The 144179-nt window shown below is 42.5% G+C and overlaps 3 protein-coding genes and 1 long non-coding RNA gene across 8 annotated transcripts; 2 read left to right on the forward strand and 2 right to left on the reverse strand.

The window, feature by feature from the left end:
* Nucleotides 1-13816: 13816 nt before the first annotated feature.
* Nucleotides 13817-20433, reverse strand: MSANTD4 (Myb/SANT DNA binding domain containing 4 with coiled-coils). Of its 4 annotated transcripts, none has more exons than XM_058686624.1 (4): nucleotides 20321-20388; nucleotides 19326-19572; nucleotides 16585-17199; nucleotides 13817-15920 (listed from the first exon to the last, which is right to left on the reverse strand). In XM_058686624.1, exons 3-4 carry the CDS (start codon nucleotides 17044-17046, stop codon nucleotides 15393-15395), a joined length of 990 nt encoding a protein of 329 aa, XP_058542607.1. In that variant the 5' UTR covers nucleotides 17047-17199; nucleotides 19326-19572; nucleotides 20321-20388; the 3' UTR covers nucleotides 13817-15392. The 4 variants fall into 4 exon arrangements, with proteins under 4 accessions (XP_058542607.1, XP_058542606.1, XP_058542608.1 ...); XM_058686623.1 differs by having other exon boundaries at nucleotides 20279-20364; XM_058686625.1 differs by lacking the exon at nucleotides 19326-19572 and having other exon boundaries at nucleotides 20321-20433.
* A 201-nt stretch (nucleotides 20434-20634) lies between these two features.
* On the forward strand, nucleotides 20635-64704 carry LOC131486739 (uncharacterized). Of its 2 annotated transcripts, none has more exons than XR_009249419.1 (4): nucleotides 20635-21466; nucleotides 22275-22340; nucleotides 62812-64033; nucleotides 64608-64704. It is a non-coding gene; the product is annotated as an uncharacterized LOC131486739 (long non-coding RNA). The 2 variants fall into 2 exon arrangements; XR_009249420.1 differs by having other exon boundaries at nucleotides 20635-20899.
* On the reverse strand, nucleotides 47229-85875 carry KBTBD3 (kelch repeat and BTB domain containing 3). The gene is made up of 3 exons (XM_058686621.1): nucleotides 85746-85875; nucleotides 59190-59434; nucleotides 47229-54760 (listed from the first exon to the last, which is right to left on the reverse strand). The coding sequence occupies exons 2-3, from the start codon at nucleotides 59408-59410 to the stop codon at nucleotides 53158-53160; spliced, it is 1824 nt and encodes a 607-aa protein (XP_058542604.1). The 5' UTR covers nucleotides 59411-59434; nucleotides 85746-85875; the 3' UTR covers nucleotides 47229-53157.
* A 198-nt stretch (nucleotides 85876-86073) lies between these two features.
* On the forward strand, nucleotides 86074-108860 carry AASDHPPT (aminoadipate-semialdehyde dehydrogenase-phosphopantetheinyl transferase). Its single transcript, XM_058686626.1, has 6 exons — nucleotides 86074-86332; nucleotides 88606-88831; nucleotides 102235-102356; nucleotides 102964-103125; nucleotides 105241-105312; nucleotides 106952-108860. The coding sequence occupies exons 1-6, from the start codon at nucleotides 86150-86152 to the stop codon at nucleotides 107114-107116; spliced, it is 930 nt and encodes a 309-aa protein (XP_058542609.1). The 5' UTR covers nucleotides 86074-86149; the 3' UTR covers nucleotides 107117-108860.
* Nucleotides 108861-144179: the final 35319 nt, after the last annotated feature.

Here is a 144179-nt window from a genome sequence, read left to right on the forward strand (position 1 = left end):
GCAAATTCCAAGTCCCATGTTTGGGTTCATGCTGCACCAGAAATAACCCTAATTACATGTCTCTTATCCATAGAAATGTGCAGAAATCTATACTGGGACTTGTCCTTCCTCATGGCAAAGAGCACAATGTCATTCAGTTTTTTCTGGATCTGGAGAAAAGGGTAGGTCTGAGAGGATCTCTAGAATACATACTTAAGTATTCTATTAAACTCTAATGCCATGGGGCGCCTGGGTGGCTCAGTCGGTTAAGCGTTCGACTTGGGCTCGAGTCATGATCTCACTGCTTGTGGGTTCAAGCCCCATGTTGGGCTCTGTGCTGACAGCTCAGAGCCTGGAGCCTGCTTCAGATTCTGTGTTTTGGTCTCTCTCTCTACCCTTCCCCTGCTCACTCTCTGTCTGTCAAAAATAAATTAAAAAAACATTAGAAATAAAGAAAGAAAGAAAGCCAGACTACTCCATGTTTTGGGTGATTTAGGAGATGTGTATTCCTGTAATCCCAAACACAATGTGAGCCTGCTCAAGTAGATTATTATGATTTCTTCCTCCGAGTCTGTATGTTCAACCAACACTTGTGCAGTTCCTAAACATTTAGCACCAGCTGAATACTGTGCAGAGTTACTGCTCAAGATGAATAGGTCTATAGTCCTATTGTCCTATAGTCCTATAGTCCTCTGGCAAGCAGAGTTCCCACATATGATTGAATGAACTGACGGGCTAAACAAGAACAGAAATGAGGGCTGCCTTGGTGGCTTAGTCGGTGGAGTGTCCATCTCTTGATTTTAGCTCAGGTCATGATCCCAGGGTTATGAGATCGAGTCCTGCGTTGGGCTCTACACTGAGTATGGAATCTGCTTGGGATTCTCTCTCTCTCTCTCTCTGTCTCTCTCTCTCCCCCTCTGTCTCTGCCCATCGCCAGCACTGTCTCTTTCTCTCTCTCAAAAAAAAAAAAAAAAAAAAAGAAGAAGAAAAGAAATGAGTGAAGCCCCTTGAAAGAAATCGCCTTTGCAGAAGCTTCTGTCGGCTCCTCAGAGGGAATCTCCAGTGTGAATGTGAATGTTCTCAATACATTTTTGTTTTAAAAGAAGAGATTTGGAACAATTTAGGCCATAGCTGGCCTCTCCTGAAGATGTACCTAATCCTTCAGTCACCTAAAACTGCTGTTTCAAACTTGTGGAAAGACAAAATTGACTAGTCCCATCTGCCTGAGACTTTCCCAAAGCCCTGATTGCTATCAATATTGTTTGTAAGTCTAAGCACAATTAAAGTGTGGTGACACCATTCATATTCCAAGGCCACCATCAGGGCACGTGGCTTCTGGATCATGGGGCCTCAGACCCACACAGGAACTCTGAGGCTCGGTCCACTAGGTTTCCCTCCACATGGAAACCTTGGTCACAGCCTCGCGTGGAAATCATCCTGACAACCTTTCTCTCGTCCCACATTCTCTCTCAATACACTCCCGTGCTTCTCATCCTGCTCCCTGTTTACCTTCCTACTGCCTCCCTCTCCCCCTGACCTTGCCATCACCCTCCCTGGTGCCCTCAGCACAAAGTCAGGACACCCCCAGGATTCCCAGCCTCCCCCTACCCCCCCCCCCCAGAGCTCTGTCCAATGCCCTTATACCATCACTCCACATACCACAAGCCTAGAAGGAAAAGGAAGGTCCATTCCTACAATTACCCCTCCTCTTGGAGGTCTAGGTCACCTAACCGTGCTGTCACATGGATCACCCACTCGTCCACTGTGTCTGCTGAATTCTCTGTCATTGCTTCACATTCATCAAGGATTATGGCATTTGGCTCATTCTGCCATTGCCCCCCGAGTGCTGTTATCATCTTGAGTGCCTTCAAGGCCAGTGGAGATACTTCATTTGAACACTAGCCCTGTGGTTGCTTGACTTCCCGTTGGTCTTTGCCTGTGTGATTGAAGTCACCCACACCAATAGATACGTAGGTGGCCTTGTGATCGTTCGCCTGCTCATCTTACTCAAGATGATGACTCACCTCGCCCTCCTTTCATACCCTGGTCACTAGAAAGAGTGACCTTTCATCCCCTACTTTACTTCTCTATTTGGCTCCCTCACTTTATCAAAATGTCCATCCCAGGGTCACCAATAAACATCTCATGGCCATATTAGCTGATCATTTTCAATATGGAACTAACCCAATTGATCTCTTTATTCTTTAGCCCCCCCCCCCATTATCTTGTATATTATTTTTCCACTTACTTTATGTTCCCCATTTCTTCCAAACAATTTACTGATACTACCCAGGGTTGTATCTTCTGCCTCTTTCTCGTCTCATAGGACATATCCCACCCAGTTGATCTTACCACCGTCAAGATGTCTACAATCACCCATGCACTGTTAACTCAGAAATCTCTATTGTTTACTCCAGTCCCACATATCCAATCTCATGTGGGTTGTTCCTTTTTGACTTCTCAACTGAAACATATCTAGTTCCTCATCTTTTCCTCTGCCTTCCTCCCTCCTCTTCCATTCCGTGTCTCGGTGAACGGTCCTACCATTTACCTAATCTCACAACTTAGATGCCTGAGTGTCATTCTAGAACCCACTTCCTTTATCATTCTCACATCCAGCCAACTAACATCCTAAATTTCTTATATCTCATAGGTATCTTCCTACCGCACCCTGTTCTCTTCATCCGTTCTAGGACTCACATTTCAGAGACTCATGACTTCTCAGTGTCGTTACTACACGTGTCTCCCGCAAGGTCCCCTTGCTGCCTGTCTCACTTGTATGTCCCTTGTGTCCTTTCTCTACACAGCTGTCGGGTGATTTTCCTAAACCCCACACATGGCCCTGTCACCTTCCTGATGAAAATAATTGTGTGTATTATGTGACACCTGTCAGTGTCTGCACTATCTTCTCTCACTCACCTGCCACTCTGATAACACCCGGTTACTACTCATAGCTACACTTTCCAGAGTGCTTCCTGATCTTCCCTTTATTTTATTTTTTTGTAATGTTTATTTTTTATTTTTGAGACTGAGACAGAGACATAGTGTGAGTGGGGGAGGGACATAGAGAGAGGGAGACACAGAGCCCAAAGCAGGCTCCAGGCTCTGAGCTGTCAACACAGAGCCCGACACGGGGCTCAAACCCAGGAACTTTGAGATCATGACCTGAGCCGAAGTCCTGTGCTTCTCATTCTGCTCTCATTTCACCTTCCCACTGCTTCCCACTCCTCCCTAACCGACTGAGCCACTCAGGCGTCCCCTGATCTTCCCTTTCTAATAATTACCTCTCTCTGCAATGCTCTATTTCAGAGCAGGGTCCCAGCTATAACCAACAGGGCCTACTCTTTTTTTTTTTTTTTTTTTTTTTTTTTTTTTAAAGGAAGGGTTTTTTTAATTATTATTATTTTAATGTTTATTTCTGAGACAGAGAGAGACAGAGCATGAGGTGGGGAGGGGCAGAGAGAGAGGGAGACAGAATCCGAAGCAGGCTCCAGGCTCTGAGCCGTCAGCCCAGAGCCCGACGCGGGGCTCGAACTCACAGACTGTGAGATCGTGACCTGAGCCGAAGTCGGACGCTCAACCGACTGAGCCACCCAGGCGCCCCAACAACAGGGCCTACTCTAGCTCAGCTAAGCCACAGGTGAATTCATGAACAGATACTAGAGAATTCGCAGACTCTCTGGGAAAGGCAGAGCACGTGGCTGAAAGCAAGAACAATGCCAAAAATCTGTCACCGATCTGCCCCAAGCCATGTTCAGCTTCCCATGGACACACAGGTAACAGCAAGGACACTGAGCAAGGAGCTGCTTCTTCTTCTTTTTTTTTTTTTTAAGTTTATTTATGTATTTTCAGAGAGAGAGAGCAGGGGAGGGGCAGAGAAAGAGAGGGAGAGGGAGAATCCCACGCAGGCTCCAGGCTCCACACTGTCAGCACAGAGCTCAACATCGGGCACGATCCCGTAAACCGTGAGATCATGACCTGAGCCGAGATCAAGAGTCAGATGCTTAAGTGACTGAGCCACCCAGGAATTTACGGAGGAGAAGCTTTGGTATGTACTATCTCTAAGCGTGGGGTGCCTCCCTAGCGTGTTCTGTTTCCTTCTCAGGAAATGGACTCCACATAGCGCCTCATTCCAGTTCAAACCTCAGGCAGGAATATCTAAGTCCTGGCGCTCAGTGACCTGTGACCTAGCAGCGGGGGAGACATGGGAACCAAGTACTGGCCTCCCACTTAGGGGAAGCACCATCTGGAAAATAAAAATGGGAAGAGAATCCAAAAGAAGCTGGATGAGCACAAAATGTGGTATATGTCGCCTGTGTCTTTATTTTATTTTTTTTAATATATGAAATTTATTGTCAAATTGGTTTCCATACAACACCCAGTGCTCATCCCAAAAGGTGCCCTCCTCAATACCCATCACCCACCCTCCCCTCCCTCCCACCCCCCATCAACCCTCAGTTTGTTCTCAGTTTTTTTTTATTTTTTAAATTTTTTTTTTTTTTTTTTTTGGGGACAGAGAGAGGCAGAGCATGAACGGGGGAGGGGCAGAGAGAGAGGGAGACACAGAATCGGAAACAGGCTCCAGGCTCCGAGCCATCAGCCCAGAGCCTGACGCGGGGCTCGAACTCACGGACCGCGAGATCGTGACCTGGCTGAAGTCAGACGCCTAACCGACTGCGCCACCCAGGCGCCCCTGTTCTCAGTTTTTAACAGTCTCTTATGCTTTGGCTCTCTCCCACTCTAACCTCTTTTTTTTTTTTTTTTTCCTTCCCCTCCCCCATGGGTTTCTGTTAAGTTTCTCAGGATCCACATAAGAGTGAAACCATATGGTATCTGTCTTTCTCTGTATGGCTTATTTCACTTAGCATCACAATCTCCAGTTCCATCCACGTTGCTACAAAGGGCCATATTTCATTCTTTCTCATTGCCACGTAGTACTCCATTGTGTATATTAAACCACAATTTCTTTACCCATTCGTCAGTTGATGGACATTTAGGCTCTTTCCATAATTTGGCTATTGTTGAGAGTGCTGCTATAAACATTGGGGTACAAGTGCCCCTATGCATCAGTACTCCTGTATCCCTTGGATAAATTCCTAGCAGTGCTATTGCTGGGTCATAGGGTAGGTCTATTTTTAATTTTCTGAGGAACCTCCACACTGCTTTCCAGAGGGGCTGCACCAGTTTGCATTCCCAACAGTGCAAGAGGGTTCCCGTTTCTCCACATCCTCTCCAGCATCTACAGTCTCCTGATTTCTTCATTTTGGCCACTCTGACTGGCGTGAGGTGATATCTGAGTGTGGTTTTGATTTGTATTTCCCTGATAAGGAGCGACATTGAGCATCTTTTCATGTGCCTGTTGGCCATCCGGATGTCTTCTTTAGAGAAGTGTCTATTCATGTTTTCTGCCCATTTCTTCACTGGGTTATTTGTTTTTCGGGTGTGGAGTTTGGTGAGCTCTTTATAGATTTTGGATACTAGCCCTTTGTCCGATATGTCATTTGCAAATATCTTTTCCCATTCCATTGGTTGCCTTTTAGTTTTGTTGGTTGTTTCCTTTGCTGTGCAGAAGCTTTTTATCTTCATAAGGTTCCAGTAATTCACTTTTGCTTTTAATTCCCTTGCCTTTGGGGATGTGTCGAGTAAGAGGTTGCTACGGCTGAGGTCAGAGAGGTCTTTTCCTGCTTTCTTCTCTAAGGTTTTGATGGTTTCCTGTCTCACATTCAGGTCCTTTATCCATTTTGAGTTTATTTTTGCGAATGGTGTGAGAAAGTGGTCTAGTTTCAACCTTCTGCATGTTGCTGTCCAGTTCTCCTAGCACCATTTGTTAAAGAGACTGTCTTTTTTCCATTGGATATTCTTTCCTGCTTTGTGAAAGATGAGTTGGCCATACGTTTGTGGGTCTAGTTCTGGGGTTTCTATTCTATTCCATTGGTCTATGTGTCTGTTTTTGTGCCAATACCATGCTGTCTTGATGATGACAGCTTTGTAGTAGAGGCTAAAGTCTGGGATTGTGATGCCTCCTGCTTTGGTCTTCTTCTTCAAAATTACTTTGGCTATTCGGGGCCTTTTGTGGTTCCATATGAATTTTAGGATTGCTTGTTTTAGTTTCAAGAAGAATGCTGGTGCAATTTTGATTGCGATTGCATTGAATGTGTAGATAGCTTTGGTTAGTATTGACATTTTGACACTATTTATTCTTCTAATCCATGAGCAGGGAATGTCTTTCCATTTCTTTATATCTTCTTCAATTACCTTCATAAGCTTTCTATAGTTTTCAGCATACAGATCTTTTACATCTTTGGTTAGATTTATTCCTAGGTATTTTATGCTTCTTGGTGCAATTGTGAATGGGATCAGTTTCTTTATTTGTCTTTCTGTTGCTTCATTGTTAGTGTATAAGAATGCAACTGATTTCTGTACATTGATTTTGTATCCTGCGACTTTGCTGAATTCATGTATCAGTTCTAGCAGACTTTTGGTGGAGTCTGTCGGATTTTCCATGTATAATATCATGTCATCTGCAAAAAGCGAAAGCTTGACTTCCTCTTTGCCAATTTTGATGCCTTTGATTTCCTTTTTCGCCCGAGTCTTTATAACGAATATCTACTCATCCATCAAGAAGCGTTCTAGAAATCATCTCTGGTCACACATCCCTAATCCTCTAAGTTTGGAGATCACTCTTTTTAATGTCTCTGTGTCTTGTGCTTACCTCTATGTGGACTTCTAGCACTGTTTCAGGATTATTTTTATAAATGTCTCCACTTGATATCTCCAGGGTCATTGATTACATACGCGACAGTGAGCGGCAGAAAGAACAAATTTGGAGCTGTAGAGGCAGACAAAACTAGATGTGCATCCTTGCTCTGGAAATTACTCTTTGGCTTCTGGAAAAAGCCTATTGTTTCATATGTAAAATGGAAACAAGAATACCTCGTATTTGATGTTTCTGTGAATTTGAAGAGGAATGTTTAATGGACTGCTAATCACAGCAATGAAGTTCCATAGAAGCCCAGTAAACAAAACTATATTTATTTCATCTCTGTAGCCTTTGGGCTTCTGCTTCTGCCTAGGACATAAAAAGCTGGGGGAGAAAAGTGACTTTCTCAAAAAGCCAGATAATCTACAAAATCATAACTTTTTTTGTGTGACTCAGGAAGCTGCTCTCGGAAGCCACGTAAACCGAATTCCAGAGGACAAGTCCCTTGCAGGACAAATGGGACACACAAATAGTTTCACGTCTTCAGCACAGAGGAGGTGGTGTTCCAGTGGCAGTGATATTGCGGGTAAGAAGAGTTGAGCCAAAATGTTACCGCATTCGGTTTTTAAAAAAAAATTTTTTTAATGTTTATTTGTTTTTGAGAGAGAGAGAGAGAGAGAGAGGCAGAGAGAGAGGGAGACACAGAATCCGAAGCAGGATCCAGGCTCTGAGCTGTCAGTACAGAGCTGATGTGGGGCTCAAACTCACGAGCTGTGAGATGATGACCTGACCCGAAGTCAGAGGCTCAACTGAGCCACCCAGGCACCCCCGAAATATGAACACATTCTTAAAGGCTGAGCGTGGCTATGATACAGTTGGAAATAGCTGAGGACCCCGGACCAAGAGAATTTGAACTTTTGAACTCACTCGTAAGCCTTTTTTCATGACCCTTCACCGAGTGCTTTGAAGAAAGATGGAGGGCAGGGTGGAGGCTGGACAGAGATCCCCTGGGTGGAGCAGGTGCATGAGGTGAACAGCCCCTGGGGGGTCACCCACAATGTCTAGCCTGACTTCCCAGACCTCTCGCTCCTACAAGTCACAGGTCTCAGGGGAATGAGGGGGACTAGAAAATCTTATTGTCTCCATGGCACAAAGAAACCATTGCTTCTGGAAAAGGGACTGAAGCAAGACATCCTGTGCCCTGCAGGAACTTCTCCCCCCAAGACGGACTAGGGTGTCACGAAGTCTCCCCCCGCCCCCCCACCCCCCCCCAGGCTGTGGGGCTAAGGGAAAACCAACTGCCTGGTAGGATCTGGTGCTTCAAAAGCACAAGAAAATGCTAATTTCAGTCACAGAAACACATATATTGTATAATTTCAATCATATATGGATTTGAGAAACTCAACAGACGCACATAAGGGAAGGGAAAGGAGAAATAAGATAAAAACAGAGAGGGAGGCAAACCATAACAGACTTTTAAACACAGATAATAAATTGAGGGTTGCTGGAGGGGAAGAGGGTGGGGGATGGGCATCAAGGAGGGCACTTGTGGGGATGAGTACTGAGTTTTGTAGGTAAGTGATGCACCACTGGGCTCCACTCCTGAAGCCATGATAACATTGTGTGTTAACTAATTTGAATTTAAATTAAAAAAAAAAAAAACAGAAAGAAATGCTGGCTTGCTCCTTCCACCACTAGCGGCTGCCATGGGGGGGGGGGGGGAGGGGGAGGGATTACCAGCTGGAGAGGGGCCCCACAGTGCTCAAGGTGTGAAGGAGTGGCTGCAAATGATTGACATGATGCTTGATTGCTCCGGAAGAAGCCCTCCTAAAGGTCCCAAAGGGAGGAGTGCAGAGAACTTCCGGGTCACGGTCACGGGACACACCCACCTTGGCGGGGGTGAGGAACACACCCCACCCGGCCAGGGACAGAGCCTCCTGCACCCGGGAACCCTCCCAGCCCCTGCTGCTTGCACCCCTTCATCTGGCGATCCATCTGCAAACTACTTCCTAACGTCCAATAAAGTGATAAGGGTGAGTACGCGTTACACCTGCCCTCTGCCAGCACCTCCACACATAACGGAGCCCCAGGAGAAGTTCTGGGGGCCTCTGGTCTGGAGCCAGGTGGGCCGGACGGTGTGGGTGGCAGGGGGACCTCGTTGCTGCTGGGGTCTGAAGTGGGGGTGAGAGCCGTCTTGGGAGCGAGAGCCCTTCACCTCTGAGATCCCACACGATTGTGTCAGAATTGACTTAAATTGCAGGATGCCCAGCTGGTGTCATGGAGAACTGCTAAGATGCGGGGGGAAGGTGACGAGATTTGAAGTGGGGCTCGTGAGCAAAGGGCCAAGAAAGAGTTCTTGAGACGTCTTTGGTGCAAAAAGCTGATTTTATTAAAGCACGGGGACAGGACCCGTGGGCAGAAAAAGCTGCACTCGGGTTGTAAGGAACCACTGATGATATACTTTTAAGTTTGTGGAGGGAGGGAGGTATAGTTACCGTAAGTCTCCAAGGAATTTCTGTGTGGTCCTGTGAGACCCTGAAGATTTACCTATTGTTAGATAAGGTTGCTTTTAGTTTTTAAGGAAGCGTAAACACTGAGGCATTAAGGCACCATAAACGTCTTGGGAAATGGTACTCCCTGCAGGTGCCTGACATCCATCGTGGGGCTGCCGGCTGTAAGGGAGTTTAAACTACATTTTTCTGGCCTGTGTGTCCCTCCTCAGAAAAAACCCACCCATTTGGTAACCAGAAGCGTCAGAAGCAAGGCATTCTGTGTGAGGAGTAGAGAGACGTGCAGGGGGAACACTACTGAGTTTTTCTAACACCCTTGTTACATTTCTAGACCAGAGTGGGAAGTTTCGGTTAACCATTGCCATTTTAAACTATTTCCTCCTTCAAAAAGCATTTCAAGTGGGTATGAACAGTAAGAGGTTATTTCTTTAAACGAACCTAATTTCTCTTCCAGGGCCACTGAGGCCAATGAGACATTTGCTGCAAGAGTGAAATCTGAAAGGGAACCAAAAAACTCAATAATCAAGGTAAATAATATTTTAAACATGTTTTTAAATATCAAAATTTTTGTAAAACATACCAAATGTTTTAATAAAGATAAGATTTAGAGAGTTGCCTGTTAAACCATATGAGAACCCAAGGTAAAAGAAAAAAAATGTGTCCCTTTATACGTTTTTTATATATTTTAATGATTAGCTTGATTGCAGAATATTAAGGTAGTGGGAAAAAAGATTAAACATTTGCAAAATAAATGTACTAAAACCCACAATATTCTTCTAGGTTTAAATTTTTATTTACATGAAAACAAAATTTATGTATTCAATTTTTTAAGTTTATTATTTGACAGAGAGAGAGAGAGAGAGCGCGCGCAGTGGAGGGTCAGAGAGAGAGAGACAGTCCCAATCCACTGACTTTGTGGAGCCTGACACGGGGCTGGATCCCAAAAAATGTGAGATCATGACCTGAGCCGAAACCAAAAGTTTGACACTTAAGCTTAACTGATGGACCCACCCAGGCGCCCCTAAAACTAAATGTATTACTTTTTTACTTTCTTGGCTTTCACGGAAGCAGACTCCTCAGTAATACTTTGAAAATCCACTTGTCTTTTCAGTTGAGAGAACTGACATTTTTGACAATTGTTTTTCACTAAGTGTGCATCTTCCATAATTTACAACTCAGTTTGCCGAAACGTCTTTTGCATGGTGCCATTTGTGAATTCCAACATGTTCATTTTTAAATTGTCATCTTGATTAACAATAAGTTTGATATCTTGCACATCAAGCGTTTTGGATTCATTTTTATTTTTAAAAATACCACATTAAAATATTATGTATGAACGCCTGAGTTTTTTGGAGCCCCACTACGTTGTGCGCTAAGGTGAGTGCTGCAGCCCGAGCTCCAGCTCTAGCCATAGAGAGGCCCTTGCCCACACCCAGGCCTGACAAAGTTAAGTTCCCATGCAGGGCCTTTTGCCTGAAAACTCTTCTCTGTTCTGTTCCTGAGTTTGGTCGCAAAATCTACCCAGGACTCACCTGAGGGATTGCTCCTCCTCTGAAGCTCTTCTTGCACAGGACTCAGGAAAAGTGGTCTGTCCATTCCTCAGGCCCCACACCATTCCCCTGTCCCATCACTTCCCATCTGTCTACTCCACGTGCATTTGCTGTAAGCCACTCGGGGGCAGGAAATGTCTGACACAGTTTGGGAACATTTCTGCCAATACAGACACTCAGGAGCACTTCACAAATAAGGAAGGGAGGGAGGAAGTAGGGGGGGATGGAATCAGGGGGACAAGAAGGGTAAAAAAGAACAGATGGTTTATCTAATAAAAAAGAAAGGGGTAGACATTTATCCGATGACAATAAGCTTAGGGTGACTTACTTTTTTGTTTGTTTGGCTACATAAGTCCATACTCTTTCAGTTTTAAGTAACAGAAACTCAAACAACTTAACCCCCTCCCCCCCCCAAAAAAAGGTGATAGTGGGGGTAGTGTTCTAATATTAAAGCCAGGATTTAGTGTATTGATGCCTGACTGAGGACCTGAGGCCAAGGCCAGTGAAAGGTTTTTATTAATTACGTTTCCATGCCACACAAGGCAGGGCTACAGGGGAGCTGCAGGTTTTCATTGGAGGCCCAAGGAAGAGGACAGAGCCTTCCTGGAAGCTTCTCTGGGGAAGATGTGGTAGGTCAGGTCAACAGATGAGGACAGGTAAGTCTGAGGGCAGGATCTAAGCCATATGGGCTGTCTCTAGCTGTCTGGTGCCTGGCCCTGGATTGATTTAGGGCAGGGGAAACACTGGCTTTGGGTGTGCAAGTTTGATAAAGGGGGTGTCCGGGGGCATAGACTCGGCCTTGGTTGGTTTCCATACGAAACACATGCTCCAGGCCTGAGAATTGGCTAGTCCTGGGGGAAGCAGTCTCTCCCCAGAGAGGCTGCAAATGCCCGAGCACCGAGAATACAGAAGATTAGAAGATCTAGTTAATATATCAAGATCTAGTTAATATAATCAAGATACACACAATCACCTTGACCTTGTGATGACTGGGTGCCAAACAGACCAATCACAGAAACTAAGAAAACACAGAACAGGGACGAATGCATTGATCTGTCAAACTGAAATTTCAGAATCCCCTCCCATAGTAGGTGAGGTTTGATCCAGTTCAGATGATGTCATCAAGGACTCAAATTCACCCTCTCTTATTCAGCCTCCCCTGATAGGCTCCATACAGAGACTTCCCAAATGTACCACTCAATGCAGCAAAAATGCCTTTATGCCTGTCCAGACATCTCCACTTGATGAGTAGCTAAGACGTCAATAGGAAGTGTGAAAGTTTATCTTTTACAGAAGTCCCAACGAATACATTGGTTCTGAATGGCTTGTGTGCCTGGAACTGAAGCAACCACTGTAGCAAGAGAATGGAATATATGGATGGGCCTGAGCCCATCATACTTTATTCCTAGAGTGAGAAGTTACGTTAACCCTCCTGGGATTGTGGAGATGAGAGAGACAGTGATTTCTAGAAAAAACTCCGTAAACTCAGGAAGGGGACATAGATGCTGAGCATCCCCCCAAAAATGTCTGTTAATTAAAACTTTGCACATTCCTGCTCCCGGTATTTCTATCCCAGTCTTAAAAGAGTCCAGATAATCTTCCTTTCAGGACAGATGAGCATAGCTTTAGTACACAGTAACTTTACCCATTTGGAAATATTTAGAAAAAAATACACAATTTAAAAAAGATGTTTATTTATTTCGAAAAAGATAGGGAGAGAGCAGGGGAGGGGCAGAGAGAGAGGGAGACAGAATCCCAAGCAGGCTCTGCTCTGTCATGACAGGGCCCAGCGTGGGGTTTGAACTCACCAGACCACGAGATCATGACCCCAGCCGAAATCCAGAGTCAAAACGCTTAACCGACTGAGCCCAGGCACTCCACAATTTTTAATGTGTACTTTAACAAGTAGAGTGGACAGACAGTACCAATTCCATTTTGGTTACACGAAGCCATACTTTTACTAAAGCAGTCTCTCCCAGCTCGGCCCATATCAGAAGTGCTAACATTTTAGCAGTACCCTTGGGATAAAGTGGAAGGTGTTTAAAGGCAGCTGTGTAACAAGTAGGGAAGAAGGAAAAACCTCTATCATCCCGTTTATTTGCAGAATCATCAAGAGCAACATTAGCTCTGGGCCAGGACACAGAAGTGCCCACAGTTTAGGAACACAGCCATCATGTTTCCTACTGGAGAGAACCCACCCAATCTATCCACAGCTTGGGGAGTGATGAGAAACCCAAAGCTCTTGGGGCGCCTGGGGGGCTCAGCCGGTTGAATGTCCGACTTCAGCTGAGGTCATGATCCCGTGGTTTGTGGGTTCAAGTCCTGTGCCGGGTTCTGTGCTGACAGCTCGGAGCCTCCTTCAGATTCTGTCTCCCTCTCTCCCTGTCCCTCCCCTGCTCATGCTCCAGCTCTCAAAAACATTAAGTAAAACAAAACACAGAAAAAAACCCAAAGCTCTTCCAGCAACACCCTGGAAGGTAAGAAGCTGCTGCGGCCTTTGTTTTTTTTTTTAAGTTTCTTCCTTCCAGGAATTTAGGAGGGCTCCACCCCAAAAATAATATTGGCTATTTTCATGCTTCTAGAAAATGAAAATCTTCTGATTTTAAATATAAACACCAATATCCCTTGCATTTAAATAGCATTTTGTGGTTTACCTAACATTTTATGAAACACAGGCAGGCAGGTCTTGTGGACATTTGACACATGAGATCGAGTCACAGGGCCTGTCACGGGACTTGTCACCGTGTGCAGTGGCAAAGCTCATGCACGAGCTCTGCTCAACAGCCACACCTGCAAATTTCCACCCTTCCCCTCGAAGCTCATAGGGTGAAATCTTGGGTTGGTACTGCTACACCATTTGTCAGGTATTTAGGTGAGTCGATGAGCACTATTTCCTTTCTTATGAAGGTAGGGATCATGTGACTTAGCTCAACTGTTGTTTTGGAGAGCAAATAAAATAATGTATGAAAAGTGGCCAGCTCGATGCTTAACGGAGGCTAGGCCCCAGGCCTGCGCTCTTGCATTCTTACAAACCTCACAGCGCTGATGATCACTGGAAATGATAAACTTCCAGACAGTTGGCATAGGCAAATTTTATTTCTACGGTAGAAGCATTTATTCCGGCTATAGAAAAATAACACTATTTTGAAGTCAAGGTAACGAAACAGAAGTATATTTTTTCCTTCTATGTCCATACTCCAACATCACATACGGTTTTAAGACATTCTTAAATTAACAGGGAACAAACACAGAATCAAGACAGGACCTGGCAACAGAAGACATGTATTAAAGCTACAGTATCAGCCTGGAATTCAGAAAATACAAAGTGGTCTCGTGCAGTGATTCTCAGCGTTGGTGTGCGTTAGAATCAGCCACCTGGTAGGAAAAGAACCTTCAGCGGACTAAAGGCAAGTCACGTTGCGCCAGGCCTTGGTCTCACAAGAGATAGCAACGTTGCTCCTCCAGGAGGGGCGCAGACAAAACACACCACGGTATGAGACCAGACTCTTGCTCCCTGTTCCTTCTCTGAGCCTCTGATTCAGGGACGGTCATGAATACTCTCCAGGATGGTACAGGTCAGGTCAGACAGTGTGTGCTAAGGGCTTCCCTAGTTCATTCCCACACAGCTACTACTGTCATCACCGCCACCAGCCTATACAGACCACACTCTCCCCCCACCCCGCTCCCCCATAGCTGCCAGTACTCAAGATAGAACCCTCGTTGATTGCAAGCCCATGGACTACTAGTACCATTAGGATATGTCGGTACTGCGTTTACTAGCTTCACCCGTTCACTTACATTAAAGTTTCAGTACATGGTTGAAAAGACGATTTTTCTATCTCAACTAAGACCACAAATTCAAAGGAAAACGGCAACTAAGCTTAAACCATGTCGCTTCTAAAACATCAACACCCAGATGAATGAAGGGCTTTTCAGAGTGACCCGTTCAGCCACTCTCTGATGTTCCCTTATAGTGATGGGAGTCTCTGGTTATAGATGGAAACATCTATAGATGGAAACAAGAATAAAGCACTTGCCATCCTCATCGCTGCCTATGTTCACTATACTACACAATCACGCTACACAGTGAAAGTTTTTGGCCATGTAAGTAACTACCCACGTAAGCATCTGCGGTTCTAACATTCTGGAACTACAACCAAAGCCAGAGAGGTGCAGAGTCAGGCGTGGCGAGGGGCCGTCAGCCTCGGCAACACGGACGTTTTGTGTTGGAGAAGTCCTTTCTGGGGGGCCGTCCTGGGCACAGCAGGAGGAGGTGGGCGCTCTGGCCCCGACACCCCAGCCAAACGTCTCCGAGGTGGGGAGGTGGGGGGTGTGTGTGTGTCAAGATCCTCCCCAGGGGGAAGCAGGGAGCTGGAACTTCACAGACATGACTGAGACTCTGCGTGCACAGATCACACAGGACACCGTGGGATTTTCCTCAGTGGAGACGGCAGCATGTGGGCCCCTGCCCTGCCGTGTGTGCCGGACGCACTGCCGGAACCCACGGTCCCCACACGGACCCACCTCTGTCCTCCCACAAACACCGACGTGCCACAGGGAAAAACACAGTTCGTCTTCCACCAGTGTTCTGTGGCCCGACACAGAGGGAAAGCTCCAGTTCACAGACGTGTGCCACGCGGGGAGCCAGCTCGGTCAGTGCAAGTGGCCCTCCTTCTGGATCCGAAGCCTCTCCTTCTCCACCTGTAGGCGCTCCTTCTCAATCTGCAGCTTCTCCGACTCAAATTTCAGAAACTGCAGCCGCTCCTTCTCAAGCTGTAGGCGCTCCCTCTCGAGTTTCAGCCTCTCCGTTTCCAGGTCCTGGGGCTGCGGCCCCGGCTTCTCGCCCTGGCCCAGCTCACCGTCGGAGGAGGGCGGCTTCTCGGAGCTGACCACCTGCAGCCTCAGCCGCTCCCGCTCCAGCTGCAGCCGCTCCCGCTCCAGCCGCAGCCGCTCCCGCTCCAGCCGCAGCCGCTCGGCCTCCAGGTCCAGGCGCCGCTGTTCCAGCTCCAGCTTCTGCTTCTCCAGGTTGACCAGCACGTGGGGCTCGTCGTAGGCGGAACGGGACGGCGTGGAGTTCAGGGTGAAGAACTCCTCGATGTGGGGGAAGTCGGGGAGTTCGCTCTCCCTCCTGGAGTCCGGGATGACGGCCGACAGCATCTCCTCCTCCTCCTCGATCTCAAACTAGAAGGACAAAGCACTTTTCAGGACGTATCTCTGCTTCGGCAGGCAATGTGTCTAAACACTGCTTTAAGGCTTTGTGCACCGTGCGAGCACAGAAAACCACTGGGGTTTTGAAAGATATTTACCAAGACTTGCCTGTTGTCACTAATACAGGTGACCCTTCAACAACGCGGGCTGGAGCTGTGCGGGTCCACTTACACGTACGTTTTCTCGCTCAGTACGGTGCAGGACTGGAAATGGATCTTCTCTTACAACTTTCTTAACTATTTTCTATAGCTTGCTTCATGTTAAGAATACAATATATGCTACACATAACATACAGATTATGTGTTAATTGACTTTATGTTAATGATAAGGCTTCCCGTCAACCGCAGGCTGTTAGTAGTTAATTTGGGGGAGTCAAAGCTTATACAGGGATGTTCGATGGCGCGGAGAGCCAGCACCCTCGCCCACCCACGCTGTTCAACCGGGTATGTAATTAAGAGAAGGATACGTGGGTTAAAAGAGAGATTCGTGACCGGAAGAGCAATGGAATGACACTGTTAGGTCAAACTTGTGAGTTGGCTTGAAAACTGGGATCTTAACTGTGCCCGGACTATCACAATCTCCCACATCAGAACTGAAGCAATGAAAGCAGAAAGAGGATTCCCAGGCCAGTACTTACTTCGGGACTCTGGGGGTCTCTTTCCTCCTCTTCCACTTTGACCTCAGTTAAGGATCCACCTGCATCCCTGAAATCTGCCACGTTCTGCCAGTCAAAGTTGGGATCGTTGCGGAATGCAATCTTGTCGTCCATCTCTTCGGTGAGAGAGTCGTCTAGATCGGAGGTGGGGAGGGGGAACCCTGAGCCAACCAGCTTAATGTTGGCCTTCATCCTCTTTCTCTTCATAAGCGCCCGCCAGTCCAGGTACCTTCTTTTCACCTCCGTCCCTGTCCTCTGCTCGCCTTCCCCCACGGCGTTCACACACTGTGCGATCTCCTCCCACGCCATCCGCTTCATCACATTAATCGTCGTGTTGAGCTGCTTGGAAAAAATGACTTCTTTGCGTTTGGTAATTTCTTTCAAAAGGGTCTGAGTTTCTTGAACACTGAAGTTGCTTTTTCTCTTCCTTTTCAACTGCTTCATTTTCCTTGCTTAAGTGTAGAGTTTTCACGGTCAGAGAAGGTGTGAAAAGCTGACAAAGTCTACAAAGTACAAAAATCAAGGGCAGTCCCTTCGAGGCGCTTTGTCTAAATCAGTCTTCCGTTCATCTAGTAGCACGGGCAGGCTGGACAATTCCTAAAGAGAGAAGGAGAAAATCAGTCCACTTGCAACTTTGCAATGTACCTCCACCCAAGAAGCTGGACACACATCCCTGTAAATGCGGTTCAAAACCGCCCACCCTCTGCCTCTGCGGTTGTCACCCCTGTCCCTGACCGCTTGTTCTCACCTGGGCTCCCGCTAGGGCTCCTCACCACTGCCTGACGCTCTTGGCCTGCTCACTCTCCTCCACCCCCAGTTACTTTTCTGCTCCAGCCACACTGGCCTTCCCATTACCTGTTCTGTCCACCCCTCCCCCGCTTGGAGCCTCTGCACACACGGTCCCCTCGGCCTAGGACATGGATACCTGACAAAAATTATACACTTGTTTGCACATCAGATCCTAAGTCAGTTCAGTGAACATTCTAGAACACTTGTAATGTTAAAGGATCACATTTAATTAGCACTCTGGCCTAACATTCCTTATGTAATTTAAATTATAAAATGGGCTGGTCAAGTACTCCACTTTCCTCTAGAGGTGACTTACGAGGTACTATATTTATAAACTAGGTTTATTTTATTTATTTTTTTAGATTTTTTAACGTTTATTATTGAGAGACGAGACAGAGCCTGAGCGGGACAGCGAGGAGAGGAGACACAGAATTCAAAGCAGGCTCCAGGCTCTGAGCTGTCAGCACAGAGCCCGACGGGGGGCTCGAACCCACCAACTGGGAAATCATGACCCGGGCCGAAACCGGACCCCCAACCGACTGAGCCACCCAGGTGCCCCACTAGGTTTATTTTTAAATATACTTGTGTATACCTTTTACAAGTTATAGAATATTTTTGCTTATATATAGAACACATATATCTTTATACATGTCTTCCGTATTTTTAATATACTTAGAAGAAAGAAGCAAAGCAAACTGTGCTTCACAACGTGCTCTACACAGTAAAGCAGCCCGGATATGCTTCTCCTTAGTACCTATGTTGCAGCACACACTTCAGAGAATTACTCCAGTGAAAACTGGGCTTTTTTGCCTTCCTGTACCACTGCTGCAGCACTAGGAGGGTCTGGGAGAAGGATCGAGGAGGATGTGGGAGAAGAATCGAGAAGGATCTAGGAGGATCTAGGAGGATCTAGGAAGGTCTGGAGCCCACTGGCTCCAAAGGCTATTATCTTCAATACCTAACACTGTGCCTAACAAACAGGAGGTACAAACACAACTTAAAATAAGGTGATGAGGGAATGGGAGAGGTCAGAAAGTGAGAGACAATAACTCAAGGAAGCTAAGCTACCACGCTGACACACTTCCATGGGCAAAGCATATGTTTAAAAGGAAAAGGCAGCCCAAGTCAGTATAGGCAAGAAGCAGTTTGTAAAATTACGTGAAGCCTTTAGATAAACTACCCACCCTTTCACTATGCCGAAAAACGTAAAAACATCACAAGTTCTACGAAACTGTGAAAAAGAAAATTTTAAGCAAAAATGCTATTTTGCTACCATAGTCTGTATGGATCAATAATGAGTAGGTTATCAAAGACACATTTTTAATATGGAATCAGCAGGTTAGATGTCTTTAAAAATAGAACAGCTAAAATAATATCAAATTCTGTATCATATTAAATACTTACAATGTATTGATAGGACTTTTTGTTTGCAAAAGATATAGAATATTTCAGGGCATTTAAATAACTTCTTCAACCCTTTAAAAAATGCTATCATATTTTTTAAGGGAAAAGCATGGTAAAAACACAAATATCCATCAAAAGATTAGATGAATAAACCATACCACAGCTTTATAATGGGATATATGCAATAAAAGCTATGTAAGAGTACGAATATGATTTAGCACAACATTATTCCTGTGTAAATGTATCTTAGATCTCCAGGTGCTTACAGCTTAATTGTGTGAAAACCTATGACGCCTGATTAATGTAATAAAGTACCAAAATCAACTGAAATTTGCACCTGAGTTGAAATGTGGGCACTACCTTTGCATGGCTAAAAGCTAAGCTATGTTTCCAGGAAGTTTTTTTTTTTTTTTCTCTGTTGTTTCCTTTGCACTTTGATTCCTCTATAACATAGCTTGGATTTCTATCTTCCATTACCCAATAATGTACTCAAATATTTATTGAGCTCCTACTACGTGCCAGGCACATACTCTTGGTGCTGCGGATAGAGAACTGCTTCCTAAAACGTGCAAAGATGCCATTCCAGGTGTCCAGCACTCTCCTTTTCATACTGGTTGTGTTCCCTATCTTTGCAGAAGGCAATTCAGTGGTTGCAACCTCCAAAGATTCGCAGCTCTTGCAAGCCCTGACCCAGAGAATGGCCGTCTTCCTTAAGTCCTCGCGGACAGTCACTTCTCACTGGCTGCAAAGAGGTACAGCAGTTCGCTTACGTCATCCCTGTGAGAATGATGTACCACCAAAGGCATATTAAAACATTTTTTTTTTTTTAAGGACTAACACTTAATGAAGTTCCTAAACACTGCGCGAGAAGGCAAAATTAAGAGCTGTGAGAAGGACATTCAGGCACTCAATTGTGGGCACAAACTTTTTTTTTTTTTTTTTGGTAAATTCGTTAGGTGGCTCAAGAAAAAAAAAAAAAAGGCATCACAAACTATAGAAACTTCCCCAAGTCCCCCACCCCCCCTCCCCGCGCCCACACGGTCTTCTAGGAAATTCGCTTCCCGGCCAAGCAGGAGGATGCTCTTGTCTCAAGTTGTGATAGGTGGACACCTGCGGGTCACTTCAGGGCCGCCTATCCTCCGAGCAGGTAAACGTGTCTCCCCGTCCCCGCCGCGCTCTCGGGGGGCCGCCCGCTCACAGCCGCGAGGAGGACTCGGGGCGGGCGGGGGACAGCTGCGCTCCCGGGAGGCCACCCGGGGGAGGTGGCCGGGCCCCGCCACCGCACCTATGGGCAGCCTGGGCGGAGGTCGGAGCTCCGATGAGGGGCGCGGACGGGAGCTGATACAGCCCTTCCACCCGCCCCGCGCGGACTCGTGGTCCTCGCGGCGCCGTGGTCCCGCTACGACGCACCCCCAGGGCCAAAGCCAGCAGCGCAGGGACGGCCACCTGCCGCCGGGACCCTCCCCGCCTCTAGGGCACCCACCGTCCGCGGCGCTACCGGCTCATCCAGGGCAGAACCGCTCACCTGCGACCCCGACCGCACCTCCACCCGATCGCCTCTTACGGGGCTGGGGCGGGGGGGTGGGGAGATGCCTCCCTGATTCCCCGCCCACCAACTTCGCCCGCCTCAAGCCTCCACCCATTGGATGGTATGGCTGCCACTCATGAGAGACGTCTCATCCATTGGTCCAGAGGGTATTGCCGTTCTGGCCGACGGCCCGCCCCAGGTCTGGCCTCACAATGGGAATCGAGTCCCCAACCGGTTCCGGGTTAGTGCTCTGGGGTTCCGCACTCTTGTGATTCGTGGCCTCCCGCTCTGTGCTCGGGCGTTGGCGCGAAGCTCTGTCAGTCAAGTGGATTCTAGAAGCGGATTGGTTCCTCGCGATCAGCCCGTGGCGCTTTTCCTTCTGATTGGGGCCCTGGCTGCCCCGCCTCCAAACGCTTCCTCTGTCCTTGACCCTCACCTGCTAAAAGGGCAGAGGGGAAGTGAAGCCTAGGCGTGGCCCCACCTGCGTCCTAGTCCGCTCTCACCTCCCTATCGAGTGAGGCTCAGCTACGCCTCGGCCGCACCTCTGAGCTCTGAGGCCGCCCCTGCCACAAACCGGTGATTTCCTTACTGCTCAACCCGACTGTCACTTAGTGTCCTTGTGTCACTTGACGCCTCCAAAAACATTTGACCTGTTGACCATATCTTAGTAGTTTTCCTGTGTGCTTTCCTCCCTCGCTGTCTACTCCTCTGTGGCCCTTGACAGTCGCGTCTTGCACCGCCACCCTCAGTCCTTAAGTCACTGATGGCTCTGGCCATGTGGTCCCTTCTTCCCACTGTGGCCGGGGCGGTGGGTGTGCAGTTGCTGGGTGCGGCCTCAGTCCTCGCAGGTAGTGCAGAGCTTTTCCAAGGGTTTCTTGGTCTTCCATCGATATCCCTGCACAACCTCCCCGCCCCAGCCGGGTTGTCTGTTTCTAGCTGTGATGGTGGTTGGGACATTGTGTTGCATTGCATCCCCCTGTAATTTCCGCTCCCTGGTCTTCCCTGCCAGACTCGCGGCTCGGTTCACGAGTTATTTCTAAAGGAAGCCTTCCCTTCTCTCCATTCACCGGCTTCTCCCTCCGAGTTGTCTCTCTGATGTAGGTTTCCCCGGTTAAAGGATGCTCAGCTACATCTGTAATTCAGGTAAATAACAAGGGTCAGGCTAAGTGTTGTCCAAGGCACCACCTGGCATCCTATTAAATCCTACTCCAACCCTTCACCTTGGGAGGGGGCTACCCTCCATCTGTCAGTGCTTCTGACCTGTTCCATGTGGGTGGTCTTTCTTATTCACTGTTGTACTTTCTCTGCCCAGCACAGTGCCTAGAATATAAGGCACTCAAGAGACATTTGGTGAATAAAGGGTGGGATATTCCGGATGAACGGTGGATGCTTGCTGGATGTTCCTGGAGGAACTCCAGTCCACAAAATAGGAAGTGCTTGTGGAATAGGGTCTTTGAAATGTGATGATGGGTTTAATCTTCCAGATTGCACTTAAGAGTTCGTGTGAGAAGCCTGGGGCGCCTGGGTGGCGCAGTCGGTTAAGTGTCCGACTTCAGCCAGGTCACGATCTCGCGGTCCGTGAGTTCGAGCCCCGCGTCAGGCTCTGGGCTGATGGCTCGGAGCCTGGAGCCTGTTTCCGATTCTGTGTCTCCCTCTCTCTCTGCCCCTGCCCCGTTCATGCTTTGTCTCTCTCTGTCCCAAAAATAAATAAAAAAAAAAAAAAAAAAAAAACGTTGAAAAAAAGAGTTCGTGTGAGAAGCCTGCCTATACTTTTGCCTAATTAAAACAAACAGGTGTTGTGGGTTTTTTTTTTTTTTTTTAATATGAGAACTTGGATTTTTTAATTTTGGATTTTGTTTGTGGTGGATGTTTCTCAGGTGGGTGCGGTGGGAAGGTAAGACAGCACTCCATCCCAATTATAACCAGACGCTTTCTCTCTTTTCCCTTTCAGAGAATGTCCACGTGTTGAATCCATTATATTTACTTCAGTAGCAGAGATCACACCTGGAATGTGTCCGTAAGTACTAAGAACCTTCTGCTTTCATAGGAACTCTTTCACGATCCTGCGATGAAACCTCTGTCTCAGGCTGAGTGCAAGACCTATCCTAGACACCCTCGTTATTTTTCTCCACTCTAACTTGCGTGAGTGCAAGTGGGCCAACAAGGGAGAGACGGAGGGTCATCCCAAATGCCTAATGTCATGACCCCATTCTGAACCTGATAGTCTGTTTACTGATTTGATTTTTGCTAATATTAACTTCAGGCTAGAGATCTGATGCCAGGTTCTTACACACTTATTCTAGAACTGAGCCGCCCAGCTGTGGTAGTCACTAGCCAGAGAGCGCCTGAAATCTGCCTAGGGCAACTGAATAACTGAATTTTAGTTCTTAATTTTTCTTTAAAAATGGAATTCAGTCAATTCAGTGATTGGATAACTTATAGGTACGTTTGGAAAACTTGAGTTATGTGAATCTACTTTTTCAACTGTACATTTTTTGGAATCTAAATACAAATGGAGTATTTCTGATAAAAAAAAATTAGCATCGGAATTGAGATGTACTGTAAGAGTAAAACATACACAGGATTTCAAAGATTTAGTATAAAAATGTACCGTGTCTCATTGACAATTGTCATATTGATTGTAAGTGAAATTATAAAATTTTGCATAATTGGGTTAAGGAAACTATATTATTAAAATTAACTTTGCCTGTGTGTTTTTTTGTTGTTATTGTTTTTTGTTTTTTTTTTTTTTTACTTTTTAAAGTGAGGCTAATAGGAAATTGAATCTTCTGCATGTGGTTTGCATTACATTTCTGTTAGACAAGGCTGTTGTAGGCTGTGCTTGGCCACAGCTTATTGAAAGTCTCAGAATGAGAATATAATCGTTAGCTAAAAGATTTCTGTTTTGTTGCCTATTGTTTAATCAAAGGGAAAGAAGGAGATCATTTGGGCTGTCTCTCCTCCAAATGCAGTTTAGTTAAGATAAATGTAGCCCAGCAGACATGTTCTAACCTACATTTTATATCAACAGTGACTGCGTTGTGCTGCATTCACTCCCCACTTTTGTCTTTGCACATGTCCTTCCTCCTGTCTTGTCCCTGTGACATAGTCTTGTTCTTCAACACCAGCTTTTCCCTGACAACCTTTGAACAGATCAACTTGTCCTTTTTCCTATGAGTTTTATGCTTATAAGTCGTCTTATGTAGATTTCTCCTGAATTGCTATTCTTCCCCTTGTATCGGTAGCACCTAACACAGCACCTGGCATTTAGGCTGGCGAACACGCCTTTGGTGATTCAAACTGAACACTGACGAAATAAAACTTACTCGGTTCTGTCCTCTGCGGTGTCGCCAGATTGCTTGCAGTTTTCATCATCTATCAGTTATAACAGTTTATAAAGTTACATTGAAAGCTTTTCACTGGCAAATTTTGTGTTTCTAAAAACTTGACATTGAACGGAAAGCCAGTACGGTTCCTGTAGAAATTGTTGCAGCTCTTTTCCTGTGGATTTTGTTTCTCTTTACAACTGGAAAAAATAGAAGATGTTAGAACTCGAGCTATTTAAAAATGATAATCCTCAAAGCGAGAGGTAGGGATGGCAGAGTTTCATTTCCAAGATGAGATGGGTCCCAGCATTCCCACCAGCATCCGCTGTGGGTGAGTTGCCAGTTTTGTTTCCGGTGGGAGGTTTGGTCTCTCCTGGAGTAGCCAATGAAATAATGCGGGCCAGTCCTTAGTAGGAAACCATTCACGCACTTTTTCAGAAGATAATCACGGTTTTCATCCCTGTGCTCCTGGACATGGAGTTTCCCAGGGGAGAAACAGATCGACTACAAATCTATTTTTGCAAGTTGGAATGTGTGCCCTGGTGACTTTCTGTTTGGAGCCCGTTTAAAAAAATTCGCTTTTGGCGTATATATACTTGTGGTTTCTCTCTCCTGTTTGGCAGTCAGACCTCTTGTTGAAGACAGTTTTAACAGTTTCATGGGATGACCATCTGTATCTTTGAGTCCCCTGCAGAATGAGCTTTATTCATGCAAAATAGCCTGTATTTTAAATTGACCCATTCCAAATATATACTGAATGTTTAGTGAAGTTGGTCTGGACCTTTTTGCATAATGTGTCAACAGAAAAACATGCAAAAATTTTATTTTAGTAGTAAAGATTAATCATACCGTTTTCTCACTTTGAGAAATGACTGTCAGTGTTTGTAACCTCTTGGTTCTTTTTATGCACACAAATTCTTTTTTTTAATTTAATTTTTTTATTTATTTACTTTATTTTTTAATTTACATCCAAGTTAGTTAGCATATAGTGCAATAATGATTTCAGGAGTCGAATCCAGTGATTCATCTCCTATGTATAACACCCAGTGCTCATCCTAACAAGTGTCTTCCCTAAAGCCCCTGACCCATTTAGACCAACCATCCCCCCACCCACACCCCCTCTGGCAGCCGTCAGTTTGCTCTCTGTATTTAAGAGTCTCTTATGTTTTGTTCCCCTCCTTGTTTTTATATTATTTTGGCTTTTCTTCCCTTATGTTCATCTGTATTGTATGTTATTCCGTATCTGAGTGAAGTCCTATGATATTTGTCTTTATCTGACTAATTTCACTTAGCATAATATACTCTAGTTCCATCCACATTGTTGCAAATGACAAGACTTCCTTCTTTTTGATTGCCAAGCAATACTCCGTTGTATATATATACACCACATCTTTAATCGTTCATCCATCGATAGACATTTGGGCTCTTTCCATACTTTGGCTGTTGTTGATAGCGCTACTATAAAAGTTGGGGTGCATGTGCCCCTTCAAACAGCACACCTGAATCCCTTGGATAAATACCTAGTAGTGCAATTGCTGGGTCGTGAGTAGTTCTGTTTTTAATTTTTTGAGGAACCTCCATACCGTTTTCCACAGTGGCTGCCCCAGTTCATGCACACTCATTTGTAAGTTCCTTTTGCAAGAATTACACAGAGTTTTGGAGGTGGGGGCTTTTCATCCACGGGCCAGGCGTTTTTGCTCATTTCACTTCAAAAATAAGTACCGAATTGGGGCGCCTGGGTGGCGCAGTCGGTTAAGCGTCTGACTTCAGCCAGGTCACAATCTCGCGGTCCTTGAGTTCGAGCCCTGCGTCGGGCTCTGTGCTGACAGCTCAGAGCCTGGAGCCTGTTTCTGATTCTGTGTCTCCCTCTCTCTCTGCCCCTCCCCCGTTCATGCTCTGTCTCTCTCTGTCCCAAAAATAAATTAAAAAACGTTGAAAAAAAAATAAGTACCGAATACTATTCTGTGCCAACCACTGATCTAAGGACTTCATATACATGAATCTAGTTAACTATTATAACAACCCTAATACTGTTTAGATGAGGAAAGTAAGCATAAGTGATGTTAGGTATCTTTCCAAGCCTGCACGGTTAATCAGTAGCAGACCCACAGTGTAAACCCAGGCAGTCTACACTCAAACCCCATCCTGTGACCCCCCCCTCGAAACGCTTGTTCCTGTGACCTGGGGATTTGAAGGTGGCCAAAACATTTGGGAAGATTTTAGTGGAGTCAGGGGGCAACAACACTCCCCCACAGAATACCTTCTTTTTCCTAATGTTTTTGGACTGTGTTAGAAGCTCCTCAAAGGTGAGGGTCGTGTCATGTGCCTCATATACCCAGCACCTCACACGTACCTTGGATTTACCATTTGCTCCGAAACGAATTTCGATTTCGGGTTGTGGAATGGACCGAAGTCACGTAGTTCCTCTGAACAGTGGCCTTAGGCCATCTGTCAGTGGTCAGGAGCTGCCCAGAAGCTGCTCTGGGCCACGTCGTCCACTGCTTTGACCTTACTTCCTTACCGCTTTCCACAGAATGGCTTCCAAACACCACCGCTGTGCTGTCTCTGGGCAGACTTCCTTCTTGATATGTTTCCTGTTCACATAATTTGTCTGTGGGGAATAATAGTTGTTGTGCTCAGTATGCAATAACAATAACACAAATGTAAATGGGATCCCGGGTGGGCCTAGAAAACTTGCTTTCGGTTACTCAGCTCATTTACTTTCTTATTTTCAGTGATCTCTGTGCCCAACTTGGGGCTTGAACTCATGACCCTGACTGAGATCGAGTCACGTGCTCTACAGACTGAGCCAGCCAGGTGCACCTCATTTAAATTTTTTAAAAGATAGGAGCTGTGATTCCTGGCCAGACTTTTTGGGTTCAATTATACAAGCAAGAACAAAGGTCAGAAGGGGCACAGAAAAAAAAAAGAAAAGCATTTCACAAGAGCCAGGAACAAAGAGCACCTCAGATTTTAGCTTGTCTCCCCATTTCCAAACAAACACTCCCTTAATGCCCTTTAATGCACATGCTACCTCTGCACGGCCAAGAAGTGAAAATAACAGATATAAACCATGGTTAACAAGATGGATATTGGGGATCCAGGGGATTGATCATGTTTCAAAGTAATTTCGAACTTCATAAAGACATAAATCCAGAGGAGTTTGTTAATTATTACGCTTCATTTATAATCTCTGCCCTTCCTTTCTGTCCTCAGGATGTTACCCTTTTATCACCATCTTACAAAACAGACAGCTGAGTGCTGTGTGGCTCCTCTGGTCGCCTGAGACCACGCCACCAGTCAGGGGAGGTATGGGGAGCTCCAGGTCAGGTTCTCCGCACCCTCCCTGTGTGCTACTCCAGAGAGCACGTTATTCTGTATCAAATTACTTAATTTCTCAAATACTTAATGACTTGGGAAACAAAAGACAAAAAAAAACTTAAGACAAAATACACCCGTGTTGTGTCTTTTGCAAATTCTACCCCTTTCCCTTCCCTTAATTCCTAGCTAGAAAATGTAACAGCTACACTTGCTGGGTGCTTACTAGGCACTAGACCCTGTTAAATACTTGCACATATTATCTCTTTGAAGGGGCTTACAATTAGGGAAACTAAGGTTAGGAGGTATCATGTTATTTTTATTTTTATTTTTATTTTTATTTTTATTCTATTCTATTCTATTCTATTCTATTCTATTCTATTCTATTCTATTCTATTCTATTCTCTTTTTTTAGAGAGAGAGAATGACTGGGGAAAGGGGCAGAGGAGGGGAGAGAGAGAGAGAATCTCAAGCAGCCTCCATGCTCAGTGCAGAGCCTGACACGGGTCTCAGTCCTACAACCCTGAGATCATGACCTTAGCAGAAATCAAAAGTCGGATGCCTAACTGACTGACCCACCCAGGTGTCCCATGTATCATCATTTTATGAAAAAGAAAACTGAGGCTCAGAACGGGTAGGAGGCTTACCCCAGGTTACAGAGCAAGGGAGTGTTGGGGCCAGGATGGCTTCCATTGGTTTCAGCCCCACGCTTCACCAAACCCTTATGAATACTTTGTTTCCTAGCAATGAACAGTTTTTTTCTGAATTACTGTAGAGCTGAAAAAGCTTGCAGAAATCAGTGGCCACTTCCAGATCTGATGATGTATCAGTAACCCTTGTGGCATAAGCTATAGGTCATAGAAGACATCCCTCCCAGGATCTTTGGCTCTGTCTCTGGATCATCTGTCTACCTTTTCCTGTTTTTGGTTCTTACGCTGCCTTAGCTCTCTTACATGATCACTCACTTTCCCTTTGATTACCCCTTGTCCTACACAGCACTCTCACTCACTACTCTTCCCCCCACCCCCACTTTTCCTTCTAAATCCCTCCCTGCTTATCTCTCGTTACAAATGTGTCGCTGAAGCATGTTTCCACTATTGCAGATAATAATTTAATAATAACCTAATAATATTCTGGTTCCCAATTCAGAGTTTCAGCATTGATGAATAATACATCAGATATTTTCTTTTTTTAAAAAAATGTTTATTTTTGAGAGAGAGAGAGAGAGAGTGTGTGAGTGGGGAGGTGCAGAGAGAGAGAGAAAAAAATCAGAATTCAAAGCAGGCTCCAGACTCCCAAGCTGTCAGCCCGGAGCCTGACTCGGGGCTCGAACTTACGGACTACGAGATCATGACCTGAGCCAAAGTCGGACATTTAACCAACTGAGCCCCCCAGGCGCCCCAGATAATATTTTCTTAAACACAGAAACCCCTCAAAACCCCCAAGTAATGGCTTTACTAATTTTTGTGACCCTTAATTGCCATTATCCTCCTCTGTGTTTCTTCTAAGAAGAAACAAAAATTCTCCTTATCCATTAATATTTGATGTTAAATTTCAATATCTTGTAAATTAAAACTGTTTTTATGTGTTTAAGATAAAAGGCTGGGGGCGCCTGGGTGGCGCAGTCGGTTAAGCGTCCGACTTCAGCCAGGTCACGATCTCGCGGTCCGTGAGTTCGAGCCCCGCGTCAGGCTCTGGGCCAATGGCTCGGAGCCTGGAGCCTGTTTCCGATTCTGTGCCTCCCTCTCTCTCTGCCCCTCCCCCGTTCATGCTCTGTCTCTCTCTGTCCCAAAAATAAATAAAAAATGTTGAAAAAAAAAAAAATTAAAAAAAAAAAAAGATAAAAGGCTGATTTTTTTGAAGATTTTATTTAAGTAATCTCCCAATTACTTAATTTGAATTCACAACCCCATGATCAAGAATCACACATTCTGGGGCGCCTGGGTGGCGCAGTCGGTTAAGCGTCCGACTTCAGCCAGGTCACGATCTTGCGGTCCGTGAGTTCGAGCCCCGCATCAGGCTCTGGGCTGATGGCTCGGAGCCTGGAGCCTGTTTCCGATTCTGTGTCTCCCTCTCTCTCTGCCCCTCCCCCGTTCATGCTCTGTCTCTCTCTGTCCCAAAAATAAAAATAAAAAACGTTGAAAAAAAAAATTAAAAAAAAAAAAAAAAAAAAAAAAAAGAATCACACATTCTATTGACTGAGCCAACCAGGTGCCCCAAATCAGATCCTGATTTTTAATAACAAAAATTTACTTTACTTTTGTTGTACTTACTGAGTTTTTGCCTCTGTGCTTTTCCCACCTTTTAAGCATGTTTTTCTCAGTTCGATTAAAGCGTAGCAAAGTGTCTCACATCGTCTGTGTCCCAGTGCTGGAAAACATTCTTAGACATCTTGTGCATTAATAGTTCTGGCCCTCCCTCCTTCTCTGAGGCGAGAGGAGCTTTATTTTAATAGAATTTGGAAATGGTGTCAAGAATACAAGGTTTCATTACTATAGTAACAGAGAATAATGGAAAGACTAAATGTCAGACACATTCATTGTTGCCATAGTGATAGTTGCTTTCCCAGATATGTTCACCGTTCCATTCTGGTCAGTTTTTAAAATACGCTTATCTGTATGAATGCTCAGAAAGGGGAGAAAAACTTCAAAGTCATTTAAGAAAGAAGGAAGCCTTTCAAGAGATGAAAGCAATTTGCTTTACTGTCCATTATTTAATAAGAAGTCCGCAAAGTCTACAAAAAGGCTACAAGGGAGATAGAAATTCTCATTTCTGTTCAAATAAGTGTTCTTCCCATTTGTGGTCAGGGAGATTGAAGCATGGGGTTTCAGGCATGTCTGTCTGGTCATTTCATGCTATTTCAAGCCATTTTTTTTTCTGAACTTCTGAAAATAGGGAATTCTGCCACATTGAAATGGAAACCCTTTTATTTTATTTTTATTTATTCTTTTAAGCAGTAGCACTTGAGGGCGCTGCCTGCCACGCAAAATCATTCAAGCAGGCAATCATTCATTCCAGCCCCTTTGATTACCTTCCTTTTCCCTTCAGCAGCCCCTCTCCTCACTGACAAAGCATTGTCATCATGGTAACTCACCCAGGCTCTCTCCATCCCACAACTTACTAGTGACCTTGACTTACCACAATGACTCCTGCTGGACTGAAGTATGGAGAGCGGGCCGTGCTCAGTTCTACCTTTGGAAATGCAGTTCCTGGCACGGTGCCCGGCTCATAGCAGGACAGAATAAATTATAATGGAGTGAGCTTCCACCGAACAGTACCCTTTGTTTAAGTCTTCCTGAAACTCTACCAGATCATTCGGAATAGTGTGTAAATAGGCACAGTGGCCTGATGGGTCACTTCTCTCACAGTACCATCTGCTTTAGAAATGACTGGTATCTGGGGCGCCTGGGTGGCTCAGTCCGCTAAGCATCCGACTTCGGCTCAGGTCATGATCTCAAGGTTCGTGAGTTCGAGCCCCACATCAGGTTCTGTGCTGACAGCTCAGAGCCTGGGGCTTTCTTCCAATTCTGTGTCTCCCTCTCTCTCTGCCCCTCCCCTGCTCATACTCTGTCTCTCTCAAAAATAAACATTAAAAAAAAGAAAAAGAAAAAGAAACGAAATGACTGGTATCTGTAGGTTTATTTAGGAGGTGGCCTTGGGAAGTCAAGATGGATTTCTTCTATACAAGCCATGTGCTGAATGGTAGTTAAGTTTCCGGGTTGACCAGGAAGAATGCCTCTAATGCCAGCTGTGCCTGAATTGTGGAAATAATAGTACCTCTTGAGTGCTTTCTAGTCCCTTTCATAAATTTGTTTTACTTGTTCAAAATTAACTGCCCTTTCAGGATTTCAGGAGTTCATCCCCACCAGCCATAACAATAGTTCTGGCAACAGAAAATATTCTTAGGTACCAGTGATGTGCTGGCTAACTCTATTTCCGTAGTAGGCAGGAGAACATGTGAACGTGTTACCCTACTACATGGCAGAATGGACTCTCCACATGTCATTAAGGATCTTGGATCTTGAGATGGGGCGATTGTTTTAGATTCCCTGGGTGGGCCCAATTTAATTACAATGGTCCTTATAAGTAAAGGAGGGAGGAGGAGAGTATGAGAGTGACTCAGTGTGAGCAGATGACTGCCCATTGCTAACTTGGAAGGGGAGAAGGGAGCCATGAGCCAGGGAACCGTCTAGAAGCTGGAAAAACAAGGAAATGAATTTTAACCCAGAGACTCTGGTTTTGGAATTCTGAACTTCAGAGCCATGGGAGAATAGATCTGTGTTGTTGTAAGCCACTGTGTTTGTGTTGTTACAGCACACACAGGAAACTAATTCAATGTCCACATCTATGCGAAGGAAGTGAGCTCTCCAGGAACGGTGGTTCTGAGGTGCTGTTGACTTGGACCCACTTAACTTCCATTTAAACCCTTCACTGACCCCTTAAAGCTGTCCCCATCCTGCCTAGTGAGCAAGAGAATTTCACAGTCATATTGAAAGTGTACAAAATAACAGTAAAAATAGGAAGTAGCCGTCATTAAAAGATAAAAAACAACAATAAAAGTAAAAATTTTACAAATATTAAGGTAACAGCAGTCAAAAGCTGTAGCCAGGTCAAACCAACACGTACAATTCAATAGTAACAATTTGGGGCACCGGAGTGGCTCAGTCAGTTGAGCGTCAAACCTTGGTTTTGGCTCAGGTCATGATCTCCCAGTTTCTTGAGTTCGAGCCCTGCATGTGGCTCTGTACTGACAGTACAGAGCCTGCTTGGGATTCTCTCTCCCTCTCTCTTTCTGCTCCTCCCCTGCTTGTACTGTCTCTGTCTCTCTCAAAATAAATAAATTAATGTAAAATAACGATTTTTCCTCCAGTTTTGGGCATTCCAATGATGTGCATAGCCTGTACACACTGAGAAAGTTTGCAGTGTTACCAAGCGTTGTGTGACGTCAAGATGCTCAGCGAACTCCTGATGTGCTAATTTTGGTTTATGATCAAGTTTTATTAATCCTTCGTAACTCACTAGGTAGGTTACTCAGAATTAGCCCTTGTCCATATGAAAAATTAAAGCCTTTGAACCCTTAAGAACCAGATCACAGTCCTTGGCTTTGGAATGCTTCTGGGACAAACAGGAGGAGACCCAAGCTTGAGAGATGGTGGAGAGTCACCCTTCCTGGGAGTTTCCGCGAGTGGATTGGAGAGGAAATGCCTGTCCCATGTGGATGAGGAGCTCTGAAGAGGGGCTGAGGGGACACAAAAGAAAAGTATTTCAAAGTTTGATTCCTGAGAGGTGATCCTATTCATCACATAGGTCATTACAAATTAATCGTTTTTCTTGGAACACTTTGAGCTTTATTTTTTGTTCATCTCTACATGTTTCAAAGTGTATTTCCGGAAGTTAAGGAGTATGCTGTTACCACCGCTTACAGGAGCAACAGTTGTTACAATCTAATGTAGGTATTAGAGTTACCCCGCCAGATAGAAATAATGTGGCTGCGACGCTGTGTTTTTGAAGAGCTCTCTGGAAAACTAATGTCCGATGTTCCAAGTAGTACGACTGGAGGTCTGTACAGGAGAGCGAGTTCAAACACTGGGATGTCTGCATTGCCTCTGCCCAGCATCACTAAGAATTTCCTATCTTTCCAGTTGTGAGATGCAGTGTTGTAGATTCGAAATGAGATCTCTCCGTGGCACAGTAAGAAGACTGTTGTTTTCCTTATTCTGTGCATGAAGCATATTATTTATTTTAATTACCATATTTATTCAACAAAAATTTATTGGGGGTCTACCATGTGAATAAAACCAACAAAAAAACTGATCTCATGGACTTCATGACCGGGATCACTGACTTATGAGTGTATAAGTCCTAAATTTGTTTTGAATTTATTTAAAACTTGCTCAGTCAAGGTCCTGCCAGCATTGTAGCCCCTTTAGACGGCTGCTGGTCAGTGAGGTGTTCACTTCTACTCTGTTTTGTTTTTACAGGTTCCGTAACTTATGCGTAAGCGTTGCCACTCTTTCACAGTAAACAGATCGTTAAATAAAAACACTTTTAGCCACTTTTTACTTTTTACACTTATTTGGCCAATTAACCCACAATTATTTGCCATTTCCTTTTTTTTCCTGAAAATAGTGACATCAAATAAAAATGAGCAAAAGTCTGGTAAGGTACCTTAGAAAACAAAGTAACAACGAAAAACCAAAGACACAGCCTCAGCACTTTGAGAATAATGAAAAGAAGAAGAAATTCCACCCGGATGTGGGAACCTAGCGATGGCTTTGCAGTTGATTGCCAAAATGCCAGCAGAGCGCTGCAGGGACAGTTAGCAAGAAGAGTATCACCCGGCGTTCCCTGTGTCGGCCGTTTGATTACACTTGTTGCCATTCATGCATGTGCACTCTGGACATTATTTTAAATTATGCCGTAAAGCTGAATGGGAGTTTTGCTTTATGCAGAGAACAAAATGGTTTTGCAGCATCACTGACTAAACTAATAACTGTTATTTCAAGGCAGTCTTCACAAGCACGAGGGACAACTTTCTCAGGGAGGCACAGACATCTAAGGTCATTTGACTTGACATAACTCACCAACAGAGAGCTGCTTACAGCTCACAGAAGAAAGGTCCCATGGTACGCTCTGACACGGATGGCATGTTTCTCCCTTAACCCCAAATCTCGTCGGTCTTTTCTGGTTTGTTTCTTCAGTGTTTTCTCCAAACGGTTCCATTCCATCTCTGCCGTGTCCTAGTTCTCCACATCTCTTGCCTGTGGAAAGGACTGGCCCCCTGAGTCACCCCCCTGCCTGGGCCCATCCTCTTCACTGCTTCCAAGAGTCCCATCTGGAGGATGAACCCCATCTTGTTGCTCCCTTCCTCAAGAACCTCTGCCTCTCGTTCTGCTGCCTTTTGTTCTTTTCCATTCCAACAACTCATTTACAGCTTCTGAGTCTTAACGAGGGGACGTTCATTTTCTTTTCTCACCCAGCCAAGTTCTCTACCCTCACTTATACCTTTTCTGTGGGCTATTATACACGTGGAGACTTTTGACTCTTTGTATTGTTGGCTTAGCAGAGAAAGGGGTGGTGAGGGGTCTGGATGTTTTTAGGCCATGTCACATTCTAATGAATGAGTGGGGTCCCATGTCTTTGTTAGGAAAGTAGGTTGGGGTATTGTGGACTAGCACTGAAAGTTGGTGAGGAGAGCAGACAGGACCATAGAGTCTGCCTGACAAGGAAAACAAGGGGTTTGCTCGGAGGTAGGAAGCTGGGCCTGACGAGACTAGCGGGTGTCAGGATGGAGCAGCACGACGATTTCTAGCGGTGCCCGTGTTGCAAGTGTCTCTGGGTGTGTAACCTCTTTGCAGATTGCCTGAGATGCACATCACAGTCTGCTTTAATAGTTTGTCAACAATACATTTTTTTTTCCTCTTAAAAAAAAGTGGGTTGGGCCAATTTTCTAGGCCTAATTAAATCAGCATGCTTAGGAAAAACAGCACAAGATACCCTACAATACATGGCTATATGAGACATTTCATCAGATGGGTAGAATACAGACTTTAATATGCAAGTTTAAAATCACACACTTAGTGATTCTTTGTTACTGTTCCTATTGGAACAGTTGGGTGTCGTGGAGACATTCCGGGATCCAGATTAAAAGAGGTGTGAGATTGTGGAAGATTAGATTTTCCAAAGACGCCACAGAGGCACCTCCCAACCCCCCACTCTTCTCCTGTGTGACCTTGCCACTGCCCAGTCAAGAGAAGGAGTCGCTTTCTCCTCCCTGAATCTGGGCAGGTCTTGTGATCGCCTTGACAAAAAACAGAAACAAAAAGCCAACAACAACCATTGCCACCACCACAAGAAAACCAGCAGATCCTTTATTACTACGTGGCAATGAGAAAAAATGAAATATGGCCTTTTGTAGCAACGTGGATGGAACTGGAGAGTGTGATGCTAAGTGAAATAAGCCATACAGAGAAAGACAGATACCATATGGTTTCACTCTTATGTGGATCCTGAGAAACGTAACAGAAACCCATGGGGGAGTGGAAGGGAAAAAAAAAAAAAAAAAGAGGTTAGAGTAGGAGAGAGCCAAAGCATAAGAGACTGTTAAAAACTGAGAACAAACTGAGGGTTGATGGGGGGTGGGAGGGAGGGCAGGGTGGGTGATGGGTATTGAGGAGGGCACCTTTTGGGATGAGCACTGGGTGTTGTATGGAAACCAATTTGACAGTAAATTTCATATATTAAAAAAAAAAAAAAAAAAAAAAAAAAAAGAAAACCAGCAGAATGCTGCTCTCCCAGTTTCAGACAGGAGCCTGCCTGGCAGGGCAGCAAGGCAGCTGCCATGCGAGAAACATGCCCACCCCGACACTGCCTGCTGTGCAAGAAGCCCCGTGTGCTAGAGAGCTGGAGGGTACGCTGCGAGGTGGCGACGGAAGGATGGAAAGAAGTGCTGGGACAGCAAACGTGTGGGCCAGGGAACCATGCTGGCAGTCGAACCCTCACACTGTGCCCAGCTGACGCTCTCTGGGTCAGAAGCACCCAGCTGAGCCGGCCCTGCGGCATTCCTGGTCCATAGCATGGTTGGGGGGCAGATACAGCGGTGGCAGCACACCAGTGAATTTGGGGGTGCCCTGTCGCCCAGCAGTAGGGAAGCGAACCCGGGCTCCTGTTCCACTGTTGCCGTTCAGTAATCTGGATGCTGCTCCTTGCCCACCCCCTCACGTACTTGCCGTGACTTTCAGAGAGGACGGGGAGGTGAGAGTGTTGCACAGACAAAATGTGGCTGTGCTGTGAAACACGCCTCCATGTCCGTAACACTGGTCTTTGTGTGCCCGTGTGTGTGCACTTCCGTGACCTCATGCTGGCTCTTTCCAGTCATGAGCACAGAGCTTGGAGATCAGCTCATGTATCCCTTCCACAGTCTTTCCTGGTAGCTTTCAATTTAGGTGGAATATCTTTTATGAAACATAGAAATTACCCTATTATGTTATTTTAATAACAATCTTACAAGCAATTAGTAGTATTTTTCCTTCCAAATATATTTTATATCTCGGCCTCATATGATTAGAAAGCATCCCTACATTTTCTAAATCAGCAAAATTATTTTCCAATCATGTGAACAAATCACAAACCCCTAAAGGGATCCTATGGCTCATTGTTTCTTGACCAAGGTAATTTGAAACAGGAAATAAAAATCAATTGTGCTTCTCTAAATAATAGAAAAGCAAAGGAGAAATCAAAACAGCAGTAAAGTTGTATTGGCTGTTTTTATCTCTCTGGAGCAAGCATATTTTTAATTTACTGTCATGTCAGCTAGGAGGCTCTTCATCTGCAGAATTGATCAATAATGTATTTCAATCCATCTCAGGCTTTGAGACATTCCAGTTAATGAAGGAAGGGCTCCCTTTTCAATAATAATTCTCATAGATGATAACCTTGAATGTAATGTTGAACCACAGGTAGATATGTTCCATTAATACGATAGAAAACATTGAGCAAACGTGGTTTCCTGGAATTGGGTGTTCTGGTCAGTTTGATAATCTGGTTAGTAAAAATGTGCAGAGAGAGGCAGTGTGGTTCCAAGGAGATGGTTGTAGCCTCTGCCGTGGGGTCATCTTCCTGGTTTTATGTCTTGAGGCAACATGTGCGACCATCTCTGCCTCACACTGCTCGTCTCTTCACTCCTAGACGGCGAATGTGGTGACTGTGTGGTTATGAAGGTCACCGAGAGGTGGACGTAAGGTACCTGTCGTGAGGCTCCGTGTTTCACGGCTCTCATTGGGATTTGTTGCTTCGACATCTCTGTTGGAACCCCCGGCTGGCCATTTTGCTGCTTTCGCCACTAACTTCACCCTTGTCCTTCAGTAACCGCTGTCACCAGTCTTATTGCCACTGCTTGTTACTGCTTCTGATGGCTCAGAGCCCAAGCCTTTCTTGACTGGAGGCTCCTGAAAAGGGCAGCCTGCATTTTTTTTAAAGTTTGGTTATTTATTTTGAGAGAGAGCGAGTGAGCGCATGAGTGTGGATGCAAACAGGGGAGGGGCAGACAGACAGGGAGAGAGAGCGGATCCCAACAGAGCCTTTGCTGTCAGCGCAGAGCTCAACTTGGGGCTTGAACCCACAAACCGTGAGACCATAACCTGAGCCAAAGTCGAGCCCGACACTCTTACGACTGAGCCATCCAGGTGAAGGGCAGCCTCTGTTGTAACGTTTCTCATGGTCCCCTTTGTCTAGATCAGCTTTCCTTGAGTTTGGCTGGTGGACACTGTCCTGCCCCAGTTCACTTCACGCCTGCCCACAGTCGGTCAGGTGCCAGAAGAGCTCCCAGAGGCCAGGACGGCCATTGCTGGTCCCCGGCCGGCAAGCACACCACACACCACACTTTGTGCACACTCTTAATTCTGGTGTCTCTTTTTGGATGGCTCCAGAGTCTGTAGCTCTTGTGAACAGGACCCCTAATGACTTGCCCTTCCTTATGATGGACTTTCCTTCCAGTGGGCACAACCTCTCTCCCGCAGCCCAGAGATGGCGCATCTCAAGACTCCAGGTGACTCGCAGATGACCTTCTATGTGTCACTTTCTTGTCCAGCGCCTGCTAGTCTCTGCGAAGTCACCTTCTGTCTCAAGTCAGAGGTCACACCGGGGGCTCGGCTTGCCTCGAGAGTGTCACGTGGCTGTGCCTGCTCAGCCTAGGTATCAGATGTTTCTTTGATTTGCCTTTCTAACATGGTGAAAAAGGAACAAGGACAAAAAAAGGGAAAGAAAGAAGACAGCGCTCTGAATTTTTTCCATTTGAGAAAAAACATTTCAGCAAGTAGGCCACGCATATTTGCATCTTTAAAAAATTAAATCAATACAGTAATCAAACAGAAATCCATTAAGCTATGAAATAGCAGAGCTACAAATCTATGCTGTTTTTGATGAATGCATTTAGTCAAGGGATAAAATGTTCAGAGGAAAGGCTAAATGAGTCCTTGGCTTTAAATAGATTTCACCTTGCAAATACCATTTGTATATGCAGCCTCAACTACTGAAAGACATGATGGTCAAATAGGCAGTTTGCTTTGCCAAAAGATACGAGAACAAACACTGAATACCCTTTTTGAGAAATGCTGAAGTGTTACCATTAAATGTTGACTGCATATCCCGGAGTCGGACTGTGCTCTGTTTGGAACTTGGGGCCACTCTGTTTTTAATTAGAGCAGTTCTTGCCCTCGGTAGGTTTAGAATGAAATAAACATTAGGTGTAATACAAATATATTAACTTCTTTAATAGTAAGTATATAACTTATTAGCTCACTGAGCTACTATTGAAAAATTGTGTTACTTCATTCTCATTCCCATCTCCTTATCTTTGAATCTGCCCTCTAAGTTAACAAGCCATCAAAGTATATTTGAGAATAAATATATGACTTACATTTCAAAATTAGAGTTTCAGTAATAAAAGCTAAGGCTCACATGGTACCATGATGGCCTGGCACTGTTGCAAGGATTCTGCACGTGCTGACACAGCTCTCACAGTGGTCTTATGGTGAGGTCACGGCTGTTACCCCATTTCTCAGAGGCGGACAGTCACTAAGATGCTGAATAGCTTCGTGACAGTCTCGCTCGACACACCAAATTCCTTCTGGAGGGAATTAGAGGGCAAGGAGGAAAGACTCATTCAGTAACTTCACAATGCAAAACTGATTTTTAAACCTCTCAAATGTTCACAAACATAGGACAAGTGAAAGTATAATACAAACTCTGGTTTAAAACGATTATGAGTTTTGAAAATAAAATTTTTGTTATAGGCATTTTCCTGATGAAGTAACTCATTTGGCCCATTATGGGTTAATGCATTAACAGGAATTTAAGTAGCAGATTTCTTTAGAAATGGGATATAGGCAAGAAAAATAAGGAAGGCCAGCAGAGAGGAAAAGGAAAAGGGTAATTAACCTGTCTTGACAATTTGACCTGGAACTGGTTGTAGAAAAGATAGGATTTATCTTTGTTGTCATTTTTTATTTCATCACCTGGGGTAGTTAGTGTTGGTTATCAAACTGCTCTATGACGTATTTAAATTTATTTTGGCATTGGTTCTGGTACTGGTACAGATAAAATATGCACGGTTCAAGTACCTCATTTAGTTATTCAACAGTTTTTTTTTTTTTTTTTTTTTTTTTGAGTAAGCTCTACACCCAATATGGGGCTTGAACTCATGACCCTGAGCTTAAGAGTTGTGTGCTCCATTGACCTAGTCAGCCAGGTGCCCCTCGACAAAAATATTTATTAGGCACGTATTATATAGCCAGTAGTAGGTACTTGAAATAAAGCAGTGAAAGAAAATAGACAAAGATCCCTGCCTTAGTGGGACTTCGGCAGAAGTCCTGAAATAGAACTATATGTGTATTAGAAGATGAGCCGTGCCATGGGATACAGGAAGAGCAGAGTGTCAGGGGTAGGAGGCCCTGGAGGAAGGGGGAATGATTGCAGGTTTAAGTAGAGTATTAGGTGAGGCATCACTCAGAAGGTGACATTTGCACAGAGCTTTGAAGGGGGACGGGGTGAGCTGAGGGAAGAGCCTTCCAGCAAAGGAAACTGCTGTGTAAATGTCCCGAGGAAGAACCACCTGTGCTGGATAAGTGGAGGGGAGACTAGTAAGAGAGGAGGTCAGAGAGATAAGAGGGAATGGGTCCACTGCGTGGACTTTGGTTTCCTTAGAGAAATTGGGAGTCATTGGAAGGTTTTTGGGTAGAAGAATGAAGGTTTTGTGTAGATCTTAATAGTATCATGCTGGCCATTGTGTTAAGAACAGACTTTAGGGGTGTAGGAGTGGAAGCAGAGAGACTGGTCAAGACGGTGTTCTGATAATCCACATCATAGATGATGGTGGCCCAGGTGGAGGCAAAGGAGGTGGTGATTCTGATTATCTTCTGAAGGGAGAGCCTACAGGAATTCCTGGTGGATGGGACATAAGAGGAGTTGAGGATGTGTGCAAAACCTTTGGCCTGAGAAAATGGAAGGATAAAGATGCTATCATCAAGTGTCTGGGATATAAGAAAGTATAGTAGGAGCTTAGCTTTGGACATTTAATACACAAGAAGAAAATACGCAGGAAGTTTCGTATATGAACTTTGGAGGAGGCATGGATTAGATCTATTTGTTTGGAAGCCATCAGCAAACGGATGGTATTGACATTGGATGAGATCACCCAGGGAGTTAGCTTGGAGGGAGAAAGTAAGAAGTCTTAGGAGCTGGTCCCCGGGGCACTGTCACCTCACAAGATCAGAGAAAAGAGCAAGCATAGCAGACTGAGCTGGGGTGAGGCAGAGGGAAAGCCCCATGAGGAAGCTATATTAGGGAGAAGTGAGTGAAGAACTGGGTAAAAAGGTGCCTATAGGTCAAGTGAGATGAGTATCCAGAGGCTGCTGGTGGTCTTGACAAAAGCTGTTTTGGGGGAATAATTGGCAAAAGCCTGAGAGAAGAAAGATAAAAAATGGATGCATCCAGAGAAACAGGGCAGTCGCTGAAAGGTACGTGGCGCCACCTTGTTTGTGTGCTGGCAGGAATGATCCACAGACATGGGGACATGGAAGGAGGAAGGATCGCCTGGGTGAGAGGGGGGTGTGGTCTCACAGGAGGGGAGGGGACCAAGAACGCTGCATCTCCCGTAGGCCCCCTCGTCTGCAGTTTCCATGACCATTGGTCAGCCGCTGTCCAGAAGCAGAAGATGCTCCTCCTGATGAGAAGGCTTCCTCCTGTCAGAAGGCTTCATTAGGAGCCCAACGCTTCCTCGGTGCCTGGTCATTTGCCTCATCAGGCAGGCATTTCATCACCTCACATCACTACAGGAAGAAGGGGGAGTACAGTATAAGGTGTTCTGAGAGAGATAGAGACCACATTCCCATAACTTTTATTACTATCTATTGTTATAACTGTTCTCTTTTATTATTACTCTTATTAATCTCTTACTCTGCCTGGTTTATAAAGTTACCTTCAGCATAGTCGTGTATGTTGAGGAGAAAATAATGTCCATCGGTTCAGCACTGTCTGTAGTTCAGGCCTCCCCTGGGGGTCTTGGAATGTATCCCGCGGCGTAGATAAGGGGAGCTCCTATACTGTTAGAAAGAGGAAGGAAGACTCTGGAGGTAACGCTGCTGCTAGGTGGGTGGACGTGGTCAGTGGTGGGAATTTAGAGATGTTGTTGTCAGATCACTTTTGATTGGTGTTGATGTTGCAAAGTGCGGAGGAGCAAGACAGGGACAAAGGATTGGGGCACGCAAGCATGGGAGTGATCATCAGGTCTGACAGTGGGATTTAAGCAGTCTCTACCTTGCGAGGGTGAGAGAAGGAGGATACAGGGGCAGAGATTTGAGGGAATGTGGCTGCCAAGAGAGAGGAGTCTGGCAGGAGGCCACATCCTCATGGGCAAGGACTTTCTTCCTGACGAGAACTCACAGTTGAATTTGTTGGGGTGGCAGGCTGTTGAAAATGGCACCCAGAAAATGCTCTCTCTGCTTCTGCACCCGTTCTGGCTTTTCTTTGCTATTTGCTTTATAAAGAGTTCATGTCCCACCCCTCAAATCTATGGTTTTGTGAACTGCCTTGACCAAGCAGAACTCAGACTGACATGAGGGACGTCCGAGGCCAGGTCACTCTCCTTTCACTCAGGGAGGAGCAGGAGCCTGGGGGGAGTGCAGGCTGTCTTGCTGGGGAGAAGGGCCTGCGAGCAGTTCCTTCCAGCAGAAATGCTGTCAGCTGTGGTAGCCACATGGGACTGCCGAGCGCTGGACGTGGAATTGTGACTAAGAAGTTGAGTGTGTAATTAAAATTGCTACAAGTTTGGATCGGTATTGTTTTCAGTGTAAATAGTTACACAAGGGAAGCGCTCACTGCAGTGGACAGCGTGGCACCAGAGGACAGAAGCCACGTGAGAGAGGACGGACATGTCCTCTGCTGCAGGCCCCAGGCACCAGCTGTGTGGGCGCTGAAGCCCCCGGGGGGCATCTCCGCCCAACACTGTGGGGAGCACAGATGACCCTGATGAATGCGGCCTGCACCCCCGGCCCACAGAGTCAGGGGCCATGAGGTGGTGTTGAGCCCACGTCCCCGGCCCACAGAGTCGGGGGCCGTGAGGTGGTGTTGAGCCCACGTCCCCGGCCCACAGAGTCGGGGGCCGTGAGGTGGTGTTGAGCCCACGTCCCCGGCCCACAGAGTCGGGGGCCGTGAGGTGGTGTTGAGCCCACGTCCCCGGCCCACAGAGTCGGGGGCCGTGAGGTGGTGTTGAGCCCACGTCCCCGGCCCACAGAGTCGGGGGCCGTGAGGTGGTGTTGAGCCCACGTCCCCGGCTCACAGAGTCGGGGGCCGTGAGGTGGTGTTGAGGCTTGAAATTGGAGGTAGCCTGTTATGTGGCCACAGGTGATTGCTGCAAACACAGTGGCACTGCTGAGGGGGCATGTTCGAGGTGACCCCTTCATGCCGTGTATGTTTCCATCAAATCCTGAAGTTTTGTTGTGCAGCAGCGTTCTGGGCCCCTAGGCCCCAGCTGAAGGAAGGAAGGTGCTCCAAGGAGAAGGGGCAAGAAGAAGCCATTTTCATTAAGTAAGCATCACGCTCTTCCTGCTCCACAAGGTCCCTGTGGAACCGTTGGGAAACGAGGTAGAACAAGGATTGTGCCCCCCCACCCTCCCCACCCCGCTCCGGCTTGGATATGAGGGTCTCTTCTCTGGACCCAACAGAACATGTGACTCCAGCTTCCTCCTGCTCCCCACAGGATAGTCTCCTTTCCTTCAAAGACGTAGGTGTCATAACCCCTGGCTGTATGTTCCCGTGTACCCCCTTAGGGCCAGAGGGATGGCCAAGAAGGCAGGATGAGGAAGGATGGTTTGCACGGCCACTGGTCAGACTCCCCCCCCGGAGAATCCCTGGTGCTGAGCCCTCGGCCCTTCCTGCCCACTGAGGTGCTGGCTCTACATGTGTAGACCCCGGTGTCCTCATCAGGTGGAGTTGATACCCCTCACCTCTGGTTTTCTTTACTGCCTCGATGCTGCTTTAATTACAGTTGTGGGGTCAAGGAGGGCTCATAAATTGTTAATGAGAGGCATCATCGTACCTGAGTGGAATTTTTCCTGACGGGCTGTGCTCGTGCTGTATTTCCAGATGCCCATCGCTGACCTCTGCACGGTTTCTGTTATTTTGGTGAAGATGCATACTTGGGGGACAGATGAGAAATGGTGAAAACATATTAAAGTTGTACTGAGCATGATCTGTGACACGTTAGAGAGGGCTGGATGCATATCCCAGGGTAGGAGAGTATTGAGAAAATTTTGAATTATGTTTGTCCAAAGATTTACACATTTTTCTATGTTGCATTTTGTGCAAATAAAATATTAGATTTGAGATCCCTTGTGGACTGCTGGGAGCCCTCACCCATTTGATGACCCTCCTAGGGCTCTGTGATCTGGGCTGTCTGGCTCTCTGCTCATGCATGTGCAGGGGAGTGGGCTTCATCCTCCGTCTGGCCTCAGCTGCAGGAGCCAGGGCTGAACTTGACTGCGCTGGGTCCAGGAGCAAAAGGGAATTCTCATGTGCGCAGGGCAATATGGAAGCCAAGGAACTCACTAAGGCTCACGACAGAGGGAGGGAGAGAGAAGGGAGAAGAGGAGAGAGAAAAACGAAAATGGGGCCAAAAATCAAATCTGGAAAAATTGGTAGTAGTAGGAGGACGCTCAGTGAGTTCAAGGAGAACAGGGAACACACGTGACTTTCTGGCTCTTTATCACCCCCCCCCCCCCCCCCCAAGCCCAATAGGGTGATGACTGGTGATGCACAGAGGCAGCACAGGAAGTGCCTGTTGGGTGCATCAGTCAGTCAATGAGAAACTCATGGTTGAACCAAGAGGGAATATTTAGGGCCAAGTCAAAGGTAAACTGTGTGTCATCCCATCCATTCCTTGTGCCGATGTAAGTGGTACTTTTCAGATTTAAGATTTTATCTCTAATTGTAGAATGTCAGAGTGCAGTACCACAGTGAACAGTTAGGGGAATGTGTTCTGCTGAAATCAAGCAAGAAAAAAAGGGAAGAGACCAGACGTTTATTGAACATTTCCCATTCGCAAGCACTGTGTCAATCATGTCACAGGCATTGTTTTAGGTAATTATCGCAACAACATTTTGTGGGAGGTACTGGTATCCTAGTTTTACAGACGAAGAAACGGGCACAGAATGTTTAAGTAACTTTGTCAAGCTTAAGCAGCTTTTACTTATTTATTTATTTATTTATTTATTTATTTATTTATTTATTTAATTTTAGAGACAGCATAAGTGAGGGAGGGGGGCAGCGGGGGAGAGAAGGGGAGAGGGAGAGGGAGAGAGAGAGAGAGAGAGAGAGAATGAATCTTAAGCAGGCTCCACCCTCAGCGCGGAGCCTGACACAGGCCTGGATGCGGGGCTCAGTCTCACGACCTGGAGATCATGACCAAGAGATCATGACCTGAGTCGAAGTCAAGAGTCAGACCCTTAACCAACTGAGCCACTCGGGCATCCCAAGCTTGTGCAGCTTTTAAAACACTCTCTGTAGTAGAACTGAGAACTGGCTTCTCCACCTCTACCCCAGTATGTTTCCTGACTTGCTCACTGATAAGAATTATTCGCAGTTCTTACTGAAAACATGAATTCCAAGGACCCGAATCTAGAACTTAACTAAACCAGGATATCCAAGAGTGAGGTCCCGAATTCTATTATCTTTAACTGGCACCCTAGATGATACATTTTTGGAAGCAAGTTTGAAGAACACTGCCTGACACTGTCATTATTGGTGAGAGCTCCAATATTTCTCGTATCCATGGAAGAAAGTTAGATACTTTAAACTATTGAATAAATTTCCTTGTAAAAATTCCTGGGAATAAGAATGCACATTAGTTTGTAATCTTGTGCTTCTAAGAGAAACAAACTGTAGTTAGATGGAAAAATACTATGGTAACATTTTATTCCTTCAGGAATAGGTACAAGGTAAATACTATTTGTAAAAGAAGGAAAAAATTTACTGATTTGTTAAAAGGTTGTTTAAAAAGAACTATAAGTAGTTTGAATTCCAATTAATGTTTCATAACATAAAAGGGTGGTTAATCTCTAAAAGGAAAACATTAAGGCTAATTGGATTTTTAAATCTGAAAATCCCACAGGGAAAGCCTTTTCTTGATTAAAAAATTTAACTCATTTTACAGCATGCATTTTGGTCAGGGTTAGGGAAGGGTAATTAGCTTCCCATGGAAGATTCACTAATTAATGCTACAGCAAAATCAGGCTGTACGAGCCCTGAACTTGGAGGAAATGCAAAAATATTTATCAGGTGCAGTGGAATCGAACACTATAAATACTAGGATGATCTGTTTAATATTAATGCCTAAATTCTATTTTAAGATGGCTCCCACAGATTTCTTAAGTTTTTTCATGAATATTATTAAGTTCGCTATTTTGGCTGTGGTTTCGTCAAGCGTTATAGAAGTCTTTAAAATCGTAAAATTTAATAAGTACAACAAATTTTATCCTGGAAAATTGGTTTTTTTACAAGCATTTAAAAATATTGCCTGTAGTTTTAATTCATTAAGCTTCATTAAGTAGATTGGTTTAGTGCCACATTGCCTAAAAATTCAGTATTTTATAGTTTCAAAAACTTCAAAGCACTTTATAAACATTATTTTGACTCTATAGTCCTATTATTTTTTAGGATTACTTCTTTTTTTTTTTTTTTTTTTTTTGCAAAATGTATGTACAAGTCAATTAAAATCAGTGCATTGGCTAAATTGCTATGAGTAGATTTTGATGGAACATATTCTGCATCAATTATTGTAAGTGCATGAGAGCCTGCAGCACAGCATTAAGTGACCCTTGGTGATTGGAAAGGGGACAAACTGCTAGTTTAAATGTTCCGTGCAGTTTATTTTTTGTAAGTATGGAGATTAAATTCTGTCATTGAGGGGCTTTTCTCGTTTTTTTTCTCCCACGTGGGGAGGGGGAAAGGGCAAATTGAAGCAGGCTCAGAATGTAGGGAAAGAGCTTCAAATATCGGTACATCACACTGAGACTGTTACCTATTCTGTTCCATGACTTAAGAGCAAAGTGTCCCTGGGGGCCCTTTGAGTGTTAAAATGTTGACCAAGAGGGGAGACCTCCAATTGGAGGGCAGCAAACTCAACACCTAGCAACGGGCCAAGTCCCTAGGACACCTTTGTGTTCTCAATAAACTTTAAATTTTGTGTCTAGGGGGATTAAAGAGGAGGGGATGAATCCGGATTTGAGGGCAGAGTAAACTGCGGAAGCGGGAGGCACATGGGGAATTGGAGGCAAGGAGAAAATGTCTGGAGCAGGAAGTCTGGACCCAGGGTTAGGCAGAGGGCGCCACAGGGCCTCGGAAGTTCAGCCTGCGGCTGGCCTTATGTAGTCCTGTGGGACAGGGACAGCACTGGCTTTTCAAGGGTTGGGTTTCCAAGGGGGAACTCTGCTTCCACCTGGATAGTAGGCCAGAAGAGGGGCCCGGGAGCCGAGGTCATTAGTAAACCATAGACCACCACACAGGAAACAGAAGCCAGAGAGATGATGGGAAATGGCCCTGTGCAGAATGAAGAAAGATTACCGGGATTGGAAGTGAGCGATCTGTCCAGTGTGAACATTTAACGTGTCTTTTCAGGGTACCATGTGGTCTCTCGGGCTTTGGACCCCTTCACTAGCTTCCCCCAAGCATTTGGGCTGAGGAGGCCTGCTCTGGGAAGCTGTGTCCTCGTGTCCAGTGAAGCAGGGGTGGCCACGTACTTGGTCCTGTACATGCAGCTTCTGCTGTTGTCATTTGTGGCTTGTGGACCTCTGGTCTGTTCTCTCTTAGCTCACTTAGGGCCCGCACGTCTCTCAGCAGCCTGTGACGCATCCGAGGTCACAGGCTGTATTCGGGTGTTGTAGACTGGGGTGTCCTCCTTGAGGAACAGGCGGGTCATGTTCTCCCAGCTACAGAGGCCCCTTCTCACATGCCCCTTCCCACCCCAGTCCCCCAAACTTCCACCGCCACACTCTGTACTCCTGACACTCATCAGGGCCACTTGGGGCCATCAGGGCCGGGGGTGGCAAGAAGATGAGAACCTTAGCATCCACCTTTATCTACTGCTTTTATTTCCAGGAACAATAACTACACACAGAATGCGTTCTTTTCTGAGATACATTTTAATAAATTAATAATGATTTTGTAGACTTGAAATGGGTTACTGCATGTTAACACGGTTCACATGGACCTGAAGCAAAACTTCTGATTTTATTTCACATAGCATACAGCAAAGCCCACATTCCACTACAAGGCAAAGGAAGAAAATTACTTGTGTGTGCCAGTCCGGTATTCCGGTAGCTTGGAGCACTACCTCCCCAAGGGGGAAGGTCTCTGAAACTGTTATGCTTTAACGGGGGACACAGAGGGTTGCAGGTCTCCTAAGGAAATTTGCAGTCACTGTCTTATCTATTATTACCTTTGAAAGGAAACACAGAATTAGACATTATAATTAAAATTCACTGAGAACAAGTAATCCCTATGCACTAAAAAATTATGTGGAAAAATGACTTTGAATCTATAATTTTACTTTCAAGAACCAACTACCCACGTATTATGCAACTGTACATGTTCTCCGTAGCTGGGCAGGGCGCTGTGTAACGCAGTCTGACTCTCCACAAGGCCTTCATTCTTACTTTTCTAAATACCAACAAAAACTGCCGTGGTAGAAATTATCTAACCCAATTTTTTCAGACTTTGAACATGAGAAAGATATCAAATATTACAAAAAGAATTAACATATACATTAATAAATAACTAAAGTACAACGTGATCATGTAAAATCCTAAAATAATTTTCTTTGTACATGAAAATAAGTTACAAAATGTACAGTTATAAGGGACCCACTCAGTAACAATTGTAGCAAATGTATTTTGCTTCATATATTGACTCAACAGAATGTCCATTTACTGGATGTCTTACTTATATGCAGATACTGTGCTAATTGCCAGGTCCAGAAATGACGAATATATGTCCCTATTCCTAAGAACTTCCAACTAAATGAGGAAGACAGGCATGTAAAGAAATACTTACGCCACAGCGTGATACTCCGAGAACTGTACTCTTGAGTTATCCCGGCAACCTTGTTACCCTTGGAACCCACAGTATAATTTGTTGAGCCGCTGGACAGCTATGGCAGGGAATGTTGTCAAGGTGAATGGGATGAATCATGCTACCTGATTCATACATAGCATTATCGAACAATGGCATCGTCTCATGGAAGTACCATGCGCTCTATCCAGTTGGGCCAACAGCATCGGTGAAGCGCCAGACTCTTACCATAGGCTGCTCCTTATTACTTTGTGAGCCAATGGTCTTCCCAGTAACCACCAAGGATGTGACTGCTCTGATTTCTAATTTTTCCATACTTTTTAAGGTCTTTATCAGAAGTGTCTTTGAGAGTCTGAAGACCCTATCTACTGACAAATGATTGAAAGACTTGTTAAAATTTGGCTTTAGAATTCCTTTCGTAGAAAATTTGTGTTTGTGATAATGTTGATGGGTTAGGGGTGGGGGTAAAAGAAGAGAGACCCAGCAAGCCTCCAGCTCATATTTAGATGTTTAAGAACTAGAGAGCTGGTTAAGGGAATAAATAATGCCAGAATTATCAAGAGATTCGGCAATGCTGGTCAGGCTCAACCCACCAACAAGGCGAGAGCTGCCAATAGATTTTCTGAGGCAACTGTACACAAAAAAGGCTTGTAACCCCGGCCATTGTGGCAGGTTTTAAGGTGTTAATAAGCATTTGAACAAGAAGGAAAATGAGGCCTTGATTTTAGAGGAAGGGGAGACCCACTACTATTTGAAATACTTGTGGAGACAGCTCCCTAGGACCAAGGGCTGGAAGTTAGTACGGGGAGGCAACAGCATTTTGAATATCAAAGAGAACTTTCTAACAGAACTTTTCAAACATGAAGGCATTGAGCTCTTTCTTCCTGAAAGAACTGAACTAGAAATTGGAAAAGAAAATCGTCAGGGTGCTTTGGAATTTAGGGGGGCTTCTCTACCAGGCCAGAAGCTGTATCAGATTCCAAGGTGACTTTCAAGTTTGAATAGGAGTCTAGGAGTTAGAAGAGTTATCTTTTGCTAAGTGTGTAAGAGTATCATCCCGTGAGCATATTCCCTATTCAGATATTAAATCTGATGAAGCATCATAGTGCCATCAAATAGAACTGACTTACAAACACATGTAGGTTTTTAAGATATAAAGAAACTTTTTAAATCACATAATCTTTAACTAGAATCAGTACATTTAACTATATAGCAACATGTGCAGCAAAATCACAAATTCAGGAGAAAATTTTAGGTACTGATCTTTCAGTTTCTATTCTCTGTGAAACAAATGTGCACCATTGGTAGGCGGAAGGAAAAATCCCTATTACCAGTGCACTGTAAATGTCAGCACCGTTTACAGACTTTTTCCTGAGTAATTAAAAAAAAGGAACAAAGAGCAAATTCCCTCCAACAAGAATGCTCCTGAAATGATGCAGTTTAAAACTCAAGTCCTGTAGAAACTGAGTACGCAGGACCAGTGGAATCAAGTTACTTAGAATGCCCAGATGCTAAATAAATTGGAGGAGGAAGTCATGGGTCCTAGGTCAGAAAACTGTTGAGCCAAAATGTGTAAATAGAGCGTAGAAATCTTTGGTTGTGCACTCCTGTATAGGAGTTAATTGGGCTGACCTTGTGCCACATGCCATGTTCCACTAGTCTTCGTGTAAATATGGCTTTGTGGAGTAAAGTTGCTTCTTACGTTGGATGGAAACCTGCTTCCCTGTAAATTCGACACTTTTTGTTTCTTCAGTGCCCTCCAGAGCTGCCCACTGGAAGACGGTCTTAGTTTCAATTCTAAATATAAAAGAGTTTCCAAATACTGGATTCGATCACACTGAAAATGAGGACTTAAAAGTAACACTACATGTTCAGCAGTATATTTAATCATTGCATTTATTGCTTCCAAATCTCACACTGTAAATAGATGCTTTTCTCCATACTTGGATTTTTTGACCATACACCTTGAGTTAGGTACACTCCACACATTCTCAACTGCTCTTGGTATCTGGGAAAAACAGAATCGTGTTGCAGGATGTGGTCACTCTCAAATAAGTTTCTAGCCCTCAAGGGTAGCATGTAGTGAATACAGCTGTGATAGAGTCCTCTTTCCCACCCAGAACCAGAGCTGTTACGGGAATGGAGTTACTTGTGATTATGCAAGTATTCTTCATACTTCACAGTCTCACAGGCAACAGGTGAACAAAAGGTGCTCCACATTTTAAATCAAGTTTGCAGATCACAAGTGTCCATTGACTTTGAAATGATCTCATATAAATGCTGAATTTAATTTTTTATATATAATAATGCCATATAACTACCTTCAGTTGTAGAAGAGGTTACAATATTAGATATTTTTTTTTGCATGCATAATCCAAGTGTAGTGGAGCAAACCAAATGATAAAGGATTTAGAAATGTTTAACAGAATTTTTCCACAAGAATGAAAGCAATTTGGATAATGAGCACAATTACTTTGTCTCTTACAATGCAACACTGGCTGAAGGATGATAATGAAAGGACAGCAGACTTTAAAGAAGAAAAAGGGACTCAGGGAAGAGGCCATAGATAAAGGGATGTTATTTCCTCTCACCTAAGCTTACAGACAGGAAAAACAGCTCTTTCTGGGGGTACTGAGAATGAACTTGAGAGATCACTGAGACTTGCCTGTCAGAGGTCCGGAACGGAGGGTGAGGCCAGAATGACAGACATGGTTCTCGGACAGTGAAGCCAGGGATTGGCAGGGTCAGAAGGTGTGACCAGGCCGGTCATTGACCGGGTGTGCCGTGCCTGTGGTTGGGTTCCTTGAGGATTTGGAACACAGAGAACCATTTCTCAGTACGGCAGATAGATCAAATGAAAGCGCTGTCTCTACAGAAGACGCAAAATTAGAGTGAACAAGATCAGTGACTAGTGGAGCCAAGCCCAGCACAGACCGCGACAGCACCAAGGATCAAGAACAGGAAATAAAGGAAGAGTCTGGGGTTTTGTGACTAGACAGAGTACTTTTCCCTGGTGTAAAGGGATGGCAATAAGAAGAAAATGATTAGCAAGTAAACTGCAGCAATTGTAGAAAAAAGGCAGAAAGCCTGTGTGTTAGGGAGTATATTAAATGCAGAGGGAGCTAGGCCTGACAACAAGGATATTTCTAGAAACATTACCATACATCAATGGCCAATGAGAAGATTGGTGGACATCAGGATGACAGAATAATGAAACAAGATCAGCAAGGGATTCTATTTCCCTTTAGTTTTTCCTTTCTGGAAAGGATGAACATTTCCTAGAGTCAATAATGAAAACAATTATTTATTTTAAACATACTTTGATTATTTATATATGCTTAAATCAGCAGTTCAGTCAATCCACGTATAGGTCATCCACTGTGGTATGGTCTTTCTTAAATAATTGGTTTCCAAAGCCACAAATAGACCACACAAAACTGGTCATTGAATTTTCTGTTTTTCTTACACACACACACACACACACACACACACACACACACACACACACACACGGCAGAGCCAACTTAGGTAGGAAGGAAGACCACCAATTTGACAGAATGCTTCTCAGGCAACTGTCATCTGATTAGGGATAGTCTCTGATTTTGGAATTGCAGGGAAATGTAGTCTAATATCCTGTTCTATTCTGAAAAAAACATTTGAAGCTTATACAATAAATTTATATGGCATAATAAAAGGACCTTCATTTAGGTATATTTCCACTTTGAAAACCTAATATGGTTACATCTTTTAAACTTAGGAAAGAAACATACTCCTTTTGCAACGCAAACTTGTCACACCTGAGAGCAAGGATGATTGCTACTCTTTCTTTACTGGGGTTAAAGGTGATTAAACATCTTAACGGATACGGGTTGCGAATGCGATCAATACAAAAACCTAGTGAGTTTTTTAAATTTAGAAAATAATCCACTATGAATATCTTATGAAAATAGTAAACCCACACGGTGCTTTATAGTTGGGATATATCACCAAGGAAAACTGATACGGTACTAACTGAAGCACAGAAATTTCTTACTACAGATCAAATTTGGATATTTACAAATTTAAGAAATGCAACAAAATGATACACTTATCTAGGGATCAGATTTGCTACGTCCTCAATTATGCTGGAATGTGGCAAGGATACATAAAATGTTTGTTAGGACTACAATCCCAGAATCCCAAAACTTCACCCAGTGGGTTACGTGTAAAGATAGACTGAGAGCGGGTGTAACTTACAAGTAATCATTAAATCAAGAATGTTCATTTACTGAGCTTCAGCCAGAAAATAAGTAAGATATGCTGCCACCAGAAATCGAAACCAACCAGCACAGAGGACTACCAGAACCAGCAATTTTAAAAGCATTCCAGTAATTGCCAATGGCATTATGGCATTATGGCATTATAACATGGTACATTATGCTCCTAATGAAGAGTTGAATCGTAAAAAATGTCAAGCCATGTTTAGCGCAAGTTTAGAAGGCTGGGAAATACACTGCATTTTAGAAAAATTTCTGACCAAAAAAAATGATGATGAAAAAAGGAAGAGGGGCTTAAAAGAAGCTAAGCAGTGATCAGAAAGGACGGGAATTCAGTAACTCTTACACCTGTAGTAACAAGGTAGGCTTCTCACCTCTTTCTAACTTAATTTTCACTTCATATAATATAGTGTGCAAACAATTCACTTTCACTACCTACAGAGATTTTTTTCCCCTCTAAATAGTACAAATCTGTGAACACTGATTTGTTCTTACTAGTCTTTCACGGATAAATTACTCTCAAAATGAAGACATCGATGCCTATGAGTCTTATTTACATATGAAAATACTAAGTATTCTGGATTCTCCAGGATTAAATTATATTCGATATAATTTTTTGGTAAATGTATCTTGTATTTAAGTTTCCAGCAACCGCTAAGTCATATATGCTATACATTCATAGTAATTCTCTAGCAGAAGGTACATTTTATTTTACTAAGAGGTAAAGACCTTTTTACCAGCTATTAAGCTTAACAGATTTATGGTAGGCTTCTAGAACTGGGATAGTTTTAGGATGTCTAAGCACATACGCCTTTCAGAAATGATTAGAAAACCATGGGTCTCTGTATTTATTAAACTGAATCACCTGGCAGTAAAATTCCGTTAAGGCTCGTGGCATGGGTGAGACTTCCTCCCACTCAGATCTGCCACTATGGTAGACTTGTACTTCATCTGTGATCTCATCTGGGGCGTAATCGCCACCCAAGATATAAATTTTGTCTTCAATTCCAACTGCGCCTGCATTAAAGCCTGCACATTCAAAAGAGCCTTCACCCTTCCAGACACAAGTATCTGGACAAAAACTATAAACTTTATAGGTGGAAAGGTCACATATGTACAGTGTGCAGTTTACTGGGACAGCTTTGATTAGTGTCGCATGAAAAAACTGCCCAAACTCTGCTACGAGTTCAGACCACTGATCGGTGGTCACGTTGTATTTGAAAAAGCAATCAAGTGACGGGTTAAAGGCATCTGTAATCTCTACCTCTGACCCAAGAACATAAATGACATTTTGGCAGGTGCTCGCTTCAGGGTAGTATATGCCCCTGGGTAACGGGCTGACAGACATCCATTCCTTAGAAAGAGGGTCGTAAGACTCGACATCTAAGAGGCTTTTAATGTCCTGAGACCCTTTCGTCTTTCCACCTATGACAAATAATCTGTTGAGAGCCAGAACTGATGTATGCATGGTTCTTGGTGTCTTCATAGCTGATACCAGGAAGAAATCGTTCTTCACTGGACAGTAGCACCAGGTTTGGTCAGTCGCATCATGATAGGACTCTGCGATATGAAGCCGAACCGTTCTACAGCACGGCCCCTTGCAGCCGCCCGTCAGGAATATCTTCTCTCCGTAACTAGACAGACTAGACCCTGGCAAGTCAATCAGGTGTGACTGTGGCAGCACTTTCCACGAGTCACTGTTTATATTGTAGCAAAAGGTATATTGGTCTCCACCGTTTTCCTCAGTTTTGTGAACAAATATGTATTTTTCAGTTGTGGATGGTCGAGCATCAGGGAAGAGTCCACCAGAACCTTGCACACACTTAACAGCATCCATGATTATGTCAAAACAGTTTGTGCTTTTGAGTAAACACTCTTCGTTGAGCAGACAGTTTTGAAGGGTCTCCTCGGATAACTGATGTAATCTAACTTTTTTAATCAAATAAGGCAGATGCTTTTGCCTTGATTCTAAGTTGTGTTTGGTCCAGCTAAGGACCACTTTCAGTACAGTCTCTTCTTCAGGGACATTCAGTTCATCGGATTCCAGACATTTCTGCAGTACTCCAAAGTTCATCTCTAGGAAATCACTGGATTTAAACAGTAAGGAAAAGTGGTGCTGTACAAAGTACAGCGCGTGGTCAAACAAGCGGGGAGAGCCGTAGCTGTCTGACAGCGATAATAACTGTAAACAATTGACAAGGTTAATACTCTTTATTAAGAAGTCACTGCAAGCTTTGGCTAGGAAGGAAACTTGAAGAAATGATGACAACTGGAAGAACATTTCCACGTTATCATCCGTTATCTTGGTTTTCCCAGTGTAGGCATAGTCAAGAAACGCTTTTACTGCTTTGGAGGGCAGATTAGTGATGGTGACGCTCCCGCCGTCTCGCTCTTTCATGTTGACTTCAAACATGGCCCTGCAGAAAGAAAGAGAACACAGGAGACAAGGAAAACAGGAGTACGTGATTCCGCGGTACTTTTCAAGGTTTCCTTAAAGACGTGTCCTTTACCCTCAGGTTGACAGAACGTTTCACAAGTCGCAGGCTTATAGTTATGCGCTATATTTTCAAACCATCTTCATAAATTATTTGAATACCTACAACAGTCACACACCATATCATTTATCTTTAAAACCCACGGACCACGTAGCTACCACATTGCAGAAGACATACATTATAGCTGCGGTACAGCATTGACTCCAAAGAAGGCTATATATAAAAAGATTCATATTTTGTAAGCCAATTTCAATGCTATTACATATCATTCATAAAATTAGGGTAAGGTCTCTCTGATGGCTGAATTTCTCTTTTTATGAGTTAATTAGTATCAGCTCTGCAGCTGATAAGTACAGATATTTAAAATAGATAGTGCTTCTGGGTTTAGGATTTAAAAGCATCTTTCAAATGAATTTTCAGTTTGGCAGCAGTGACACATGTGGAAGATGGGATACAGTGAGGTATCAGATGTCTCTAACGAGTCTGCCTGTGTGGAAAATCCACCAAACATGTCTAAAGAGACACGTTTTATACAGCACTTTAGGGAGAAAAGGGAATGTGATGTCATAAAGCTAAATGCCAAACCAAAAGGCTCAAAGTAAGTTTGTGAAGAAATAACCACTGAGAGATGGAGGGGGGGGTCCTCAGATTTGAATAATCAGACCAGCCCAAGAGTTCTTCTGAGCTGTAATTTTTCCCCACCTGGCAGAGGTGATAGAGTCTGAGGAAGTGGGAACTTTAGGGACTCAGTTTAAGCTAAAATATAAATTATGTGGAAATGGTTGGGCAGGAGACTACGACGTATGTATTTTACTATTGGTTTTGGTAAGACCAATCTGGCCACCCATTCCTATGTTAGTTAACATCATATCCAGAATCATTCACTTTTACACAGACTCGCTATGGCGGTTGTTGGTAGCACAGTGAGTGGAGGTCGAGATTCAAGAGAAAGAGCTACGACAGAGAAGCAAGGACTTCCAGTAGTTGGACATTCAGTAGGAGTGGAGATTGACTGGTTTGGGTTCTGGTATAATACTGGTTTGTGTCTGCACCGAATTGTCCAGGATACCTCCGTGAGCAGTGCTCCTCGGTGCTCAAGTACTCTGGGGGGAATACAATTTAGTTTTTTGGCTTTTTTAAAATGCTTATTTATTTTGAGAGAGAAAGAAAGCACAAGCAGGCTCCGCGTTGTCGGCGCAAAGCCCGATGCGGGGCTTGAACTCATGAGCTGTGCGATCATGACCTGAGCCAAAACCAAGAGCCAGACACTTAACTGACTGAGCCCCCCAGGTGCCCCTAAACCAAATTAGTTTTTAGAGTCCACTCTAGAGGGTAATGAAAGCTGTTTAAGAAGCACTAGTATTATCCAAATGAAAAATCTGAGGAGACTTCCAAATATGGAACACCCCTTAGGAAAAGGAAGGACAACAAAACACCTTCCCACTGGACTGTTCTAATACACAAAAAAATACGGTTACAAAAACTATACACATTATACACTATTTCAATAACGTAGATCAAGTCAGAAATGTTAAACTGTGATAATTACATTGACTTATGAGGACACGGATAATCAGGTTAGGGTAATACTGAGAGCCTGGCCTCTAGAATCTGGCTGCCTGGGTGGGTATCTGGCCTATGTCACTAATTAGCTGTGTGACCTCGGTTGGCGGGGGGGGGGGGGGGGGTGCACTTCTTAACTGTGCTGCAAATTCTTCATCTGAAAATGGGTACACATATATCTACTTTGCTGAGTTGAGGAGGAATGAGTTAATCAATGCAAAGTATTAGCTATTATTATCATTTTTAGAAAATATTTCCTATCAGATCCTGTGTATTTTCTTTGAGAAGACATATGTAAGATCATCTTTCCATACTTCATCAGCTTGAAAGTTTCCAGTTATCATCGATCTTGAATTTACCATAATCATAAAGTGGCTGTACAGTATGTGTGATTCTTTTTCAGTCTTCTCTCCATGACTTTACATCTCATTCAAAAACTTTAATTTTCCAAAATCATTATAAAGTGATATATCATGCATTATGCACTTTCCTGCTATTTCATATTTTTCCTCCCAGTATCCAGTAAATTTGATCATAACACAAATATTATGAATTAGTGGCCTTATCATATGAGGATGTAAATTATAGAATTTCAGTCTAAATTTGCAAATAGTTTTATATGAACTTTAGTAAACTCACAGTAAATTTAGTATTCCTTTAAATTAGTATTCCTTTAGTAAAATGCTATATATAATAAATATAATACTATATATAATATATCTAATCTAGGTCATTATAAAACTGCCATTTGTGCTACTTCAAAGCAGGGAGAAAAATTTTAAAATATATTGTTCTGTTTTCACAGCAGTTTTTTTTTTTTTTAATTTAAAGTAGATCCATAAAAGCTAGGAGTACCTGAAAATATTGTGGCCAAAAATTAGGTGCAGATACATTTAATTAATAAATAATTTCTGGGGCACCTGGGTGGCTTAGTCGGTTGAGTGTCCGACTTTGGCTCAGGTCATGATTTCACGGTTCGTGGGTTCAAGCCCCGTGTAGGGCTCTATGCTGACAGCTCAGAGCCTGGAGCCTGCTTCATTCTGTGTCTCCCTCTCTCTCTGCCCCTAAGCCACTCGCATTCTGTCTCTGTCTCTCAAAAATAAATAAACATTAAAAAAAAATTATTTCTCCATGAAGAGTAGAGGACTTCCAATTGAAATGCTTACATAAACTTATTTTGTTAACAAGAAAACACTGTAGGGAAATCAACTTGTGTGTTTACCAGAGTTTTTCCATTTTTGCTAGGTTTGGAAACAGTAATAATAATAATAATAATAATAATAATAATAATAGGTTGAATATAGTGGGCACGGTCCTAATCATTACATATACATTATTTAAGTCTCATCATGACTCTGTGAATTAGATTCTGTTTTTATGGTCTTAATTTTTACAAATCAGGAACCTGAAGCCTGAAGAGATTAAGTCACTTGCCTAAGGTCATGTCTGGTAAGTGGCAGAGCCAGGATTTAGATTGAGGGCATGTGTATTAAGAGGCCAAGTACTTAATCCCTATACCATCACTTCTCATGACGAGGTGGCAGGATGGGGAGGGAGCAGAATGGAGCTACCAGGAAGAAGACCTGTGGAATACAAGAGAGGTGGGACACTGGTGGCACCAGGGTGTGGCAGAACATAGGGACATCGAGGGCTCCAGTGGGACTGGGAGAACAGCTGAGGTTACAGGGTCAGAAGCAGACTCCAGTTAGGCCAGAGGCGCTTCCCCAGTGAGCCAGGTGCGGCCCTGGGCCACTGCTCCCACCTCCGGCAGGGGACCCCCCAGGGGCAGGGGAGTATCAGTACACTTTTAGAGGATTCGCTCCAGAGCAGTAGGGGTGAGGTCTAATCAGATGCTGGCAGTAAAACAGGAGTTAAAGTAAGGATTAGTGTATTTACATCTTAAATCTTACTATGTTTTTACCAATTTTATTTACTAGAGATTTAAGGCCTGCTTACTTTGAATACAAATTACTTCCAAAACCGAATATAATGCAAATACCACAACTGGGATGAAGTTTATGGCAGTATGACTGGAGGGCTGGAGGCCAGGATGTCACCAAGAGAGGTCTGTGTGTGACCAAGAGGCCTCGCGGGATGGTATGACCGTGAAACAGCTGCCACCGTAGCAAGGTCATGCATCCAACACTTAACCTTGCAGACTCCACAACCACTGTCACCACAGTGGAATCGTACAGGCTCATGACTAGGACATTCTGTTCAGAACCAAATTCTATTCAGAAGGTTGCCTAGAATCAGAAAAGTTGGGTATTCTCCAGAGATGCTTCTGGAGGTACTTTTCCCCTTTGTCAAACAAAGAGAGGAGAAACTTTGAAATATCTGTATGAGCCCCCCTCTCCCTGGAATAATCCTTGGATACAGTACATGACTAAAATCCGTTTTCCTCTCAGCCTCTTTGTTTTCTTTGAACTATACTTCCATATTTTATCCATCCTTTCCTCTTTTTCTAAATGGCACAGTGCAAGAATTCCCCCAAATAAAATGGACTCTGGATCAAAACAAGTTTCTTTTTTTTTTTTTTCCCCAGAACATTTCAAAGAACCAGTGTCCAATACAACATTGGGAAATGCTGATCTGGGAAGACATGAGTTTTTAAAAAAGGTAGTCTTAAATTTTTGTATTCAAAAATCATTAGTTAATCTAGGTTATAATTAGCTTTTTTTTTAAGAATTAAAAATTACCACTGCATGCTCCTGTAGGGGAGAAATTCAGCAGTTATGAAAAATAAGTGTAATAACACAAAATCTGAGTCATAGACGAGGTACAGTACCTGAAAAAGTCACTGCATGCTGCTAAGACACAACGATGACATGGGATTGTTTCATCTTTCATGATTATTTTGAAATCATAAAAGACATTTTGTTCTCTAAAATTCTGTAGTACACTTAAGATTTTCTGTCCATGATCTTCAGACACAAGGAAGTTGTTTTTCTTCTCAGATGGAAGTCCATTACATGAGTTGCGTTGGTTGAGATGATATGAATTATCCATAGCCAATTCCAATTGTTCTTAGAACTGGAAAGAAAAACAATCACTGATGTAGTAGAGTCCTGATGAAATTTCAGATCCAAAATTTGTTTAATGTCAATTACACAAAAATTCTAAGATCATAATAAACCTGATCTAAACATTTGTTTTCATGAATTTCTTTTGAACTTTTATAAATATTGAGCTCACTAGAAAATGAAAGACTATATTAAATTGAGGGATAAAGTTCAAGCCATATAATTGTGTCAAATAGCACCATTTATAATTTATATATATAGCTCATATAGGATCTCCCCACATGACTAGTTTTGTTACACATAAGAGGTACTATTTTATAGTAGCCATCACATGGGTATATACCCAACACATCCCTCTGCCCTCCCATCCCTTTTCTTCTGGTAGCATAGCTGATGTTAAAGTACCGATCTTGAAGCATAGCCTTCTGGGGTTCAACTTTCAAGACAGAAATAATTGAAAAAGATCAGTGTTACACTGTGTTAACTAGGGCCTTTAGAAAGGAACAAAAAGGCAAGCATTGATACATGTTGGCCTGTTTGGATACCTTTTCTTTTTGTTGTCTGATTGCTATGACTAGGACTTCCAGCACTATGTTGAATCAGAGCGGTGAGAGGGAACAACCTTGTCCTGTTCCTGACCTCAGAGGAAAAGCTCTTAGTTTTTCCCCATTGAGGATGATGTCAGTCAGCTGTGAGGTTTTCATAGATGGGTTTTATGTTGAGGTATGTTCCCTCTAACCCTATTTTGTTGAGGGGTTTTTATCAAGAATGGATGTTGAACTTCATCAAATGCTTTTTCTCCTTCTACTAAAATGATCCGATGGTTCTAATGCTTTCTTTTATTAATGTGGTGGGTCATGTTGATTGCTTTGTGAATATTGAACCACCCCAGCAGTCCAGGAATAAATTCCACTTGATTGTGGTGAATGATTTGTTTCAATGTATTGTTGGATTCCAGTTGCTAGTATTTTACTTAGAATTTTTGCATCCATGTTCATCAGGGATATTGACTATAGTTCCCTTTTTTAGTGGAATCTTTATCTGGTTTTGGTATCAGGGTGATGGTGGCCTAAAAAAATGAATTTGGAAGTTTTCCTTCCATTATATTTTTTGGGAAAGTTTAAGAATATTAACTCCTCTTTAAATGTTCGGTGGAATTCACCTGTGAAGCCATCTGGTCCTGGACTTATGTTTGTTGAGAGGTTTGTGATTTTGGACTCAATTTCCTTGCTGGTTATTGGTCTTTCAAATTTTCTATTTCCTCCTGTTTCAGTTTTGGTAGTTTCTATGTTTCTAGGTATTGACCCATTTCTTCTACATTGTCTAATTTGTTGGCTTACTGGTTTTTAGAATATTTTCTTATGATTGTATTTCCACGGTGTTGGTTGTTGTTTCTCCTTCATCATTTGTCATTTTATTTAGTTCTTTCTCTCTCTCTCTCTCTCTCTCTTTTTTAACCAAGTTGGCCTATTTGAAAGCAGGACAGAAAACAGTATAACTTCACTAAAAAAGGCCTTTTAAACATGCGATCAGAAATCTAAGAAAGTTGAAGGCCAGACAACTGTGACTTTGCCAAACTGCAGATTCAATTCTATGCAAACAAGTTCACCCACCAAAAAGCAAGTAAGTGGGAAACAGGTACTGTACCAGTTCAGAGAAACTTGTCTAGTAGCAAACTAGAAATGATCCCTGAGTCTTCAGAAAGGAAAAGAAGCCTGAAAACTAGGGAGCCAAAGAAATAGGGAACATTGATTCCCTTAGTATGTTTTTATCCCAGTTATCTAGTGCTTTGCAAATCATCCTAAACTTAGTGGCTTAAGACAACGGTTTATTGTATCTCATGGTTCTGTGGGTTTTGCTGGAGCTTCTTGCTCTGGGACTTTCATATACTTAGAGTCAGATGGGAGCTCTGGCTGAGGTCATCTGAAGGCCTGACTGGGCTACAGGTCCAACATGCTTCCTTCCTTCCCATTCTGGATGCTTCAAATGACATGGCTAGAACAGACGGTGTCTGTCTATGTGCACTCTGTCCATGTGGCCAGCCTATACTCCCTCATAGCATGGCAGTGTCACAGTGGCTGGGTTCTCCCAGAGAGAGCGTTTCAGGCCCGGGTGGGAGCTATATACCCAGTGGTCCTACAACATCAATTAAAGCTCTAGGACTGAGCCATCTACTGCTCTCTTGTCCAATATAGTAACCATGAGCCATGTATCACTATTTAAACGTAAATTACCTAAAATTAAATTAAAAATGTAGTTGCTGTAGCCATTATTTTAAGTAATCAGTAGCCATATGTAGTGATGGTTACTTTTACGTGTCAACACATCTGGGCCATGGGGTGTCCAGATATGTGGCTAAGTAGTGTTTGTGGGTGTGTCCGTGGGGGTGTTTCTGGAGATTAACATTTGAATTGGGAGAGTAAGTAAAGCAGGCTGCCCTGCCCTCCCCCCCCCACCCGGTAATGTGAATGGGACTCATCCAGTCCATCCCAGAATAGAACAAAAGGCCAAGAAGGAATTCTGTCTGTCTGCCTGGATGTCAAGGAGTTGGAGCTTCAGGCTTCTGCTCTGAACTGAGGCATGGATGGTAACGGTGCTGTCGACTCTCCTGCGCCTCCAGCTTGCGGGCCGCAGATCTTGGGATTTCTCCCACTCAGTGATCATGGAAACCAACTTCTTATAGCAGATCTGTCCGTCTGTGTCTCCACCTGGTTTCCCTCGAGAACTCCACCAACACTTGTGGCTGTTCTGTTGTATAGCAGAAATGCACAATGTTTTCCTTATCACGGAAGTTCAGTTGGATGGCTTCTGTAGTATATGAAGGAAGAACAGTGTGTGCACATGCATGAGAGAGCATGTGCGTGTACAAGTGGGGGAGCAATAGGATGGAATTGGCAGTATTATTGGAGAAGTAAGTTACCTGCAGTAATTCAGTGAGCAGTGTTCTAAAGTAGTTGTAAGTAGGGAGACATACTAAGTGTGGGTGTCAGGGAGGGAGAGAGATAATTAGAGGTTTGGGGTCAGTTCTGAAGAAAAGGCAGGCAGAAAACAGTTGTATTGGTCAGAGGTCTCTAGAGAAACAGAGCCAGTGAACCCACAGGTTACAAGCCTGTTGGTTTTGTGTAGACACACGTGCACACACATGCTGGTACTTGTGTGTCTATAAAAAATAAGGACTTGGCTCGCAAAATTATAGAGGTCCCAGGATCTGTGGGTGGCACGCTGGAGACCCAGGGCAGCTGGTGGTGTAAGCTCCAGTCTGAAAGCTGGGCAGCCTGGAGAGCTGGGAACAGCTGACTTTTTCAGTTTGAGTCCAAAGGCAGCAATGGTTGTCTCAACTCAGCACTCGGGTAAGGTTCGTCTTACTCAGCAATTTGTCCTATCCAGGTCTTCTACTGATTGGATGAGGCCCACCCTCATGAGGAAGGACAACCTGCTTCTCCCAGTCTGTCTGTCCAAGTGTTAACTTCATCTGGAAGCTCACTCAACAGAAACACCCACAATAATATCTGACCAAATGTCTGGGCACCCTATGGCCCCGTTAAGTTGATATAGTAATTAATCATCACAACACTACAAATCTTAACAATGTTAAAAATATCTGACCTTAGATGGAAAAGAACATATAACCCAAGTTAGAGTGGGGTGCACAGAGAACTGTGTAGGGCTGCCACCCCAGGAGTAATTCTTCACCTCGCAAGGCATGCCTCTTAAGCCACTTGTAAAACTCTGTTATTAAAATTATGGATATTTTTTCGTCCTTATCTAAGAACTATAAAGTCATCCATTTTCCCAGGGCTGCGATATAATGTGAGCAGTAGGATGAACAGGCTTCAGAATTGGAGAGATGAGCTCCGTGCTGCTTCAGCACTTGACTTGTGAAATATCTGAGGCCAGGAACTTCTGGTCTTTGATTCTCATTTTTTCCTTCTGTAAAATAGGGACAAACTGTACCTGTCAGTCGTTGTACTGTTGAGAAGAGTAAAGATAATACATACTTGAGCATTTAGTATATGCTAGATAAGTGGAATTTGGTACTTACTTTCTACCAAAAATTTAACACAACAGCCAAGGAAATCCCTTAATTGACATTAATCAGGAGGTTTACATTCCTCATGTGGTGGGGAGAAGAGTGAGAGAGGCAGCTTTCTAGTAATTGCTAAGCTGAAGAGAAGAGTTGAACACAAGTGCTGTCACTGTAAGAGTTTCTCTGAAGTGCCAGATCAGTGGACAGAAGACATAACCCTGCTTGAGACTTGAGCCAGCCTCTCCTACTGCCTCCGTGACACCGGAGGGAGAGGCCAAGGAGTGCGTCCACTACATAAAAGAGTACATGGGGCAGAGAAGCAGGCATGGTCTATATAAGAGAGACAGACGTGACTTAATGGTGTGCAGAGTCAAAGCATCTTCTCAGCCACACAGTGAGACCAAGGTGTATCTCCTGGTCTGTTTCTCACGTCTAGCAGTGGTCTGGTGCATCAGTGATCTATAACAGCAATGCAGGGTCTCTGCTCGTCCTGCCTCAGAGAACCACAGAATTAGTTGGGAGATGCAGTCCACATCGCCTAGACACCCCCTGGAACTGCTCTCAATTCTCCTCCATTTAAAGGTATGTATTTAAATCTCTCTGACAGAGGAAGTTAGATGCTGAAGATTGAAATACACATTCATCTGCTATAATCTTAGATTCTTCTTGGGTTGTAAAAGTTCTTTCAAAGTTTAGGATGATAGGTGTTGACAAGGCTGTGTGATCCACATGGGATAATGTAAAGCAGAGATTGCTACCCTGACCTTCAAGCCGTCTAGTGAGGGGGGAGATGGAGGGAAGGCGGTGGGTAGATACTGAACACAACACTTTCATTCTGCCTGTGATTACGTACATGTGCGTGTGTATCTATACATACAATTAACTTTAAAATATATTTTTAGGGGCATTAAAAAATACCTCTATTTTCCAATTCTTTAATGTGGCCATGATTACCACTGGAAACTACCAAAGTTTAAGTAATATGCTGATTCCACACACCGCCCCCCCCACCGCCGCCCAAGCTCTGTTTGTTATATGTTTCCATTGAGATGAAGAGCTTCTCTACTGCCCAAGCCAGACACTCAGAAATCCTCCTCCACTAACCATATCTATTTTAAAACCACCACCTTTTCTCCACCCCGCTGCCGTTCTTCAGGATGAATCCCTCACTGTTCTCACTTGAACTGCTGCAGTGCCTCCACTCGGATCTTGCCTCCTCTGTGCAGTTTTATTGAATACCCTCGGGGCTTCAAACCCATGTGGGCATTGGGCATATGAAGATAAATGGGCCACAGGATCCCTGCTCTTGCAGGCCTCCAGGCCAGTTGTAAAGAAAGAAGTAACAAATGTGATAAGCGTCAAAACTGACATGGGAAGAGTATCAAGGAGGCAGGAAGGACAATCTCAGACTTGCTCTCAGGGAGGAGGAGGACAAAGCAGAGGGGAGAGGATGAAGGAAGACATTCTGATGGATGTGGTACTGGAGCTGTTAAAGAAAAAACGAAAGATGGTTACCGGAGAAGGTGGGGAAGACACTTCCAAGAGAAAAAAATGGTAAGTGGAGAGATAGGGATGACAGAGTTATCACAGCCCCTTGGGAGAGACACCATGTTGAGGACCAGAGATGGGGCAGATAAAGCTGAAATAGTAAACGGCCTGGCTCATGCGGTCTTGCTACCGTGCAAGGGGCCTGGGTTTCATTCTAGAGGTAATGAGGAATATTTAGAAGGACTTTAAATAGGAGAGGAATTGCACCATTGGATTTATATTTTAGAAACATCATTCTGCTAGGAATACAGCAGTGAGTAACCACGATGTGGCTCCTGTTCTCACTGCACTTACCATCGAAGGTAGCATTCCCTGGTATGAGTAATACCAATCAAAAAAAATCCAAACATTGTTTTTTTATTGGATAAGAAATTTTTGTTTTTGTTAAGCCACTGAGATGTGTCTATTACAACAAATAGGATTATTTTAATTAATGCATATTAATTCTAATCCCAGCAACTCAAGTATATTTATTAATCTAAATATCTGTTGATTCTTTTGTGTTTTCTGCATAAAAAACTACATCATTTGTAGCCAATGGGGCTTGTTTGTTCTCTTTCCTGTTTTTTTACAGGCATTATTTCTTTTTCTTTTACTACAGAAGTAGCTAGGATCTCCTGTACAATGTTTAATTAAGGCAACAACGGTTTGTAATACTTTTTAATAAACATATGTGTGTATATATAATTTATATGTAATTTTCTATAGCTAATTATACATATATAAGGAACTTGTAACTTGTGTTAGATTAAATCAATCATTGAGGATCATAATTCATGGATAAAAAGTGAGCCCAATGATCTAGTATACAGTAATTTTTATTTCTATGACTAGTAATATAAGTAACACTACTTAGTGGAAACTTTCAAGTATCAAACTAATACATTAGCATTATGCATAGGCATTCATTTTGGTAAAGTGGTTAAAAGTTAAAGGCTGCCATGGTTACTTCATATAGAATGGCTTCATACAGAAGCTGAAATTTTCTATTTTCTTAACTTGGTTTAAGCACATTTATATATGTAGACTTTATTTAATCATAATAATTATAAGTGCTATTGAAGAGAAAGGGTGTTGGAAAGTTTATGAAAGGGATAGGGGAACTCACTCCACAAGATAAGTAAAGCTACTGAAATGGATACAGATCAATCAAGAAAAATAAGTAGAATCAGTAGAGAAAGAGGGCTGAGAATGGAACTCCAATGATAACTAACCCTAAGGGAAAGACCATTTAGTTGAAAAGAATTATTCATGTAGCACCTGCTACCTGCCAGGTGACAGTCTAGATGAACTGGAGATATAGTTGAAAGTACAACTGGTGGAAGACACAAGGTGAGGAAGTTCTACAGCTAAGGAAAAACTCACAAACAGCAGGGACAGAAATGGAGGAAAATTAGGAGTGGCACAGGAAGAGAATTTCACGTAGGAAGTAGTTACATCATCCAAAGCTGAGAAAGGTTAGGCAAGGTAAGGACTGAAAAGACAATGTTGATCATTCAGGGGTGGGGTGAGGAGAGGTCAGATTATAGTAGTTTTAAGAGGGAATACTGGACACAAATTTGTATAAATTATTTTGTAAAGAAGTTCAGTGAGGTAAGGACTAGAGGAGTAGGTGGATTCTAGGAAATTCTGTTGTCTTTTGTTTGAGATGGGAGAAATACACTGAGGAGAGAGTGGCAACATGGGGACAATCGAGATACATGATGACAACAATCTACATTCGGCACCTACATCCATACCACAAAGCACATCTTTCCGGACCTTTAAACCAGTACATCAAAGAACAATACTATATGGTGAAACTTCCATTTCTGTTAACAGGTAAACATTGATAGGCAAGTAAATGGTTAGAGACTCTTAACTTTTATAGTTATTTAGTGATATAACAAGCCTGAAGGTACTAGAATTTATAATAAGTAATTTATATAGTTATTTCATTCAGCGTTTATAATTTAACTTTGGTAATAATGACTGTTTACAAAATGGGAAGTTGAGGCTCAAGACTGAATGATGAGCATAAAGATGCAAAACCAGTAGAAACCTGCTTAACTCAAAGTTTATACTCTTTTCAATGCTCTTCTGGCCATAGATATTAATATTAAATGAAAGCATAGAGTCCTTTTCATATGCATGAGATCCAACCATAAATGTACTGGCCAAAAAAGTTACCATGGCAGTTTAACATCATTCAGAATAAGAAAGATATACAGGATAATAAAAGTAGCTAACATTTATAGAGCCAGTACTTTGTGTCAGGTGCTGATCCCTGGGTTTCACACAGTATTTAATTTAATTGTTATAAATATTACTCCTATAAAAACAGTGAGGCTTTGTCTTCCAGTAAGGTGGAGTAGACATGCTTGGCACTATTTCTGCTGCTAAAAATGACTGAGAACCCTGGACACATACAAAAATATATATCATAAACCTATGCAGATGGTGAAAGGTGGAGAGAAATAGGCAGACTGGCTAGTGAACGTGGGACCCAAGAACGATACAGTGGTGAGTTCCTTGGGTTTTATTTTTGCCTAAGATATCCCAGATACTGAACAAGTGGACAACACGAACACGACTGGGCGGGCACATGCATAAAGAGCTCCGAGAGAAACCTGATCTCTTTAGCCATAGGACCAGGGGCAGGAGCAACCTAGTAAGAAGAGTTTTGACAAACATGATGGAAAAACTGACTATCTACAGGCACTCATGTCAGCAAAAGTGGAATGGAGAGCCTAGCATCCCACCCCTCCCAGGATGTAATGAGATGCGTCAACTCTCCTCTTCCTATCCATGGGAAGGCAGAGTGGGTAGCCAGTCCAGGGGAAGCAAGTGTCCACCACTTCCCCTCCACCATCAGTGGAGGTCATGTGACACATGGGATCTTGGATTCTACCCCTACCTGGAAGTAAAATGGCATTCCTCCCTGTCCTTCCTGGGGTGGAGCCAGAGGCCCACTGAAGATGTAGGACTTTTTACTGCCAGGGGATGTGCCCCTCCCTCTCTCAGCCAAAGTGGTATCAGAGGATGCAAAGAGGGGAGCCTGAACTCTCAACTCCATCCAGCAGTAAAAAGAGCCCTTCCTATCCCAGATGTCCAAGAGGTGAGGTGGAAAATCTGGACTTCTATCCCAACACAGCAGTAATGAGCTGGTGGCCTTAACTCAACAGAGCAGTGTCAGAAAAGACCCACCAAAATACAAGATATAAATAGGATCTAGAGTCTTATTATGAAATATCCAGTATATCCCCAAACCAGGAATATATCAAGTTGAAAGAGAGAAGAATCAACAGACACCGACACAGGACACAGATGTCAGAATTATCTATCAGGAATTTTAAAGCAGCCTTTACAGAGATGCCTCAGTGAGCAATTACATAGTCTGTGTGATTTCAGTTTTTTTAAGTCTTTTGAGGTTTGTCCTGTGGGTTAGGATACAGTTACTCTTGCTGTATGTTCCATGGCACTTGAAAATAATGTGGGTTCTTTTGTTAGGTGGAGTATTCTATAAATGCTGATTAGATTATATTCGTTAATGGTGTTGAGTTCTTCTGTGTCACTTCTGACTGTCTTCTTGTCCTATTGAGAGAGAAGTATTAATGTCTCCAGCTGTAAAAGTAAATGTGTCTATTTTTCTTATTGGTTCTATCAGTTTTTGCTTCAGATATTTTGCAGCTCTCTTGTTTGGTACATAGACAATTAGGTTTGTTATGTCTTCTGGGTAGATTAACACATAATATTCCTCTCTGTCCCTCATAATTTTCCTTGCTGAAGTCTACTTTATCTGGTATTAATATAACCACAACTGTTTAATTACTGCTTGCATAGTGTATATTTTTTCATCCTTGACTTTCAACCTACTTATATCATTCTATTTGAAATGAATGACTTATAGTAAGTGTATAAAGTTGGATTATTTAAAAAAAAAGCCTACTCTGCTAATCTCTATCTTTTAATTGACGTATATAGACCACTTATATTTAGTGCAGTTATTGATACGGTAATACTTAGGGCTGCTTTTTGGTTGGTTGTTTTATGTTTCTCTATTTTTAATTTATCTTTATTCTTTCTGCCTTCCTTTAGGTTACTTGAACCTTTTTAAATTCCATTTTGATTTGGCTATAGTGACTGAGCATATCTCTTTGTATGGACATTTTAGTGGTTGTTCTAAGTATTATATATGTGTGTATATGTGTGTATATATACATATGTACACACACCCATATATATATAATATATATATGTATAATATATATATATAATATATATATGTATAATATATATAATATATATAATATATATATGTATAATATATATAATATATATGGGTGTGTATATAGTATATAACAAATACTTGTGTAAACATTTTACCAGTGTCAGCATAAAGTGTATATGCTTTACACTCTTTTACTTCCCTTTACTCTCCCTCATATCCTTATTATATAATTGATTTAAATAACCCTTACATAGACAGTTATAATTTTTGCTTCAACCTCAAGAAACTTCAAAAAGAAGAGCAAAATAAACTCAATGTAGACAGGTTAAAGGAAATGATAAAGAGAAGAAATCTACAAAATTCAAAATAGAAAACTGCAAAGGAAATAAAGAACTTATTCTTTGAAAGGTTTGATAAAATAGACAAACCTCTAGCAAGATTGACAAAGAACAAAAAAGAGAAGACATAAATTACTAATATCAGGAATGCATTAGGGGAATCACTACACACCTTGAAGTTAATCAGAAGGATAAAGAAAGGAATACTAGAAACAACTCGACATGTAATAATTCAGTAGGGCAGATGAAATGGACTAATTCTTCAAAAATCCACACATTACCACAACTCACTCAAGATGAAATATAAAATTTGAACAGCCCTGTAATTTCTTATTAAGGGAATTAAATTCACCAAAAGTTTTTTAAAAGTTAATACCAAATCTATATAATTTCCTCCAGAATACAGAAGAGGAGGGTACACTTCCCAAGTAATTTTATGAAGTCAGTACTAATGTGGTACCCCAGACAAAGACAATACAAAAACAAAGAAAGGGAAAAACAAAACCACAGATCAATATCCCTCATAAATATATAAATTTTTAAAAATCAGGAAAAATAATTCAGCAGTATCTAAAACGAATTATGCACAAGACCAAGACCAAGTAGTTTTATCCCAGGATGTAAGGGTGGTTCAATATTCAAATATCAATTAATGTAATCCAGTGTTGAAGCAAAGCGAAAAAGAAAAATCATGTAACTGTATCAATTGACACAGTAAAATCATTGAGAAGTCCCACTTTTATTCATGAGAAAACCTTTCAGCAAAGAACAAAGAAGAACTTCCTCAACTTGATAAAGAATATCTATAAAAAATCTATAGCTAACATTATACTAAATGGTAAGAGACTGAATGCTTTTGCTCTATGATGAAAATGGCAAGTATGTCCACTCTTACCTTTGCTATTCATCATGGTACTGGCAGTCCTTGCCAGCACACTGAGGCAACAAAATTCTACAAGAGGCTTATACATTTGAAAGGAACAAACTGCCTCTATACTTACAGATGATAAGATTGTCTACATAGAAAATCCCAAGTAACCTACAAAATATACATACATCTAATAAAGGAGTTCAGCAATGCCACAGGATATAGGAGCAACATACAAAATCAATGTTTCTTCTATAAACTAGCAATCAACACATGGAAGCCAAAGTTTAAATTATAATACCATTTACAATAGCAGGAAAGGAAAAGGAAAGGAAAAGAAAGACAAGACTTGGATATAAAATCTACTGAAACGAGTACAAGACTTATACACTGCGACTACAAAATGCTGACAAAAGAAACCAAAGAGGCCTAAATAAATTGACAGATTGTACCATGTTCATAAAGTGGAAAAATCAACATAGTAAATATGTCAATTCTCCCTATACTGATGTGCAGATTTAACACAATTCCCATCAAAATCTCAGTAAGATCTTTTTGTAGACATGGATTATTCTAAAACTTCTATGGAGAGACAAGGAAATGAAAACAGCTAACACAGTTTTGAAAAATAACAGTAATGTTGGAAGAGTCAGTCTACCTGATTTCAATACTTATTATATAGCTTCATTAATCAAACTGATATTGGAGAAAGACTGACACACAGATCAGTGGAACAGAATATATAATTAATAAACAGCCCCATTCAAGTAAAATCAACCAATTTATGACACAGCTCAAAAGCAATTCAATAGTGTAAAGATAATCTCTTAACAAATAGTGTTGAAACAAATGAATATTCACAGGCAAAAAAGTGAACCTTGATCTAAATATCACATTTAATACAAAAATTAACTCAAAATGGATCATAGGCTTAAATGTGAAATGTAAAAACTAAAATTTTTAGAATATAGGAGAAAATGTTCATGACAAAGGGTTAGTCAATGAGTTTTAGATCTATGACATTAAAAGCACACTTCACAAAACAGAGAAAAATGTTACTTGAATGTTATCAAAACTGAGTATGTTTCATTTCCTCTGTGAAAGATCCTGTTAAGAGGATGAAAAGATCATTTACAGCCTGGGAGAAAATAGTTGCAAATGAAATTTGATAAAAGATTGATATCTATTAATATAAAGAATTCTCAAAACCCATCAGTAAAAAAAAAAACAATTCAATTAAAAAGGGGGCAAAAGATAGGAAGAGGTATTTTACCAAAGAAAATCAAGAGATGAACACATGAAGATATGTTTAATATCATTAATCATGGAAATACAAAATTAAGACCACAATGAAATATCACCCCCATCCATTAGAATGGCTAATAAAAAAATATTGGTAACATCAGATGATTGAGAGGGCACCGAGATACCATATCATTCACATGTTGATAATGGAAATTATTTGGCTGTTTCTTAAGCTAACCACAAGATCGTGACCCCATCTGACCAGGGAACCCAGTGTGTAGTTGTGACTGATTCAAGACCCCGACAACCAGTCCTGCTGGCCTTGGAGCCTGTCCTGCCACCCTGCCTGGCAGAACAGCTAAATCTTAGTCCTGCTCACTGCTGAGTGCAGCCCCCAGCGCAGCTTCACCGAGAAACCTGAGCAGAGCATCTGAGAAACTGAACAGCTCAGCAGCACTTGAGAGGAGCACCTAGCAACATCTCTGCCGGTCTGCAGAGCCCAGCTGGTGAACCCCTCTGGCCAGAGAGCTCAACGTGTTTTGCCTGATTGAAGTCCCTGACTACCAAGCCTAACTGGCTGTGAAGGCTGTCATGTGGCCCAAATGTGAAGCCCTGCCTTGCACTGAATACAGTTTCCAGCCCTGCCCAACAAGCAAGCCTAACCAGAGCACCTGGGAAGTTGTATAGCCCAGCCTGTAGCCAAGCTTACAACAGCAGGTGAGCAGAGAGCCAAGCCAGCAGCTCTTTCCACCTTCACAGCAAAGCTGGTAGTAGTGTCTGAGCAAGGAGTTTGGTGAGCAGCTCTCTGCTGGATTCAGGCCCCTGGCCGTCAAACTAAAGGGCTGTGGAGCCTGTTGTACAACTCCACTCAGGCAAGGAAGCACTTTTGCAGCCCTGCCTAACTGTTGAGTGTAGCACCCAGTTGGCCTGAGTAGGAAGTTTAACCAGAGAATCCATGCAGCCACAGAGCCCATCCCACAGCTGCGCATGGGCAGGAAACCAACAGTTTCCAGCCATCGGCACCAAGTCTGACCTCAGGGCTCAGGCAGCCTCCTTGCCCAAATAGAAAGCCCTGATAGCAAGCCCCACTTGACCAAGGATGCTGCCAGCTGACCAGTCCAGAACCAAGGTGAACTGACTGGTGAAAGACTGTCTTTGGAGAAGACCTGTAAAATGTGGAAGAGGAGACTGCTTACTCACATGTATAGATCCCAACACAAAGAATCAAGGATTATGAAGAATCAGGTAAACAATGACATCACTACATGAAAGTAATAAAGCCCCAATAACTGACCCTAAGGAAATGGGAGCTCTATAAACTGCAAAGAATTCAGAATATTCCTCTTAAAGAAGTTAAGTGGACTACAAGAAAACACAACTAAATAATATTAGGGAAATAATGCATGAATAAAATGAGACGTTCAACAAAGAAATCATGAATGAAGGAAGGGAGGAAGGAAGGGTGGAAAAGAAAGGAAGGAATGAGGGGAGGAAGGAAAAAAAGGAAGGAAGGGACGGAGGAGGAGTGAGAGGGAGGGAGGGAAGGAGAAAAGAGAGAGAGAGAGAGAAATTCTAAAGCTGAAGAATTCAGTGACTGACATGAAGAATTCAATGGAGCGCTTCAACAGCAGACTCCATCAAGTAAAAGAATCAGTGAACTATAAAGTAGGGCATTTGAAATTATCCAGTCAGAATAGCAAAAAGAAGAAAGAATTAAAAAGAGTAAAGAAAGCCTGTGGGCCTCAGTGGACACCACTAAAAGAACAATATATGCATTATAAGAATCCCAGGAGAAGAGAATGAAAAAAGGACAGAAATATTTTTAAAACCATAATGGCTGAAAACTTGCCAAACATGAGGAAGGATATCATGAGGAATGGATATCAGAGTAATGATGCCCAAAGGACCCAAATAGGTTGAACCCCTAAACAGCTACACAGGGAGACATAATTGTCAAAAGTCAAAGACAAAGAATTTTGAAAGCAGCAAGAGTGACATATCACGTACAAGGGACCTCCTCCCCTCCCATAAGACTATGCACAGATTTCTCAGAAACTTTTCAGCCAGGAGAGAATGGGGTGATATATTCAAAATATTGAAGGAAAAACAACTGTCAGCTGACCATAGTATAGCTGGCGAAGCAGTCTTCCAGAAATGAATGAGATGTAAAGAATTTCTCAAACTAAAGGAAGTTCATCATCAATATACCTGACTTATAAGAAATACTAAAGGTAGTTCTCTCTTTTTTTTTTTTTAATGTTTATTTATGTTTGAGAGAGAGAGAGAGAGAGAGAGAGAGAGAGAGACAGAGCATGAGTAGGGGAAGCATAGAGAGAGGGAGACAGACTCCGAAGCAGGCTCCAGGCTCTGAGCTGTCAACATAGAGTGCAACGCGGGGCTCGAACCCACGAACCATGAGATCATGACCTGAACTGAAGTTGGATGCTCAACTGATAGAGCCACCCACGTGCCAAATAAAATGATGCTAATTAACATCATAAAAACATATGAATATGTAGAAAACTAATCTCAATTATTTCAATTCATTTACAACTCTAAAAAGTTAAAAAATAAACATTAAAAGTAATCATAACTACAAAAATTTGTTACTGGATATACAACATAAAATATAAGTAAACTATGAGGTGCCTGGCTGGCTCAGTCAATGGCGCATGTGACACTTGATCTCAGGGTTGTGAGTTTGAGCCCCACATTGGATGTAGAGATTACTTAAAAATAAAAAATTTTAATACATACATACATGTATATATGCATACTTATATGTATAAACTGAAACATTAATAATCTAAACTGTGAGGGGAGAAATAAAAATTTAAAGTTTATGTTATTAAAACTGTTATCGACTTAAAACAGAACATTATAAATATCTTTTATATAAGCCTCATGGTAACCAAAAAGGAAAACCCTGTAGTAGTCGCAAAAAGACTATGATTAAAGAGTGACAAAATATTGCTCTAACAGTCATCAAACCACAAAGAAGCAACAAAGCATCTAGGAAACAGAACATGGTTAAACAAAGTGGCAATAATAAGTCTTTACCTATTAATAATTAAACATAAATGAATCAAATTCTCCAATCAAAAGACAGGATGCTGAATGGATAAAGATATAAGATCCAATGATGTGCTGCCTACAAGAGACTCACTGCTGCTTTAAAGACACATGTAGACTGAAAGTGAAGGAATGGGAAAAGATATTTCACACAAATGGTAACCAAAAGAAAGCAGGGATGTTATATCAGAAGAGACTTTAAGCTAAAAAGTAGTCAAGAGATAAAGAAAGTCATTATATAATGATAATGGAGTCAATCCATTAAGAATGCATAATTGTAAATATTTATGAACCCAATATCAGAGCACCTAAGTGTATGAAGCAAATACTAACAGAATGGACAGAAATAAACAGTATTAAAATAATAATTGGTGACTTTAACATTCCACTGAATAATGGATAGATCATCCGAACAGAGAATAAGTAGATTTAAACAACACTATAGACCAAAAGGACCTAAGTGACAGATACACAGAGTATTTTCTAGGATAGGGCAAATGTTAGGCCATAATACAAATCTTAGCAAATTTAAGAAGACAGAAATTACACTATGTTTTCCAGCAATGATCATATGAAAGCAGGTATCAGTAATGGGAAAAAAAGGAAAATTAGCAAATAAATGAAAATTAAACACAGTTCTGAACAACCAAGGCATGAGAGAAGAAATTAAAAGGAAAATAAAAGAATATCATGAAACGAAAATACAGCATACCAAAACTTACGGGATGTAGCAAAAGCAGTTCTGAGAGCATAATTTATAGCAATAAATACAATACCATGAAAAAGACCCCAAATAAACAGCCTAATTTTACATCCCAAAGAATGAGGAATAACAAAATAAGTCCAAAATTAACAGAACTAAGGACATAATAAAAATTAGAGCAGAAAGAAATGAAATAGAAATCAAGAAAAGAACAGAAAAACTAACAAAAATAAGAGTGGGTTCTATGAAAATATGAACAAAATTGATAAACCTTTACCTAACTAAAGAGAGGTTGAGCACCCAAATAAATAAAATTATAAATGAAGGAGGAGATATTATAAGTGATACAACAGAGATGCAAAGATTCATAAGAAACTACTATGTACTATTATACACAAATTAAAATCTCAAAAGAAATAGATAAATTCATAGAAATATACAACCTACCAAGTCTGAATCATGAGTAGAAAATCTGAACAAACTAATTACTGTAAGATGAATCAGTAACCAAAAACCTCCCAACAAAGGAAAGTCCAGGACCAAATGGATTCATGGGTGAATTTTACCAGACATTTAAAAAGGAATCCATACCAATCCTTTTAGTATCCAAAATGCTAAAGAGTAGGGAATACTTCTAAACACATTTTATAAGGCCACTATAAAAACAAGACAAACAAACCAAAAAACAAAACCCTACAGGCTAACATCTCTGATGACTACAGATGCAGAAAGTCTCAACAAAATAACTGGCAAACTGAATCCAACAGCACATTAAAAGGATAATAGACTACGATCAATCAGGATTCATCTCTACGATGCAAGGATGGTTTAACATATGCAAATCAATAAATGTAATAATTTACCACATTAATGGAAAGATAAAAATCATATCATCCTAACAGATGCAGGAAAAAAAAAAACGTTACAAAATTCAACATCCATTCATGATAAAAAATTTCAATTAACTGGGGACAGAAGGAAAGTAAGCATAGAATTCTCAATATACTAAAGGCCATATATGAGAAGTGCAGAGCTAACATCAAGGTCAATGGTGAGAGGGTGAAAGCTTTTCCTCTAATATCAGGACCAAGAGAAGGTTGTTCACTGTCACCACTATTCAACAAAGTACTAGAAGTTCTAGCTAGAGCAATCAGACAAGAAAAACAAATAAATGGAATCAGATTGGAAAGGAAAAAAAATTGTCTTTGTTTGCAGATGGCATTTTATATATAGAAAATCTTCAAGACTACACCAAAAAAATATATATATCTATAGCAACTAATAAATGAATTGAGTAAAGTTGTAGGATACAAAATCAACATACAAAAATCAGTAGCATTTCTATATACTAACAAGTTAAAATTTAAAATAAAGAAAACGGGCGCCTGGGTCACTCAGCCGGTGAAGCATCCGACTTCGGCTCAGGTCATGATCTCCTGTTCTGTGAGTTCGAGCCCTGCATCGGGCTCAGTGCTGACAGCTCAGAGCCTGGAGCCTCCTTCGGATTCTGTGTCTCCCTCTCTCACTTGTGCTCTCTCCCTCACTCAAAAATAAACATTAAAAAAAGCTAATAAAATAAAATAAAGCAATCTCATTTACGATAGAATCGAAAACAATAAAATACTTAGGAATAAACTTAACCAAGTAGGTCAGACTCATACACTTATACAGAACCATAAAACACTGATGAAAGAAATGAGAGAAGACATAAATAAATGGAATGAGATCCTATGTTCATGGATTGGAAGAATTGTTAATATGTCCACACTACTTAACCCCCTCTGTAGATTGAATGCAATCCCTCTCAAGATACCTAAGGCATTTTTCATAGAAACAGAAAAATTAATCCTAAAATTCATATGGAACTACCTACATAGCCAAAGTCATCCTCCAAAAAACAAAGTAATTCTGAGAAAGAAAAAGCTAGATGCATCACACTTCCTGATTTTAAACTGTATTATAAAGCTATACTGATAAAATCAGTAAGGCACTGGCATAAAAACAAACACATGGACTAATGGACAAGAATTGAGAGCCCAGAAGCAAATTCACACATACATTATCAACTATGATTTGACAAGAAGCCACGAATACTCAGTGGTGAAAAAATAGTTTCTTCAATAAATGGTTCTGGGAAAATTCAATATTCACAAAAGATAGATTTGCAAAACAATGGAACTAGACCCCTAACTTGCACCGCTCACAAAAATTAAATCAGTTAAAGACTTAAATGTGAGACCAGAAACCATAAAACTCCTGAAAGAGGGGGCGCCTGGGTGGCTCAGGTCAGGCTCTGGTTAAGCGTCCGACTTGGGCTCAGGTCATGAACTCACGGTTTGTGAGTTCGAGCCCCATGTGGGGCTCTGTGCTGACAGCTCAGAGCCTGGAGCCTCCTTCGGATTCTGTGTCTCCCTTTCTCTCTGCCCCTCCCCTACTCATGGTCTGTCTCTCTCTGTCTCAGAAATAAATAAACATTAAAAAAAATTAAAAAACAAAAGAACAAAAAAAAACCCCTGAAAGAAAACTAGGGAAAAAGCTCCTTGACATTGGTAATAGCAGGGATTGTTTGGATAGGACATGTAAGGCACAAGCAATAACAACAAAAAATAAACAAGTGAAACCACACCAAACTGCGAAACTTCTGCATAGTAAAAGAAGTGATCAACCAAATGAAAAGGCAACCTACAGACTGGGAGAACATATTCTCAGCCTGCACATCTGACAGAGTGTTAATATCCAAAAAATATAAGGAACTTATAGAATTCAATAGCACAAAAACCTCCAAATAATCCAATTAAAAATGGGCAAGGAATGTGAACAGACCTTTTTCCAAAGACACTCAAATGGCTAACAGATACATGAAGTGGTGTTCAATGTCACTAATCATCAGGAAGGTGCTAATCAAAATTCCGAGATACAAACTCACACTTGTCAGTATGGCCTTTGTCAAAAAGATAAGAAATAACAAGTGCTATTGAGGATATGGAGAAAAGGGAATCTTGTATACTTGTGGTGGGAATGTGAATCGGTGCAACCAATATAGTAGAAAACAGTAAGGAGATTCCTCACAATTTTAGAATAGAACTACTATGTGATCTAATTCAACTTCTAGGTATATATCGAAAGGAAACTAAATTGCTCTCCTGAAGAGGTATCTGCACCCCACTGCAGCATTATTCACAGTAACCAAGACAAGGAAACAAATGTCTGTGGATTGATGAGTGGATAAATAAAACATGAGGTACACACACACACACACACACACACACACACACACACACAGAAATATTAGCCCTAAAAAAGAAGGAATTCTGCCATTTGTGACAGCACAAATGGACCTTGAGGGCATTCTGCTAAGTGAAATAATAAAGACAAATACTGTATAATGTTACTTGTATGTGGAATGTTGAAAAAAAAAAACTCATGGAAACTGAGAACACGTTGTTTGCCAGAGGGGGTGGGGGGCGGGGGGACTGAGTGAAGGAGGTGAAAATATACAAATTTCCAGCTATAAAAGAAAGAAGTTTTGGAGATCTAATGTACAGCATTTTGACTACAGGTAACAACGCCGTATTCTGTATTTGAAAGTTGTTATGAAAGTAAATCTTAAAAGCTTCAGAAGAAGGAAATTCTAATTATGTGAGGTGATGGATGTTAACTGAACTTATTGTGGTATTCATTTCATAATATATACAAATATCAAACTATCATGTTGTACACCTAAAACTAGTACAATGTTATGTATCAATTATATCTCAATAAAAGTGGGGGGAGGAACTAAACATACACTATATTATCCATAGATCTGGGCATTTATCCTAGAGAAATACAAATCTGCATATGGCTTTTCATAGCAGCTTTACATGTATGGTCAAAAACTATAAATATCCAAAGTGTTGCCCAGTATATGCATGAGTATATAAACTGTGGTACGTCCATCTCATGGAATGTATTAAAAAGAAACAAATGACTGACATACATTAACAACTTAGATGGACTGCAAGAGCATTATGATGAGTGTACAAAGGCAATCTCACAAGGTCACATACTGTATGATTCTATTTCTGTAATATTCTTGACATGAAAAATTATATAGAAAACAGATTAGTGGTTTCCAGGGACTGAGGACTCTGGTGTGGGTGGGAGGGTGGGTTAACACAAGGGAGAGTTTTATCGTGATTTGAAATAATCTGTAACTTGATTAGTTACAGGAATGTACCCATGTGAAAAAAATGACATCAAACTGCACACAAACTGTGGCCCAATGTCAAATTCCTGATTTTGATATTGGACAATAATTATGTAAGATGTAGCCATGGGGAAAACTGGGTGAAGGGTACATGAGATTGCTTTATACTCTTTTTAAAACTTTATGTATATGTGATTATTTCAAAACAAAATTTAAAAGACAAAAATTCAATTTAGAAACCATTTTAATATCCCAGTTTTCTTCTTGTTCAAAACACTTAAAAAAATGCCAAGGAAAAATCATTTTATTTTTTGGTATAAGTAGTTACTTAGTTTTTCAAAAGAAATTGAATGTAAAACAAAAAAGCTAAAAGGTACCCAAACTTAAGACTTTCAAAATGATAAAAACTGTATTTCTGCATAATGACATGTCTTGAGAAAATAAATTTAAGAAACCCCAACCACAAACATTAACTTTATTATCATTAAAAACATGTATTTAATTTGGCTTTTGTGTTGGATTAAGTCACTTATTGAGGTTTATTGGTCATAAACAAGAATTGAACCCAATGATGGAAGTATAGTAATGATTATTTCTGCACATGGTAACAAAAAGCAAACTTTAACAGAAATTTTGAAGTATTCCCCAATACACATTCTTAAATATATTAGAGTCATATACAGGTATCCACTTTCATGAAGCTGTTAAAAGATAAACCCTGCCATTAAATTCAATCCAGAATGAAAAATCCAAGAAGCTGAAATCTTCATGTCTTAAATTTGGTTGGAGTAAATCTGTACTTGCAGTCCTACTGTATTTTGCAAACAACAAAGAGCCACAGGATTTAGAGCTGCAAGAACAGGGTCCTAAATGGCCCATCACTATTCTATTCTAGTAACCTCTATTGAGGCTCTCTGAGGCATTAGCTTCCTCATGTGCAAAGTGGACACCCTAATTACATTGTATTGTTGTAAATTATATCATTAAAATTAATATTGTCATGGGTATATAAATATTAATGGTTAAACTCAGTAATAACATGTACTTAGTAACATTATTAATTGTAAAACAATTCTTGGTAAAAGATCTGTAAGGCAACTTTTTTCTTCAAATATTCTGCAAATTCAGTATGACATTTCACTAATTTTAAGACACACATTTTTTCACACTCAACATATCTGAAAATGACAGGTATCTTATAATTGCTTTTGGTCAGGTAGCAGTCATGACACCTGTCATTACATATGTATGTGCATCAAAATGTGGAAAATGGGTATTGGTGATTTAAAAGAAAACTCTGGAGATAACATTGGATACTCGTTTAGGAAATGATGCATCGGGGGGGTTCAGTCGTGACTTCGGCTCAGGTCATGATCTGACGGTTTGTGGGTTCAAGCCCAGCATTGGACTCTGTTCTGACAGCTCAGAGCCTGTATGGAGCCTGCTTCAGATTCTGTATCTCCCTCTCTCTCTGTTCCTCCCCTGCTCATACTCTGTCTCTCTCTCAAAAATAAACATTAAAATTTTTTTTGTTATTAAAAAAAAAGAAATGATGTGTCACTAATATTCTTGGATTACAGAGACTGACCTTATATAGAAAAACATGGACATTGAGATTCTGAGTTGAAAGTGAATTATAAGCACTGTACTCTGAATATGACAAGGTTTTACAAGCCTCTCAGCTAATTTTGTTTTTTATGTGTGTAAGAGGGTGATACGTGATTTTTTAAAAGGGCTTTCCGTAAGTACGAAAAGTTCAACACGATAAAGAGTTGTGTCGGAGTTAAAAATGGCACTGTTTTCTTTCTCAGTGGCACGTAAAACAGTGGTGTATTTTATAAGACTGCATCTCAAGTTCAACAAATTACTCTGTGCTCAAAACATTGAGTCAATTTTTAAAACTATTCTCGTTATTTCCTTTAATGTCTTCCACTAAAGTTTGATTTAAATAGTTAATAAAAGTACAAGAATCTAGTGTGATAAGACCTTGATAGAAAGTAGTGACAAGAATAGCATGTGCCATTTGATGGGAGCACAGTATGAAAAGAAAGCTGTGCTGTGTGTGCTGTGACTGACCTGGGTGGGCCCTTTCTGTTTGGCCTTCCGGTGATCGAATTTGGTCCCCGGAGTTTCAAAACAGAACGTGATTGGTGGCATCTTCTCATACGCACTTACGACAGAGTGCTAACTGTATGCCAGGTACAGAGGTACACACTAAAGAAAGCATGGAGAACAGAGGCAGTCGTGACCCTGGCTTTCCCTGGTGGTCACTATGTAATGAGAAAGACTGACAAATTATCCATCGTTATCCATACTGTGAAGAAAGAGCTGGGAAATGGGAATAAAAACGAACAGTGGGGAATATTCAACTTCAGATAGTAATGGTGGTGACACTTCCATAGTGCTTCCTCTGTGTATTCTGTCCTACATGCTTCAGAGACTCTTTAATCTTCGGAAGAAGAGTATAACATAGATTCTGCTATTGTCCCCACTTTACAGGGAGGGGGAGAGGAGGCTTTGAGACCTTAATTTGCTCAAGGTCATACAGCAAGCAAGCGTGGACCTGGACCCAGATGGTCTGGCTCCAGAGCTTTTGCTCCTGTCCGCTACTGTGTCAGGGCGTGCCTTTCTGAGAAGGTGTCATTTAAGGTAAGGGGTTGGTGGGAGAAATCATGTAGAAAGGCCTAAAGTGGGAAGGGGTCCTTCAGTTTTAGGAAACGAAAGGAGGCCAGCATCACTGGAACCGTTTGACAAGAGCAAGAATGTTGCGGAGGCCAGTGCCATCTCGCGCAGGTCCTATGGGCCAGAAGGAGCAGGGATTTCACCCTAAGTGCTGTTGGAACAAAGGGAGACTTTGCGGGGGACAGTGACATGATTTGATTTACTTTTTAAAGTATCTTCCTGGTTGCTGTAAGAAGAATTAAAAGAAAAAGGGCAATAGAATTCACGTCATTCATTTATTCAAATATTAGAAAGTTTACAGAGTAGCTACTATTTTGGCAAGCGCTATTCTAGAAACTGGGCATACAGCCAGAAACAACGGACACCGGGTCCTCCACTCTGCGGTACACTTTAGAGCGGTGCGCACACACGCACGCGCATGCGCGCACACCAACCTACCCCCTCTGCTGCGTCAACACTTTCTCCAATTCTGTTGGACAGATTCCATCAGTGGACACATTTTAGTACCTCCCACTTTACACAGCAAGCAAACAAAAATCTGTCCTTTGAACCTGTATTACCCTCTAGTTACCATCCCATTTTTCTACTCCGCGACCCAGAAACAGTCCGCAGTAGCTTTATGTCCAACTGCTGTGGGAGTCCACTACCATCGCTTCCTCTTTCACCCTGGCACCTGACGGAGGCAGTATCACCACGCTGCCGCCAGCAATGCTAAATTCTCTCTCCCCATTTTAGGTAACTTCTCAGGAGTATTCGCGTTGCTAACTAGTCCCCCTTCTGGAAACACGCATCTCTAGTGTCTGCGGCACGTCACTCTGCAGGCTTTCTATCTTGCTGGTCTCCTTCCTTCCCTGTCTAGTCAGGAGCGCGGACAGCACAGTGATTAACTCGGAGCTGAGGAGTGCTTATGACCGGCAGGACACAGGAAATAACGTTCCCTTCTCCTGCAGGCTCGAAAACTAGTCGGTACTGCAGGTGAGACATGATGGCAGGTTAGACCACAGTGTTAACAATGGAGATAGAAAAAAATGGATTTTAGCTCTATTTTAGAAGTAGAATCAGTAGAACATAGAATCGATTGGACATGAAAATTGAGGGAAAAGAAAAATCAAGGTTTCTTTCTTGAGTAACTGGTAGAATCATGGAGTTATTTACTAAGGTTTTGAAAAGTTAAGTTTTACAATGGAATAAAGTTTAAGTGGTGACTCAGTAAAAAGCTAAAGGCACATTATTCACTCAAAAATCACTGAACCTTAGAGATGATTTCATTTGATACCTTTCCACTGAAATTGATCCTTGGAAGAGGTTACGTTATTTACCCAAAGTCACACGGAGAACTGGTGACAGAAGTGGGAAAAGAACACAGTTTTCTTAGGATCCCAATAAGAAGGCACAGATCAAGATCTGGCAAGATGACTATTACTCACAAATTTGCTGAACCTCTAATATTTTAGTCTTCTTTTCCCCCTGACCAATGCAATAAAGATATTGTAACAAAATGTTTGGGTTTACTGAATATAGTTAGGCACATTCATATTTCCTTAAGATAAAAATGAGGGAAATAAAGGTAGACCAAATATAAATGCCAATGTTTGCTTATAAACGGAGTAAACTCTATTGTAAAGGTTGATCAAAACATTTACTTATGTATACTATTTGTAGGAGGCAAGGTATGCATTAAATTCCCTCTCAAGTAGCTTACATCCTAATTTGTAAGATAACACACATAAATAATTCAGGATAATAGATATTATAAGGTAGTGCTAGAGGAGGTGCCAAATTAATTAGTTAAAAACAAACAAAAACATACTCTGGGGTAGTCCTTAAGAAAAGGCAAGGTTTGCCCTCAGCCTTGAATAAGTAATAATTTACAAAGCACACAGGGAAGGGGATTCCATTAAAGAAACCTATAAAGAGTGCCCAGGCTAGGACCAGGCTTGGGAATGAGGCAGGGGGTGGGGAGAGTGAGCTGTTGAGATCTGGGGTACAGAGAGATTCTCTGAGGACATCTGAGCCAAGACCTGAATGATACAGGGGAATGAATGTGATGACGGGAGGAGAGAATATTCTAGGCAGAGAGAGCAAGTATGAATAAGCACATGATCTGTCTGTATATTAGGCTCTATAGATGAATATACAGAGCTTAGTTCCGTGGTAAAAGAATCAACTATGCCTTCCTTAACCTGAATTTACCTAATTCCACAGATCCCCTTTCTGATCTCAGATTCTCCATCAGTAACAATAGTCACTACTGCACAGAACATGTGACCATGTACCTAGAAGTGTTTTAGAAACAGAAAATAGGGTGAAATTTTGTAAAAATCAGTTGAAAAAGACAAGAACGGAGAAGGTATCATAGGATGCTTAGATACATAAAGTTAAAAGCGGAGAAAGGGGTTATGATCATTGGTGATAGTTGTATTAGCAGACACCTTATGCTTTGCACACCTTTACGTGTCACTTACTGCGGATTTTTTGTACATGTTTTATGTGCCTTGCCAGATTGTAAGCTCTCTGCAGGTAGTAAGCGGATCTCAAACACGGCACCTGACACAGGCTTTTGGTCAGTACTACCCAAGCTGATATATCAAGCCAGTAATTTATTTTACATCCCTTTGAGGATGAGTGTGTTGTGTGTTCAAAATCCCACCTACTTGCAAAGGACTGGAAAGGGCTCACGATATCAGGAAAAGTTAACGGAAACAAGTATAGAAAACAACAGAATAGAAGCCACCTAGAAGAGGATGGAAAGAATCCTTAGGTAACTGCGAATTACGACTGCCGGCCCTCCATCAGCCGACAAAGGAAGGAGGGACCCGGCCAAATCTCGGAGGACAGCATTCAGTGTACCGCAAAGTTGGGCTCTGACATTCATCCGCAGAGGCCAACTTTCCGCTGGGCCAATACCCGCAAGGGGCTCTGGTCACGAGGACTCTCGCAGAAGCGTCACCTAGAGTCTCCCCGGGGCAGGTGCGGGCGCAGAGGCATCGATCTGAACCTCGGCCGCCCTGGAAGGAAGGCTGCTGGGGCTCTAACTCGGTGCCGACGCTCCTGCAGAGCAGGGCGGCCGGCGCCGCGATACCGCAGGTGCCCCGTCCCCAGGGCTCTGGGCCAGGCCCGGCCGTCCCCGCCCGGCCGCACTCAGGGGTCGGAGGGGCCGCTCGGCCGGCGCGGGACACAGTGAGGGTCGGCGGGGCCGCCTGGCGCGGGGCACAGGGCCGCAGCCCCCCTCCCGCCGCGGGGCCCGGGGCGGCGAGCAAGGCAGCCCGGGGGCACCGTGCGGCGCTCTCTCCGCCGCGGAAAGCCCGGCCGCCCGCCCGGCCGCGCACACGGAGGGTTGACAGGGGCGGCTGTAGCCCGGGGGATCCCCTCCTTCGCGGGGCCCCCAGAACCAGGCGCTGCCATCCCACTCCTCCCTCAGACCCCAGAGCTCACCCACCTGCAACTGCAGTCTCCGAAGTCTCCACCCTAGTCTCGCTGCCGCCACAGGCCTCACTGCGATTGGCCTGAACCGTTGTCTTGTTAGCGCTTCTCCGAGTGTGAGTGGCGCAACCAGGGACTCTCGGCCTTGGTCCCTCCCTACGCTCCCTGAGGCCCCGCCCCGCGTGACGTCACGCGCTGCCGCAGAGCGCAGAGGCGGGCCTGCGTCTCCGCCCCTAGCCGTTCTCTCCAGGAGACGGCGGCGCGGCCGGGGAAAAGCGAAAGCCCCCTGGTGGGCGGGGCTGCGCGCGCACGTCGGCGGCGCCCACCTCCTTCCTCCTGACGCCGGTGCGAAGGGGGTGGGGCCACGCCTGCGTCCACGCCACCTGGGCCCCGGGCGGTTGCGGGGTCCTTTCTCCGTGCATGGGCTCGCCCGCGCGGCGGTGCTCTTCGGTGCCTGCGATGGAGGGCGTGCGTTGGGCCTTTTCGTGCGGCACCTGGCTGCCGAGCCGCGCCGAGTGGCTGCTGGCGGTGCGGTCGATCCAGCCCGAGGAGAAGGAGCGCATCGGCCAGTTCGTCTTCGCCCGGGACGCCAAAGCAGCCATGGTACTACAGGTTTGGGGGGGGGGGGGGTGGAAGGGCCAGGGCAGCCGCCGCCGGGGGTCGTGGGCCTCCCGGGCCGGCCTATACGTGCGGGCCGGGCGGCCGGGCCTCGGCGAGGACAGCTCCTACCCCGTGGGGGCCGCGCGGCCGTGGGGGCGGTGATGCTGGGGGCGACGCCGCCGCCCGCCCCACGGCGAGGGGTCTGCATCATGCACGTCCGGGGTTGTCAGATCTTCATTTTACCTCCGCGCGGGTCGTGCACCTGCCGGTGCGATGCTCCAGTCTCCACATCCTGAGAAAGTCTGCGCGCGGTAGGCCCTCGGAATCCCAGATGGCCCCACTTTGTTTAGCTCTGCACGCCGCCCAGCTGGGGGAGGCCTAGGCCAGCCTCGAGGCCTCGGAGAGTGCGCCCAGGACGCGGGCAGGGGGTCGAGTCCCGAGAAGGGGTCCTGGGCCTGAGGGAGGGGGCCTGGGCTGCGGGGAGGGGGCCCGGGCCGTGGGTCGAGCCCTGGGGAGGGGGCCCAGGGTCCCGAATAGGGGTCCTGGGCCGCCAGGAGGAGGGCCGAGTGCCGCGGGGAGGGGAGGCCGAGTCCCGGGGAGGGGTGGGTCGAGCCCCAGGGAAGGGGACTTGGGCTCCGGGGAGAGTTCCTGGATCGCGGGGAAGGGGCCCGGGCCGCGGGGAGTGGGGGCGAGTCCCGAGGAGGAGTCCTGGGCCGCTGAGACGGGGAGCTGAGCCCGGGGAGGGAACCTGGGTCGCGGGGAGGGGTGGGCTGAGCCCCAGGGAGGGGACCTGGGCCGCGGGGATGTGGGTGGGCCCAGTCCCGAGGAGGGTTCCTGGCCCGCGAAGAGGGGGGACTGAGCCCCAGGAGGGGTCTTGGGCGGCGAGGAGGAGGGCCGAGTACTGGGGAGGGTTCCTGGACCGAAAAGAGAAGGCCCGGGCTGCGGGGAGGGGCCGTCTTAGGCATACCCCCGTACTGACTCTATACCTTGGGGAACGATGGTTTAAACGGAATTACTTATTTTAGTGATATATTTTTAAGCAACATATGGAAAATTGCATTTGGAAATTATCTCTTCTGTAGACAGCATTTTGAAATAGCTTGTAGTTACCGTCACTTCAAAGACCGCCAGTTCTTGAAAATGCCTCTGTATGGAAACGCCTTTTCCTTTATAAGGTGGGCTAATTGATAATGTTTGGAAGGCATATTGGTGAATTTTTTTAAAACTTTTTTTATAATTTGTAAGAAACCGTAATGCAGAGCATTGTGAGTTTTAAAAATCATTGTTAGAATGGAAGGGGAAAATACTTGAAAGGTATTTTATAAAATATCATATATTTTGTTACTTCATATCTTTGGGTATTTTTGTGTAGTTTTAGTAATTTACTAATTAAAGACGTGGGACACTGGGAGAGGTATGAGGTATATGTGAAGTAAGTCATGCATTGCTAATTGTGTGTGTGTGTGTTGAGAGAGAGAGAGACAGAGAGAGAGAGAGAGAGAGAGACAGAGAGAGAGAATGGGGGAGGGGCAGAGATAGGGAGAGGTAGACTCCCATGCTGTCAGCACAGAGCCCACCATGGGGCTTGATCTCACCAATCTTGAGATGATGACCTGAACTGAAATCACGAGTCAGGCGCATAACCTGCTGAGCCACCCAGGTGTCCCTGACTTGCTAATTATTGAAGCTGAGTAATGTGTCTATAGGGTCTGCATGTACTTGGACATAGGCAGAAAGATGTAGGAACAACAGGGTGGTTCCTTGGGAGATTGTTTATAATAGCTAAACTAGAGCCAGCCTAAATGTCTGGTAATAGGGGAGTAGTCCATCAAGAGGAGGACCTTGAGAGTATGAAGTACTATGCTACAGTTAAAAGGGTACAGACCAGACCCATGTGTACAGACATGAAATAATTCCCAGCACTTGCACGTTATAAAGCTTATGGATGGTGCAGGCCCGCTTAGAGTAGGATCTCATATATGAGATAGCAAAAGCATAGCTAAATGAACACATATTTATTTAGACACGTCGTGAAAAGACCAGAAGGGTGCCGAATCTTAACATTGGTTACTTGTTAACAGGAGAGACTTTGACCTTTTCTTCTAGCTTCTTAAGCATTGCTGAAATCTTAACGCAGTATGTTTAGTACTTCCGTACTTTTAAACACTTAAAAATGAATATATTTTAGAAACCACAAAAATGGACTTTGTTACAGGCAACGTATTTGAATCTTTAGTACACATCAATACATACTATGTGTTTTGCTTACTTAACAGGCTGGTCGTCTGATGATGAGGAAATTAGTTGCAGAGAAATTGAATATCCCTTGGAATAATATTCGTTTGCAGAGAACTGCAAAGGGAAAACCAGTTCTTGCGAAAGACTCCTTGAATCCTTACCCCAATTTCAACTTTAACATCTCTCATCAAGGGGACTATGCTGTGCTCGCTGCTGAACCTGAGCTACAAGTTGGAATTGATGTAATGAAGACTAGTTTTCCAGGTAATGTTGCATTTTTGCAATGCACAAGTTACCAGTTTTGTGTTCTCAGTTCTTATCTGTCCGAAGACTCAGGCCAGGAGGTGTATTACAGATCTTTAAGTTTAGGAAAACTGTGCTCAGTAGTCAAAGGTGCTGTAGCTGAGAGAACATGTATCTGAAAAGGGTATATATATTTCCCTTTTTCTGTGAATATCAGCAAACGTCTGTGGAAAGGAAAGTTTCTCTGAATTGAGCACGCGTGTAATGCTTTGCCTAGAGGCAAAATGAAAATAACAAAGGTTTCCTTCTTGGATTATACCCTAGTTTGTTAAATAAGAATACATTTCAAACTGTTTCGAAGATTGTTAACTTTTGTAAAGAACGGTTTTTCAGTAGCTTTTTGTATTATTTAAATAATGTTAAACCGAAATGAACTCCATGAACAGTCCGTTTCGAATGGCATTCTAGTTAGAAAACATAGTAATTATATTGTAAGAACTTCGTTTCATTCAGGTATTTTCCAGAATTTATGAGTAACTTGTTTTGCTTAAAAAAAAGAAAAAAACGAAAAAAACAAACAAAAACATCTCCTTGGTGAAGTATACTATAGTCCTATAGTGGAGATGACCTGTATTTCTGGAATATTTTAATTACAGCTCTTTGGAGCACATTTACATGAGCGAAAATTAAGAGCAAGCCATTATTAAAATATTTAGGTTGCTTATATTTTGTGCTAGGTATTGGTAATTGGTGACCATAGGAACTGCTTACATTGACTGTGGGGTTGAGTATTCAGGCAGTTTTACTAGAGCATAGGTTCTCTTAACTGCTCTGTAGTTTTCATCACCTGTAACATTTAGTGAGCACTTACTATAAGCCAGCACGTTTTAATAAGTGCCTTATTTATATTGTCCGTTTTAATTGTTCCAACCACCCCAGCATTGATACATTATTTTTATGAGGAGGTAAGTAACAGGCTAAGAAGAAAGGTGTTAATAAGAGAAAAACATTTTCCTAATTTCATGGTATAATTTCCTCATCTCCACACTATCTCCACCACAGTCTTTCCTTCTGTTGCCCTTACTCTGGAAGATTTGTGTTAACTTTATCCCCTGCCCCCATCTCTGCAGAGATGACTTCTGTACCGGTTAGCTGTCACCTCAGCCTTACTAGGGACACCTCTGTGAGCCAAAGTCATAGGTTGGTTCTTTTGTTGTGAGCCCTCCTAAATATATTTCTTTCATTCCACTACATATCTCCGTTTATATTTATTTGTCAGGGTAATTGATGGTCTTTCTCTTGGTCCTTAGAGCCACATGAGAGCAGGAACTGTGAGCTATGTCCGAGGCTGGCTGCTGTCATATCTCTTAGCACCTGCCTAGTTCAGGTCATAACATCGTTAGCTCGCTCTTTGCCAGGTGCATGAAGAAGTACTCTGTGTCTTGGCTGGAGGCCTTCAGAGTGTGGCTGTGAGTCTCATTGCTCACAGTTGCTGTCGGGATGTTCCTTTACGTCTCATTGCCACCACCTGCTTTTTTCCTCGCCCACGCTGTTCTCAGATTTGCAAAGGAGGCTCTACTAGTGACAATGGAGATTCTTGGGCCTAAAAATTCCTGGATAAACATCAAGGCATTACAAAAAAATTTTCTTTTCAACGTTTATTTATTTTTGAGAGAGAGAGAATGCGAGTGGGGAGGGGCCGACAGAGAGGGAGACACGGAATCTGAAGCAGTCTGCAGGCTCTGAGCCCAGCATGGGTCTCAAACTCACGCACCGTGAGATCATGACCTGAGCTGAAGTCGACGCTTAACCCACCGAGCCACCCAGGCATCCCAAGGCATTTTTTTTCTTAATGTCCTAAAATTGTTCACCATGTTTTGTGTGAATATGCACGTGTGTGTTTTTCCAGGACAGCATCTGGTTTGCAGGAGGGTCACAGAGCTTGTTCGGAAAAGCCACTGCTAAAAAGGAGATGTGGCAAGCATGGGAATGAGCCCATGTGCTTTCATAGCTTCCTTTTGTCCTTATTCCAAAAGTCAGAAATTATTTGAGAGGCCACTGGTCCTTCGAATGCAGTGTGCACAATGACACAAGAATGGCTGACCACTGGGGCTCACGGCCGCCTTGCAACTTTGCCTGTGAGATATATTTTACTACCAGTTGGCTTCCTGGGGACAATCTTGGCTGATGGTCAATACTGGATAAATAAGTAACTACTAATTAAAATTTTTTTTTTTTTAGGGGCGCCTGGGTGGCTTGGTCGGTTAAGCATCCGACTTCGGCTCAGGTCACGAATGGAGTTTTTCCACACACCAAGGATGGAATGGAGTTTTTCCACACACCAAGGATGCCCCAACGGCTGACTCCGACCTGGAAGACAATCTGGTAACAATGTCCGCCACAAAGTTATGCTTCTGCTGCCGGCCTGGGTTGTGCCCTCCATCACTCAGCAACCTTGGGGAACGTGCCTTGCTCAGCTATCACTTATTCTGATAAGCAGAGCAATTCAAATGAGTCCCCATTGCAGTAGAAAAGTCTGCTTCCCTCTCTCACTGAGTGATAAACTGTCCATTCACACTTGAGAACCAGCGCAGTGACCGGAAAACCGCTCTTCCCCTGTTAGGAGATACAGCAAGAGCTTTTTGGCAATGAAGCAAAGAAGAGTTAAGGTCTGGACACTGTGATTAGCCAAATAAGATCAATAAAAGTGTATGTGTATGGTGGGGAAGGTGTCCTAATAAAATATAATAGGAAACTGAATTTTCAGTTTTTGCTCATTAAACTTTTTAAATATTAAAAGTTTTAATTAGTGGGGCGCCTGGGTGGATCAGTCGGTTAAGTGACTTCAGCTCAGGTCACGATCTCACAGTCCGTGAGTTCGAGCCCCGCATCGGGCTCTGTGCTGACAGCTCAGAGCTGTCATAATAAATATGCATATTTATTGACCATCAGCCAAATAAATAGCATAAATAGCATAAATAAACGTTAAAAAAAAATTAAAAAAAATTTTTTTTTAATGTTTTTATTTATATTTGAGACAGAGAGAGACAGAGCATGAGCAGGGGAGGGGCAGAGAGAGAGGGAGACACAGAATCAGAAGCAGGCTCCAGGCTCTGAGCTGTCAGCACAGAGCCCGATGCGGGGCTCGAACTCACGGACTGTGAGATCGTGACCTGAGCTGAAGTCACTTAACCGACTGATCCACCCAGGTGCCCCACTAATTAAAACTTTTAATATTTAAAAAGCTTAATGAGCAAAAACTGAAAATTCAGTTTCCTATTATATTTTATTAGGACACCTTCCCCACCATACACATACACCTTTTTTATTGATCTTATTTGGCTAATCACAGTGTCCAGACCTTAACTCTGCTTCATTGCCAAAAAGCTCTTGCTGTATCTCCTAACAGGGGAAGAGCGGTTTTCCGGTCACTGCGCTGGTTCTCAAGTGTGAATGGACAGTTTATCACTCAGTGAGAGAGGGAAGCAGACTTTTCTACTGCAATGGGGACTCATTTGAATTGCTCTGCTTATCAGAATAAGTGATAGCTGAGCAAGGCACGTTCCCCAAGGTTGCTGAGTGATGGAGGGCACAACCCAGGCCGGCAGCAGAAGCATAACTTTGTGGCGGACATTGTTACCAGATTGTCTTCCAGGTCGGAGTCAGCCGTTGGGGCATCCTTGGTGTGTGGAAAAACTCCATTCCATTTTGTCTTCTGTTCCTGTCTGCAGGGAATCATCATGTAGGAACTTGTTAGCCATTTCTGCTGGCTAAAAGTCCCTCCCTCTCCCAGGGCTCCCGTCGCTGCTGGTAGGGCATTAGGGAGTAACTGCTGGACCCAGGCAGCCTTGGTGGGGGGGGGGGGCGGGGGGGGGGGCTCTTCTAGCCAGATGCCCACAGCTGGAGGCGGATGTGGCAGCTGCTGCTGTGTTCTTTGCTTCTTGGAGAAAAGAGCTGGTGCAGGGCTGGCCCTCATGAAATAATCGTTTAGTTAATGTCCAGACAGGAGGGCTTATAAGGTGCTGGGGACCCCAGGATGGGTAAAGAGCCAGCGCAGCACATATCTAACTCCTGGGGACAGGTGTTCTGTAGGTCCTTGTGATAATTTGCCACCCTGGATTGGGAAATTGGTTTTTCCTTCATTTTCTAATTTTTATCTAGCATCAAAGCCTTTTGTGGTTACTGAGTAGAAAAGAAAATACAGTTCTATGAGTTTTTTAGTTGTGTTCCCGTATTTACAAAACAAGACAAGATAGACACAGTATCAAAATTATTATTTAGATTTGGGAAAAGACCAAAATAAGTTTTTCCCATGATTTTACATTTTCAGGTTCCCATTTTTATTATAAACTTTGCTGGATAGTAATTGGCAGGACAAAATGACTCGATGTTTTGAGATTTGGTACTAATTTAATAGCTTAGAAATGACTCAAGGCACTGCTGTCTAGAACAGCTGCTACATAAATTGAGCACAGTGAGTATAAAGTGCACGGTGGGACTATGAGGTAGGAAGGGTGGTCTGGTCTTCCTGTGTCCTTCCACCTTACTGTTCCCCGTGCAGCTGTAATAGCTTCCTGACTGCTTCCTGCTTTTGTGCTGTCGGTACAGTTCTCTGTACGGAGTGCAGTGGTCTTTAAAAATACCTACAGCAGTTTTCTCAAAACTCTTGGTTTGGTTCTTAATAAAATCCAGTCCCCTTCTCACAACCCTGTGTCCTTCTTGTTGGTACCTCTCTCTTCTTCTAGCTGCTGTCCTTGTCTTTCATTGCTTCGAGTAGCAAACTGCTCTGCGTCCTTGCAGAAATGCTGATCTTTTCTTCCTGTCCTCTCTTTTCCTGAGTACCTGAGACCTGGAGTGTAAGAGGTAGTCAGTTACTCCTTCAGTTTTTTTTTTTTTTTTTTAAATGTTTATTTTTGAGAGCGAGAGAGAGAGAGACAGAGACAGAGTGTGAGTAGGGGAGGGTCAGGGCCAGAAGGAGACGCAGAACTAGAAGCGGGCTCCAGGCTCTGAGCTGTCAGCATAGAGCCCGATGTGGGGCTCGAACTCGCAGACCGCTAGATCATGACTTGAGCCGAAGTCAGACGTTTAACCGACTGAGCCACCCAGACGCCCCTCAGTTTTTTTTTTAATGTGTATTTATTTTTGAAAGAGGGAGACTGAGAACGAACAGGGCAGGGGGAGAGAGAGAGAGAGTGAGACACAGAATCCGAAGCAGGCTCCAGACTCTGAGTTGTCAGCATGGAGCCCAATGCAGGGCTCGAACCCCTGAACCGTGAGATCATGACCTGAGCCGAAGTCAAATGCTCAACCGACTGAGCCACGGCACCAGCCAGCTCCTCCTTCGAAGAGACTTTTCTGACCACCGACTGGCCTTCTTTTCCTCTGTGTGGCCCTTCTCATTTGTCCTGACCGCCTAACTGCTGGACTGTCGTCTGTCCTTCCTCATTAGATGAGGTTGGGGATTGTGGCTTCTTGCGGCTTTGCTCCAGCGCACCCCGTACTTAGCCGAGGGTGCAGCCACCTTGCAGGTGCTCCGTAAATATTTATCACATGTGCAAATGAGAGGAGTCCTAGGCTTGGCTAAATGTGTTCATTACAAATGAGAAAGTGAGAACACATCCATGGTGGAAAACGTTACAAGAGAAACTGTCCTGGTCAGTGAGTTGTGGTTACACACATTTCCTCCTGTTGAGTTGTCTTCCTCGCCCTCCTTTGTCTCCACTGCCTCCACTCCGCTCCCATCCAGGTCTCACCTGCTTGCTCCCAAGGTTACTTTCACAGTCTTTCCCGAGTCCGGGCTCCCGCTCTCCTGGACCCTCGTTCTGCATGGGTGCTTACTGATCACGTTTGTCTTCTTTCAGCCTGGACACATGGAAGCAGGTAGCTGAAATAAGTCACACTTCCTTCTGTACTCCGACCTCGTCCCTGGAAAACCAGGTCTTCCCAGCAGGGAATATCCCCTTCCCAGTTACAGGGTGGGGTTGGCTGTGGGGCACCTTCCTCTGTGCTGATGCTTCTATGTGTGTTAGAGCCTTGGCTGTGTTATCTTACTTCGTCTTTTGACGCCTAGGACCAAGTGCTATTTTTATTTTAGAGACTAGAGTAAGACCCCGGCCCTAGGTGACAGCTAAAAAGTAGATCATGGAGGGGTGCCTGGGTGGCTCAGTCTGTTCAGCGTCCAACTACGGCTCAGGTCATGATCTCGCAGTTCGTGAGTTCAAGCCCTGTGTAGGGCTCTTTGCTGACAGCTCAGAGCCTGGAGTCTGTTTCAGATTCTTTGTCTCCCTCTCTTTCTGCCCCTCCCCTGTTCATGCTCTGTCTCTTTCAAAAATAAACATTAAAAAAAAAAAAAAAGTAGAACATGGATTTGTACCCAGGATGCAAAGCCCACCTACGTAGTCTGTAATATGTGGCCTGTCTGTAGTAGATTGTACTGATTCCTGTTTAAGGTTTTACAGGTGCAAAGTATGTGAAGCATTCTGCAGAATGGGGTTAAATGAACTTAAGGTTTTCATGGAGGAATTCCTGTCTAAGAGTATGAAAAATACAGCGAGAGGGGACTGGCTTTACCATTTCCTACGAGTTTGTTAAGCATTGTAAACACAAGAATAGAAAACTGACAGTTAACAGTGAGAGCCTGGTGTCTACACAAAATAATAGTTCAGTGGGCAAAGATTATTGATTACATGGTGCATTATTCTCATCACTAGAGCAATAGCTTATCGACTACTCGAATTTATGATTTGTATAAACTGCTTATCAGTACTTTCTAATTGTATAAAACTTCTTTATATATTGTGGATATTAATAGTTTATTGACCAAATTTGTTGTATTTTGCCCATTGTATTATTATTTACCTTTTAAATTTAGTTATATTTTTGGCCATATGAATTATCTTTTGATTGATAAATTCTGAATTCTGTCTTATTTGGAAAAATAATTAAATTGATATAAGATATTCTCTGCCCATAGGGTGGAGTCCACTAGATTTTGTTCTAAAATTGCAGTTTTAGGGGCATCTGGGTGGCTAAGTCAGTTGGGTGTCAGACTCTTGGTTTTGGCTGAGGTCATGATCTCAGTCAGGGTTTGTGGGTTTGAGCCCCGGGTCAGGCTCTGTGCTGACAGCATGGAGCCTGCTTGATTTGTTCGTTCTTTCTTTCTTTCTTTCTTTCTTTCTTTCTTTCTTTCTTTCTTTCTTTCTTTCTTTCTTTCTTTCTTTCTTTCTTTCTTTCTCTTTCTTTCTTTCTTTCTTTCTTTCTTTCTTTCTCTTTCTTTCTTTCTTTCTTTCTTTCTTTCTTTCTTTTTCTTTCTTTCTTTCTTTCTTTCTTTCTTTCTTTCTTTCTCTCTCTCTCTCTCTCTCTCTCTCTCTCTCTCTCTCTTTCTTCCCCTCTACCACTCATGCTATCTGTCTCTAAATAAACTTAAAAAATAAAATTACAATTTTATTTTTACGTTTAAATCTTTAATTCTTCTAGAATTTGTGTGTATATGATGATTTATATCCTAATGGCTAAACAGTTCTATCACCAAAGCTGGATAGTTGAAGGCCTAGACATGGACAATGCCTGGAATGATTGCGTACTTAACAAAGGTTAGCTCTGAGGTGGTGGTGGTTATATGCATAGAGTGGTGGGTTTTTTTGTTTTTTTTTTTTTTATGTTTTATTTACTATTTATTTTTGAGAGAGAGAGGGAGGCACAGAATCTGAAGCAGACTCCAGGCTCTGAGCTATCAGCACAGACCTAATGTGGGCCTCGAGCTCGTGGACCGAGAGATTGTAGCCTGAGCTGAAGTCGGACGCTTAACTGACTGAGCCACTCAGACGTCTGTACAGTGATGGTTTTAAAATGGTGGTCAGGATACTAAAATCAGCCAGGCTGCTCCTCAAAATTCAGATTCCTTGAAACCCCCCCCAGACCTACTGGACCAGAATCTCTGAGAGCACAGCTGGTTTCTCAGGTGAATGTCAGTCGTATTAATGTTTGGGGATCCCTGTACTTGGTATAGTTTACAGATCCAGCAGTGACGAAGTCCGTAACCCGTCCCTTTTTTTTAACGATGGAAGTCATGAGAAAGCCCTTAGATCCTTATGTTACACTAGAGAACAAAGTTAGAGTTAGGTTTTCATGACGATTGCTAGAACACAGTGGAATTGTGTACTCTCTCAGACTTGTGGAAGCAGGATGCCTGTGAAGCTAGAAAGGTCAGAAGAAACCAAGTCTGCAGATGTGATCGGTTTCATATTAAATCTTCTCTCAGAAACCAGGAAATACATTTGTGGCACATACGACGGACAGAGGTTAACACTGTTAACGTACGAACTGCTGAAGTAGCGACAGGAAAACTGCGCAGACATGGTGAATGCACAGGGGATGCAGTGCCGCGCCTCGCAGAAGAGCAGTAACAGTGTGCACGACACCAGCGCCACCATTTGTGAGGCACTGAGTACTTGGGGCCCTTTACACGTGTGTTCCGTGATCTCCCCGCTCTGCCTTGTTGGAAGCTTTGGAACTACCGAGGTTGAAAGGACTGTCGGCACAGAGGCGACGGTGCCCGGACGTGAGCGTCTGACTCGCGGGCGCTGAAGCTGTCTGGAGTGTGGGTGCGTCTGCACACGTGACGTGCGTCGTGTGCCTGTGCCCTGGTTTCCGGGGCTCCAGAGCGGCCACTACGCACTCCTGTGTTAGACCTGAGGGCTGTGATGTCCTCAAGGCCACCAGTCAGAGTCGACAGGGCCGCGCTCCTCTGAGGCTCTGGGGAGGACCCCTCGTTGCCTCTTCCTGGTTTCCTGGCCGCCCTTGGCCGCCCTTGGCTTCTAGCTTGGCCACCTCGGTACCCCCGGCATCTTCCTAGATTCTCTCTGTGCCTCAGTGTTTCTCCGTCACTGGATACAGGGCCTGTCCTAATCCACTGTGACCTCATCCTAATGTGATTCCATCTGCAGGCTACACCTGAGGTTCTGCGTGGCCATGAATTTTGGGAGATGCTGTTCAACCCAGTACGGTCCATCCTCCACCTTCCCCCATAAATGTATCTCTTTCCCACGTACAAAATAAATTCATCCCGTCCCAGCCTCTCCGAGCCTTAGCTTGTCCCAGCATTCACTCTGACTCCGGCATCTCTTCCGGATATCATCAGCTCCAAAGCTTCGACGTCTCATCATGTGGATGATCTAACTCAGGTACAGGTGAGGCTGGGTATGTTCCATGGCGGGACAGAATTCCTCTCTCTCCTGTGAACCTGTTAAGCTAGAAAATAAACCATCCGCTTCTGTAACACCTTGGGGGGAATAGGCACAGGGTAGACTTTCCCATTTAAAGAGGGAAAACTGGGAAAGGGAGGCCTTGGGTCCCAAGCAGGTTGAAAAGCCAACAGGGCAAACTTTGTATGGTTTCGAGGCCTGAGAATAGTCCGTGTCTCCTGCTCTGTTTCCTGGTCCTGGGGCCTCCCCCACCCTCTGGCCCCTCTACCTGCCTTCAGGGGGTCCTGCCCTCTTCCTGAAAGATTACACATTTGCAGCCCCTGAGTCCCGTTCTTGCTCTCCAGGCCTGTTTCTTGCCACATGTGTTGATAAGGGCATTTATATAGGCACTACGAGCTGCTGGGGTTCAGGACTGCCTGAGTGGGGGTGTCCAGCCCAGGTGCCCGCATCTCACTCTGTGCCCTCCTGCTCTAACAGAGCTCCTTTGTCAGGATTTGTGAAAGGCACCTGAGGACCTCATACATTGTTGCTTTATTCTGGGTTTGTGCCTCGGTAAATTCCCACACAAGTCCATCATCATTGTACACATACTGGCTCAAAGTCTAGAATAGAAGTCTGTCCCTCCCCCCCTCCTGTGGAAGCAAGAATATATGTAATCCAAAAAATGGCACTACTAGAATTTCTAATTGGACTTTTGGTTAAAAGCTAAATTTCACTATTTCGAAGCACACAGATGGACAGGGCTCAACCCCTCCCTAAAGTAACAGATCCCTTTTAAGGATGGTGAACACATTGGTGACATTGGGGGACAGATTGACGTAGGTGGGCTTTGAGGTTCTGCTACTAGTGGGATTTCTTTTTGTAGGTTGGCAATATCAGCTTGAGGTGTTTGTGTGAACTCTTTGTTGTGGGTTATCACTGAATGTTTAGTCAACCTACCAGTTGGTCTGTGGTCTCGATTAGTTGATCGTTGTGAAGCTTAGTACCTAACACTGCTTTTCCTAAAGGCTAAGCAACAAGAGGGGTAATCTGGTTTCCGTCAATGTGGTTAGTGGTTTTGTTTTTCAGTCACTTCATCTTCCTTACCTATCCCCTTCAGCATGTGGTGGGATGATTAAATCTGACTCAGGATACATGAATACGTGATGGTATTATTAGGTGGTTTGCCAGATTATATGTTTGATAATTATGCTGCCTTCAGATCGTTTGAGGGACAAATGTACTGTTCTGGTGTTTCCTACTGATTTCCTCCCCCGCCCCCGAATTCCAATTTCCTAGGTAAAGTACCTAGCAGAGGACTCACCCACTGTGTATTTCCACCATAGTGCCACACTGTGGTGCTCTTGTGCTTTGGCCAAATAATTAGAAAATCCTCTTTTCTTGCTGTCACATCTCTTATTTTGTGGAATGGATAAGATGCTCTCAAAAGTATATGAAAACGCCCTCATATTGGGTACTTTTTTAGCTGTACATAATCAGTTTGTGATTGCTTTCAGTGATTGTGCTAGATTGCTTTTTATGTTCATCATTTTCTTTTTATTAGCATGCATATTTTTTCTCTTGATTGCCCCATATTATGTAGTTAAGAAATTAGAGGGCTTTATCAGTTCGTTTTTTATTAGCATGCATATTTAATCTTTTTTGTCTTGATTGCCCCATCTTATTTAGTTAAAAAATTAGAGGGTTTTTTGAAGGTTATGAAGAAACCAACAAACAAAATGACATTATAGATGACAATAGGCATATATTTTTAACTATGGCATTTGGGGCAGTGTTCCATTAAAGCTACAGTTCTCAAAATATACAGTGTAGTCTCCAAATCAAGGTAGCTGTTTTCCCCACTGTTAGTGTTTGCACTGTGCCAGAACGTGTTCAAGAGGAAGCAGTTGATGATTTACCTAGATACAGTGCTCCCCGTGTTTAAATTCTCCAGATTTATTGTCACTTTCGAGTGTCATTTCTCAAGCCACGCCATGTGCTAGTGCTGCTTGCTTTCTAAGGAGACTGTGTTTAGTAAGGGCCTTGAGGGAGGTGTTGGGAGAGTGAAGCACGGGACCATCAGAGGGATCCCCCTCCCCTGGGACCCCAAGATCAGCTAATATTTCAGTGCTGTTACGTGAAAGGACTTGATAGGTCTGCTGGGCTGCTTTTAGGAAGTAACAGTATTTTAGCAATGTGAACAACACAAACAGTGAACACTAATTGAACTTGTAAACTATTGAAATGTATTTTTCTTGAGAACAGAGTGCCAAGGAGAAGATAGTTGGATTAAATGAGTCTGTTGAACTTGAAAGTAAATGAGAGTCTTTGTCTTGATCTGTAAAGGACCACATATCACTCCCCACAGGATCATCAGAAGTATCTCCTGGCTAAGGAGGACACTCTTAAGTCTGCTGAAGTGGGAATGGTGGGGGATCGTGAACAGTTCTGTGGAGGAACTGATTTTTGATACTTTTACCCTTGAGATCACTATGGGAACGATACTTGGTTGCTGTAGGACCTGCTGTAAGCTCCCTGTGGAGACGCAGTCCATAGCATTCCGGTGTGCAGTACTGGGGAGTTTCTAGAGTGAAGTTAGCGGTGAAATGCCAATAACGCGTGAAGCACGGGGATTCAACTTCTGGTCTCCAGACAGGCGTCTAACACCCACAGAGCGTGTGCCGTCACTGGAGGACTTGTAGCTAGTGGGAATGTCGGATTTTAGAGCTGGGTGTTCTAGAACTGTGAGTCGGAGTTAACACAGTCTGCAAGGGGACGGCCACGAAGAGGAGGCCATGCTCCTCGAGGGACTATAGTCGTGAACTAAGGACACGGGACAGCAGGGCATGGGGCAGTAATGGACCAAATGATGGTTCATTTCGTTTATCCACGTGGTGAACGTTTGTGGGCCTTCTGCCCAGGGCCAGGCTCTGATGGGCTCTCCAGGCTGGCCGTGTGGGAGGCCAGGCACCATGACTGACCCATGTGTGACCATTAGTTCTGTACACATTTGTGTAGTATTTACAGTTGACATATTTGCAGAATCAATAAACAAATACAGAAACATCCTGTCTAGTGGTAATGATAGATAAGTACATAGTTCTGTTTTGGAAAAATATGGGAGACACATCTTGTATTTTTAATTTGTGTCTCAGCTCTCAATTCTGAGAATCAGATTCCTTGAATTATTTATTATTTATGTTCAGAATGCTCTGTGATATTTTATTGTCTGTGGAACAGAGGGTCTAGGGGTGTATCTCAATTTTTTTGAAAAACTTATTTCACAGTGGCATCCCTGAAAAGGCAGAAATTAGCATCTGTTTTCATTTGGAAAAGTCAAATGAGAAAACATGTTCGGAAACCATTCCTGTGAAGGAAAGAAGTGTAAAGTAGTTTTCCAAAGTGGTCACTTAGAAAAAACCAAGAACAGGAGTGCCTGGATGGCTCCGTCTGTTGAACGTCCGACTCTTGATTTCAGCTCAGAACATGATCTCCCAGTTGTGAGATCCAGCCCCGCGTCGGGCTCTGTGCTGACAGCACAGAGCCTGCTTTGGTTGGGATTCTCTTTCCCTCTCTCTACCTCTCTGCCCGTCTCCTCTTGGGCTTTCTTTCTCCCAAAATAAAACTTTAAAAACCCTCGGGGCACCTGGGTGGGTCAGTCAGTTAAGGGTCTGACTTCACCTCAGGTCACCATCTCTCGCTCCATAAGTTCGAGCCCCAAGTCAGGCTCTGCGCTGACCGCTCAGAGCCTGGAGTCTGCTTTGGATTCTGTGTCTCCTTCTCTTTCTGCCCCTCCACCTCTCATGCTCTGTCTCTGTCTCTGTATCTCTCTCTCTCAAAAATAAATAAACATTAAAAAAAATTAAAAAAATAAACCCTCAGCTTTCTAGCAGTTCTCAAAAACTTACAGTAAAGGAATTGCTTTTTTTTCCTGTCCTATAGCAAAGTAAAAAATGTAAACCCCAGAGGAATATAGCTCTTTTTTAAGAGTGTTTCTTGTAGATTTCTGATACTCTACCACATCTAGTTCTTTTCCTCCATGTTATTTAGAATTTATACCACATTTGGCTGGTAAATTGTATCAGATTTTCGGAAGGCATCTATCAATACAACTGTGTGTTGTTTTTTTCCCATTGTTATTTAATCACAGAATTTCACTATTTCTATAACTACCCTTGTGTTCCTGGGCTAACCCCTGCTTGTCACTGTCTATTTTTAATTGTGTATTTCTTCAATTGACAGGTCGTGGTTCAATTCCAGAATTCTTTCATATTATGAAAAGAAAGTTTACCAACAAAGAATGGGAAACCATCAGAAGCTTTAACGATGAATGGACTCAACTGGATATGTTTTATAGGAATTGGGTATAATTTCTTTCTAATTTTGAGAGTTAAAAGCCCATGATGACTCATTGTCTTTACTAAAAATCGGCATCAAAGTCCTTTGGTTACTAGGGGAGTTCCTACAGTGTTTAAAACAAATGGGTGATTGTTGGGAACTTTGTGATTTTTTTTTTTTTTTTCGGCATAATTAAATCTTAATGACAGTTAAGAAAATGAAGTGTATATTCAGTGGTCAGTTAGAAGGTACTTGCTCTTAAAGCTCAAACAAGACATTTCTCACAATGTTTAATGTTTTCTTTTTCAAAGGAACTAGTACACACGAGGCCTTATTTAACAAACACTACTGTAATATTCACTATATGCCAGAAAACATGCCCTTTGTGAGTTGGTTAATTTAATGATCACGACAGGGCTGTGAGGGAGGTGCTGCTACACCCAGAGCAGAGGCCCAGGGGATCAGATGATTGACCGTGTGATCCCATGTCTGGTTTGTGTCTGTGCTAGTGCAGGGGTAAAAGTAATGATCATGTAGCATAGAGCTAACAATCCAGATGTGTGGGGCCTGTAGAGTTGATGGAGATTTTACGCGCTAAATGCTCTGCTAAGAGAAAATTGTTCTGTATTTTAGGCCCTGAAAGAAAGCTTCATAAAAGCCCTTGGTGTTGGCCTAGGATTTGAATTGCAACGGCTTGAATTCGATATATCCCCATTAAATCTCGATATAGGCCAAGTTTATAAAGAAACACGTTTGTTCCTAGATGGGGAAGAAGAAAAAGAATGGGCATTTGAGGTAAAAAACTTATCACTTGCTGTAAGAATTTCTTTATTTTGTGCATGTCTGTGAGATTAATTAGGGGAGGCTACTCGATGAAAGTGGGCATGACAGGAAGCATTGTTGGTGCCCTGCAGGGGTGGGTCAGGGACCCTGGTTGTGAGCGCAGTGTCCTGCAGGGGAGGTCAGGGACCCCAGGTGTGAGCTCGGTGTCCTGCAGGGGAGGTCAGGGACCCCAGGTGTGAGCGCGGTGCCCTGCTGGGGGAGGGGGGGTCAGGGACCCTGGGTGTGAGCTTGGTATCCTGCAGAGGAGGGTCAGGGACCCCGGGTGTGAGTGTGGTGCCCTGTGGGGTAGGGGGGGTCAGGGACCCTGGGTGTGAGCTCGGTGTCCTGCAGAGGAGGGTCAGGATAAAATATTCTTGCTCCCTTTTGGTTTGTCAGAGATTATAGGGAAATTCTGGTATTTACAATAATTTTATGGATAAAATTTATGAAGTTAAGAAAATCTTGAAAATTTAGAAAGTCTTGGAAGTTAAACTTCAGTCTTCAGTTCAGTAGCATTGAATGAACTCGTGTCAGTAGTAAGTTGCTAGTTTCATTTCCTTTTTCACCTGATTCTTACTCGTGCACTGTTCTTGGCAAGAAGGATTTAGTGCAGAGCTCACCACACAGGGCTTCTGTTCTCATGTGGGTTCAATGAGTTGTATCTGCCACGTCAGATGCCGTATTTACCTGTTGCTGATGAGGTCTGAGTAGAGAGGACGAAGCTTTATGGTGAAATCAGTCTCACTGAATTGTGGCTGATGATGAGATAATGTGAGTGATGAGCGGGGCATCCTGGCATTCTAGTGGACGGCCCACAGTTCCCTCTGATGTTCCCCTCAGATACGGACACCACAGAGCCCATGATCTGAGAGATTTTCCCAAAGTAGTGACAGCTGAAACCTGTCTGCATTTACGATGCTCATGCCGTCAGCATATTCAGTGTGAGCAGTGGAAGACCATGTATCAACAAGCGTAATTTTGTTCATAAAATGGATATCGTGGGCTTGTTTTTAGTTAAATCTTCGGACATTTAGCTGGTTATATTTTTTCTTCTTTTAACATATCTGTCCTTACTGGATTTCTTTCTTTTTTTCTTTTCCGCTCATTTGGTGTGAAGATATGAAGAGGATACTATTTATGATTATAGTTTCCATTTCAAATGATACCTTATGAAGGAATGTCTTAGGTGTCTTTTCTTTGAAAATTTTAATAGTTTTGGAGGTTTTAATTTTTCTTTTTTTAAGTTTATTTATTTTGCGAGAGAGTATGGGAGGGGAAGAGAGAGAGTCCCAAGCAGTCTCCGTGCTGCCAACGCAGAGCCTGACACGGGCAGGGTTCAATCCCATGAACCATGAGATCATGACATGAGCCTAGATCAAGAGTCAGATGCTTAACCGATGAACCACCCAGTGCCTCTATGGTTTTTAGTAGTTGGGAATTGAGGTAACTGCCTCGATATCTATTCTAAACCCCCTTCCCTGTTGCTTCAGACATAGGGGAAAACAGAAAACAGTAAACAGTGTGTGTGTTAAGTCTTAGCTATGGATTTCCACTGAGTTTCCAGGGGCTGTACTATTTAGTTACCTGAATGCTTATAAACCAGTGTTGCAGTCTGATTTTTTACATATACACTTCAAACGTCACCTGTGAGGGCTGCTGAGGACCCAGATGTGCTTCTAGCTACAATAATCCATCTTGTTATCAAGACATGACAGCTGGAAGCAGTAGTTGATCCTGGATGAGCTCTGGTTTTGGAAGGGGGAAATGCTGTGAGGACATTACTGGATTAATTCACAAAAATTGGATTATAGGTAGTCGATTTAAGTATTCTTTGAATGTCAGTTTACTGAAGCTATTAGCTAGTGTGGTTGTATAAGAGAATATCCCTATTAGCAAATACATATTGAAGTATTTACAAGTCAGGGGCCACGATCTGTGTGACTTCTTAAATGGTTCAAGGGAGGCAAGGGAATATATGTGTGTCGTGTGTGTAGAGAGACAGGGACACTGAGATTTAAAAATGGAAACCGAAGTGTATCTGAGTTTGCACTTTCAGTAATATGTTATCCACTACCTTTTATTTTTCAGGAAAGCAAGATAGATGAGCACCATTTTGTGGCAGTCGCTCTGAGGAAACCGGACGGATCTAGACGTCAGGGGGTAAGATTTTAAGATTTCTCTTCTTTCTAAAAAGCATGAATCCTTGTTGAATGTGTTCTTTATTGAATAGAAGCATTCATTGGGTTTATATCCTGTTAGAGGTGTGTGTTTGTTTTTTAAGATCATAGATTGAGAAGAGTTTTACATGATCAAATCTTTAAGATCCTGGAATTTCACAGTAATTTTTATAAAGCATGTTATCTATTTTTTCACATTCGTGAATATTACAAAGAAAAAATGTCTCTAGTATTGTCCTAGTCTTATATGTTGGTAGAAATTCAAGATAATCACTGTCCCAGGCATCTTACCAGTGGTTTCTTCCCCATGAACTGGAGCTGGGTTGAATGTAAAGGTTCAGTGGAGGGTGTTGAGCGATGGCATTATCTGTCGGATGGAACCCCTCCACCTTCTGTAGTAATCCCCCAAATGATTCCCAAAGTGATAGGGCCAAACACGTGTGAGGCCCTGTGTCAGGCTGCTATGGGACACTGGTCTCTGTTCTTCCTGCCACAGTCTGTTCTTTCTTCTGTGCTGAGTTGTTGAGTGAAGAAAGTGAAACAAACCAAAACACCCTTCAGGTCAAGGGCCCTCAGCCTCCATGTACACAGTTGTGATTCTGCGGGAATATATTTGTAAGGAATCCTGGTCATGTTGTAATAATTGGAGCTATATGTGTGTCCTTCTTTCTCAGGAATCCACGTGAGACACTAGCGTGATCGGTAGATATGTGTCGTTACTGCTGGAAAATAGCTCGATGCACAGACAGTACTCTTGATAAATTTATCAAAGGATTAAAAGTCTTCTTAGATACTTTAATTACAAGGGGACAGTATGTTAAAATTGACCCCTCTTATCTGAAGATATTCTGGCCTTGGTTACTTGTCCTCGTGTGATTTAGTCTCAGCTTTACACTCTGCAACTCTCTTGTTTGTATAGAGCTTTACACTTGTGTCAGTTGTGGACACGTGCTGCCTCCTTGTTGTGGCACTGCAGGGAGCCTGACAGGCCCCTGACCTGGCAGCTGGCTTCCAGGCCCGCGTCCGCCATTTAACCTGTTGTGAGAGGTGGCACCGATTGGTGGATCTTCTTGATGTTGAAGAAGGTCCACCCTGGGCTGAGTTGCGAACAAGGGCTGTATCTGAGAATATAAGATGTAGTTTCAGGTTAGTGTTGAGGGAATCATTTCCTGTAGAAGTGTTGCGTCTCTTGTGTGGTCATGGGAATTTTGTCACATCTGTCCCTTAGAGTGTTCCTCACAAGTTTGCATTGTGGTTCTCTATCAGAAAAACCTACCTGCTTATGAAAAGTTACATATTTTGGGGATACTTTTAACTCATCTTTTGGGATCCTTTTAACTCCTCTATGAGAATTTTTGGATGTGTGGCTTAGAAATCTACATTTTAAACACATACCACAGGTTAGGTACCAAAAAGGTTCAAGAATTAGGTTCTTTTAACTTGTTATACTGACAACAGTAACATAAGGAGTAATTGAAGTTACCTAGAAATCCTGCTGTGTTGCAGTTCAATATTACTGACATGAATAATTTGGTCTTATTTCCCATTTCCCTAATTATGAAATTGATCATAAGATTCACATGCAGCAAAACAGTGAGGTAATCTCTTTTTTTCCCTTTTAGGTTCCAGCTCAAGATGATTCTAAACCAACTCCAAGGCAGTTTAGTGTCCTCACTTTTAATGATTTAATATCATCTGCTGTTCCTATGACCCCTGAAGATCCTTCGTTTTGGGACTGTTTTTGTTTCACAGAAGAAATTCCAATACGGAATGGTACAAAATCATGATATGATTCCCCAAGTAACAAAGAAAAATGAAAACTGTAATCTTCTGTATTCACTAAAACAGTAAATGCCTGATAGTATCCAATTTTATTTCAAAAACCCGTTTTTATAAAAGCAAACCACTTTTCCTATTAAAAACACCAGGTTCTCAGTTCAAGCTAATTCCCTAGAACACACGTTTACCTCTTCTTTCCCAAATCGTACTGGATTGACAAAAGGAGTAGAAAAAGGAGCAGAATCTTACAGTGATAGGTGCTCATTGTAGAACAAAGTAGAAAATCGAATATGGAGAAAGGGAATATGTAAATTTTTATGCTTCAGAGATAGTGATTCCTAAAACCTGAAGTTTCTTTCCAGACCCTTTTCTTGGCAAATGAATCCCTATTAATCCACTTTTTTTTTTTCATGGAAACATAGTGTTTTGTAATTTTTTTATTGGCTTAACTGTATATCTCCTGTTCATTAGTCTGCATCTGTGGCTTAACTGGCGCTGAAGTCGTGACCAGAGGTAACAATATCCAAGTAACCCCGGGGCATTTGTCATCCGAATTGGCACACAGTTCCAAGGTGCCCGTAACCTCAGCCTCGGGTTATCGGTTCTGCCTGTGGCTCCTGTCCCTCATGGAGAGAGCTGCTCCCGTTACGTGAGCCTCACATCTTCATAGGATTGGGTCTAAAAGGCAGGGAAGGCCATTTCTCCCCTCAGTCTCATTGTCATCCGTGAAGAGAACTTCCCAACAGACCCCACAATGTTTCCCCCCAGCTTCTCTTGACTCAGATCGGACCCCTGATGTTAATGGCCTCTGTGGGGAGTAGACCTGCGGTAGGGAGCCCGGTGAGGGTGGGGACGTGGCATCGAAGGTGCCCTGCCACCTGCCATCACAGGGAAGGTCTGGTTCACATCATGTGTACCCCTTCCCGTGCTGGACGTTTTGTCCATGTGCGCTGTTTACTATGAACACTGGTGTAGTGAGTGTCCTTGTGACCACATGTTGAGGAACATGCTTCTCGTCCTTAAGAGCATTTCTGGAAGTGGTTCACAAGGCTTAAACAGTTCTAGAACTTTGAGAAGAAAAGGCCGTGTGGTTTCCACTTCCAGCTAATGTTACATGTGAGACCACCCCTCCGCGCCACCCCCCCCCCCCCCATTCTCCCTGGTCAGCTGTACAAATTATCTGTTTTTTTCATTTGATCTTTGCCAATATAAGTGAGAAATGGTGTCTTGTTTTTAAATTTGTATTTTATTACAAATGAGATTGATACATTATTGTTGTTATTAGCTGTGTTTATTCCTTCCTTCTGAACCAGTTGTTCATAATCTTTGCCTGTTTTAATTCAGTGAATTAGCACTTAAAGTGGGAACAAAATCTAGAATATGCCAAGACCATCATGTCGATGACAGAATCTGTTACACAGCTGTAGTGCATGTCTTGGGGACTTTAAGTCTTGTTATTGTGGGATATCAAGAAGTGAAAGAATTCTATTGTTTTTGTTACTAAAATTAATAATTGTGTGTAAATTGCATAAAATTAGATAATTTGCTTAGTAAAAAACACAACTGGAATGTTTTGTAATTTTTTATTTTATGAAGCATGCCCGAATACTCCAAGCAGAGCAAATAATGTGTTTTTAAAAGATCAAGTAACATATAAAATAGGAAACCTTGTTGTCCCTTAGCATGAATGTAATAGTGATATGAAAACCTGTCATCTGTCTTGTCGATAATAAAGCAAATAACGTCAGTGAATTTTTATGAGCCAGGCACTGCGCTAGATTTCATGTTTTGTTTTTCTTTTTCTTAAAGTTACACATGGTATACAGAGTCTAAAGAATCTATAGGCTCGTTTTTCTGAGTGAGAAATACCACCCCTTGACCTCATTCTTCCATTTCCTATCCCCCAGAGCAAGCTCTTTTTGTTATCTATTACCATATCTTTGAATAACGTGCTTCTGTTTTACTTGATTTTGCAATCATGGGCATTCTTTTAATTTCTAGTTTCAAAAGCTTGTTCTGTTTCCAGTCCATTATATATTCCCTTCCTGCCCCCTCTTCCCTGTATAATCATGTGATTCAGTGCTTACACTGTTGACTGATTTAGAACCTTTACATTTTATTAATATGTAAAGCTGTGCCCAGGGATCGATGGCTGTTCTTGCCCTAGATGGCAGTTTTCTTTCCTTGACGATTGACTTTGTTTGCATAGGGTTGTAAGCACTTTTTGCTAATGCCGCCTGAAACTCTACGAGATGCATGTTCACACATATCCATACTGTCCACTTCATCCATTTTCTGGAAGAAACCGTGTCTGGAGCAGTCTGTTTTCTCCGGTCTGGACTTTGTGCCTTCTGTGGCTTTTGCCCAGCTGCATTCCTGGAATCTCCTCTTACTGTCCCCCCCCCTCACCCCCCCAGGGCATCCCTTGCCTCTCCTTCTGTTAGACTCCCTGGTTTCCCATTTCCTCTGCCTCTTGTTTTGTAGCAGATGCTAGCATAAGGGACATGGAAGATGTATTTTCTGAGGGGAAGGGGCAATCCCCTTATGTAGGTGGTGTAAGGGATTCAGCTGCTGCTTACAGATTACTCCATTCCCTGCCACTGAATGTTTGGTCCTGACGATTGTTAAATCCTGGGCTGGGCTGGACCACAGTGCTGTTGCTTCACAACCGTGTTTTGCTGAGTCCAAAATCATTATTTGCATTACACCATATACTGCTTGGGACAGCTTCATTGGTTTCTATGAATAGAAAACTATTCCCTGCATAGGAACTGACGGGTTGATTTGAAAAATGGATCGACATATGTATGTGTGCATGTTCATATGTCCATTGCAGTGTAAAGCTCAGAAATGAAATAAATTTTCAATGAAATTTTACACTATCCTTACTACTCAGCTTCAAAGTCAGAAACCCATCAGACTGGGGTAGCTCAGTAGCCCCCACTGGCTGAACTATTGCCATCTGAACTTGATAACAAAATAGGTTTATACATGAATATGTGGGTACATACATCTTTGGTCAAAAATATTCCTGAAAACAATTCCATGTGCTAGTACTCAAAGGAAATATAAAGGGAGCTGGTTTCATTTTATGGGGCAAATAAATATGCCATCATAGTGTGTGTGAATTTGAAGTTAGCAGAGGTCTTTGGACACACATCCAGTTAAGATCAAGTGGCTTCTTTGTCTTAGGGTATTTCTATTAGAATAGCTATCTTCCTTCACAAGCACCTCACGAATATCAGGCTATTCGATCCTCACAACAGTTACAGTAGGTTATAGTATCATTCCCATTTAACTAATGGGGCAAGAAAAGCACTGTGATGTTGAACAACTTTTTAAAAATTATGCATCCAGGGGCGCCTGGCTGGCGCAGTCGGTTAAGCGTCCGACTTCAGCCAGGTCACGATCTCGCGGTCCGTGAGTTCGAGCCCCGCGTCAGGCTCTGGGCTGATGGCTCGGAGGCTGGAACCTGTTTCCGATTCTGTGTCTCCCTCTCTCTCTGCCCCTCCCCCGTTCATGCTCTGTCTCTCTCTGTCCCAAAAATAAAATAAAAAACGTTGAAAAAATAAATTAAAAAAAAAAAATAAATAAAAATTATGCATCCATTGAATAGTGGACTCAATAATTCAAACCAGATAGGCTAGATTCAGAGTCTGAACTCCACTCTGCAAAATTCAGTGGTATGCTGATGAAAGTTAACAGCAAACCATCCTGGGGCAGGGATGATGTGGCCCGAGAGCCTTCATATTGGTAGCTTTTGCTGATTTTGTGAAATAATGTCCCGTGTGTAACTCAGCTTCTAGGTTTAACTGCTATTTTGCCGTATTAACTTCAGATTGCCCCACGTGCACTCACACACAGGTGCAGCTGAAGACCTCCCACCCCTCCCCCCTTAAGCCTTCCGTCTCCAGAGATAACCTCTTATCACTTGTAATTTTATTCACTTAACTACTTAAGTATGCACTCCCATCCTGGATGTGTGGTGTCCTGTACTTCTAGATTTTTCTCTTGGGACTGAAACATCAGGTTGGGGTCTCTGTACGTTATTTAAAGTGGCGAATGATGAGTTCACTGATCCCAGGCTTCTCAAAGGAGATCATAGGTACCCTGAGGGGTAGGCGGTGATGTGCCAGCAGTTACACCTCCACACCTTCTGGAGGCATTCATTTCATTCAAAGTTTGTGAAAGACTCTTAGGTAAAAGCAATACAGATCTAGTAAGAAGCAAACAAACTTGCCCACGTTTTAAGCCAAAAGGCAGAGGAGGGCTTCAGAGGAATTTTCTCGCCTACAAGTATACAGTCACTGTTCTCTTAGGATTTTTTCGTAGAAAAGTTGGAAAGGAACCAATATGAAAAGAAGGAAGGAAACATTCTGGGACACAGAAGCAGAAGACGAGCCTAATGCTCAGTGTGCTGCCCCACAGGAGAGTGCCCACGCACTGGGAGTGAGGCCAGTCTTGTGGCCTTGACCTGGAGCCCTGGGCAACTGGAGGCCCAGAACCTGGGCGATCCTGGCCAGCCCCCACTTTTTTCTTTTGATACTTTGCACCCTTCCTGTGCTCTTGCCAGTGCTGGAGGGACAGGCAGCCTGTCCATCCAGCCACTCTTTCCCCCTCTAACTCCATTCTCCACCTGCTCAGGACACCAGAAGAATATTCACTATAGGCGCTGTGTTAAACAGAATCCCTTTTCCTTGTTGGAGTTGGTAAGTGTGAGGAAGACTGCGTGGGAAGGGAACTCCGTCAGGGTGTCGATTCCCTGCTGGACAGTGGTTTGGAGAGAAGGCAGCAGGCCTTCTGTGCAGTTCCCTGTGGTTCCTGTTCCCAGGGAAGCAGGTGACCCTCCTGAAGAATCCTCAGGAGGTCATGAGGAGCCTCATTACATCACAATGGTCACCTCCTGTCAGATCCTCCTGTAGGCATTTTATCGTCTCACATCCTGCCAAGCAGAAGGTGAGTCTGATACAAGAAGTTCTGAGAGGGAGATCACATTCCCAGAACTTGTATCACAGTATCTGGTTTTAATTGCCCTATTTGATCATGAGTTACTATTACTGTTAGATTATTAGTTATTATTAGAGACAAATATTGTTCATCTCTCACCATGCTTACTTTATAAATCAAACTTTAGCATAGGTATGCCTGTATAGGAAAAAAACTTATTAAATCATCAAATTATTAAACTCATTAGTTATTATTAGAGACTATTATCTCTAATTTATAAGTGAAACTTTAGGTATGCATGTATAGGAAAAAAACATAGTACCTATAGTATTTGTACTGTATGTGGTTTCAGGGACCCACCTGGGGTCCCCAGACATATCCCCACGGATAATGGGGAGGCTTCTATAGTCGTGTTCCTCTGCATCACAGCTCCCCAAACGACCCTTCCACGCATGCGCTCCGTCACCCTCTGCGCAGGAAGGGGGGTCACCCATGCACAGAGCCACCCCTCAGGGAGGGAGTAGTGATGTCACTATTCAGTGCGATGTTTCATGAATGGCTCTTTCCACTTTCACAGCTGAAGAAGCATGAATCTCTTAAGGTAAGGGTTAGGGTAAGCATTACCATTAGGGGTTAGGGTAAGGGGTAGGTCATGGTTGCTCCCCCCTTGGGGCGGGGGTGCTTAATGCATATTCCCCGACCCTTGGGGTTGCGGGAGGGGGTTCACGCATATGTCCCAACTCCCTCAGTGCAGGAGGACGTTTACCCATGCGCCCCGTCCCCCTTTGCGGGGTAAGGTGTTCACCATGCGCCCTGCCCCACCTCTGCCGGTTTTACGCATGCGCCCCTCCACCCTCGGCGTAGCAGTCATCACCCATGCGCAGCACCCCTGCTCAGCGAGGGAGTAGTGATGCCACTATTAAATGCGACATTTCATGAGTGGCTCTTTTCACTTTCATAGCTGAAGAAGCAGTTACCTATTGAGGTAAGCATTAGGGTTAAGATTACCATTAGGGGTTTTGGTAAGGGTAGGCCATGCTTGTACCCCCCTCAGAGCGAGAGAATGTTCACACATGTGCCCCATCCCCCCTAGGCCCGGGAAGGTGTTCACGCATTCGCCCCGCCTCCCACGGCGCAGGAGGGTGTTCAGCCATGCGCACCCCTTGACACCGAGGAATGTTCACGTAAGCGCCCCACCCCGCTCAGCTTGGGTGAGTTTAACACCTGCGGCCAACCTCAGCTCCAGAGGGCGTTCACACATGCACCCTACCACGCCTCTGTGCGGGAGGGTGTTCACGCATGCACACTGCCCCCCCTTGGCCCCGGGGAGGTGGTTCACCATGCGCCCTGCCCCCATCAGCACGGAAGAATGTTCACGCAAGCGCCCCAACCCCCTTCATGGGGCGGGGGTGGGGGGAGGGTGTTCGTGCATGCACACTACCCCCCTCGGCGCGGGTGAGTTTCACACGTGTGTACTGCCCACCCTCGGCTCAAAAGGGTGTTCACACATGCGCACTGCCCCCCTCCCGTGGGTTTCAAGCATGCGCCTCCGTTAGTGCCTGAGAGTTGCGTCTGGGCAACTCTTTCTGGGAGGGTTTGTATGCTTGCGCCCCATCCACCTCTGCTCGGGAGGGGGTCACCCATGTGCAGCACCACCCCTCAGCAAGGGAGTAGTGATGCCACTATTAAATGTGACATTTCACGAATGGCTCCTTTCCCTTTCACAGCTGAAGAAGCACGCGTCTCTTAAGAGTTAGGGTTACCGTTGGGGTTTTCGGTAACTAGAAATGCTAGAGGTGATGTGATTGGCAAACAGGCGGGGTTTGTGTGCATTGAGTTCCTTTTCCTTTTTTTTTTTTTTTTATCTTTCCTTGATTTCCTATCTGTGTTGGGTCCACAATTGGTTTGATATTAATACTCAGGTTATTTTTATCTTATTGTTAACTATCCCTGGTTATCTGCTCTGTTAGAAGCTTATGCAAGGACAAATATTTCTTTTTGCACATCCTAGCATTATTGCTTTTATTGTGAAATTCACCTGGTATTAAATTAGCAGTTAGTTGTCTATTTTTGGTATTCAGATCTTTTTTTTTTTCAACGTTTTTTTTTTTTTTTTTTTTTGGGACAGAGAGAGACAGAACATGAACGGGGGAGGGGCAGAGAGAGAGGGAGACACAGAATCGGAAACAGGCTCCAGGCTCCGAGCCATCAGCCCAGAGCCTGACGCGGGGCTCGAACTCACGGACCGCGAGATCGTGACCTGGCTGAAGTCGGACGCTCAACTGACTGCGCCAACCAGGCGCCCCTGAGATCTTAAGATCATATAGCAATGCCTGAGCCTACCTACTAACGCTCATCACCGCATCCCTAACACCTGAGTACAGTATGCAAGTCAAAATTTTCACCCTTCTAGGACAGCCTTGATACACCTATATCGGTGATGGAGGGGTGTGACCCTTGCACCCCTTCTGCACCCTTTCATCGGCCATGTAGGGGCATCACACCTGTGCCCCTTCATGGGCCATGTAGGGGTGTGCTACCAGCACCCCTGCATGGGCCATGTAGGGGTGTGCCGTCTGTGCCCCTTCATGGGCCATGTAGGGGTGAACTGACAGTACCCCTTTATGAGACAAGTAGGCGTGAGCTGCCTGCACCCCCGTATCGGCGTCCTGTACCCTTTCATCGGTGTGGGTGTGCTGCCTGCAACCAATCATGGACATCTTACACCCCTTCATTGGAGATTTAGGGTTGTGCCGCCTGCCCCCCTTCATAAGCGACTTGCACCCCGTCATAGGCATTGTGGGGGCATGCAGCCAGCACCCCTTCATGGCTACTGTAGTATTTGTACTGTCTGTGGTTTCAGGCACCCACCTGGGGTCTCCGGACATATCCCCATGGATAACGGGGGGTTCTGTAGTTGTGTTCCTCTGTATCACATCCCCCCACATGACCCTCGTCTCCAGATAAATCTTATGGGATCAGGAACCACTTTTCCTTTCTTCTTAGTGGAAACATCTTGCCTTTGCTTAGCATGGCTGCTTTGCTCTCTCCGCTGTCTCCTGGAGGCTCCCTTGCAGCGCTCTCCACTAACTGCTTTTGGGTGTACGGTCTGTCTCCTGTCGCAGTTGTGCACAAATGGTAATTTGTACCTGGAGCGGCCTCAGGAAACTGCCTCAAGATGGGACTCTGGGACTGGACTGCTCTTCTCTCTGGTGGACATACAAATAACTTCCTTGTGGGCAGAAGTGGATACTGGTCATTGGAAGCAAGAGGTGATTTCACACTTGCTCACATTACCACCAGTGCTGGTACAGAGTGATGGAGGACAGCATGCTGGAGGATCGTGGGTGGAGTCGTCACTGTGGCCATGGGGGGCAGTTACAGAGATTGTTCGGGGTCAGTTTTGGGTATCTGAGGTATACACAGGAAATAGGAGAGATTGAAAGCAAGGGCGAAATATCAGAAAATCTGTGGCCTCATAAGGGGAGTATCTTGTGTTTTGTTGCCAAGAGAAGCAGCTCCCCCGGACCCCCATTGGAGGGAAATAGTCTTACCCCACCCCCAGAACCCCTAGAGAAAAGGTTTCAATGGCTTCACCTAAGACAATACCGTCGTGACAGAGAGCAGTGATCTTCAGGCTCCACGTCTGCCATCCGTGTTTACTTCCTGGAAGATAACGGGATGCCAGCGTACTCCCAATGGAGGTGTGGGATCAGGTCCACACAGGATCAGGTGCTCATGCAGGGAGTGGCAGGGCATTACCACTTCGCACTGGTAGGAGACTGGGGATGGGAGTGGATTCAAAGAGTATTAAACCAAGGAGGGTGACATATGATAGGCCAGACATGGTACAGGGTTCCTCCTGCAGGAAATGTGATTTCATGTGTTGCCTTGAGAACTGGGAACGGTCGTAATAATGACTCAATGGCTGCCTTCAGTCAACTAGGTTGAAATACCAGAGCTTCCCTGACTTTCTCAGGGAAGGAAGACTCCAAGGTCCGAGGGAGATGGGAATGGGGACCTGTTGTGTGCACACCTGCTCTTTTACCACAAACTTGGTGGCTTATGAGAACAAAATCGTGTTCTCTCACAGTTCTGGAGGCCAGGAACCCAAAATTCGCTTAACTGGGCTGAGACTAAGGTGTCAGCAGGGCTGTACTCCCTCTGGAGACCCCAGGGCTCCAGGGGACAGTGTATCCCTTCCCTCTGGTAGCTCCCGGTGGCCACCAACCTCCCTTGGCTTGTGCCCACATCACCCCAGTCTGTCTCCATGGACACAGTGCCTCCCCTTTGCTTCTCTAAGGATGCTCGTGATTCCATGTAGGGCTCACTCAGACAACCCAGGACTCAAGATCCTCAACTAGATCCCATTCATGGGAGTTAGATCCCAGGTATCAGGACTTGATTTCTTTGAGGGCCATTGTCCAGCCTAGTACAACGTGTCCTTCCATAGGGAGACAGCCAAACCATGCTAGCCCCGTGCGGTGGGGTGCTCACCCGGTGAGTGGTGCCAGGGCACACACTGCTGATAGACACTGCAGCAGGACCGAATCTCCAGGGAATTATGTCCAGAGGGGAGAAAGTGAATCCTGAAAGGGTCACACGCTTTTCGATTCCACTTGTGTAATACTCTCGAGGCAACAAAATCATAGAAATGGAGAGCAGATGAGGGATTGCCAGGCATCACGAAGATGACAGGGGCAAGAAGGAGGTGGGAATGTCTGCTCTAAGAGGACAACACGGGGGTCCCTGTGGAGGGCCCGATGCTCTGTTTCTCATGTGCATCGCTTTTGAAATCCCGGCTGTGATCCCGTCCTACAGGCAGAGAGAACGTAGGGCATCTTCACGGTGTTTGCCAATCACACACAGTCCCAGCAACCCCACAGCCGCCCACCTTGCTACATCTGTCCCCACGGCTCTGGCTGGTGTCCTGTTGCCACAGTTGAGCCGTGGTCCTAAGGGAGGAAGCCATCTCGCTAACACGGCTCCTGCACCGTTTCACTCTCTCCTGCACACCTGGGGGTTTCCTCGGGACGGCCATCCTGTGCACCTGCGGCTGTTTCTCCCGGCCCACGGGGGGCAATCGCTTCCCATCCACCACCACCTGTTTGTCTTCCTACGTCCTAGCGTTGCACGTGCCAGCACCTGCAGATCTTCCCTCTGTCAGCTGAGCCTGAGCCGGCTTCCTCTCCCACTCGGCTTTAGTTCTCATCTCATTAATGAACCACACCTCGCTGAAGCTCACGGTGAAGTCTCAACCCCCAGTTTGCGGACTACGTGGCACCATTCTAGACACACGTAATTACTCCCTTTCTTTAAAAATTCCTTCCTTCCTCCTCCCACCGCCCGGGCCGCTGCTCACCAGTGTCCGTGTTGGTCTGTCCTCATCTTCTTCCCACCTCCCATCAGCTTTCCGCCCGTCCTTACTCTGGGGCGATCGCAGCCAGCCTCAGGCTTCTATCTACAAGCAGCTGGGGCCTCCAGGTCTTTAAGCTCTGCCCCCAGCTCTTCATGTCTCCAGACGCCTGACTCCGTCTGCGCACCACACAGGTGCTACCCTCCCCAGCCTCTGCTACCTCCCTGAAGGCTTCTCCTCTTCCCCTCCCCTTGTTTACTGGGCTGTGGCCACACCGGCCCCCTCTCTGCTCCCTGAGCATGTCAGGCACACACTCCTGCTTCAGGTCTTTGCGCTGGCTTTTCCTCTCTCTGTCCGGAATGTTCTCCCATGTGCCCAGATGACATACTCCTCATTTCTGTCATATCTTTGCTCTGACGTCACCTGCTCAGTGGGGCCTCTGCTAGCTCTCTATCTAAAACAATACTGCTCCTTCTCCAGCCCAAACACCTGATCTCCCTTCCCCGCATTCTTTTTCTTCCTGGCCTTGGGCATCATCTGTTTTTCTTATTTCCTTGCTGTCTATTGCCTACTGCAGTCCCTGCCAGAATGTCAGTTCTATGGGGTCCAAATACCAAACTAGCTTTGTTTAGGGCTGTTTCCTTATGACTCTACAACAGTGTCTAACTCCTACAAAGGCTTAGACACCACTTGCTAAGTGTTGGGATTTCGTGTTAGTTTGCTGGGTCCGCCATCACAGAGTACCACAGACTGGGTGGCTTAAGCAACAGAAATTGATTTATTTATTTTCTCACACTTTAGATCAAGGTGTGGGCAGGGTGGGTCTCCTCTCTCTGTGGCTGGTGGATGACCTCCTTCCCACTGTCTTCACGTGGTCTTCCTTCTGTGTGTGTAGGTGCTCACTCTCTTCTTATAGGACACCAGTTATTGGATTAGGGTCCACTCCCCCCTCCCCCAATGAGCTCATTCAACCTCCACTTTACCTTTCAAGATCTGGTATCCAAGTACAGTCCTATGGGTAGTTAGGACTTCAATGTATGGACTTTAGGGGCAAATCCATTCCATAACAGCTTTCTGTCTGTAGTACCTAGTCACTACTCACATGGGGTTTTTTTCTGTATGCCCTTGCCTCCATTATTTGCCCACACAGTGCTAATCCCAGTTTGCCCTTAGTCCAAGTTACAACTGTTTATTTATTTGTATAGGCTTGCATCTTCCCTCTACCTCTATACTCCAAGTTCCTGGCTGGCACTGGAATTACATCCTTAGGATGCACATCATAACTTCCAGGTGAGGTAATCTACAATCTGTATGATTACTCTCATTTCGAAAATCTACAATCTGAGGCTCAAAAGAGAGTAGGTTATGTTTCTGAGATCACAGTACTAGTAAGTGCTATTCTTTTGATAACTTTGTCCTCATGGGCTCCAAAGCTCCCTTTCTTTCATCTACCACACTGTCTCCAAGATGAATGGGGAAAAGCCATACTTCAGTCTGATATATTATAAGCAATTGTAACTGTAAAGCTGGTGTCACTTTTCAGGAAATAGGATTACATTGAGAATCTGAGTAATTATATCCACAGGTGGAATTTGAATTTCATATCCTTTTTTTTTCTACTGCTGCAATTTCTGTTATCCTTAATGATTATCTAAATGTATTCTTCCCTTGGTAAAATTTAGCCACTAAGAATACTAAGAGAGTTTGTTTCCTTTGTAAGAGATCAGAATTATACAACGAATTCATAAATGTCAAGGCAAGAGCCGTTATTTTATCCTAAAATATAGAGGAAAAGGTCATTGCCTTTGTTGTAAGAGTTTACCATGTGTTCTTGATAACATGCCTGAGCTCCCTTGGTGAAAAACCGTTGTAGACTTTGAAAGTCAGTTATTTATAGTTAGGAGAGTATCGTTCTCTCTTTGGGTGCAGCTGATTGTTTATTTTTTTTTTTTCCAATATGTGAAGTTTATTGTCAAATTGGTTTCCATACAACACCCAGTGCTCATCCCAAAAGGTGCCCTCCTCAATACTCATCACCCACCCTCCCCTCCCTCCCACCCCCATCAACCCTCAGTTTGTTCTCAGTTTTTAAGAGTCTCTTATGCTTTGGCTCTCTTCCACTCTAACCTCTTTTTTTTTGTTTAAAATAGAACTTAGGATTTTTCTCCATAGATTCATATTTTAGACTGAGGTTTGCTTTAAAAAGTATGTTATGTTTGTATTCATGCAAGTTGTGCAATCATTAAATTCACAGGAAAGCAGCTGTTAATAGCTGTCATTTGGACATGTAGATGGAAATGGTCATGGTATGACTCCTCACCCCTGTTGAGCTCCGGTTTCCTTTGGCATTTCCAAACCACTGCCCTGAGCTTATGGATGTTGATCAAGTGGCCAGGTAATGGTTGTTTTAAATTGGCATCAGGGGTGTAGAGATGGCTCTTAAGTTGTGTATGAGGAAGCTCTTGGTTCTCTGCTTCTATGTTTGTGTAGCTCCTAAAAGTAGAAGGCTAAAGCATCTTATCTCAATAAACTTTTTTCAAAGTAAATGCACCTTGTGAATGAGCTAAAGGCTTAGATAATAATCAATACTTTTGGAGTCTGATATTAATTTGTGAATTTAAAATAGGTCTAGGGGCATCTGGGTGGCTCAGTTGGTTAAGTGTGTGACTTCAGCTCAGGTCATGATCTCACTGCTGGTGACTTCGAGCCCCACGTTGGGCTCTGTGCTGACAGCTGGGAGCTTGGAGCCTGCTTCAGATTCTGTGTTTCCCTCTCTCTGCCCCTCCCCTGCTCATGCTCTGTCTGTCTTTCTCTCAAATATAAAATAAATCATAAAAAAATTAAAAGTCTAGAATAAATCTGTAGACAGTAACATACTTATAATGACTGGTGATTAAAACAAAGAAGTAGCCTGAATCTCCAAGGATAAATTCCTGTTGTTTCCCTAGGAACCCATCATATATCAGGTTGACCATTAAGCTGAATGAAAGCATTAATCTTTTAGTAACTTGGAAGAGATAAGCATACTATCTTAGCTAGTAAGGTTTAGAATATATCATTTTTATAGATCGATTTTCTTTAATGATCAAATAATTAATTTGAGGTCTCTTTTATTTGGGTATTCAGGATTAAGACAAGTAATCTGAGGCAAATGAATTAAGACCATTTTAGAACTGAGCTGGACTAAAAAAGCCAGGTCCTGGAGTCATGATAAAGATAGTTTGAACATTCCATTTCATCAATAAAAAAAAGTACAGCTCTGGGGCACCTGGGTGGCTCAGTCAGTTAAGTGTCTGACTTTGGGTCAGGTCATGATCTTGCAGTCTGTGAGTTCGAGCGTCGTGTTGGGCTCTGTGCTGACAGTTCAGAGCCTGGAGCCTGTTTCAGATTCTGTGTCTCCCTCTCTCTCTGCTCCTCCCCCACTCATGTTCTGTCTCTCTCTCTCTTCAAAAATAAATAAAAACATTAAAAAAATTAAAAAAAAGTACAGCTCCCGGATGACAATTATCATGTTGGAGGAAAGTTTCTGGGGTTCCCTCTGCAAATGGTACATGATTTTGAGTCAAGGGTACAGCCTCACTGACTTTACTTTCACTGAAATGATAGTTCAGATATCAACAATGTTGTCTGTTGGAATTTTCTTTTGCAAAACTGATGCCTTTCACTTTTCGGCAGGATTAATTTACGAAAGAGAAAAAAATGTCTCCCTCTCTCTGAACCATAATCACATTTGTGTTTAGAGTTATTAAAAATAGTATTTCTGGGGCGCCTGGGTGGCTCAGTCGGTTAAGTGGCTGACTTCAGCTCAGGTCATGATCTCGCGGTCCGTGAGTTCGAGCCCCGCGTCGGGCTCTGTGCTGACAGCTCAGAGCCTGGAGCCTGTTTCAGATTCTGTGTCTCCCTCTCTCTGACCCTCCCCCATTCATGCGCTGTCTGTCTCTGTCTCAAAAATAAATAAACGTTAAAAAAAAATAAAAAAATAGTATTTCTAAAAGCGGTTAATAAATGAGAAGTCAACATAAATTTGCTTGTGAAATTATCAAATAGAAAACTGTTCCCAAAGCAGTTTTTTACATTTTATAGGAAAACTAATCTTTTATGTCCTTAGTGTCCTTAGTTATATCCTATTCACTTTTGTTTCATGCTATGTGTGAGAAAGAGTGTAAGTGAAATGTGCAGTATTTGGTCATTCAAAAAGCTTCGCTAATTTAGGCAAAGTCAGCCAGAAACACATGCAATACATTATGTCCAACGTAATCATGCAGATTTTCCATCATGAGAAATAGTTGGCTTATCTCAGATGAATTTTTGTTTTGTTTTGTTTTGTTTTGTTTTTAACAAGCCAAGTCATAGGAGAATATCTTCTTTCTGCTAACCTTGAGGCAGGGCAAGAGCAGATTTGTGTCAGAGTACACGGTCCGTATTGATGAGAAACTAGGAAAACTAAGAAAGCCACTTACTTAGAAAGCTTAGTGGGGACTCATGAGTGACTCGGATTTTTCAACAGTATTCCATTAGGAAATCTTTTAATTACTGGGTTAGTTGTTTTTTAATTTTTACTTAATTTAGTTTTTTAATTTACATCCAAGTTAGTTAGCATATAGTGCAACAATGAATTCAGGGGTAGATTCCTTAATGCCCCTTACTCATTTAGCACATCACGCCTCCCACAATCCCTCCAGTAACCCTTTGTTTGTTCTCCACTTTTAAGAGTTTCTTATGGTTTTGTCCCCCTCCCTGTTTTTATATTATTTTTGCTTCCCTTCCCTTATGTTCATCTGTTTCGTATCTTGAAGTCCTCATATAAGTGAAGTTCTATGACATGTCTTTCTCTGACTAATTTTGCTTAGCGTAATACCCTCTAGTTCCATCCACATACTTGCAAATGACAAGATTTAATTCTTTTTGATTGCCAAGTAATACTTCATTGTGTGTATATGTGTGTGTGTGTATACGTGTATATATGTGTACACATGTACATACATATATATACATGTGTACACACCACATCTTCTTTATCCATTGAAGCATTGGTGGACATTTGGCTTTTTCCATACTTTAGCTATTGTTTAGCTATTTTCCATACTTTATAGCTATTGCTATACACATTGGGGTGCGTGCGGCCCTTTGAAACAGCATACCTTTATCCCTTGGATAAATACCTAGTAGTGCATTCTCTGGGTCGTAGGTATTTTTAATTTTTTGAGGAACCTTCATACTGTTTTCCAGAGTGGCTGCACCAACTTGCATTCCCACTAACAATGCTAAAGAGATCCTCTTTCTCCGCATCCTTGCCAACATCTGTTGTTGCCTGAATTGTTAATGTTAGCCATTCTGACAGGTGTGAGGTGGTATCTCATTGTGGTTTTGATTTGTATTGCCCTGATGATGAGTGATGTGGAGCATTTTTTCATGTGTCAGTTGGCCATCTGGATGTCTTCTTTGGGGAAGTTTCTGTTCATGTCTTTTGCCCATTTCTTCACTGGATTATTTGTTTTTTGGGTGTTGAGTTTGATAAGTTCTTTAGAGATTTGGGATACAAACCCTTTATCTGATATGTCATTTGCAAATATCTTCCTCCATTCTTTCAGTTGCCTTTTAGTTTTGTTGATTGTTTCCTTCGCTGTGCAGAATCTTTTTATTTTGATGAGGTCCCAGTAGTTCATTTTTGCTTTTGTTTTCCTTGCCTCCAGATGGGGTATTTAGATGGTGGACCATGAAGACTTTGAGTTCTGAAAGGTGCCTGTGTGTTAAGTCCGTCGATGCTCTGGAATGAGGGTCTGTGGTTCAGGTGAGAGCAGAGGCAATGATAGCCATTGGATTGCCAGTCCTCTTGTTCCTCCTTCCATGAACCAGTCCTTGCTGAACATCCCCATCTCCCTTACCACATCCCATTCTGTGCCCCTGTTACTCTCTCTGAGCCTCTTAAGGGACAGATGCCTTCCCTCCAAGCTTCTCCTTTCTTCCTTCTTGTTTATACACTGCTCCCAGATTAACCTTCTGGAAACTCAGCTTTATAGGACTCCCCACGTTAGTGGCCCTGGAGCACAAGTATAACTATTAAAAAAAACCTTTATGTAATGATAAAGTCCTACTTTCCATCTTCCCCCATCCAAATCCTGCAATTCACAATTGTCGAAGCAGCAGGGGAGGCAAGAAAGAATGTCTTTTCCCTTTATTTCCAGTGCAATCCATTTTTTCCCATTTATACATAAAAACCTATATTGGTATATATTAGGACATTCTAGCCAGTAGAATGTTACTGAGGTCGTATATAATATATATTCATTTTGTTGGAGATGCGTACATATGTTTCTATGCATCACAGTTCAGTGTAACTTCTCCACAAAGAAAGAAAACATAACCCACCATCCTTAATGCTATTTTAACAAAATGTTTTAAATTGTATTTCTTCCAGTTAATGGTGTAGAAAGAAAAATGGGGAAAATACATGCATTTTCCTAGAATGAGCCATCAGACGTCTAAATAAATGGACTGAATGAGTTTGTTTGAATGTTCCCATTCACATAGGATTATACCTTCAAATAAAGCTGTGTACATTTATTTGAATATGTAATCAAGTAGCTGAGCAGAAGTGGCACCTGCTTCCAAGTGTAACATCCCTGGTTTACACATGTGGGTACCTCAATGTGTTGTTAAAAAGCAGAAAACAGTTCTTTCTATATGCATTTTATGCAAATTTTACAGCTCTTGCTGTTGTTTATCAGCTTTGTTGTTTCTTTTTTTTTTTCAATTTTTTTTTTACCGTTTATTTTTATTTTTGGGACAGAGAGAGACAGAGCATGAACGGGGGAGGGTCAGAGAGAGGAAGACACAGAATCTGAAACAGGCTCCAGGCTCTGAGCTGTCAGCACAGAGCCCGACGCGGGGCTTGAGCTCACGGACCGTGAGATCATGACCTAAGGTGAAGTCGGCCGCTCAACCAACTGAGCCACCCATGTGCCCCAGCTTTGTTGTCTCTTACGCACAAGGCACCTGTCCATATCAGCAGTAATGGTGCTACCCAGAGGAAGGCTGTATTTAAGTTTCTCAAGTTTCCTGGCCCTTTGAGAAAATTTGGGTTCACCCACTCCTTCCTTTTTCATTCAACAAGTATTTGATGGTTGCTGGGTTACAAAGGTATTTGAGTGAACCATCTAGGCATTTTACAGTGCCTGTTCCTACCGGTCTCAGTACTGTTCGTTGGGATGAACCTGTCGTGGTCCATGACTGAAAGCCTTTTGGGCCATTGATGTTTGTAGGCTCCCACATGGTTCTTAAGGAGTGGAGGTGGAGGTGGACAAATGATCGTGCTGTCATGTGCATGATGTGGCACAAGAGTACAAATGAGGACCCATGTGTGTAAATATTTAAAAATTGATTAACCAAACTAAGTGTTTTAAATGCTGTCTACCCTATTTCTATCTTCATGATGGCTGGAAGGCCAAGTGTGAGCTGAGAACGCTTGGCTTCCTCGGAGATCTGTGCTGGAATGTGGCAGCAATGGGGAGTTAGCCCATAGCCCCTGGCCAAGGCCTGTAGCTTGCTCCATTCTCTGCATGCCCTTGGTTATGTCATGCACCGCATGGAGGTTTGCATTCCCAGAGGCATACCCTGTGGCCCACACATCCAAGCTCTGTCCATGCTGCATAAATAGCTGTGCCAGACCTCCTGAGGAGAACTGAGCAGGCCCTGGAAGCAGACTGGAGACACTTGGGAGGGAAATTGTGGGGTCCCACGTGACTGGCAAGGGGCCTAGAAGAGGGCATGTGTGAGCTCTGGCCTTGCTAATGGAACCACTAAGTAGTTCTCCTGACTGGAGGCACACTGCTGGACAGCTTGTGAGCATTACCTTTCCCTTGCTTCTTAATCACGTGAGTATTCATGCCTTTCCTTTGGGTGACTCTCTGGTGCTTCTTGGCTTTTTTTTTTTTTGCACCACCGTACCATGTGGAAGCATGAGAAAGAGGAGGCCACGCAGACAAAGATGACTCTAACCTTCCTTCCTCCTTGTACCCAACTTCGTCTCCATTATGGTGGCACAGACCTCACGGGAGTGAACCATGCTAGGAGGGCAGCGGTAGTGTTGGCCTGAGTGCTGTCTGTGGGTTTTACATTAGGACAGAGCTCTTTCGGGATTCAGGAATTTTGATGACTTCTGCCTAATCTGTTGCATTAATTCTGAACAAAGTGTGGGGAGGGGAGAGAGACAGCAGTAGATGGAAAGATGCTGCTGGAGAAGTACAGCTACTGAGGGGTTTTGGGGATTAAAAAAGAGGTATTTTCATGTGTATGTTGTTATATTGTTTAAAAATAATATGAGTTATTATTAAGAAAGAAAAATAGTCGGGGCGCCTGGGTGGCGCAGTCGGTTAAGCGTCCGACTTCAGCCAGGTCACGATCTCGTGGTCCGTGAGTTCGAGCCCCGCGTCAGGCTCTGGGCTGATGGCTCGGAGCCTGGAGCCTGTTTCCGATTCTGTGTCTCCCTCTCTCTCTGCCCCTCCCCCGTTCATGCTCTGTCTCTCTCTGTCCCAAAAATAAATAAAAAACGTTGAAAAAAAAAAAAATTTAAAAAAAAAAAAAAAAAAAAAAAAAGAAAGAAAAATAGTTGACCAAGACATTGTATTGAATAACTGAATGCTAGTAAGAAATGCATATACCACGTGATTCAAAGCTATGTAAATGCATCTGCATAAAAACTTGTATGAGTACATCTTGCATTAGCAAGATGATGATGATGATGATGATGATGATGATGTTGATTATGGTAGTGGTGATGACGATGATGGTGATGGTGATGTTGATGATGGTGGTGGTGGTAATGATGATGATCATTAGCATTTATTGGATGCTTTTTGTGCCAAGCACTTTATAAGGGTATATATTAACTCATTTAATCTTTACAAAACCCTCAAGGCAGATACAATTAGTGACCCCATTTTGCCAATGAAAAATAAGGCATAGAGCTGTCCAGCAATTTGGACAAGTAATACAGATTGTATTTTGGATGTGACTTCAGAGACTGTATGTCTAACCACTGCACATAAGAGACTGAAGTGTCATTGTCACTGAATTAGAGTGTCCTTTTTTATTTTGTTTTGGTCTATTTTTATTTTTACCTGTTACAGAAATAAAAGAATGGTAACCTACTTAATAAACATACTTAGGAATTTTCTAGCGTACCCATAATAGTACATTTTTTTTCTCCCACAAGTTTGGGGGCACCACGGTGACTCATCCGTTCCTCTCCCACCTCTGTGACTCCTTGTGATGCTAGTTTTGTCTCTTCTGGGTCTCTGTTTAGTCCTTGACCCTTACTAGATCTTGGGCTGCATCAGTGATTGAGACCCCTGTGCTCTTCCTAGTGGTTACAGTATATGATCAGACTAATTACTGAACAAAACAGTTTGATTAAAGACAGTGTCTATTTGAGGGAAAATTAGAATCCGGGACTGAAATCCTGACACAGTGGGAAGAAAATGGATTGTCTCACTAAAAAGCATGGCCTTGCTTATTTGGCGCACTATTTGAAGAAACTGCCTGACAAAGACACTTTTGGTGTTTCTTCTTCACTGAAGCAGATGACAACAATTCTGAAGGTCTGGCCCTTCCTGTAATTCTCTTTAATCTTCCTGAAATAGAGCTTTTGCTGTGTCATTCTGGAGCTCAGAGTACTTCAATTGGTCACTCTTGCTTCTGGGATTAATTTTAGGCATTTGCAACTCTCAGCAAAATATTCCTCAAACTCCTTTGTCATGGGAGTTTTCCTACTTCCTTTTGTTGCTTTTATACGTCAACCAATGAAACTTGTTTCTTCTTATTCATTATGGTCCCATTATTTCCTCCCCTTAGAGTACCTCTCTTAGTCCCATACTTACCTTTATATGTCCAGATCTTACTCACTTTGAAGGTCCAGCTCATGTGCTGATATTCTCATGAAATAAATCCCCAGTTGGAAATAACTTCTCCTATCTCTGAATTCTCAGGACATGCACTTATTTCTTTTATCACAAAAGACATTCTCAACCTTGCTAATCATCAGGTCACTGGCATCTCCATATTGACCTCTTGATACAGGACATATATTTAAATCATCTTCCTATTTGTTGTGGCACTCAGCATAGCACCTTGTGGTGCTGAAGTATGTACCACATTGGAGAGAACAGATGTTGTCAGATCATATCTGAAACAGATTTAAGTCCTCTTGACACCTCCTTAATAATAAACACATCACAGTGGAGGCTCTAGCAACATCTAGAAACTGTAGAACCAAGGCATTCATTCCTGCAGCTGGGAATGTTAACTCTCAGTGCTGGCTCATAGCTGAGCCCCTTCTGAGAAATGACTTCACCCAAGGTATGGACCTTACCTGGAGACACCTGGCATACAGTGATTGGTAGAGGTGGAGTTCAAAGACCCTGCCCCCTCACCTCACTTTGGAGACATCTCTGAAGGGCCATCCCTGCTTTGAAGCACCCATGGGACTGAATGAGGTCTCTTGCAACTGAATTACTGTTCAGCTTCTCTGTCTGTCCAGCATTCATGGATGTGGTACCTGAGAGAATTCTTCAGTAAGTTTCTTTTATGCAAATGTCCAATTTCCAGCTCTAAGTCTGTTTCCTGGAGAACCAAATCTAAAAAACATGTTTCTTCACTGGATTATTTTCTACAGCTCTTGGACTTTGGAATCATGTAGGTTTGGCTTTGGAGTATGTTTGAATCCTGGCTTTATCACTTAAAGATACATGAACTTGGAATGTCACATTCTTGTATTGGTTAGGATCAGCTTTACCTACGTATGATGAAAACACAAAAACACTTCTGGCTAAATGATATGTAAAAAATCTTTCTCATACAGGAGAAGATCAGGGGTGTGGAATAGAATCCTCATGATGTGCATAAGAACCATTTCTGTGATTCTCCACTCTGTGTTGTGAGCCTTGTCTTCATGATCCAAAAATGGCTGCTGGAGTTCCGGCCATTACATGAATTAACAGAATGGAGGAAGCAGAGAATGACACACCCCCTCCCATTTAAGGAGACTTTCTAGAAGTTTTATACGACACCTTGGTGTATATCATCAACTCAAACGTATCTCATGGCCATCCCTAAAACTGAAAATGTATCTGAAAAATGTAATCTTTTAGCCATATGCATGGTAAAAGTTTTGTTTTCTATAGAATGCTTTGTTACAAGGATTATAAATAAATATATATTGTCCAGATAGATAATTGTCAATAAATGCTTCAAAATTCCTTCTTTTATACCATAGATATTTTTTGTATTATAAGAAACTTGATATTTTAATAAGGTAGCATTATAGATAAGTCAGGAGTAGGAGAAGCTAAATATGAATGAGTACTATTTGTTAAAACCTAACGGAGGTTGAGTGACCTTGAGATCACTGAGCCTTCCCTTCCTATGATGTTGTTGTAATGGGATAGTGATATGATTAACAGAAAGATGCTAATACATATTGGTAAAGAAAACAAGTTCCTTTAATACAGGAAAAGGATATAACTAAGAATGTGCATATAGATACTACTTAGTGTAGGAGAGACAGAAGCAGTTAGAACCAGGGTACCAACTGTCCCTGGTCTTCAGTCCTCACCAGAGTGTTGCCATCATTTGGGACAGGAATCCTGTGTGGTCCCTTGAGTAGCGCCCTCTACCTTTCTTTGAGCTTTTGGTTTGTCTGTGGACTCCTGCCATCTCTGGACTATTCTGTAGATTTCCAGCCATTTTCCTGCTTGCCAACAAGATGCAACCTCAGCATATTCTCAGAGTACTTACTCAGAGGGCTGTCAAAGGTAAGTTTTCCAGGACCAGATTTCTGGGTGTACCTGTCCCCAGCGTTTCCTCTCTCTAGCTCCCTCGACCAGCTGGGAGTTTTGGCAAGCCGAGCTGGGAAGATTAGATACGAGAGTTCCTGGCACTCGTCTATAGCCTTCTACTCTGATGTTCTGACCTTGGCTGCCATCTGCCCCCATTTAACATCAGGCAGAAAAATTGTAGCTTCTGTTCTTTTGCTCTAGACAGAAGTTTAATTGTTAGGCAGGGTTGACATACAGTTATTCTTCTGTAAATTGTGGTGAATTTTATGGCTGTTTATGAGCAGTATGTTCATCCCACGGTCACTGTTTCCGAAATCAGTGTTCTACATCTCCGCATTCTTTTGATCAAAGCGAATTTGTGGCTCTTTATATCTGCAGAATCTGGACCTGTTTTACAACACTCAGGCTCATCTGTGTTAGTGTTGTCTCTGTTACCTTTTAAGTTATTTTTTGGATAAGGCTTATTTTCATCTTGGGGCTGTTTGTAATGCTTCCAAGATAAAATATAGATGCAGTGATGAAAGATCATCATGAGCACTGACCTCTACTCAGGACGAAAAGCTTCATTATGGGGTAGCTTTAGGTCTTTATGGAAAACAACACAACTGGCTTGGCTTTTGTACAAGAATCAGTGGGGAGTATGGAAAAATCATTTGGCTTTGTCACTGGGCAGCCCTGGTCTGAGTCTTTTCTTTGCCACCTTTTAGCTTTATGATCATCGGCACATAAATTAATCTCTCTACATGTACTTCTTAGTATTCATAGTATTTCTGTAAGCATTTAATGAGATTTATAAAGCCCAATTGCATAGTGTCTGATATAGTAACCAATACTGAAGATGAAGTTTTATAATAGTATTACTCATTACTTATAAAAGAGGATTTTCTTCTAATTTAGCTTGCTCTTCTTAAAAATAAGATTTTAAAGACATGTTAAATCTGATCAAATCTTTTTGGGCATCGGCTGAAATAATTATGCTTTTTGTCCTTTAGTTTACTGACATGAGGAATTACTCTAATATTTTTGAGGTAAATCATTCTTACGTTCCTTGTGTAAACCCTCTGCAGCTTAATGCTATTATTTTTTGAGGGGACTTGTAGAATGATTTAATGAACATGTTACTAGCTAACATATTATTTAAGGATCTTTTCTACTACATGTATAAATGAAATGGACTTACAATGTTGTTTCCCCGAGGTTATGACAGTGGAATCAAGAATACACTAACCTCATGAATCACTAAAGTCTACTCCTGAAACCAATATTACACTATATGTTAACTAATTAGAATTTAAATAAATAAAAATTTGAGAAAAAGATTACACTAACCTCATAAAAAGAATTGGGCATCTGTTTTTCCATTTTTTCTGAAATAGTTAATGTAAAATAGTAAAGCATTATTCCTTGAAAATTTGGTAGAATTGTCCTGCAAAGCCAAGATAGCCTGGATTTGGGGGGAGAAACAGTCTTTAATACCATTTTAATTTCTTTAATACTTACTGCTCTATAAAACTTCTCTTTGTTTTCCCTAGGTTCATTTATTATTTATTTTGAGAGAGAGAGAGAGAGTGGGAGAGCATGTGGGAAGGGCAGAGAGAGAGAGGAGACAGAGAGAATCCCAAGCAGGTTCAGTACTGTGAGCACAGAGCCTGATGCGGGGCTGGAACTCATGAACTGTGTGATCATGACCTTGAGCTGAAATCAAGAGTCAGATGCTCAACTGACTGAGCCCCCCAGGTGCCTTAAACATTCTTTCTTGCACCAGTGTTTGTGTTTTGTACATTTCTAGAACTTTTTCATTTTGTCTTTTTTCAAATTCATTAGTGTAAGCTGCTTACAATAGATTTTTATCATTTTTAAATAACTGATATCTTTTTACTTTCATTTTTTAATTAAATTTGATTTAACCATATCCTTCCCCCCTTTCCTCTTGCTCAATCTTACTATAGGTATTTCTTGCTTATTAGGTTCATCTTTCAAAGAACTAGCATTTAGTTTTGCTCATCTTCTGCTCTTAACTTTATTATTTCCTCCCCCCTTGTTTCTTTTTTTGGTGGGGGGGGCATTTATGATTGGTTGTTCTAAGTCCAAATTTTTGAGATGAATACTAGTAGTTAGAAAAACTTTTATTTTGCAACTTTCATGCGTATGTTTTTGTATATTATTATTTTATACTTGTATGTTTAATATTATTTTATATAGCAATATATATTATTTTATATGCAATTTTATATTATTTTATATAATAAAATAGATGAAATATATCATGTAAAATATGGAATAGTTTATAAAATAGTATGTATTTATGTATGTGTGCATGTGTGTATATATATATGTGTGTGTGTGTGTATTTATTTATTTAAGTAGAGAGGATACAACAGTGATGTTGCATATGCCTGCACACAGCTTTCGCAGGTACAGTCTGGACCATCTCATCCCCTCTCTACCTTGCCCACTTGTCTCCTCCTCCAGATCATTATGCAGCAAATCCATACATCATAGAATTTAACCTATAAATATCTACACTGTAATCTCCAAATATACGGATTCTTTTTTGAAATACAACCACAATGCCATTATCCTACCTAAAAATGTTAAAAACTGAGTGATATCTTTTTTTATTGTATTGTATTATTTCATTTCACTTCAGAAAAGACACTTCCCTTGAAATCTACCTGATTAACATATTTATAAGTAACATCTCCTTGTGGTTTTGATTTGTATATCCCTGATAGTTAGTGATATTGAGCATCTTATCCTCTATCTGTTGGTATAGCAGAAGATTCATCCTAAACTGTTTGTGTGTCGTTTTTAGAAATGTCTATTGAAAAGTGCTTTGCCTATTTTAATTGTTTTTTTTTCTGTTGAGTTGTAGGAGTTCCCTATATATTTTAGAAGTTAACCCTTTGTCAGATATACAGTTTGAAAATATTTTCTCCCATCCCATGGGTTGCCTTTTCCTTATGTTGATTGTTGCCTTGGCTGTGCGGAAGCTTTTTAGTTTGATGTAGTCTTGTTCATCTTTCTTTTGTTGCCTAAGCTTCTGTTGTTATATCCATGAAATCATTGCCAAGACTAATGTCATGAGATTTTTTTTCTATTTTTTTACAAGATTTACAGTTTCAACTGTTAAATCAAAGTCTTTAATCAGTTTTGATTTGATTTTGTGTATGATATAGGATAAGAATGCAATTTCATTTTTTCGCATGTGTATATCCAGTTTTCCCAGTACCCTTTCTTGAAGACACTGCTCTTTCTTCATTGTGTATTTTTCGCACCCCTGTTTGAAGATCAGTTGACTAAATATGGATGGGTTTAGTTCTGGGTTCTCTAGTGTGTTCAGCTGGTCTTTATGTCTGTCTTTATAACAGTACCATATTGTTTTAAGTACTGTAGCTTTGTAATATATTGTGAAATCAGGAAATGTGATGTCTCCAGCTTTGTTCTTTCTCAAGATTGTTTTGGTTGTTTGAAGTCCTTTGTGGTTCCATATGAATTTGAGGATTGCTTTCCTATTTCAGAAAAAAAATTGAAATTTTAATAGGCATTGCATCAGATCTAGAATCTCTTTGGATAGTTTGGGCATTTTAATAATATTAAGTCTTCTAGTGTATGAACATTGCCTATCTCCATTTATTTGTGTCTTTAATTTATTTTATCAATGTCTTGTAATTTTTCAGTGTACAAGTCTTTGGCCTCTTTAGTTACTTTATTTCTGAGTATTTTGTTCTTTTGATAAATTATCCATGAGATTGTTTTCTTAATTTCTTTTTTGGATGGTTCATTATTAGAGTATAAAAACTGGTGGTGGGGAGCCTGGGTGGCTCAGTCGGTTGAGCATCTGACTTCAGCTCAGGTCGTGATCTCACAGTCTGTGGGTTTGAGCCAGTGTCGGGTCCTGTGTTGACAGTTCAGAGCCTGGAGACTGCTTTGGATTCTGTGTCTCCTCTCTCTCTGTCCCTCCCCCGCCCACACTCTGTCTCTCAAAACTAACAGAAATGTTAAGAAAATCACAAAAAACATAACTGGTTGTTTTCATGTAGATTTGTATCTTGCAATTTTATTGAATTTGTTTATTCTAACAGTGTTTTGGTGAAATCTTTAGAGTTTTGTACATATAAGATTGTGTCATTTGTAAACAAAGGTAGTTTTACTTTTTCCTTTCCTATTTGTTTGATTTCATTTCATTTTCTTGCCCAATTTCTGTGGCTAGGACTTCCAATACTATGATAAACAGGAATGGTGAGAGTGGACATCCTTGTTTTGTTCCTGATCCATGGGGAAAAGCTTTCCATTTTTTAACATTGAGTGTTATGTTTGCTGTAGGTTTTCCTATATACCCTTCCTTATGTTGATGTAATTTCCTTTTATTCCCAGTTTATTGAGAGTGTTAATTTGGAAAAGATGTTGAATTTTGTCAAATAATTTTTCTATTGAGATGATCATGTGATTTTCATCTGTCATTCTATTAAATGGCATATCCCATAGAATGGTTTTCATATTCCTTGCGTTCCTAAGAATAAATCCCTACTTGGTCGTGATGTGTTATGTTTTTAATGGGCTCTTGAATTTGGTTTGCATTTTGTTGAGGATTTTTGCATGTCTGCTCATCAAGGATATTGACCTGGAGTTTTCTTTTCTTTTTTTTTTTTTTTAATTTTTTTTTTAACATTTATTTATTTTTGAGACAGAGAGAGACAGAGCATGAACAGGGGAGGGTCAGAGAGAGAGGGAGACACAGAATCTGAAACAGGCTCCAGGCTCTGAGCAGTCAGCACAGAGCCCGATGTGGGGCTCGAACCCATGGACAGTGAGATCATGACCTGAACCGAAGTCGGACACTTAACCGACTGAGACACCCAGGCGCCCCGAGTTTTCTTTTCATAAAGTCTTTTTATGCCTTTTTCTAATATGGTAATGCTGATATCATAAAATGAGTTTGGGAGTTTCTTTTGCTTTTTAATTTTTTGGAAGCATTTGGAAAAGTTGCTGTTAATTCTTCTTTACATGTTTGGATTTTTTGTTTCTTCATGAATCAGTTTGGGTAGCTTGTATGTGTCTAGGAATTTGTCTATTTCTTCTAGGTTATCAAATTTGTTGACATAAAATTATTCACAGTAATCTCTTATGATATTTCCCTTCAATTTTTTTCTTGCTATATACTTGTTGAAGAAATTGAGTAGTCCGTATGGTTTAAGTTGCCTTGTAAGTTGATTTGTTTCATTTTTGCTTTCAAATTGTGGGCATTCGTCTTTAAATTTAATTTTGCTTTTAATTATGAAAATTAATAGTTGCAAAGAGTCAATTCTACAAAACAAGATATATTAAGGTAATTTAAACTTCCATCCCTGTCCTTTCTACCTTACTAGATTCCCCTTCTTACACTTAAGCATTTAAAAAATGTTCTTGTTATGGGGTGCCTGGGTGGCTCAGTCGGTTAAGCGTCTGACTTTGGCTCCATTCCTGATCTCACAGTTCATGGGCCCCAACCCCATGTCAGGCTCTGTGCTGACAGCCCAGAGCGTGGAGCGTGCTTCAGATTGTGTGTCTCCCTCTCTCTCTGCCCCTCCCCTGCTCTCACTCTGTCTCTCTGTCTCTCAAAAATAAACATTAAAAAAAATGTTCTTGTTTTATCCTTCCATTTACATTTATATTTATAAGCACTCTCTAGCTTTTGGTGATTACATCCCTGTGGTGTTATTTAATATGACCCTCTGCGCTTCAGTTCCTGTAAATTGGTAGATTATTTAGGGTGTGCATTCTCAACATGGGTGATATCACCCTTAAAAAGGTGAAAATTGGCTCCTTGTGAGGTAAGACATATCTTACTTTTTAGTTATCACCCCCATTTTAATAGATTGCTTTCATAATCACTAACATCAGTATCAGAAGGTGCATCGTTTTAGCTGTTACCCCCTACCTTTTTAGTTATAAATAAGAAAATTTAAGTAAAAACCAAAAAAAAAGATCCATAATCACTAACAACATATTGAATTTCCTATATGATTTCCTTTTTATTTGTCTTAGAAATATCCTATTTAGTTTTTTCAAATATATACATTTTAAGCTCTATTTTTCAATTTTATTGCATTATGGTCAGTGTATATAGTCTATATAATATTCATACTTTGGCTTTTATTGGTGATTTCTTTTTTTTTTTTTAACATACAGTCTGCTTTTGTAAATGTTCCATGAGCATCTTACTTTGTTAGGTATAGATTTCTTTTTCTTTTAAGTTTCACATTTTAATTCCAGTATAGTTAACATACAGCGTTATATTAGTTTCAGGTGTATATTATAGTGATTCAGTAATTCTGTAAGTTACTCAGTGCTCATATGGTAGGTGTACTTTTTGTTAGGTATAGATTTCTTTCTCTGTGTGTGTCTGTATGTGCATGCGTGTGTGTGTGTGTGTGTGTGTGTTAGCACCCGCATATTTATAACATTGTTCAAATCCTGATGTTTATTTTTTGTCTCTGTCATCTATCATTTTCAGAAATGGGTGTGCTAAGTCTCCAGTTACTGTTATTCATTTACATATATATGTTTCTTCTGTCAGTTGCTGCTTGACATATTATCAAGCCCCATTCTTTGGTGTGGTGATGTTTGTAAGGGCCGTGTCATCTTGCTCTGTCGTTCTTTTACCAGCAGGTAATATTCCTTTGTGCCCCGTTTATCTTCCTTATATCTTGTCAGATAACAATATTGCTTTCTTTTGTTTCATATTTGCCTAATAATTAAAAAATCTTTTCATATTCAACGTTTAAAAAATTTCCAAGTTGTTTTGAACATGATGTCTTACTGACTTTCTTTTTTTTCCTAATGTGAGTCCTTCTGTCTGTCAGTTGGTAAATTACATCCATTTATATTTACTGTTATTACTGATATAGTAGGCCTTATTTTTGCCACCTAACATCATATCTTACATTTGCTGCACTTTCTTATTTCCCTTTTCTTCTCTCCTGTTTTCTTTGAAACACATTAAATTTCTTCTACAGAAATAAAAATACTTATTTCTATCTTTGTTGTTGCCATTAATACCGTACAAGCTATTCTTAATATAGCAACAAAAGGAATCCTTTCAAAACTTAAGTAAAATCTTGTTAGTTCTCTGCTCCAAAACCTTCAATGTCTTTATAGTTCACTCGAGTAACTGTGGAGTACTACTACAGTAGTACTCGGTCAGGTGCTACCTGATCTGGTCCCTCATTACTTTTCTGACCTCACTTCTTGACACTGTGGTTTGCTTGCATCGGTCAAATGCATTAGGCATCTTCTAGCATCAAGGTCTTCATACTTGCTGTTATCTCTCCTTGGGATGTTTCTTCCTCATATGTCATATGACATGCTCACTCACCTCTTCCAGGTGTTTGCTCAAATATCATCTTTTCAGTGAGTTTCCTGAATAAATTTGTTTAATATTGCAACTTTATCCATATACATACACTATCTTTTTTTTTCCTTGTTTTTTTTTTTTTGTATGTTTTCCATTGCATTTTTTACCCTTGGATCGTCTATCAATTTAATGCATCTCTTCTCCCACTAGGAAATAAATCTACTTGCAGGCAGGGACTTTGTTCTGTTTACAGTAGCCTCTCCAGTGCCTGGAACACTGAAAGTAATCAATCAATGTATATTCAGCAGATAAATCAGTGGATTCACAGCCTTCACATCTTTTTGGTCTGCAGCTGGGGAGACTGAGGGATGGAGGAACTGACAAGTAGTACAAAATCTGGGTCAAGACACGGTGCAGGAGTAAATGTAAGTTTGATGTCAGTCATACCCTGTGAATCTAGAGTGGTCTGTCATATCCATGATCTTATACAAGAGAATGAGTTCCTTTTTTTTTTTTTTTTTTTTTTCTTTTTCTGGACACAGCAGGTTTTGAAAACTCAGTTTTCTGAAAATATTTATATGGCCAATTATAATTGTTATAATTAAAATGTTAAAAAAATTTTAATGTTTATTTATTTTTGAGAGAGAGAGGGGAAAGAAACAGACCATGAGCAGCAGAAGGGCAGATAGAGAGGGAGACACAGAATCTGAAGCAGGCTTCAGGCTTTGAGCTGTCAGCACAGAGTCCAATGCTGGCCTCGAACCCACAAACTGTGAGATCATGACCTGAGCCAAATGTGGACGCTTCACTGACTGAGCCACCCAGGTATACCATAAGGAGGTATTGTTGATAAGAAGAAAGGAACGTGATCAATGTGGAGAAAAGACGATCAAATTAATTTGCAGGCCACTTACAGGATAGTTAATTAGGACATGAGTTAATTGGATCTATCTTAAATGGAAGGGGAAATCTTGTTAAGCCAAGTTATAAAAACGTCAGGTTAGGTTGTTGTATTTTTTTTAAAATATGGAATCATCGATTGGATTCTTCTGACCCTTTTAAAAAGTATCAAAGCTGGCATCTTGTAAAATGCCTCAAAAATAAGTCAGATAGGCACATGTCGTGGAAAGAATACAAGCTTTACGATTAGGTCTGAGTCTCAGTCTTCACAACAACACTTACTGGTTATCATTGGACAATGAATTTGAATTCTCTGCGTGCCAATTTTCTCATCTGTGTAATTGAGTAACTATTACAATGGGTGATGGAAAGGTCAAAAGTGAATGTATTCAAAAGCACTTAGTATGGTAGTTGATGTGGAATATCTAATGGCAACAGTTCATATTTAGTGAGGGCTAATAAATGTATTTACTTGTTTATTTCTCTTACCCTAAGGATCCTGTTATCAGTCCATTACACAGGTAAGGAAACTGAGACACAGTTAAGTATTTTACTCAAGGTCATAGAGCCAGTAAGTGGTAGTATTGGGATTTGAACCCAGTGTGGACTGGACTGGAAGCCGATATCCTTAACTACTCTACAATACTTCCTCTTGCTAGGGATAAATGTTAGCTTTTTCTCCTTCTCTCTTTCACCTGCAAACTATAAAATTCAGAAAGTAGATTAGGGACCATGTCTTGTCTTCTTTTATATTAATTTTAGTTTCTAACAGTGTTTGTCTATTAACTGACACATACCAATAAACTAGGGACAGAAGATGAGAAAGCAGGGCAAGAGAGACATCAGGTGAGGGGCTCTTCTTCAGGTCTTCATTGTCTTTCTTGTTGTGGACCCAGGGTCTAAGATCTAAGTTTCCTTTCTAATAGTCCCTGTCTTTAAACATGTATAGTTTGGCTTTATGAAATCTTGGCACATTTTTAAATAGTGAAGGAATAGCTTCCTTTTATTAATACGGAGCTGGATGAAGAGAGTTTAACTTTCTGCCTTCCAATAATACCATGTATTCATTTAGTAGAAATATGGATTGGCTAGTTTTCAATTAGTCGTCACTGATGGGGGAGCTGTTAACACAGTGGTTAATGTTGCATATTGTCCCTTGAGTCTTTCTTTTTGGATTCTCAGACTTGTTGCAAATACAAGATCCATTGTTTTTATTTTACTATTTTAATTTCCAGAGCACATTTTCTAATTCCTTTCAGAAGCTTTCATTTTAAAGTGTTTTGAGCCAGTTTAATAAGAACCTAAACTGAACTGTACTTGTACTTGAGCTGTGGAGTTTGAACTAGATGGGGCAATGTGTCAATTTGAAATAAAATGGTAGGCTTTTCATAGAGCCCGCAACATTTGGTGACCTTGGTCCTCTGGAGACATTAGATTTCCCCAGCTGATACATTTGTGCTTGGCACTGGGGAAAAGAATGCATTTGGAAATGAATCTCTTCTGGTATTTTTTTCCCAGTTATTTCTATATAGCCTTGCAGGCTCAGATGTCATTTTATTGACATTACATAAGCTGCCCCCAAAGACAGAATAAACAATGAAAATTTTATTTACAGGGTTATTACTCTGATGACCGTGGTTTGGAAGACTTCAGTTAGGATAGAAATAGGTTCTAAAATACTGATTCTGGTAAATCATCACTAGCAGTAATTACGTGTTCTGGGATTCCTGGTAGTTTGGTTTTATAATACAAGCCTTCCAGGTGAGAAGGCAAGAAGCAATGAGGGTTCAGGGCACATGGGTGGTCCAATTGGGTAGTGTCTGAGTTTGGCTCAGGTCATGATCTCAAGGTTCATGGGTTTGAGCCCCACATCTGGCTCCATGCTGCGGGTGCAGAGCCTGCTTGGTATCCTCGATGTCTCTTTTCTCTCTGCCCTCCCCACCTGGTGCTTTCTCTGTCTCTGTCTCTCTCTCAAATAAATAAACTTTAAAAAGAAGAAATGAGGGCCCTCTCAGATTTATTCAGTTCACTTAACTAATACTACTGTGATCGAAATAGACAAGAGACAGCGAAAACCAGAACAAAACAAAAACAAAGACATGAGCTCTTCTGAGCTGAAAACTGCTACTAATTTCTGCTCTTAAGCCCCCAGATAAAATGGCATTAATGTTGTTAATTATACACATGGACATGTTTCCATTGTGTTTAGGCAAACAAAACTTTTTTGCCCATAGGACAAATTAACGAAATGGCTTCCTGATGGGAAGAAAAAACAAGTGAGTGTAGGGATTTCAGAGGATCACAAGACACTGGTAGGTATAATGAGACTCAGGAAAACCATCTTTGCCCCATTTGTTGAGGCATCGAGCAGAAGTGATAGGTGCAATGAAGACAGAAGCAGGTGTAAACAGAAGTATAATGATAGCTATTTACAAATCTTTCCATTTATAAATTAGCTTGACATCAGACATGCAAGGTATTACTGACTGAATAAAGCCATAGTATCTCCTGTGGGAATCAGATAAAATTACCTCAAATAAAAATTTTAAAAAATGAGAGGCATGTTAATATATCAATTTTTAATCAAAATGCATAAACAGGAATAGGAATTAAATTACTACTCTTGGATCCCAAATTAATGGCAATTTGTAGCTACAGTGGTATAAAAGAGAGGCAGTGTAATACAGTGGAAAGGGTATTAGGTTTAAAGTCTGTTATTCTGGGTCCAACTCAAATTCTTTCTCTCTTTATCTTTCTAATCTTTGGAGACGTTCCTGAATATATCTGAGTCTATGTTTCCTCATATTAAAAATGTGAACGTAATAATGCACATAATATCTATCATATAGTGCTATTTGGATATATATTAGATGAGTTAATATATAAGAGAGTCTTTGTCGTAATGATCTTTAATAAATATCAGTTCTCTTTTATCTCCTTCCACTAGTTAGAATACATAACATTAGGTAAAGGGTAGATTCATTTTGTAATGGAGATGGTGTCTTGATAAGGGTAGAACCTCAATCACCATCTTGCCTATGCTATAATTAGAAATCACATCTGAGAAAAAACAATAAATGATGAGGAATCTTCTTAGTGCTATCATTGGTTTAGCATAATTGCTCATTAAGCCTTTAAAATTATTAGACCTTGTTCATTAAAAAGCCTTTCCTGAAGTGCAGTGAAGATGCTGATTCATGTCAAATGATTGACAGTGAGATCCTTTCTAATTACAGATGTCACAGCTTCATTTGCATAGTTGGGATCGTTAGCTGCAATATGCAGCCGGGGTTCACTGTGTCATGAAGTGTCTCCAGCGTATCCCTGGGAATTAAGTGTGCTTTTGGAACCAGTGTTAGAACTGGTAAAGAGAACAGTGTTGGGCTAGCCTCGTATTAAATCTTAGCTATAAGCAAGATTAGCGTTGAAACAGAACATGGGTCTCAGAATCAAGCGTTTTTGATTTTGCCACTGGGGCATTAGGGTATCTTCCTGCTCAGAGAGAGAGAAGAGGGTGCATAAGAGAACCAGCGTTTAGTCAAGGAAAATGCTGTACCAAGTACTATGTTAAATGATTTTCTCTTTTTCAGTGTAAAAACCATAGCAGCTGATCTCTGAGCAATTTATCTGATTCCATTATTCAGTGATGCTTTTAAGAGACTTTATATCCTCATTTATAATTTTTAATGAAAACTGCCATGGGAAATGGGGCATACACTGACTGTTGAGAACCTCTTATCTGTCAAGGGCTATGAATCACAGAGTGGGAAAAGAAATCACCTGGGTCAAATAAAAATATGAACCATATTTTTTTGGTTTTGTATAGGGAAAGTATAAAAAGCAAAAATCAGTTTCTAGTATAATAAATGTTAAAACATACTATTTATCATACTGCATAAATGATATTTTTAGGATTATGTTGTATATAAAAATATGTAAATATCTTTCTTCTATTCAATATGTAACCATCTAGAAAATATATGTATATTTCTTCTACTGTATAGAGTTGAGTCATTACCAGAAAAAGCCTAACTCTTTGGGAAAAAGAGATTTTATAAGGAAAAAAGATGGGGTCTGAAGCTGCGATTATGAATAATTACAAGGTATTTAAATCTAAATATATGTTATAAACAATGAGTTACTTTACTATGGTATATTATGGTATATTTCTGGTATATATCCTGAAGGATCACAGAATCCTTTTGTAGTTTTCCTGACAAGGGTACGTGATCTTAATGTAGTAATAAAGAGATGATTAGACAAACCATTTGAACATGAATTTTAAAACAACTGTTCTAGTCTCTTGAAAAACAGGGTAATACTTTTCCAGAATAAAAAAACAGTATGACAGCTTCTATTTCTGCCCATGAAGGAGTAAAGGGACTGGATTTAATTTCCTGTCTTAAACAATTAGCAACCTTGACAAAATCTATGAACCAACTCTTTCAGACATTAAACAACAGAACTCATTGGATCATGATCTCTGAAGGGAAGCAAATGAGTTGAGCCTGATGACCATGCTGGCTTTGTGCCCAGGGGCACATCCCCAAACAGACAGCAGAGAGAGACGTTCCAAGTGTTTCATAATGGTCTACTGGGTTGGTGAGATGGAGATCAGGGGTCAGGGACTTTGAAGCAGCTGGACGTTGCAAAGTAGAATTCTGGAAAGGAGGAAATTATACAGGAAAAGAGCTCCATAAATCTGAAGATGGATTTCTGTATATTTTTCTGAATATGGGGAAATGAGTCCATCAGATGAAAGCTCCAAGAATTTGGAAAATTGAGTAACTGGGAAGTTGTGAGCTGAATGGAACCCAGAACTCCTGTAGGAATGGAATCATTTGTTTTTTTTCCACCAGCCAGAAGAAAGAGCCCTTGTTGACGGTTTGCACACATTCAGTAAAAACCCCCGATGAGCCCTGCTTCAATAATGGGGATAATCTACCCCTAAAGAATACTCTATAACTGCCTTCACAAAGCTTAAAACAATCCTTGAGCCCTTTAGACTAAACTGCAAATAACTTGATTGCCTATCAGAAAAGCCCAAACTCTTTAAATAAAAACAACACAATCCATGAACTAATACCATAAAATTTATTGTCTAGCATCTAATGAAAATACCACTGGACATACTAAAAGAAGAGTCAGTTAATAGGAACAGACTCAGAAATAATGCAGAACAGTAGAATTAGCAGCATGCATATTAAAACAAATTATAAACATTTTCAAGAATTTAAAGGAAAGCATGAATAGAGGAAGGATAGTAAAGGTATACACACACACAGACATCAAATAAAATGAAAAATCAACAGATTAGACTCTGGGGAACAAAATGTGTCCACTTAACAGGTAAGACACTTCAGAACAAATCATCAGTAAGCCTGAAGACAGAAATAGAAACTTCCCAAAATTAAGCGCACAGAGAGAAAGAGACCAAAAGAGATGAACAGAATATCAGTGACCTCTTAGATAATAATCTAAATATATGTTATTGGACTCCACAAATGATACAAGAGAAAAGAACATGAAAAATATTTGAAGAAATAATAAAAAATCCTTGCAATTTTGACGAACACTGTAAACTTACAGGTCTAAGAAATTCAACAAGCTTCAAGCAGGATAAACATGACTAAAACCACGTCTGGACACATTTCAAAAAAATTTGTAATAAGAAGATCTTAAAAATAGCAAGAGAAAAGGACACATTGCATTCAAAGGGACAAAGAATTACAACAATGTATAAGAAACTATGCAAATCAGAAGACAGTAAACCCCATGAAAATGTCTTTTTCTTTCTTTCCCTTTCTTTCTTTCTTTCTTTCTTTCTTTCTTTCTTTCTTTCTTTCTTTCTTTCTTTCTTTCTTTCTTTCTTTCTTTCTCTCTCTCTCTCTCTCTCTTTCTTTCTTTCTTTCTTTCTTTCTTTCTTTCTTTCTTTTAGTTCTTCTATTTTATTTTCCAAGTAATACTGGTTAAACGCACTACTTTGAAGCCCACAGTTTAGCACTCTTATTTGTATGGCTCTAAAAGTTAAAGCACAAGATCTTTACATTAAGATCAGAGAAAAAGATTCATTCAAAACAAAGCCTGATATATACATATTTTTCTCTGTACTTTACTCTAAATACATTAATTTTTTAAATGTTCATTTATTTTTGAGAGAGAATCAGAGCACAAGCGGGGGAAGGGGAGAGAGAGAGGAAGACACAGAGCCAGATGTGGGGCTCAAACCCACGAACCGTGAGATCATGACCTGAGCCGAAGTTGGACGCTTAACCAACTGACCCACCCAGGCGCCCCTAAACACATTAATTTTTAAATGATATTCCTCTTTTTTTTTAATCTGGTGGTAAAATACTGGTGCAACTTTTTATCAAAAAAAGTTGAAGACAGATATAAAGGAATTTCCCCAGTTGAAAATGGCCCTTCAGTTGCCATTAAATAAAATTTCTCAACCTAACTTATCAAGAAAAAGAATTAGTAGTTGCCATTATAAGCAAAAACAGAAAGTACTATAGCATCACCTACATTGCTCCTTACAACACATACTCTGAAAGAATCAGAGACATTTTATAGAAGTTTAGTTGGTTTTGAAAAGGCACATGGGTGTGATATTTTTTTAATGTTCTTGAAATGTCACCACCTCTGTTTCTGTTGCAGAGATGACATCTGTGACTATCAGTATAGACAAGAAGTTTGTT

Source organism: Neofelis nebulosa, chromosome 10 (genome assembly GCF_028018385.1).
Source record: "Neofelis nebulosa isolate mNeoNeb1 chromosome 10, mNeoNeb1.pri, whole genome shotgun sequence".
Taxonomy (NCBI): Eukaryota; Metazoa; Chordata; class Mammalia; order Carnivora; family Felidae; genus Neofelis; species Neofelis nebulosa.

Coding starts and splice junctions, on each gene's coding strand:
- AASDHPPT (XM_058686626.1), top strand. CDS start 86,150: ATGGGCTCGCCCGCGCGGCGGTGCTCTTCGGTGCCTGCGATGGAGGGC. Junction 88,832..102,234: donor AATGAAGACTAGTTTTCCAG/GTAATGTTGCAT, acceptor TTCAATTGACAG/GTCGTGGTTCAATTCCAGAA. Junction 103,126..105,240: donor AAAAAGAATGGGCATTTGAG/GTAAAAAACTTA, acceptor TTTATTTTTCAG/GAAAGCAAGATAGATGAGCA.
- MSANTD4 (XM_058686625.1), bottom strand. CDS start 17,046: ATGAAGCAGTTGAAAAGGAAGAGAAAAAGCAACTTCAGTGTTCAAGAA. Junction 15,921..16,584: donor GAGACCCCCAGAGTCCCGAA/GTAAGTACTGGC, acceptor TTGTCCTTCTAG/TTTGAGATCGAGGAGGAGGA.
- KBTBD3 (XM_058686621.1), bottom strand. CDS start 59,410: ATGGATAATTCATATCATCTCAACCAACGCAACTCATGTAATGGACTT. Junction 54,761..59,189: donor GCATGCAGTGACTTTTTCAG/GTACTGTACCTC, acceptor TTCTTTCTGCAG/GGCCATGTTTGAAGTCAACA.